At 44.4% G+C, this 144,179-nt stretch overlaps 2 protein-coding genes across 2 annotated transcripts; both read left to right on the top strand.

The window, feature by feature from the left end:
* Positions 1–27,982: 27,982 nt before the first annotated feature.
* Positions 27,983–70,073, top strand: LOC120845954. The gene is made up of 8 exons (XM_040217514.1): positions 27,983–28,082; positions 32,424–32,465; positions 35,129–35,232; positions 47,012–47,077; positions 49,110–49,267; positions 50,496–50,533; positions 68,318–68,426; positions 69,878–70,073. The coding sequence occupies exons 1-8, from the start codon at positions 27,983–27,985 to the stop codon at positions 70,071–70,073; spliced, it is 813 nt and encodes a 270-aa protein (XP_040073448.1).
* A 33,794-nt stretch (positions 70,074–103,867) lies between these two features.
* Positions 103,868–108,052, top strand: LOC115332114. Its single transcript, XM_040217520.2, has 2 exons — positions 103,868–103,902; positions 107,451–108,052. Exons 1-2 carry the CDS (start codon positions 103,870–103,872, stop codon positions 108,015–108,017), a joined length of 600 nt encoding a protein of 199 aa, XP_040073454.1. The 5' UTR covers positions 103,868–103,869; the 3' UTR covers positions 108,018–108,052.
* The last annotated feature ends 36,127 nt before the right edge of the window (positions 108,053–144,179 follow it).

Below are 144,179 nucleotides of genomic sequence, written 5' to 3' on the forward strand. Positions count from 1 at the left end.
TCGTACACAGGCATGCAGCAGAAAGAATTCCGATACTTATTGGTTTTCTCGAAGAGGTGTATGCAAGGCAAGGTAAAAACTTATTTGGCTGCCAGTGGGGTTATTGCTCGTTCAAGCCAGCAACTTAGGTCAACCTGCTGAAGAGTCGTAATATGATGAAAGGATAAGCGGATGAGTATCGTAAGATTAGTTTTTCTCACTATTGGTTTATGTCACAGTGGGAAGTCGTGAAACTCCTCATCAGGGAATGTGGGCGGTTGTTGAGATTTACAATTTTCTATCGTCCCCTGCCAGATCGATGTGACCAGTTGCCCGGATGACGAGTCATCCTGTGACGAATGTTCCTATGTGACGAATCGTCCTGTGACCAATCGTCCTGTGACAAGTACGCATGTGACGAATCGTCCTCATCCCGCATCTTATCTCAAGCGGATATTTTTACAAATAAAACATAATGGTGGCTGACGTAGACTTGATATTCTGGGCTTGAGGAGAGTGCGAAACTCGTGATTGGGACCATAGCGCAGCTTACTTCTCTGCCCTTCGCTGCTCGGGATACGGCCCATTCGTCACATGTCGATTCGTCATAGGGCAACTCGTAACTGGCCCGTTCATCACAGCGGAACATTCGTCATAGGATGATTCGTTACGCTGGCAGTTCGCCACACATTGACCCCAAGACTGTTAAACTTTTTTTCTTTCTATTTTGTTTTCTTAGGAAAGTTACGAAAGTGGATCACTCAACCAAATCCGCGCAAGATCAGTGAGGTTTATTACTGTACGAACGGGAACAAAAACATGTCGCTGCTCGTGGCATCAGCGGACGTCTATCTGGAGAACACCGGAGTAAACTGCAGTCGGTTCGTGCTCCGTGCATTTTTGAACTGCACCAAGAAAGGTGCACACGGCAAACGTGCGTATACATTTCCTTGTTTTAACCGACGTTCTAATTAATTGTTGTTATGAGTGTCCTTCTTTTTCTTCTATTACTTATATTTATATACTGGAAACTTTTTTTATTCACCAACGTCTCAAGTGGGGCACGAACTGTTCAGAACCAAAGGAAGAAGAATATCGAGCCAAAACTGTTCAGAACCAAAGGAAGAAGAATGTCGAGCCAAACCCTATTTATTATTTAATTATCACCTCACTGTTACAAACTCTGTTTTGCTATTGATGACTTCCACAGCTTCGCGATTTAAACAATGGAGAATTTTAGTAGCTCGGTCCGATGACTCCGATAACGATATCCGATACTTCGCCGTCGTCCTTGCGCAGCCATTATATCGTTATCGCGGGTATCGGAGGTATCGGAAGGATCTACTAAATCTCTCGAATATCAGACAACGGCTGCAACGACGAAGTTTTGTTCTATCTTCGAGGTAAATAGTACTTCCCTTGCTTCACTGAAAAAGCTCAACGCAGAGCATAAAACATTCGTGAGGAACAATTTGGCACTCCCATCCAGTGCCTCAGCTCAAATGGTGTTCAGCGTAGCAGTCGACATATTGAGTAAGAAATACCGCAAGATGTTTGACGAGACTTTCGAGAGCCAGCTGTTGCTCAAAACACTCAAGGTCTTAAATGGAACAGGTTGCAACAATAAGAACTTGAATAATTCCTCTTCCCTTTGTTTCTTACTTGAGGACAACAATGTTGAAAGTAACGCCACGAAAGTAACGGATTACTTTTTGGGGTAACGGTCAGTTACTTTTATGGGAGGGTAATTGTAATTGTAATAAATTACAATTTAGCCTTGAGTAATTGTAAATGTAATTCCTTACTATTTTTCAGTAACGTGTACAAGTCTGCTCATAGCTCCCACATAACACTCCATAACGACGCACTACGAGAACAATACTTTGATGACGTTATAAAGGCAACTAAAGTCATACGCAGGCTTCTACCAGCACTTCATAAGATTAAGGTACGTGTGGTTATTTTTGACAGATGAATAGCTTCAAGCGTAACTGAACTGAACACTAAAATAAAATAAAAGCCTCAAAACCAGATTCCACTTCTGCGCCGCCGTGCCCTCTGAACAAGTATTGCCACATCGCCTCTTCAATACTGTTCGCCGGTATTGTCGTCATTTGGATAACAGTTAAGCTGAAATGAATAGCGCACGAGACAGAAGTTGAGTTTGCATTAAAAGTCCCATCGCACTCTCTAGTCATATTTTCAAAACATGCTCACGCCGGCTAGTTTGATCAAATATCCTATCTTCCCTCGATCATATCGTCATTAATATTATATCTTGTCTTCTTAAAAATCTATAAGAGTCGTAACATGTAAAGAAAAGCGGGCGGATTGGGCATCAACAAAACTGTCGTGTGTACTTCTTAGATTATGGTAGGGCTATGGGCATAGTGTGGTGATATCTCCCATGCGCCTTGTCTGTCAGGGTAAAGTGCTTGTGCTCTTTTCCTCATGGGGCGTTGACGACTCGTATGGTTCCTATCCTCCGTGTAGGAACTATACGAGTTAAAAATTATATCGTTTCGTGAATCTTTAACGCGAATCTTCTAACGCGAATTTAGAGGTTAGAATACAAAAAGTACTCGATTCCAAGTAATTTTATTATTTGTAACAATTACCATACAAGTCTGGGCTAGACGCGTATATATGAGTAACCATAATGCCAAAAAAACTTCTCAGAGACTTAAAAATAATTTCTTCGGCAAAAATAAAAAAATTTAAAACGGCAACTTTACTTGATATATAAAATTCTTGAGCGTAACCATGTCTACATAGATACGAAACGAATCTAAACATTCGCAGGATATTAACACTGAAAATCAATCAGCTACTTCAGAAATGAAGTCGATTTACTCTGAGGTACAATCCAGTAGATAAAAGTTCTGAAATTTGTGTAAGCAGAAAATATTAGTCTGTATAAATGGGCCAGAAAAAGTGATGAGCAGAATAAGAAAGGTGAGATTGAGAAAACGACCAGCTTGCGATGGTTCATTAAAAAAAAAAGAAACGCAAAACAATGAACCAATTTATGTAGAATTGAAAAATTATTCAAGAATACTGATTTAATTTGGCGCCTTCTCATAGAAACCAGTTTTTCAAAGGTGAAAACTTGTAGTTAACAATTAAGTTTAGTAAAAACATTTTTTTTTTTCTTTGCGTGTCTGATGGTGGTTCGACAAGGTTAATACTGGTGGCGAAACATACTGGTACTACTGAATTACGTTCAACCAGGTTTGAAGAATCTTCTCGTTGCATTAGGTGGAACACAAAGTGGCGCACATTCGTGGAAGATACCGTAGTTTGGAACACCATCCATCAAAGAACATACATTTTTTAAACGTCCTTTTATATGGTTTTGTAAATTCACTTAACTCTGATAAAGCCATCCCTTGTTCTCGATAATCAATCGTGACTTAAGAACTTACGAGCTGTATTACGCGCAGGTTTGTTTGCTGGGCAACTAAGCAAAATTCATTTTTCTGAGAGAAACTCGTTTCTACTCATGTAGCATGCTCTAAATAACTCGAAAATAGCCATGGGAAAAACTGCCGGCGTGCTTATATTGCGATATCATAAAAGATGTTTCGAGCTAAACGAGGATGTTCACCTGTCACGTAAGGATTTACTTTAAAAATGATGGTCTGAATACACACGCTGAACAACTGATTTTGTTGTTGGACCTGTTTTCCTTCATTGATCCTTGTCAAGTTTAGTGCGGGTAGCGCTTTACTAACCGTTATATTTTTGTCCTGGGAATCTATGTGATCTAATGTTTGTAAGAATCTTTTATTGCAGGTGATGTTTTAACCGTGATGCTGTGTTGCTTTCTGTGGAACATCTTTTCGTCCCCTCCTACCTAGTTCGGTTTTCTAGGTTGAGTTTGCAAGTAACAGGTATATCATTAGGGCGTATTTGAATATCCTACTAATTAGTGTTTTTCCTACTAACATGTTATATTGCAGTTCTACGACACATTTATATTCCATACATAAAATGAATAAATAAATAAGCAAAAATGATTTCTTCGGGAGGGAAACTTGGCTAGAATTCTTAACACTATTTAGTGCAATATAAAACCACCACCCTGCTCATCAGCTAGCCGAGCGTAAATACTGACGTAACAGCTTATTAAAAAAAATTTACGCGATTTCGGTATGGCACTACTGTTGGAGCGTATGGAGGATTATTTTCTGAAATTTGGCATTTTTTCAAGTTATCTTGAAATTTATATATTTAATGCAAATCCTACTACTACTCTGGATCGCCTTTGTTATTGTGTGGTTAGTTATCTCAGACATCTACGCCCCGATTCTATATTAAGGAATACAATACGCAAGGATAGCGCACAGTCACTTCTATTTGAAAGATATATTCTCCAAGGTCTAGGTGGATCAGTACATATGAAGCCATTCAGTTTCCCACCTAACCGCTGCAACGTTAATTTTTATGTGGAAATAGGTGTCTCCTTGCCACTCCTTTCAGTTTGCATCCCTCTGGCCCGGGTGTCGCTAGCACTGATCGCCCCTGGAAATAAACATGGCGGATATTAAACTGCATGAATCGCGACAAGCAATGGGCGCACACCAACCGAGGGGGGGGGGGGGGGGGGGTGAGGAGTCACTGGCCCCCCCCCCCCCCTCAGTTTTCAGAGTGGGGGGGGGGAGGCAGGGCATGTCTTTTGCCCATCCTGAAACAGGTGCCACTGGGCAGGGCAAACACTGGCCGGCGGCGCCCATGCGATACCTAGAGCACCGGGGGGGGGGGGGGGGGGGAGGAGGAGGGTATGGTTTGCCCCCGCCGCCCCCTTCCCCCACTCAAGAACAAGTTGGCCACTGCGACAAGCTGTCTTAAACTGGAGTATATCGAGACGATTTGTGTAATCACCTCTACTATTAATTCACCTTTTCGTGTACATGTTAACCGTTTGCGTCGCTTCATTAATTGAATACAATATACGACATCCAATATAAAACAATTGCCAAACTTTCCAAAAGTTATGTTTATTTGAAAACAAACATGTTTAATATCAACAGTGCCACGTAACATTCCACATAAGCATATTAAATCGTGCAACAAAAGAACGTTCGAAAACCCACTGAAATTATTCTGAGATTTTTGTTTCGTACATCAAATTTTGAATTCAAAAGTGAATCTCCCAAGCTGTTGTGACAGCTCCATATCATTAAATATGCCGTTTTAATAAAAGCCAAGTAAGCACATTTTCTACTATTACAAATGAAGAACTGAAACATATCTAAGTGGGAAGCCTTTCGTGCCTAAACTCTTATCGCCTAGAATTTTATCTAGCACTCTAAATGGAGGTTTGTGACAATAAAGCTCACCTCAATAATTATTTTAAAAAGTCGACCAAACTTGGCAAATATACACCTTAAGCTTTATTTACGTATGTAAACGTCGAATTAAAGCAAACTTCAGCCGACAAAGCCGTGGGGCATAGCAAGGAAAGTTAGTCGCATGCCAACACTGGTTTATAATGTGTTCGCGTGTTTTCAATGCCAAGGGCAAAACATTTTGCATACCTTTTCGATGCCGCACTGAATGAGCATCTCGGCGGTAGTCAGCGTTTTTGGGTTGGTAACTTTGTTTGAGTAGGTTCCTATAAAACCAAAAGACAGTGATACGTCTTTATAGCCCAACGTGTCAGCACCGACACGTCTCTAGCAACGTCGCTCGTACACCAATCCGTCGCCCCCAAACGAAAAGTTGTAGGCGATGTCGTCCGATGCTACTCGTCACACAGCGACACGTGCCTATCAGCTGTGTGCATTTTTGTTAAATAAGAACACTGGACCTTTCTTCTTTGGTTCACACTTGAGGTGTTCGCGACGTGGCCGCATAAAATCAAAACAAGATCATTTATTACCCAGGAAATTGCGAACGAAATATTTAGCTGCTTAGGTGTAATTATATAAACAGCTAAGACAATTGCTGAAAGAATCGCAGAGGCTATGATGACGCTTTTTCCTGTCGGAAAATAAATTTTGAATTTAAATAGGAGTAAGTCAAGTTCATCTTTATTAGTATCATTAAGCTATCCTGCCTGCAAATGAAGATATTTGGGACATGCTGCTCCATTCCCGCGCGGTTACGCTTTGGATTTTTATTTTTTGCACAGGCAGTATAGTTGCCTTTTTTTCTCTAGCCAATTTATTACGTTACTTTAATGCACTGTCTCTTCTTTTTTTTTTTAACAAATTGTACGTGTATGTGCAAGGGCAGCCACTTTCCTCGCATGCTCACAGCTCCCATGAAACACTCCATAACAACGCAGAACGGGAACAATACTTCCGATGACGTTATAGAAACTACTAAGAGGCATACTGAAGATTCCAACATCACTCAAAAAAAAAAAGAATATGAGACACGTGTGAGTGTTTCTGACAGATGAATTCCGTCGAGCGTAACAAAACAAATGGCAAAAATAAAACGAAAATTTGAAAACCAACGATTCAACTGTTGCAACACCGTGCTTTCTGAAGATGTATTGTACCGTCGGCACTTCAGCACGTTTATCCGTTATTGACGCCGTTCGGGCAACAGTTAAGCTGAAATAAATAACGCACGCGAAAGTAGTTCGGTTTCCTTTAGAAGCTCCATCGAAATCTCTGGTCGGATTAAAAAAAAAAATCCCACGCCAGGTAATGATTTATGAAAAAATATTTTCTCCGTCATATCGTTGTTAATGTTCTATCACGTGTTCTTCTTGAAGCTCTATCAGAGTTATAAAATGGTGAGAAAATCGGGCTGACTTCGCATCGACAAGACCATCTTGGGTAATACGTAGATCTAGTAAGTTCATCTCAATTTGGGTAATCATAATCTAGTAAGTTCATCTCAATTTGGCTTCCGCAGACAACGGTCCACTGAGCTTGCTCTTCTTGCACAGAAAGAATATATCCTTAAGAACTTTGAAAATAAAAAACTAACTCTCGGTGTATTCATTGACTTTACGAAAGCCTTTGACTATCTTGATCATGATTTGCTATTTAAAAAATTAGAAATGTATGGCTTCCGTGGTCAACTGTTACTACTTATAAGTTCATATTTGTCTTCCCGTCAGCAATACGTACATATTAATGGTCATTCATCATCAATAAAATCTATTCGGTCAGGCGTTCCCCAGGGAAGCATCTTGGGCCCTTTTTTATTCAACCTTTACGTAAATGACATTGTAAATATCAGCCGATCAACGAAGTTTATCATTTATGCTGACGACACTACTTTATTTTTTACTGGTGATACCGCCTCAGATCTCATAGATACCGCGAATGATACGCTAGAAAAACTAGCGAAATGGAGCAAATGTAACGCTTTAAAAATAAACATAAATAAGACTAAGGCAGTTCTATTTCGCCCAAAGAATAAACAAGTTGACATAAACAAGACCATATGTTTAAACTCTTCTAGAATTGAGTTAGTCTCTTCTTTTAAAACATTGGGTATTTTTTTCTCAGAGACAATGTCATGGGATGATCACGTTAACTACATTATGTCCAAATTGTCCAGCATTGTTGGCTTGATATATCGTAATAAACACATATTTCCCCTTAAGGTAAAGTTGTTAATATATAATTCATTATTTTATTCCCATATAAACTATGGTCATCTAGTATGGGGCACAACTACTTTTACTAACTGTAAAAAAATATTCATTTTGCAAAAAAAGATTTTAAGAAGTATTTGCAAAGTCCCACTCGAATGTCCAATGGATTTACTTTTTACTCAACTGGGTGTAATTAAAATTTTTGATTTGTATAGATATCGCCTTTGCGAAGATATATGATTGAAAAAAAAACATGCATGTACATCATCTTGAATATTTAGCGAATCTAACACAAAAAGTACACTCGTACCAAACGCGCATTGTGCAGCCCTGGCAAGTGCCTCTTTTTAGAACAAATTATGGCCATTATACTATAGCATACACACTACCGTCCATCCTTAACCACCTTCATAAGCACAACACAGAACTTGACACGTTATCGGTGGGTACCTTGCGGGACATGATACTCTCTGGGCAAATCGGCCACGATTGAACGGTGCCTTTGTGTGTATTTTATGAGTATTTTTTTTTTGTAAAGAGGAATGTGCTTGTGTTTTGTGTATTGTACAATTAATTGACCTAGACTATTTTTCTGGTTTTTCCTTGAACGATGTGGGGCAGTGCTATTTTTTGTCTACTCTTAAATATTGTATTTTTTGTTATAGTGCCTTGAACGATCAGCAAGTGACGTTATTCTATAGTGCCTGCTTATTTTCTTTAGTTTCATATATCTCATTGTCAACTGTTCAATCTCTTTTTTGTTTAGCGTTCTCAGTGTATTTCTTTTTTTTTCGTCCACGCTGCTTGTAGCTGCTGCTTTAGGGGGGCTTAGGACTAGTCAAGCTGTACACACAGCTTTTTTCCAAAGCCCCCACCAACATTGTACCTTTCTTGTTGGAAATAAACCTATTATTATTATTATCATGGTCGTACGACATATTTTGAGGTTATCTTCTGCGCGGCTTTTCTGTCACCGTAAAATGCTTGTGTTTTTTTTTTTTCTTCAAGGGGCGTTGACGACACGTATAGTTCCTATGCTCCGTTTCACGTTAAGCCCAGACCAGGGTGTAAGATAGACAGTTGGGGAAACGAGAGTCAAATGAGCGACCGGATTGTGTATCCCTCGGTTTTCTCTTTTTCTGTGGCGCCATCTATGTGGAGCACCGCGAACTCCCACTCCAGGGCCGGTTTTCTCGAAGCCATGGTAAACCCATTTTGGTAAACCACGGTGCCTAGGAAGGGAAAAGTACCTAGGTACTGTAATAAACGGCTGGATATAGAACAACAATAATTATTTATTGATTGGGCAATAAGATGCGCCATCTATCGGTAAAACAAGCCAGTCATTTTGTTTATCCTCTTTTTCCGCTGGTTGTCATCGATCTAGTATGGTATTTTAAGTCAAAATATAGTAATGTTGTACTTGAAGACCAATTTATTTGCTTCCGATGGTACGAAGAAATTTTAGCTACTATGCTAGAGTTTGCCGACGAATATTCGAAAATGTAAGAAACATTTCCTTCAATATGTTTCGCAATAAACAACGCATAACTTTCCCGTGTTTCTTCCAGTCTGGCAACGCCGGTGCTGTAGTCTCGTTTTCGTTCCTGGCGACGCACGTTTCTGCGATTCCTGCTGATCTCAACTGTTTGCCCTCTCTTCCGTTTGCCCGACCGATTCACCGGTGACGAGAAGCTAAGCTTCTCGTCAAAGGCTTTTCGTCACCGTTGAATCGTTGGCCACCGGGGATATGTAGAAACCTCAATGCTGTCGGCATACTGTCGGCGCACTGTGAACAAAAAAACAGTACAATGTCTCAGCTGTTCACCCCGAACGAAGACTCTATTGAGGATAACCCCCTTTCTCCGCAAAGTAATCGCTGCTCCCGAGTTAGCGTGCATTGTGTAACAAATTAAATGTCTTAGTTTAAATATGTACCAACACCCGTTCGCAAAACATTTTTTTACTCACCATAAAAACACTTGCAAGGCTTATGTACCGTCATATGTCTTGGATCTTAGACTGCTGAAGAGTGATGCGTTCGCGGAATGCTGTCGTCGGTTAGTTTAGTAGTCCCTCTGAACTATCGCTTTGCTTGAGGTGCTAATAGGTTGATGGTGAGTCATTAACATAACAGCCAGATCGAAATGAATGTTCAGCAGAACCAAGCAGAACTATTAGCCCTCATTAAGTGACGCCGCGGCCATTTTGCTTCTAGGTACCGCTCCTTCCTCGGCGCCCCTGCTCTCCCAGTCACGTGACCTGGAATTTCCCCTTCTAGGGACAATAGTAAACTTTAAACCACGGTTCGCGTTCGAGAAAACGGGCCCAGGTGGGCGACCAGTGGCGACCGGCTAAACTGATGGATACGGTTTCTCGTGGATTTTCAATAGAGGACTGTCGCGCTCTCGGTTTATTTTGCGTACTCTCCCATAAAGTTCCATGCAAATCCGATTCCGATTTTTTTCCTCTCGCCGCAGCGCCATCTGTCGCAAATCGGGGGTACCCGCAAGCAGACGAGTACACAATCCGGTCACGGCGCTGAGGTAGGCTTCTATGGGCCGTTTCCCCACCTGCCTATCTTACACCCTGATCTAGATGCACCCGACGCTACGAGCTCATAGGACCAATCATACACCATCCAAAGCGCACAGTCATAAATAAAGTTCGTCATGTTGCTGTATGAATTCTTTCATCGCAAAACCAAATAATGTACATACACGGAAGGCCCAGGGACGTAAGCGTTTGACATCGTTTGATTGGTTCCATCAGCTCGTGGCGTCGGCTGCTCAAGGACTTAAGGTGAGACGAAGTATAGCTAGCTTTATTGTAATCAAGTCCAGTGTTTTGGGTGTCTTGCTTTTACAAAACGTGATCGAAAGCATTAGAAACATTTAATTTAATACTTATCACGTATCATTGGTATTTTAGATCATCGCATTTTCGGTCTGAAATATTCGGGCAAAATTTAGCCACATAAAAATGAAGCAGCAAACACGTTCGTAAAACGCCGGTTCAACAATGTTAGCCTTACAGGAATCTTAAGCGTTTCTTTTATTTATATTTCATGTCAGGGATGGGCACTATTTCAAATGCAAGTATTTGAAATACGTATTTAAAATACTTTGTGTATTTTACATTTGTATTTAATTACGAATCGGGGAATGTATTTGACGTGTGTATTTAAATACTAAAACGTGGGTATTTCGAATACAATTGTAATTAAATACAATTTTGTGGGCGAAAATACATCCCTCGAATTTTTTGTCACTGTCCAGAGCAGGAAGAAAACTATGTTCTGCACCGAATGCAGTGTCTCTCAATCAAGCACAAGTGTTTAGTGACTCTATGATTGCGGTGCTAGTCCTGGGCAAGAATAGTGACGAAATTGACGTTCACAGGCAGACTGGCTGAATAAGTGCCCGTGACAACTTGTGATGCTTTCCAGCCTGATTTCCATGCATATTTTTGCCTGGAACATTCTAAATGCGCGGTCGTCCAGACTTTCGTAACTGGTGCGAGTTGCAACAATAAGAAATTCTCTAGCTAGTGCTGCGCGTCTTGGTTCTTTGTTGGTCTATACCAAAATATAAACGACAAAAAAAAAAGCTGCTTGAAGCTCTTTACTTTTTTCACCTATTACATCCAAGCTGATTGCATTTTTTTTGTGATTATATTTCTATAACTTTACTAGAGCCTCACACACTAACTCCCGAGTGTGCGATGCAAAATTAAAATGAGATACCCAGAAACCCGTTGCAGGTGCCCTGAAGTCGCTGACGCAAATTTTGAGGAATGTATTTGGAAAAGTATTTGGAGGAGACCAAATACGTTCGGTTGTATTTGTATCTTGTACTTAAATGCTTTTTTTTGGAAATGTAACTAGGTTTGTACTTAAATACATTTTTGACGAAATATTTTGTATTTGTATTTCGATACATATTTGCATGTATTTTGCCCATCCCTGGTTCATCTCAACAAACGTAAAAGTAAACGCGCGAATTTCATCCGGAAAACTGCGATTCTACTTTGCAATCGCAAAACCTCACTCTCTCCCGACCTATTCAGCCGCGTGTGGTGGCCAATGGAACCACGCCGTGATGTCGTCAGGAGTTGCACCGCAACGAATTAGAAAGTTCCGCAATTATTTTCTGTAGCAAGGAAGGGCGCATTTTCCAGCCTGTTTTTCTTTTTTGTTTTTTTGTTTTTTTTCGCAGACGCATGTTAATGCCATACAAGATCTGTGGGATCGACTTTTTACGCCATCTGCCTCGATCGAGCGATGAAACCGTTTGGGCATCAGGGCTGGATGTCCTTGCTCGGACTCGTGAACAAGCGGTGCTTCCCTGATGAGCATGAGACACCGCCGACCGCCACATCAATAACAAACAAGCCATTTTTGTTTCGCCTCAAGAAACGTGGCTGTTTGATTTCCTGACCAATTTTGAAGTGAAAACGACTCATCTCCAAGTGACCTAAGAAGGCGCCTTACCACCCACTCCCTTAATGAAGGTCGTGACGGCCGTCTCACACGCAGCAGTCTTTTTAAATGTGTGTATCTGCAACATCATAACGATTGTCATCATTGTCATTAGAAGAAGGAGACGATGAAGACATGTCCGTGTGGCACTGCGGAGGAGATGCCAGTAAAAGTGGATGGATGAAGGCATACAGCCAAACCTTTATATTATGGCGATGGCTTTCGCCTTTTAGTTACCTTTTTAAAAGGACACTGAAATACTAAAAAAATGAACAGCCCTTCCACCCCGGGAAGAGGGAAGTCCAGCGAAGCTGATGCTCTGGTGGGATTTGCTATGTCGGGCTGGGAGCAGCGGCAACGGCGATTTCACTGAAGATAGAGTGAGTAGGCAGGCGAGCTGGTTAATGTTACTTATTTTTGAAAAACCGGAGACGACGGACGACGAGAAAGGGGACAACACACAAAACGTCTCAACTTCATCTTTATGAGCACCATTAAGCTCTCCTACCTGCGAATAAAGATCTTTGGGACATGATGCTCAATTGCCGTGCGGTCACGCTTTAGATTTTTATTTTTGCACAAGCAGTATAGTTGCCTTTTTTTTTTCTGTAGCCCATTGATTACGTTCCTTAACTCCGCTGTCTCTTTTTCCCAACGAAATGTACGTGTACGTACAAGGGCAGTCACTTCCCTCGCATGCTCATAGCCCCCATGAAACACTCCATAACGACGCAGAAAGGGAAGAATATTTTCGATGATTCTATAGAAGCTACTAAGAGGCGTGCCATTCTCGCTTCTGGGCCCGCCGACGATCCTCGTACTCCCGCTGCTCTTCTTTCAAACGTGCAACACGGGTGCGACTAGGATGCCTTCATCTGCGCTTTGCTTGGGGGGATGATATCTGGCCATTTTGTTTCGAACGCTTATTTTTATTAATTTTTTTGTTCTCAAGCGCGTGAAAGAGCATGTCCTTGCACGCGCTCGTGGCGCTGACTGTGCTACGGCGACATTTTGTTTCCTGCGATTTCTTTGTATTTTCCCCGTGAGCGGGTGCCAACGTTACTAGAACCACTCAGTTGGGAAACTGCCTTAGAGGCTGCTCTGAAAAAGTTGCCCCAATCTGTCCACCAGAACCGAGCTAATGGCGAACAGAACGCCACCATTTCTCCCGCAGGGGCCACTCGAGGAACTGCACTTTACTTCTAGTTTGGCTTCAATCGGCCATTTTGGAGCCGAAACAGATAACGCGGAAGAGGTTACAGGGGTGCCACCCCCGTCTCCCCAGCGGACGCGCCGCGAATCACTACCGAAGTTAAAATGCACCTATAGGTCGGGACGCGCTACCTGAAAGCACCGCTGAGGCATGCTTGTATAAAAACAATAATAATTGTTCCGCAAAACCTTGCAAACTAAAGATTATAAAAACGTCACGCGCCCTTCATCTTGTACTAAACTCCAAACAATTTCATACAAAAAGAGTCTTTTCCGTTTGTTGTTACGCAAAAACATGCTTTCCAAAAGCTCAAGGTGACCACAGTACAGACAAATGATAAAGGGTAGCGCTGTTGTCGTATTTAGCTTGGTCTCGGTGGACGCCAGCGGCCCAGGTTTCGACGGCGAGTTTCCCAACTGAGTGTTTATTTATTTATTTATTTAAAATACCCTCAAGGCCATTGGCATTACAGAGGGGAGTGGGGGTTAGTGGCAGTAGTACACTTCGCAGCTCAATCTGAGCAGTATAGATTATTCATGGCAGTCCTAAATAAATGGTCAGGAACAATTGTTGCGATAGATGCGGGAAGGTGGTTCCAATCCACTGAAGTTTTTGGAATGAATGACTCTTGGAATGCATTAGTGTTGCATTTTAGAATGTCTACTTTATACATATGATCAATGCGAGGTGAAATATAAGAAGGTTGATTCAGCAGTCGGTTGTGAAGTAATGAGTTAGTATGGTATATCTTATGAAAAAGACATAAGCGAGCTATTTTACGACGTAAATTGAGGTTAGGCAACAATAGGCTAGTTTTCATTGAGCTCACGCTTGCGGTGCGATGAAAGTTATTAAGAATAAAACGAGCAGAGCGGTTCTGAACTAATTCCAGGGCGTTAGTTAGTTTGGAATGACCGGGGTCCCAGATAGAAGAAGCATATTGTAATTTAGAGCGTACAAGCGTTTTGTACAGAGTTAGTTTCAAAGATGAAGGGGCAAGTGAAAAGTTCCGTTTTAGATAACCCAGCATTCGATTAGCGTTATTAATAACATACTCAACATGCATTTGCCAGGAAATATCTGAGGTTATATACACGCCTAGGTATTTATAAGAAGAGACAGAATGTAAGGGGACATCTTCGAGAAAATAAGAAGGAAAAGTAACGTTGGAGCGTGCTGTCGGCATCGTGTACCACAAACGATGGCATCACCCTAAACAGAAGGACATTGATGCTCTCTAGATGCGACCATTGAGAAGTCTGAAGTGCGACTGATAAGAACAGTGGCGCGATCTTCGGCCTGTGGCCGCGGGAGTGCGCGCGGCACGGCGCAATATCAGGGGTGGAGAGAGACGTCGCGCGTGGGGAAGGCGCGCGCGTGCGGCGCCGGCGTCTGCAGTATTAACTGTTCTAAAGCAAAAGCCTAAAACCAATGGCATCTCGCAAGCGCGTTCGTCAACGCTTTATTGTGGTTATTTACTTCGAATCTTTTATAAGGCCTCCTCGAGCAGGACCATGCTTGTGTTTCCGTCATGCCTTGGTTTCGTAAAGCTAGTGGCGCTTCGGACTAAGCCTAGCATGGTGTTGTGTCTCACTCTGCACGTAACGGCGGCGCACAGCTCTTTTTCGAAGTAGCAAATGTCGATTTCGATCTTGGACAACGGTGCCACAGTGTGATCGTGCAATGTTAGAGTTTCGCGGCATTATGGGGTCGGCAACATGTTCGGTTTGTATACTGGCTGTCCTTTGCGCGTGTGCTGCTTTGTGTGGATGCGCTTGGGAGACGGACGAACCGCTGACACGATCAATCCGTCTGCGGATCACTCCGTCGTGTGAATCAGCCGACAACGAAGACTGCTGTTTATTTTGAACTTGATATAAATCAACAGAGCAGAACCATTTTGTGGGATGGTTGTCCCAACCCTAAATTCCTAGATATGTTTGTGTTAGTTTTGGAAGTGACGAAAAAGTGCCAGCGCGCGAGGCCCGTGCAGCACTTGGAAGCTAATGACAGTGTATCCCTGAAATGAGAGACACTTTAAGTTAATGACAACACAGCACTCACTCGTCGTACGTGTTTCTCGCGTTCACACAATTAAGGCTGAACCGCATGTAAGCGATTTAGCGAGCGACGAGATCTGCAACGGCGACGAGCGACGGAAATGTCTCACCGTTGCTCGTCGCGTCGCTCGGTTTTTTGAATTTCTACAAAACGTCGCTTAACGCCTTGGTCGCTTGCTCTCGTCGCTTTCATGCGGCTTGCCTCGTCGCGCAGCTGACCGAGCGATAGCGAAAAGGGTCGCCATCGTTTGTCTCGTCTCTTGCTAAATCGCTTATATGCGGTTTGTACTTTATGATTGTCGGCACTTGTGAAAATGTGAAGCGTTAATTATATCAAGGGCTTTGTCCTTGCCGACTCTTAGACTGCTTGGAAAACTTTGGGTTCCAGTAAAATACGACCTCGTGATTTCTGACTCTGCTTATTAACTGAGGAGGAAGTAGCTGGAAAATCAGTTCATGCTCTCTTCAATTAAGTTGCTCAAAACATATTTTCTCAGTTTCCTTTGCCACTACTCAAGGCGAGGGTTTTTACACAGCGAAGCTGTTATGTGGTAGCATCTGGAAAAAAATGCGTTCATGGATGTTAACAAAAAACTTTCGTTTAAACGGCGCTCCTTAGTTCCGATTGGTCATGCAAGGTAATATAAAAAAAGGGGGCATCCCCTGTGAGTGAGCCTTCCTGGCATTATTAGATAGTGTGATCCTGATCTCTGGTTATCATCTACGGTCACCGACTTATCTCGGCTAAGAGTGAGCTGTGACGAGGCTGAGGGCAGAATGCGCCGATATAACCTTCTTTTCTTTCGCTTCCGGGATGCTGATAAATGGACTCGGGCTCAATCAAAAAACAACTGTCCTCGAGCTGTGCCTCAAAAAATTGGGTTTAGAACTTAAAACATCGTGGGGGGTGTTGAAAGAGCTCATCGCCCTTTTGTATGTATGTGTCTTTACTCAATCACTATAGCAGTTCGCTGTTACCTCGCTCTAAAACATAACATAGCTACGAACCAATGGTTATGCTCCTCTGTCTCTTGACGTAGCCATTTCGTCGCGACGTTTCGGCTGCCCGTTGGACTTGCCATGGGTAGGCCGAGTGTTGTTCGCTCTGAAGAGGAAGAGCCCGCCTGCAAGGATAGTCGGCGCGCTCAACAGCTCAAACGTGTGCGAAAGCGTCGAGAAGGCAAACGTGCAGCATCCCAACGTGGTGCGGCCGATGGTTTGGTTCCATCGGCTTCGATTGATACTCCACTCACCGACGGAGAACGGGTCCGTCCAGAGCGTCAGCGGCAACAGAAGCGAGAGTGTGAACATCGTCGCCGAGCGAAAATGACCGACGAAGATTGGGCCGCCAATGCCACGCGGAAACTAGTAGCTTTTGTTGTAAGGGTAACAACTTCGCTGGTCCGCCACCTTCACGTGAAGTGGATTAACTGTCTCATAGAGCGAGCCGACGTCATCAGCTTTGAAACCGCGCCAAACGGCTCTAAAATCCTTCTCGCCAGCTCCCAGCTATGAAACCAGGCGCAAAGCTAGTCAACGGCACCTTTTACACTTCGGTCCCATAGTAGAGTCAAATACTTTACTAGAGGGATTACATTCCACTCCTCTCAAATACAATAGCCTCGGCGCGGACAGGTTTTCTAGGCTTGGCGGGAGCCATCTATCGTCAGGGAGGTCTTGACTATTGGGCGGTAAATTATGATATTGATGATGGTTTTTCTACATACTAAATTTATTGTTGTGGAAATTTGCGAGACGCGTGCCGCGCGCCGCTTCTAAGAATAACATGACGTCTGGCCCGCCCAGTACTTACAAGGTGCTACAGATCTCATTGGCTGAAGATATGAGTGACTTTTGGAATGTTGGTTGTGAAATTGTATCTCCGTGCCGTATACTATTTTCATCGGCAATATTTTTATGTTGGAGAAACAAATAATTTAGATAGAGCCATTGTTGTTTTCAAAAGTATCTCGAGGCTGCCTTTTCCGAAATTGTGTGAATCGATGATAAACATGGCTGCCTGCGTCTGTTCAGTACGTGCCCCAACGAGCACTGCTCGCTCGTCTATTTTTACGAGTGCAAGTCGTTTTGCGTTCATCGAAGTGTTCAGAGGAAGATCTCCTCAAGCGACGTAGTTTGCAACAAACATCTTGTAGTAATTAAAAATCAAATCCCACAAGAAGAACCAGAAAAGGCGCAGAGTCCTCGCGGGCCTGCGGGAAGCAAAAAAGACCTCACATACGAAGACGGCGGCCGTAGGCGAGGCGCGGGGCTGGCGCGCTAACACCGAGAAAAAGGGCAAGTCAAGACGGGTTGAGAGGGGGGCCGAACTGTTTATCTATTTATTTATTTATTTTATTTATTTATTTGGTGATACTGCCAGCATTCTGTAAAACGCCCACGCAGGAGGTGTACACAAACAATATCCAAAAACAAACAGACAGAGCCACTACTCAACAAAGTGCGAGAGTAGTGCTTCACTAAAAGTATCTAATGATCTCAAATTTACAACACCTTTCAGGAAGCTTATTCCACTCACACGTGGTTCTAGGAAAAAAGGATGCTTTAAACAAAGTGGTTCGACACAATGGTTCGACAAGTGTTAATTGGTGTTTGCCTATTGTGGGCCTTGTTTCGTTAAATGAAGTGTAATCACAGAGACGCAGTCGCAAATTACCTTGTATCATATCATAAAGAAACTTCAGCCGTTCTATTTTTCTCCGGTTTGCTAAATCACTCTATCCCGAGCTTGGGTACAAATCTGAAACGGATGACATAAAACCTTTACGGTTGTACACAAACCGCAATGCTTTTTTTCTTTTTTTGCACAGTCTCTAACATATTTATTGACAGCTTTGTATGAGGGTCCCATACAATACATGCATATTCTAGCATTGGTCTTATGATGGTTTTATAAGCAGTCAGTTTAGTTTCAGGTGAACATAGGTTAATATTTCATTTAAAAAACCAGAGCTTCCTCATTGCTTTACGAGCTATACACTCAATATGTGCACTCCATCAGAAATCAGAGATAATTAAAACTCCGATGTATTGATATTGTTTAACAGTCTCGAGTGCTACTCCTTTGATAGTATATGTAAAAAAACAAACGGTTGTTTTTCCGCGTCACGGCCATTTGAACGCACCTTTTACAGTTCAGAACCATATCCCATTTTATGCACCATGCATGAAGCAAAGGTAGACAATAATTTAATTATTCTTGATCAGACGGGTCGTTTACCGTAGCAAATAAAACAAAATCGTCAGCAAAAAATCGGCTCTGTACATTGGGGTGGTTTATCTCTAAATCGTTAATAAAAACTAAAAACAAAAGCGGCCCAAGGACCGAACCTTGAGGCACGCCCGAGAAAACGGGTGACTCGGGAGAAAAAACAGTCAACACTAACACACTGCGCACGGTTAGTAAGATAGGAATCAAGCCATCGTAATATGTTCTCGTTACTGATGATGTAGCGTAACTTATGCAATAGTTTATCATGCGAGACGCGATCAAACGCTTTCGGAAAATCTAAATAAGATAACATCTGTCTGTCCGCCGATATCTATGACAACTGCAAATTCGTGTATCGCATGAACAAGTTGTGTTACAGTGGAAAAACCACGTCTGAATCCATGCTGCTCGTCCTGAAAAAAACGTACTCTCCTCAAAAAATACTGAGATGTTTGAACACGAAGTGTTCAAGAACTTTACTGGCCGTACACAAAAGTGAAACAGGTCTGTAGTTTTCGACGCATTGACTGTCACCCGATTTAAATATTGGTATCACCCAGCCTTTTTCCATTCATCAGGCAGGTCTCCTGTATTGAGACTATGGCAATAAATAAAATGCAAAAACTTTGCGACCATTCAGCGTATTTAAACAAAACAAAAAAACAAACAACATTGTGACTGTCGTCGGGACCTTGGCTCTTCCTAACGTCAAGGTTAAGGAGGGCCGCAAAAACTCCCTCTTCAGTAATGCTGATGTCCGGTATTACTATTCTAGAGCTCTCGTAACTTGGAACTGTTCCCGTTTTCACAGTATATATAGACGTGAAGTACTCGTTGACGACATTTGAAATTAACTGCTTGTTATTTGTTAGGATATTGCACAGTTTTATATCCGAGAAAGAACATTTCTTTCGTTTGAAAAGCTCCAAAACTTTCTGGAATCACTAATGGATGAAGGCACGGGGCTCGCGCCCTGGGGCCAGGAGCGCCATCTAGGTATCTGCCGACTAACCAAAACAAGAAACAAAACAAAAAATACTACACAACTATTGCAAGTACGCGCCTTCGGAAGAGCTGTAGGGTTGTCTGTTTCCATAGTTAGACTGCCTTAAGCATAGCGTCCCACGTTAACTACATTGCTCGATCTGGCTTGATTTGTTCGTTTGCGCGTGGTGATGCTGAATGCAGATGTTAGTGTCCTTAAAAGCAGACCCGCTGCTCTGTGAATTGTACAACCGTCATGATTGCATCCATGGTTGCGATACCGTCAAGGTATCGAAACCTACGCGTAGGAATTCTCGAGCCATTTGGCTGGAGGCAATGGGGCGTTCGACCTGCATCAAGTTAATCCAGGTAACCAAGTTAATCAAGTTAATTCGCTTGACATCCTAATGGGTGCAGCGCGCGGACATGGAAGATGGCTTTTATCACTAGCGGTAGTGAAAAAGGAAAAAAAAGGAAGAAGGTGTACTAAAGCAAGCAAGTTGACAGTCAGTGGTGTGTATGTCTTTTCCTCTTTCGGTTCTTCTAACTTGTAACTGTTCAGCTGAACCAATTCAACATGTTCCCGTCGTTTCGCTTCGAATGGCAAGTAGCTCTCGAGTTTTGCAGTTACGCCTGGCCTGCCAAAGCGAATAGGTTTGGTCACGTTTTAATTGTGCGCCATAATGCTCACTCACCATGCTAACGGATGCCAGGTGAAAAGCATAAAAAGAACATAAACTCTGGAAAAAGTGCCTGTTTATTTTGTTGCTTTTTCTAGTTCTTTCGCTCGCTTTTTACTGCACATCGACAGACCCTGACAGACGCTTGTACAGGGCGTATTCACTCGGTGCCATATCTGAAGGCGATGTTTGAAGCGCATTTTCAGAAAGAGCTCAAATTAATAGGCTGCCAAGGCCGGCAATCTTTTTGCTGCAGAATGCACGTGGCGGAAGAAATAAGGCACCTCGCCGTCAGCCCGCTCTCAGCATTCGTGCACACAGCTATGGTCGCGAGTGAATACTGCTTATTGGACCGTCGCTCGCACATAATAGAACGCTAGATTGCCGCTTTTCGAGCTTGCTAGCGTTGTACAACATTTTAGACGGGAGGAGGAGGAGGAAACTTTATGATTCTTCCGGGATCAGGTATTGGGGGTGGTGGAGGCCCAGAGGGCCGCCGCGATCGCCAGGGCCCGGGAGGTGGTCAGGACTTGGGCTGACTCCTCCGGGTCGCGCAACATCTGCTCCCAGAAGTGAGGGGAGGGAAAAGGGGGGTATGGGTCTGCGGGACATTCGCAAAGGGAATGGTAGTGAGTGTCGAGTGCCTCGCAGGTAGGACAGGCGGGGGTGGTAAAGAGGTGTGGGTGAGTGTGTATTAGTTGTGTTCGGTGGGTGGAAAGTGTGTGTTTGTAAGAGGCGCAGCATTACGTGTGCTGCCTCTTGGGAGAGGGGGGGGGGTGCGGGGGTGGGTATTGGCGGCGGAGGAGGCGGTAGTGTAGGGTAATATCCCTGTATTGCAGGAGGGAGGTAGGCTTGCCTGCAGGGGCATCGCGTGTAGGCGCAGTTGAAACTGCGGCCCGGTCGATAAGTTCGCGAACTCGATCGTGCACCATCTCATTAGCGCCTACGCCTGTGTGGGCTGGTGTCCACAGCAGGGTCACGGTGTCGGATGGAGGGTTGTCGGTGAGAATTCGGAAGGCCATGGGGGAGATATTGCCGCAAACAAAATTGAGGATGGCCTGCTGAGAATCGGATAGGACGAATTAGGGGTGGGGCTCTGGGCGAGCGCAAGGGCAATGGCCGCTTTTTCTCCGCCGTGGTTGTGTTCGCAGTGAGGATGGTGGCCGCCGTGACGTTTGGTGGTTGATGTTGGCCGAGAACAGTTACACAGTGTACAGATTTGTGAGGGTAGGGTGTGGCATCAGTGCATAATGTGCATGGTGATGGTGGGTATAGTTTGGCGTGGATGTTGGCTCGTGCTAGTCGCCGGGCTTTATGGAAAGTTGGGTGCATGAGGCGAGGGATTGGATGGACTCGGAAGCCGTTACGTATGTGCGGTGGAATGGGGAGTGGGGGGATTGGGAGGGTGGTGCTTTTAGACGGGGGCATGATAGCAGATGGACGAAGGCGAAAACGAACGCCTACGCGCAGCTTTTATGTCCGCGTCTTACAGTCATTGCCGACTACGATAGACGGAGGTGAATTGCAGACGATGCTGAACGCAGACGAGCATCTATTCGCACGACTAGCAGGCATTGTTAGACGCCAGACTAGACGGACTGGGTGTCACGTCAGTGAGACACCAGGCTTGGGAGCGTTTTCGGCCGAGCAGCCAAGCCAGTCCAGGACCAGTAGTAATGAGCAGTGCAACTGATTTGTTGGCGAGGCCTAGAGCGGGCCATGACCTCAATCTAAATTGTGTCTGACTGCGTAAATATTCCACCCCCCAAAAATTATTTTTTTTTTTTTTTACAGCGGAGCTGTTAATAGCTACTTTCATCAGTTTCGTGTCCGTGGAAAAATAAATCTCGACACAACCCTCTGGACAGCTACGGCCATCTATGAGTGACGGCGTTAACCAGACAACCGGCTTGCCGGTTGTCTGGTTGTCACCTTCTTTCATAGGTGGTGGCACATAGTACAGCTCGGTTGTTCTTCCTTCTTCACCAAAGTGGAAAGGTTGATTTTTTTTTCCTGGAAAAATTAAGAAAAAAAGTTAGTTTGCCAAATAAGCTTTAAACACTGTTTTTACATTTTTAAATTTTTATTGCAGTGTTTTTTGAAGGTGCACCATCTTAGAGCTCGGGACTAACTGTGCTGCACGCAGAATGCCATTCCGCTCAAGATCTATTCTATGGTCATACACTATGAGCAAGCGGAAGAGAGGAACACATCCGGTGCTTCTCCTCCGTTCATCCGTTGAAAGGCCGTACACCCAAGCACAACCCGACCACTGACGTTACACTGACGGTCGTTATCAACACGTTTACATGCTACGAAATCCTGAAGCAGGTCATCCAGATTGTCACGGGATCCCCTCTCCAACGTTGTACTAAAGACACTAGCGTCTTGACCGACAACGACCTGCGTTCACGTGACGCAGAAGTTCAAGTTGGCTTCCATGCAGAGCCGCACTTTCACATGGAATTAAGCTGTTCTCAGCTCTAACATGTCCTGGCTCTTTCTAGAGCGCAATGCCTTCATCTCGCTGCTCGCATCTGGCTGATTAACTTGCGCTGAGAGCACTTCAATGACGATTCATCTCTTCATTTGTTTTTAAAGCATTTTGACTCTTCGCATATTTTTTGTGGCATCTATAAAAAAACAAATTACTTATAAATGCCACAAAAATATATGAATAATCAAAACGCCGCCAAATAAGAACAATTTTAGCACAATTACGAATCTTTAGAAGATGTTTCTTTTCACTTGTTCAAACACCACTGCCTAGAGCTTTCCGCCATTCACCCTAATACTTAGCAATGAATTATAAAAATATTCTATGCATAATTTTTTGCCGTAATAATTGAGCTGTGGGCTGACCCAAAAAATACAAGAAAACATTGAAACTAAACTATTCATATCATCAATAAAACACTGTTCATTATTATCACCTTTAGGAACAACCTCGCAATGTTTGTCTTGGCACATGTTGAGAGAGATTCAAAATAAGCTGGTCTAAATATTAGTCGTGTGGTCATATTTCATCTCAATAGCATTGTTCATTAACCCTTTTACAGCCGCTCCCGAAACTTTTACTGCCACTCCGTTGAATGATTTTAAAAACTTTGCCACCTAACAAAGATATTTATTCCTTAGCCTATAATTGATATTTACCGAACTACATAAACTTGATATATAAATTAATTAAACCCAAGCACTTCGTATACTCATCCTCCAGCGAAGCATTTCACAAATGTTGGGTTACAGGGCCTTTGAGAAAAAAATATTAGCTGTTTTTGGGTGGAAGCCACGGCGGATGTCGGGCAATGAAAAAAATTACTGCTGAGTCGTATTAGAAGTTACTATATCAGTGAGGTTTAGAGCACTTGGAGAACTTGGAAAGCCTGGTGCTGGGTTAAAGTTATCACTTGTACTACAGGCGCAAAGCTGGCAATGCGAGAACGTAAATAAGAAACGCGAAAACAGCGCGGGCGCCTAGAAGTTGGAAGCGTTGTCGGGACCCAAAAGAATGGAGCCCGTACTTGAAATTATTCTACATTTGAATGATTTAGTGGTTTTCCTATCATACCCATAATAGTTCAAACTATCTGTTTAACTTTGCTAACCAAAAAGTTCCTTAGTATTTGCTATAAATAATAACTTAACTCCTTAATATGTTCTTGCAGCTCAAGACGTATGTCGTGGCTGGATGTATGTTCCCGAAACTTTTTTTGAGAAACTCATACTTTTGTTGTTTTTTTTCTTCAATAAAACAAGTAATATACGCATGCATTTCTGTACTTCAATGGAAGCGGCTAACATTTAACTCCCTCGACAGAAGTACACTGTTTGGAACTTAAAAAGAACACGCACTACGAGACGAAGAAAGTGACAGCTGTATAGGTATTGTCACGCTGCCGCAGCCGAACCGTTGTTGCCGTTTTATGTGTAAATAAGCCCGACCCACTCAATTCTTGAGCCACTGGGCCAGATGTTACTCACTGCTGTCCTTTCTTAAATAGTTTTCGTACTCCTCCTTTGACTGTCATTAAAACACGTCGAACTCCCACGTGTGAAGTGTGTAAAACTTGTCAAGTTAACTTAAGCTTAAAAGCGAAACAACGAAAAAAAAAAACTCGTGAAAAGGAGCGCACATAAAGTGGGGACTAACAACTGAATTTATAACTAACAGAATATATTAGAAATCAAAATAACTATATAAATGCATTCTTTAATAGTTACAGTTAATGCCTATATGCCACGCTCACAAACACGCTAAAGTAAAGTGACACATTCAAGCTACAATTCCTTATGAAATTACCCTTGTCATTTAAAATGGTTACGGAGGCTGCACGTGCTTTCATGTATAGTCTCGTCAATGTCGATATAAAAAGTCGCGTTCATTGCGCTCTCAGGTTTTCTGTTATGACGCTCAAAAAGGTGTTAATATTTAAAATATCCTCATCTACCGCAGTGCACTGTGAGATGCCTCCAAGGAGCGTCTCCAAGTTGAATGGAATGTTTTCTAGCTTTAATGCCGATGCACCGGGCGACATTATGAGCTGTAACACACGATTCAACCTTTTTCTTCAGTCACCACAATCTCTATTATGTCTCGATGTGTCAAAAAGGTCTGAAGAATGGGTTCTCAATTTTGCATTCTGTTCCTAGATTAGACCACATCTCTATAAAAACTGTAAGGCATAAAACAGGAACATGATGGACTGTTTCAACTCCCACTGTCACTTTTTGCGTCCCTTTCTACAAGGCACTGTAATCTGGTAGTCGACTCCACACACACTATTAACGTACGGAATACGGTGTTCTTCCTCCCACTTACTCTTTGAATACTCGTCCAGATCGCCAGCGTTAATTTCGAGCAATAGCGGCAGGTTGCGGACAAGTGTGAAGTGCCCATAGCATTTTTGGCCCCTTCTATGTTTTCCTTCAAAGGGCTTCTGCTGGTCTTGCTGGGCTTTTAGGAATAACGGCTAAACATTCAACTTATTCTGAATGCTGACTTTAGAACCATATAATGACTGAACATCCCGCTCAATCTGTAAGTTTTTGATATATGGCATGTGCGAACAGGCCACCCCTAATGAAAATCAGTCGGTCGGGTCTACCAGGATTTTTAGAAGGTTTTGACATGCACTCCAAATATTTTCTGAAAGGTTTGAGAGGTCCGCCGATGTTTTCTAGGAGGCCTGACGAATCATTCATTAATTTCAGAAGGGTGTGAGAGGACCATTGCAACTTTTTTGAAATCCCTGTAGGGACTGTCCCAGCCTTTTCCGATAAATCACGGGAACTATCAAAATACATTTATAGAGCCTTTGGAGTAGTTCACGTGCCCTTTGAAAATATATGCGTTGGGGAAGCCGCTTTTCCTTTTTTCTATTGGGCGCCCTACCGTGGGTCTATCTCCTAAAGCAGCTCAGTGTGCGGATAAGATAGAAGGTCTTTCAGTACCTCGTTTCTGGCGTTTTTTGGTCCGTCCTATTTTGGAAAGTCGTCCAGCAAACAAGAAAGATGCAGGGGACTCCACCGCGACGGCATCAGGGACGACGCCGTCACCGTGCTCAGGATTTTGTCGACGCTGCGGATATTGGATTCGCTAAACGTGTTACGGTCAATATATTTGTGTGTGTATGTTTGTTTGTGTGTTTGTGTGTTCGTGCGTTCGTGCGGTGTACTCGCTCAATTTTAAGAGTTGAACTATCGAACATCTCAGGAATTTACTCAGATGCCTTGCGAGTACCTAAAAATATATTTTGGGCGAAGAACAACTCGGTTACCGCTATAGGGTCTCACCGCTTCCCTCTCGAGCGGCTTGCTTCCGGGTTTTAGTACACGTCAGTTTTTATAGTATTTCTGGATGTTCAATATGCATTTTCAATTCAATGTATAAAATAAAACTTCAATGACGTTTTCAGGTCTGAGGGGTCTGATGGGCTGAAAAGGTTTGAAGTTCTGAAGTGGTTCCAACACATCAGGTTTGAGGGTTATTTTCAATAGGGACCCTTCATACCTTAATGCACTCTCTTTTAGATCGGACACTGTTCTACATACAAGAGGTCAGACTCATCAAGGAAGTTTCTTAATCCCTGCCATCGCCATTATTACGTTTGAGACACCAGGTATAAACTGTCAAGGAAGCAAATTTTTCTTTCGAGGTAGTCACTCTTATTTGTTTAGGTGGCCTCCTCGACTGGACACATGGGTGTGGGAGATTATTCGCTTGGAATCTCAAAGATGGGTTACTCTTTCACGAGACTGTTTCTAAGTATTGTGGCATAGGACTATGACTAATTATCGCACTTGCGCGTCAGATCTGTGGGCGAGATCTAGGCTTCACAAAGGGTAGAGGTAATTAAAAACAACTCCGTGCTACCTATCTTTTAAGGCTGTCCAAACAATAGGCAGCAGGGCCGCGCACGGCATTTCTCTACCAGAATTGGAGGTTGGCCTCCGGTGCCTGCCCGCTATAAAGCGTTTTCATTTTCTGTTGATTGTCCCTTGCCGGTGGGGAAATTGCTCTCCTCTTCCGTCCTTGGACAGAAACTTGGAGCGTCCTCATCACGTGGCTCTGGAGGGTCAATCACGCCTTCTGCTGGCTGTTGTCAAGGCCTCCTTGTTGGCGGTTGTCAGTCTCCTGAAAACAAAGAAGGAAGGAGACGACAGCGAAACGTGAACGGAAAACGCAAGCAAGCGCCGGAAACTTCACAATTTTTCGCGGGCGTTTTTTTTTTCTTTCTTTTTTGCCCTTTTCGAACTTTGTTGTATATTGCTTAGACTGCATCTCTTAAGACGCCCAAGGAACAGCAAAAAATGCGTGGCACTTTTTTTTTTTTTTTTTAGCGTACAACTGACAGAATTTGTTAAAAAAATCAAGCAACCGAAATGCAGTATTCCAACTTTCCCCAATTCTGAATTTTTTGTGGAACGGAATACATTTTTTAACAAAATCTTAATAGCTGTTTTCTTTATTACGGAAGTGGGGCTTCTACGGTATTTTTTATGCCAATCAAAATACCCACCCCGACACGCGTGTTTGATTTCAAGTGAAAGCACCCATGTCACTTGGCTATGAATGATATACATAATATCTCCACTCGATTCCTCACAAAGAATTCGATCAGGCAATGGAGAAAATTGTTCAATTCAATGAATTTACATAACCTATAACTTTATTTCGTTTGGTGAGTTTATTTACTTCAGTAATAAATTCGTTTCTGCTTTCAAGTGTGGAACTGGCTGTAATCCTCAAATATTAAGGCATTTATTAAAGTGATAAGTATTTAGGAACGTCTCTATAAGTGTTTGCGTCGCTTGTGGTTGACTTATGGCTTATAATTATTTAAAAAAAAAGTTTTATTGCAACGAAGGGGCTAATTGGGAGAGATGATTTATACTTTAAGAAGCATGGAGCGACAAAAACAAGGACCGATGCGAAGTATGTTTTGTGTAGTAACGAAATATAATTTTTTTTTCTTTTTTTTACTGGAGTTTGAGTAAAAAGACAACACATTCGAATTGAAGTCCCCTCAAAGCAATAAATGTTATCCCGAGATATTTTTTTTTCTGCGTTTGTTTTTTATTTACAAGGCTACTGAAAAACGTTTAACGACACAATAAACGTTTGTTGTCAACATCCGAGGCAAAAGTTAAATTTCAAATCATTTTCTGCCGTCTCCTGCATCTTCGAATTGACATTTTGTTTTACGTATTGTATTGCAATACGCTCAAATGCTACTTTACTTGGAGCTATCAGAATATACTTCCATCCCAGCTCCCGAACGAAAGACATGTGTTGGGTTATGGAAATAGTACGTTTGGCAGCGGTGTTGTTACTTCCTGTTGTTTCTTTAAGGGAACATCTAAAGCCCCTTGAAGAGGAAACGAATGGTATGAAAGTTATTTTACTCTCCGATGTGCTGCGAAGCTCATTCTAAATGCAACATACGCGTAAATATGCAAAAGTAATAGTTGAGACAAGGTAGTTTCGCCTGAATTCAGCAGCACATTAGAAACTAGATTTTAGCAAAAATAGTATATAGTTTTTCAAATAGTATAATGAATCACACAGTGTTTGAAAAACAGAATTTAGAAGCTAACATTGTCATATAGAAAAGGGACTGAAGTGTTACACGATGACAATTACTTGACCAAATTAATTTGATTTTTTTTCACAAATGTTGATTTTATTGAAATTGATATTTTTTCACGTGGCAGGAACAATACAAAACATTTTAGAAGACAAACATTATTCCTGGATTTTTAGGTACAATTTAGAGACAAGGTTCCTACCTAGAGCCGATTGAAAATCATATACACATCGTTGTAGAAAATGAACCCTTAAGACCTATGACAACAGAAATATCAGTTCCACGGTGGGCATAAAATATATAACGATAAATTGCTTTGGTTCGTAACATCTAAAAAAAACATATCAACTTCACATTTTTAGGCCTAAAAGTTTCATAAAGACTTTTTTTTAATAATTCTTAAATTTATTCTTATAATTTGCATTGATAATTTTTTGTTAAGTTAACAACGCAAAATAATGGTTACGATTTTCTTTTATTTGCGGCTCCCCGCAACGGAATTGGTGAAATCAAGGTGTCACCAAAAGTTGTATATTATTCTTAAAATCCAGGAGCAATCTAAAAATATGATGTAGGACATATGCAGGGGGTTTCAGCAAATTTCTCAGAAGATTTAAAATAGAAGATGGTACCCTACGCTCGTCGAGCCAATTCACTATTGTTCACTGCAGAAGGGAACAAGCCAAGTTGCCTTTATGATCCAAACCAGCTACTTAACACATATTAATTGGTTAACTTTTAAATAGTGATTATGTTGCAAACACTCCAATACTAATTTCACAGAGCACGTTGGGAAACATCCCATCGTTTCCGTTTCCAAAAAGATAGCATTTGTGCACCTAGGGTTTCAGAGCGCAGCTCTTAGGCGACCGTTTGGGTTTTGAGCGGCGTCGCCGTCGCCCTCGGCGTAACGCGCGCTCTGCATTATGGGACGTTACCCATAAAGATGTTACACGTGGCATCGCGTGTGCCGTTACGAGGGTCACGAGTTACGTCACGAGGGTCACTAGGGTGACAAGTGACGTCACGAGCGTCACGAGTGATTTCTCAAAGGAGGAGACAGGGAGGGGAGAAGGAGGGGAGGAGGAAGGGGGGAGGAGGGCAAGGGAATGAGAGAAGGAGGAGAATGAAAAAAATTTAGCGGGAAATTTTTTCCGATAAATTTAGCACGGAGTTTTTGTCGCTAAATTTAGCGTGGAAATTTCCCCCCTAAATTTAGCGGGTAAAGTTTTTCGCTCAATTTAGTGGGTACGTTTTCCCGCCAAATTTAGCGGGAAAATGCTCCCCCTATACTTATAGGGGAACTTTGTCCGCTAAATTTAGTGGGGAAATTTTTGCGCTAAATTTAGCGGGGAAATCTTTTCTCTAAATCTAGCGGGGAATGTTTCCGCTAAATTTAGCGGGAAAATTCCCTTCTCCTCGTCCTTCTCCCTCGCGACACTCGTGACGTCACCCCTGACGTCACATGTGACGTCATTACTGTATGCCTTACCAGCAACGACCGCCTGCGGGGTTACAGGCCGTGTCACCATTAGGGTGTAGTTCAGGCGGAGGCAACGCCAGACGAAGAGAAAGAGAGCGAGCACTAGGAAGGCGGGACGGGAGAGGAGGGCAATGGAAAGCGAGCGGAGAAAGTAAGAGCACTGGGAATGGTTAGAGAGGAGAGGAAGTTTTTCTTCTCGTCTCAAGAATGAATAGTGCTTGCCCTTTCTCCCCTCCCCTGGCGTTGCCTTCGCCTGTACTGCACGCAACTACTGAGAAGCAGTATAGTAGGGCCCGCTGCCGACCGTCATCTGCGGACTGAATATGCGGGACTGAATATTGTCACACACGACAATTCATGAAGTGACGAATGACTGAAGGAAACTAAACGTTTGACGGGGCGAACTTCCCAAAAACAAAATAGAAGAAGGCTGGCGTCCCAGGCGTCAATGGCGGAGTCACAGCAGAGCCGAGCGCTGGGACGAGACTGACTCCGCACGGTGTGCTTGCACCTTGGCAATAATTACATTATTATCATGTATTCATTTGAGCCTTCCCTGAAAGCGTAGAACGTTCTACCACGTTTGTTCTGAAAGTATGCATTCTGGAGCATAAACAAGGTGTACGGCTCTCCAACGTTCGAAAATCTTCTACTTACATAAAGAAACAAAAATCAACCCGCGGTGGCGGAATTCGAATCCTGGTTATCTGTGTAGGTGGCAAGTGCACTGCCTACTTGGCTGGCTCCGCTTTTTTTTCTCTTTAATATGGGTGACTACGCCTGCGGCAATGTGACTCGTCGCCAACGGTCGCCTGCGGTGAAATTATGGCTCACCGGCGACGGGCATCTGCGGGCTAAATATGCTGCACTAAGTATGACTCACCGCGAAGTGTCGCCTCCGGGCTAATTATGGCTCTCCGCCAACGGCCCTCCGCGGAATAAATATGAAGTTGTAGAATGGCACACAATAAAGCTTTGCGTACGCAAGGAATAATGTCGTCGCCACTACGCATCCGCCGAACGCTAACCACATTTTGCGAGTTGTGTGCGCTATTTTAGCGTACGATATTTTTCGGAAATTGCGTGCGTACGCAAAGTCTTTTTTCTCATCCAAGGAGGATTCGTGATGAGAAGTTGGCTACAGCCAAGGCTAGCACAGTTAAAAAATGCCGGCTCCCAAACCACGGTTGCGCAGCTTTGGCGCCGTCGTGAGCGCGACATCGGCGGCATATTCGCGACTGCGAATTTCAATACGGGGCGACATTGCACTCGGTTTGGAAAACCCAGTAAGGCAAGCAACGATCACCGCCAACTTGATGCTTCCGACGCGCGAAGATTTCTAGGCGAAGGTCAATACACGAGACCTCTTTTGCCGAGTCGACGCAAGCCGACACGGCCACTCGCGTTGCATTCTTACGTTTAAACGAATCTCAAATCTTACTCTGGATCAGAAAGCTCCTCTTTTTCTCAAGTTACAGCATATCGTATAGGAAATAAAAATGGTGACTGAATCTTGGTGGTGTTGCATGCGCGAGATGCTTGGGCTTTTACGTCGCCTTGGAGAAACGCTATTCTAAAACACTCTTGCGAAACGTGCGCTAACGCAAGCGCTAAATTTAACGCTAGTACACGCTAAAATCGCGTACGTTGTTCTAAAACTCCCTAATATGCTGGACTAAGGATAACGGACCGTCAACTGTCGCCTGCGGGTTAAGTATGGCTCAATTCTGACGGTCATCTGCGAACAAAATATGCTGGACTAAGTATGACTCAGCGCCGATGGCCGTCTGCAGATTGAGTATGCTGTAATAAGTATGACTCACAGCCAACGGTCGACTGCGGACTAAGCATGCTGGTAGTGGGTATACCGCCGCCGACCATCGCTGCAGACTAGGTACGCTGGATCAAGCAGCGCGGTTGAAACAGAAACTATTTTGCTTAGGTGCGCTAGGACACGTAGATGTCTTACGCTGAACGTGTACAGAGCAAAATTTTACATTTTGGTTCGACCGGCCGTTCTGAAAGCATGAGCGTACTCAGAATACGGGCGAACGAGGCATCGGGTGGGCGCCTGTACCACCGCAGCTCTGCTGCGGTGGTACAGGCGCTCGTAGTTTGTAGGGGAGTACTTGAAGCAGCCGGCTGGTTCACGAAGGAAGAAGAGGAGAACTAGCGAAGTCGAGTTCGGAGACCGAGTTCAGAACAGTGAAAGCGCACTTGACATGCATATATTAATGTAAATAAAGGTAGTAAAGAAACACCGTTTCTAAAAACTCCTGCTTTAAAAACGTAGGACTTCTTTCTTCGTCATTTATTATTCGACGTTCCCTAATGCCATAATCTCATCGGCTCCGCGGTGATGTTAACATCCTCGAAACTCAGGAGGCTTAGCGTTTCTTGAACTTTTAATTAGTATATATTTGATGAACACCTTTACCAGATTGTTCGATTAAAACAAAATGCAACAAAGTGTTCTTTATATAAATGTTTTTATATTATTTTTTGAAGAAATGTAAAAGAACAGATATGAACATATTAATATTTACATGACAGTGTGGTCTCTCTTTTCCGTGTCTATAAAAACCATCGTGTTTTCAAAGATTCCACATCAACTAGCCCAACTGTCAACATTGACAATATGACTATGTTTTCTTTCAGCTCCGTTTTACTCGACTAAACTCAATGTTTCGGAGAGACATTGTGAGTGTTCACGTTTTTTAGCAACAGTGTCCTTACCTATTCTTTAATACACCGCAACTAAATTAACGAAAAAATAATGAGATTCAATTTCAACATCTGCTCATTGTGAAATCTTCAAGACAACTTTCATTTCCACAACTGAGCGGGTTTATACACTTTTACTTCACAAGCGTTCATACAGTTGCATTTATTTCATTTTATATTTAAATCTCATTTTAATATCCACATGAATATGGGTGATGGAAAGATTTACCTTCGCAAATAAGAGAAAGAGCTTATGCATTGTCTCCATATCGGTGATGTAGGATTTTACTAAATATTAGTGATGGGGGAACTTTCTCTGAACCGAGATTCGGACGCGAACCTAGAAATTCGGAAATGTTCGGATAATTGGCCAAATCTGCGGGATCATATTGTCAACAAGATTTTAATAGTAGCGTCTCATTTCTACAAAACATTCAGAAATGCATGATCAGAGTTCAATTCTACATTAATTTAATTTCACATTAAAAATATACGCAGTATATCTTCGATTTTATTCTAGAAATCCCTGTGGTAGTACAAACATAAAAACGTATTAAAAATTAAGTTTTGGTTTGGTATTCAAAATGACTAGCCACAATAACCATATTCACGCCATTCACGCAACACAATCTTCACAAAAAGGAAAGCGGACTTTGAGGGACCTTGTGCAAAATATATTAATACTAGAAGCTTGTATTGGGATATTTTTTACTACGCTAAGATTTAATTCAGATCTTTAAATCAAAGGTTTTACCGTCCTTGTTTTTGTCTAGTCTTGCATGCTGTAGAAAAAAGAAACCTCAACATTGCATATAAAAGTTCCGAATATTATGATTACTATAACTATTAAAGGAACCGAGTTTCGTGTTTGACAACAATTAAATTTCCTTGGACAACCCCCTCTTGTTTCGGACCCTAAATATTAAAAGTGCGCCCAGTTTCGGTGTGGCTATAGAATGATGTAGCCAGGCGATTCTTCGACGAAATCGGCGGAAATAAAATCCTCACTTTCCATGCGAGAATATAAGCTTGAACCTGATAATACTTATTACCTCGACAATTTTATAGAAGTAAAGGTTATTATAAATGCTTAAGAAGTGTCAAATTGAGGTTTCTGGAGGTGCGCATAAATCAATTGCCATGTGCGCGATGAAGCTAAGCCAAAAGCGATCATTTTTATCTGAAATTAATCCAGCCCGACCCTTCATCTGCAATGCTACTCCGATGACGGTTTCTTTCATTAGCTTCAATATAAACAAATTACGATTATTTGATTGGAAAAGTTAATCTTCATGTGGCAACGCCGAAACAAAACGACGGTCGACTTCTTCCTTTCATTCGGTAAAGTCGTATATTGATCAATATTTATTAATAAGATATCGCTACCGAGCTTGGCTGCTTGGCTTCGCCAATTGTCCGACGGACAACGAATCTGCCGAAAGTCCGAATCTTCCAAATATTCGTCGCGACATTTCAGAAATTTCGGAATCTGCCAGAATCCTAATCTCTGGTAATTCGCCCCATCACTACTAAATATTCGACGGAAACCGTCATGTCTCTGTGTCAGTTGCATGTCACTTGAAACCTGACGCAGTAGCCAATAATGAGAGGGACGAGCGTGGCCTTGAGCCGGCGGGGGGCGCTGTCAAAATCACGCGGGCTCTCCACTCCGTGAGAGAATAAACTTGTTGCGAGTTGAACGCTGTTTGTGTCTGACGTGTATCCCTTGTCTCCTTTAGCGTACGGATACCAAGATGTTTAACCAACACGCTCTTTTGATTCTATCTGTTTATCGGTGTCTTTCAGATTGTCAGCAACAGGGAGAGAGGGAGAAGGAGCGGGAGAGGTTGACGCGTACTTACGTCACCGCTTCGGACCTACGGGAGTGTCGCACGCGTCACCCTCTCCCGCTCCTTCTCCCCCTCTCCCTGCTGCTGACAAACGAAAGACACCGCCGGCTTTTCTTCAAAGCGAGCGTTCGAATGCTAATGCAATAAAAAAAAATTTAAAAAACTCCGACCAAAACCCTAACAATGTAACCCAACGTTTCGGAACTTGCTTGTTTTTTTTCTCCAGGAGTAACTTAAAAGTTTTGGTGTGAGTTTTTCGGGTTTTTTTCACGACTATAGTTTTAAGCAACGAAACAGATCACCGTCAAAGATATTCATGTTAAGGTATTGTCAGTGTTTGTTTGTTTTTACAATCTCCATGTCTTTTAGCTCAAAATATTTTTCTACTATATCACTTGCAGTGTATTCTTAAAAAAAATAGAACACAAAACTCCATGTATAAATAGAACAAAATGACTCCCCTATCGATTTGGGAAGTAGCTTCATCGTTGTAACATAATAACACGTCCGCATGGAGTTATGAGATCTCTGCTCGGAACACACCCTCTGCGAAATGTCTGTACATCGTAAAAGGTAGTTATTTACAGAAGAATATTGTTACCTAAAGTGAACTTGATCTTATCAAATCTCCGTACTCATATCAGCAGTGGGTTTTCGTGTCCAATCCAGAGTTTTCAACGTTTTTTGTGTTTTTTTTCAATTGTTTGTACATAATAAGTTTATACGCTTCACTGTTTCCTAAATGTACCGTTCGACTAAGAGGGAACATTTTTCTTTTTTCATAAACAGCTTCTGCAACAAAAATTATTCACCTCTACTTTATAGTAGATGCTACAGTCAAATTAAAATTTGGGCTCAATATTCAAAAATACGTGCAAGGTCTCTTCTCATCAGTAAGTAAACTCCAGTACTAATAACAATGCGTATTTGTTTTTTTTTATCAATATAGAAACTAAATAATTAATTATTTTCGTGCGAATATCGTGGCCACTGCTACCATCCGTAAAATTGCTTGAAATAAATCAAGTGTTTCCGATAAAAGTAATAGCTTAAAAAGGCTAGCGTAGGTATTACTTAGCTTGAATAAGAAATGAAGCTTCTTTACAACTGTCAGCAAAAAATAAAACTAATAATATCACGAAACGTTTGCGCAAGGGCAGATTTATGTCTAAGTTAAGGGTTGGGTGGATGTCAAAAAATGATCATATACGTAATGTCAAGGGCAAAGCTTGCATTATTTTCCCGCTAATTTTAGCGGGCAACTTTTGTATTTTTGTTTTGCTAAATCCAGCGGGCAATTGTATCCTGTCACTCAACTTCGACAGACTCTTCGTTTACCTTGGTTGGAAGGTAGCCTAAGGTTGTTTTTTTTTTTTTTTTTAAGAAGGAGAATGTTTACAAAGTATGACTCCATAATATATCAGGAACTTGGAAAGAAAACGTCGAACGTTTATTGTAAAAGCGCACTCTGTTCAGTACACACAGTATTTTTACTGTAGCGATTTAACCCGCTAGATCACTAATAACGCGTAACGTGTAAATTCGGCCCTCGATCTTCAAGTTTTGCGCAATTGATTTCTTCCATACACAAGAGTAACAAATCGCCGGAGCGGAAACCACAGACAAGAGAGCTCTACGCGCGATAAACTTTCTGTTGCAATAAAGAAAATGCTACGAGGGAGGGAGGTGGTGGTGGAGCTATCGGCTCTATGTTATTGCCCCGTGTAGGTCTGGACTTTTTGGTTTCAATTTCAGTTTGGGTTTTGCCGTGACAGGCACGAATTTTATTTCTTTGTATGATGATCATATCCACGTCACCATCCCTAAGTTTCACTCGTTTATGTACACAATCCAGCAATTTGACTGAAGCACTGGGACCGACTTCCAAGATAAATTCTACCATGGTCGATCTCATCGAAATCTATTTGCTCTGCGACCGACGCATACATGCGGCATCAATTCAAGGAATGCAGTGAATTTTATGAACGCTGCAGTTTCGAGGTCACTAATACCTAAACTCTTCTGTTGCTGAAAAATCATAGCGGAGCGAGATATTTCGAAAAAAAGGGGCGCACAAACGTCATGGCGCGAAGTCACAACCCCACTTGGATGGTATTCAGTTACCGCTGGCTCTAGGGGTACGTTGGTGGCGTAAGAGAGACAGGGGGAGAAGGTCGCAGCTAATTTGAGCTCTCACATCGGTGGTCCCAAGACGAAGAACGAGAAAGAGAGTGACGGTAAAGTGAAGAAAAGAGCAGACGAAAGGTTAACCGTGTTCGTTTTGCCACGGCGGGTTGAAACTCTTCGAGTGCTAGTCAACTTTACTTCAATGCGAAAGCATTAAGGTGCAACCCCACCCTTGGTTAGTGTGATTCTGAACCAACAGATGGCGGTGAGATCGCCTTCCAAGCCTGTTCATCAATCCGAGAAATCTTGTGTGGTGGCGCTTCGATACAGTGGGATATTTTCTATATCCTGAATTTGACATCCCTGGTTCCTTGTTTGTTTTTCTCTTCACGAGCTTTCTTTGGAACGCGCACAGCTGCGCCAGTTCTCGTGCAAGGGGGCCAATTGCCTACGCTCCGAGCTCACGTCTCTAGCAAATGTGGGCAGTACACAACGCGAAAATCGTCCTGAGCCAAATGGCGAGACACATGCACAACCAAACCACCGACACGTTGAAATACGTATATAAAATTGCCTGTGCGCCGTTACCGGAGATTTCGGAGGCCAATTACACGTAGGAGTATTTCAATATGATCAGATTTATGTTGACACGAGTGAAGGTGACAATAGGACGAATAGTGAACTGAAAAATAAAGGCTTAATCGGCGAACTTGTGCCAAACAAAAAAGAGTAAGGAAAGAGCGTCGAGGCAGCAGAAAAGCAGGCGGCGATTCGGCAGCGTGGCAGAGAGCGAGAGCCAGAGTGACTCGACAAGGTCGCCGGCAGCTGCTTATCTACAGTGCGTCACCATCTCGAAAGTTCGGCGAAGAAGGTTCGAGCGTCGCGCGCTCGGGGCGAGGATGAACTGGCACTTTCGAGAACAAGAAAACAGGGCGAAAGTTACGCCTGGAGCCTTAAACTCGTCAAACACAAAGTTGGAGCCGAAAGTTGGCGGAGCGCGCTGATTGGACGTCGGCGACAAAAACGCGAAGTCATCGTCGCGGTTGTCCAATTGGTGCGCTCCGTCAACTTCGGCCCGAACTTTGTGTTTGACGAGTTTAGGGCCCCTGGTGAAAGAATGAACACAAATCTTCTAGAAGTCCGTGATTGAGCGTTCCTTTCTCGGCTCGGCGGGCGGCAATATGACGGGCCGGCGCTTTTGTCGTGCATGTGTTTGGCTGTTTGTGGATTTCAGGAAAACGAGCTGACACATAGACTTGGGTGTCCAAAATTCTAGTTTAAGGAATTAACCACCTAAAAAATAAAAAAATAAACTATTTTTGGGTGGTTAGGTGCCTCATTTAGGTAGCTGGGTGTTCATTTTGACCAAAACCACGAGACTGGAAAACACACAAAAATGACACTCAGGTTTAGATGTTGAGTTTGGTAAACCCAAAGTAGGGCTGGTGCTGGAGTCATAATAAAAAAAAAAAGCCGAGGTTAAAAATTAACTCACAGCAATAAATGATAATAATTTATTATCATTAATTCGTTATTATAATAATTAACGAATTCAGTGATAAATGCAATGACTGGCCAGGCAAAGATTCTTGGTCTGTGGATAGCTTTTCCACAGTTTAAGCATAGTACAGGATGTTACAAAAAAAAATTACAGGGTCTGTTTTTTTACCGCAGGAATAAACTAGGCATTGCCGAACGCTCATTTTCCGCCCGAAGGCAGCGCTAGAGGGCACAACCAGATGTCAAAGTTCAGCCCGATCCGATACTTTATTCAAAATTTAAGTAATTTTCTAAAACGTTCATTGGGAAAATGGCGGCCGACGGAGCTTTCGAATACATGCGGCTCTACTGCACCAGAAACCGAAAACGGGCAAAAATGGGCTTCATTTTCCCATTTACATTTTTAGAAAATCACTAATAACTTTTGAATAAGGTGTCCGTTCGGGATGAAACTTTGGCATCTGGTTGTAACCTAGCGCTACCTTTTGGCGGAAAATGAGCGTTAAACGATGCGTAGTTTATTTTTGAGGTAAAAAAAACTGTTTTTTTGTGGCATCCTGTACCAGTCTTAATTTGGTGATTTGGTGATTTATGCGCGCAAGTAGTGGTGTGCGAAAATTAAAAAAAAAGATGCAAACGGGTACAGTTTGACATTGTATAATATATAGTGTAAGCATACACATGGTACATAAGAATGAAACAGCCCTACATTTTGCACTAGCGTTGAGTGTATCGAAAGTTAAGGGTGCATCAAAGGCTAAAGCTTGTACACATATACTGCTCAGGCTATTATGTTTGAAAGCTCATAGTACTTTATTACCCTTAGATTTGGTGTAAGTCCTCTCCTCATTGCTTACAAGAAAAAGAAGGAAACATTCTAAGCTTGGGTTGATAGAAAAACTCCACCTGCTGACAGCTACCAATCATCTCGGCGCCGATTATGAGTATTCACTGCATGCCGACGGTCGCGTGCTTAGAACGTGTTTTTTCCCACGTGATTTTATACAATCACAATTGTTCTTGACAAACAACAATGTTCACTCAGGCAAGCGGGCATATGTGAAGCGTACAATAGTTTGTATTGATTGTGGCACACGTGGCAAGTTGCATAGGTTTTTTTACAATCCGCGAAATAGAATGCTCCTGGGTTACTAATGCATGTAGCACACAAAAGAACACGAACTGAATTGCAGTGGGAAACGAAAATAAATGATGATAAACAAGCGTGTAGTCACGCGAAAACTGAGGGCATTGCACATATACAGAAGATAAGCTTTGTTTCACTAAATACATTACCAGTAAAGTATTTGGTTTTACCCTGCGAGCGAAGCGGAACATACAAGTGCGAGCATACTGCCCTGAACTATACTTTCAGTGAACAAACGCATCATCCAAACCATCGAGTTCGTTTTTATAGCACTTGGTACGCTCAAACCTTTAAAAACACAATGATAATCATTTCTATTATTTTAATTATTTTTATTGAGTGCGCCTATGTGTTTTTTTTTGTTTTTTTTTTTTTGTCTGTTGTGTTCACGTGCCATTTTCTTAGATATATAATATTTTTCCAGAATTCCGACACCTATAGTCTCGTTCATCATAAGTAAAAGCCGAATAATCAAAGATGTAAACAAAAAAACAAAGAACGCGAACAAGCGAACACACATTAAAAATGCAATGTAGCGGCACATTCAAAACTAGTCATTAGTTTCTTAGAGAGCAGCAGTTTCGTAGGGCGACATTGTTACCCGTTGAAGGTTATAAAACGTGCAGTACAACTCTTAGCTCGGGGTCTTTAACGTGCATTACGCAGTATATGTGGTACACGATCGCACGACGGTAGGATGCAGATGGGCGACTGAACCCAGGGTCCCTGCTAAAGCCCCTTGATAAAGGCGTTTTTTACAAGTACCGCCAACCATTGTTGGGGAAACGCGCAAGACACGTGCCACGAGCGGGTGCTCCGCCGCCATTCGCTTTCAAGGGCCAGTCATTTTAGTGCTGCGCCTCCAGTTGCCTCACAGGGTCACTTGAGACACGGGCGTCGTGCACTGGCACTTTCGAGGTTATTTGAAAGACCAACGCAAGCACATCGAGGGGATTTAGTCCCTACACGTTCCGCCAACGTTGGGTTCCGAAGCGTGAGCTCCGTGCTTTGAACGGAGCTCGCGCTCGAGCATTTCTCCACGTGCTCTGATCTGCGGTGCCACACCCCACTCGGCCAACGGTCCCCCGCCGCACTTGGTTTAGCCAGTGAGCTCAACCAAATGAGCTATGCTTAGAGTATCGGCACTTTTGATTGGTTAGTAATTAATCAAACGCAACTGTCGATCGTCATGATTCAAAAGTTTCGGTGTCAAGCAGCTCGCGTAATATTGCTTTGCTTTGTCACGAACTGTTTAAACATTTGTGGAGGACAGAAAGGTGTTTTCTGTGATTTCAAAAGCTTCAGATAACTGACAACCATTATTTTAACCACCAAGATGTCTATGAAGCGTAACTTACTTAGATGTTCTAGTTTAGCCCGACCGCATAGGCATAGAAAGAGAACAAACAGCTTGACCTTATGCTCTTGGCGCTGCTTCAGTGGCTTTATCAGCCCGTAGCGTTGGCTGCGTTCCGAACTAAGGTAAAACAAAGAAAATATTCAGATCTTAGGCTCTCACAAGACATACCTACAAAAATCACTTAACAAACGCCAATAAAAAAAATTGCGGGTTTATTTTGACTAATTGGAGATCTTTTGACGTGCAACCCAAAATCTCAGATTGGCCTCCGTCGGATTGCGGGCACCTCGGCCGATATTTAAACCCAACAAATATAGATTTATGTGCCAGCGCGTTGGGCTCAAAGACATTGAGACGATTTAATGTTTTGTGTTTTGTTTTAATATCATTGCCACTTAAGAGCCACCGAGGTGGTTTTTGAAACAAAATATAGTCAAACCATTCCGACAAGCATAGTTTGATTGCGAAAATGGTGTTTCCATGTGATAAAAGCATTAAAATATTGTTGCATACGTGGCGGAATCTGAAATGGCAGAATGCATTTCATGGCGCCCATTTCATTTGGATCGCGTCGGGAATGCGTACCGACGCACAGTAGAACGCGCGCAAAAGTAGCTGTGGTGCACCCGCAGCCTCGCACTTGTGTTTCTGACATCTCTGGCTCGCTCAGTGCGGGCATCCAGGCATCTGACACCGTGACATCTGGCGATTTTTCTGTCGTTCACGTGGCGTTCCAAGCGGCACACGACGGAAGATGCACATCAAGCTGTTCTTGAACACGTGTCGCCATCTGTACTTTAAATTAAGAAACTAGAATTTGCCGTAACTGAATGGGAAAAGTTTGAGGTCTTATAACATTTTAACGTGCAATATATCAATATCGAAGTTCTGGAAAATGTAATATCGAAGGATGCTTCATAATTTAATGTCTCGTTATTTTAATTAGTTAACGTGATTTCGTTTTTATAGCGCCTTAAAATTATGCTATTTTAAACTTTATTTTTTATCTTAAAATATACACTATCTGTACAGCTCGTTGCTTACTTTTTTAATTTATTACATGCAACCAAACTCTCACGCAAATTATCGTGGACCATGGGACGTTATAACTCGAGAAATATTTTTTCAACATTAGAGACTGCGGTCTATTAAAATAATAATTATTAAATAACAAATAAAAGTAATCGTAGTTTTGAGACATTAAAGGATTGTCGAAACACAGCTCCTTAATTTGACATTAACTTTATAATTGCAAGTTACATAGAACAAAACTTATAAGCCGTCAAAGAAGCACCAAAACGTCCTGCACGGTGGGGTTGCACCTTAACTGTCCCATGGAGCGCCGTCGGCGTTGTTTGTAACAACCAAATACGAGCAATCTAAGAGAGGGTAGTGCGCGCTCGGCAGCCAATCTCTCCTCCCTCTTGGGCCACGTTTTAAACACTCTCTCCACCCTCTCGCGTCACGTGTCAGGTGTGGCTAGAAACCTGGAAAAAAAAAGGGGGGGGGGGTATAGGGGGATGGAAATTCACGCTCTTCACGCTCTGGCGTCGCTGCCGTGTCAGGCGTTGCCGGATGGAGGAAGGGGGGGGGAGGAAGGGCGCGGCCGCTTCTGCTGCTTTCGCCGCCGGGGAACATCGTCGCGCGTGAGGCATCCATTCTATATCGTGGGCGGCCGCAACCCCGGCAGTAGCGAAACGTGGCCGCCCACGCCAGTACGCCGCAGACGAACTTTGGGAGCGGAAGAACGACATTCACGCTTTCGCATACAAATCTCATAAGAAGTGCTTTTTATACACCGAGTGCGGAGGTAAACAAAAGCAAATAATGTCTCAACTTCCAGGGGGTGCATGTTACTTCCAGTGGGCTATTGATTTTCCTTGTTTTTGAGGGCCCTCCGTTAGCAGCGCGTATTTAGTCTCACCGCAGTCTCACCGCCGAGGACTACCTGCGGTACGTCCTGAAATTACTTACACATGATCGGCATCATTTCGCGTTCTCTTGGGTGAAAAAAAAATACTTGCTCATCAAGGAAATGACAAACCTGCCGAAGGTATCGTGGGCGCATTTTCAAGACTTCCTATTCGACTAGCCTGCTTCATATACCAGAAAAGGGCTCCAAAAGTTAAAACTTACAAATCCCTAAACGCGACCAACTACTTCTTGAATGGCAAGGCATCAGCGGTTGGCAGGTAACTCCCCCAGGTGCCGAAGATAGGCGCCGAAGTTCCGCGAAGGGGTCGCAGAGCAGGGTCTTGGTTTCAGCAGACAATCTTGCAACAGTTCCATTTAGCGCGCGACCAATAGCTCCCTTTAGCTTCCTTTAGCGCGAAGCAGGTCTCCGTAATGCAGAATTTTCTCGTGTTTTCAATCGCTTGCTTTGGCATTGAAGGTTCCTTTCCCAGATCACCATGCACGCTGCATTTGTAAGTGTCGTAATGTCCCATCATTGTGCGTAGATGGTAGATCGTTGCGCCGCAGCATCGGCGCCGCATCCTCGCGTTTGTCGCATTGCGCCATCTGTCGGCAGCACATCGAAGTAGGCTAGCACTATCTGCCAATGCCGTCGTTCTTCTATCACCCAGGCTCGACGCCGTCGGTGGCGTCCCTCGTCTCCAGATAATCGAAATCAGCCTAAAAGCACGACAAAAAAAGTGAAAGCCGTTTACAAATCCCTGTAACGCCGAATTGGAGCGCAGCTCTTGAGGAGGAGTGAAGGGTACTGAGGGGAGGGTAGACCCCTCCCCCTTCTCCTCCTCCTCCCCTCATTCTTTAGTATGCTCCGGGGGGGTGTCATGTGACTTCGGGGAGGGGGTCACGTGACCTCGGGGAGGCGTGACCTGGGGTGACCTCAAGGCCACGTGACCCCAAAGGTGACCCCCACGTGACCTTGGGGTCACGTGACCTGGAGGGGTCACGTGACCTCGGGGGGTCACGTGACCTCAGAGGGGTCACGTGACCTCAGAGGGGTCACGTGGGGTCACGTGACCTTGAGATGACCTTGGAAGGGGTCACGTGACCTCGGGGGTCACGTGACCTTGGGGAGGCGACCACGTGACCTCGGGGGTCACGTGACCTCAGAGGGGTCACGTGACTTGGGGGTCACGTGACCTTCAAAGGGTCACGTGGGGTCATCTTGGGGTCACGTGACCTTGAGATGACCTTGGAAGGGGTCACGTGACCTCGAGGGGTCACTTGACCTTCAGGGGGTCACGTGGGGTCACGTGACCTTGAGATGACCTTGGGAGGGGTCACGTGACCTTGGGATGACCTTGGTTACGCCGACGCCGACGGCGACGGCGACGCCGACGCCGACGGCGACGCCGCTCAAGCCGGGAACGGGCCCCTAAGAGCTGCGCTCTAAAAAAGGGTTGTGTGTAAATGTTTATACAGCCTAGAACTTGGTCTGCCTCAACGGGCGACGACTCTCCCAGCTGTAGATGAGAAATTTAGCCAGTGCGGTACAACCACTAGCCTGGGATCTTTAGCGTGCATCGCGCAGTAGTGATACACACCGCACGCCGGTACGTAGCTCACCCAGATCAAAACGAGCAGGAATGGGAATTGAACCCAGGATCCTGGGGTTCTGCAGGGCGAGCTTTCGTTCCACGTGCTCCGAGCTGGTGTGCGCTAGCCCACTCGGCCACCGATCCCCCCTAAAAGCACGACACTGGGGCATTTCTAGAGTGTAGCTCTCGCGGAATTGCTCGCTAGTGAACCAAGAGCCGTCGCGCACTTAATAAAAAAACAAAGTAAACATAGGATCGAGAACCGGAAGTATTTCTCTTTCCCTGTCATGGCGGCTGGAGGTGATGAACACACTTTGTATAGAATGCGCGATGCGGGCGTTTCTTTGCACTATAAGACACAAGTCCCAAGGGGAGGCCACCGAGAGCCTCCGCACGGGCCTCTCGGTTGCCTCTCCTTACGCCGCACAGCTAAACATGCACCACACTTCCCCAGACGTTCCCTCTAGCCTTTTCGCTCTTGCCGCCACCACATTGCCAGAAGGCCACCCCTCTCCTTCCCGCGACTCTGGTCACGTGTCTTCGGTCTCTCCTCCGCGAACCTCGCTCTCTCCAGCATATCTGCCGTTGGCTTTAGCCCAGTAACCAAGTGGAGGCTCCACTCTGCTATGCCTCACATCTGGCCCAGTCGCCCACAAAAACTTTAAATTAGCCTCTCTGTCTTTCTTGCCCATCGAAACCTTCCTAGCTCGCGTAAACAAGTAAACGCCCTCTTTTGTTGTCTCATCATGCCGCTCATCAAATGGGAGGACCCCATCGCCGCAGATCTCACCGTCTTCACAGCGGACCTAATTCGTGAAGAACTTGGAAGGCGTACGTCTCAAACTTCGAAGGCTGTTCTACCATGGTTCAAAACGTCATGATTTTATCGCCGGTTCATCAGGGATTTTGTCAAAGTCATCGACCCTCTTCAGCTGATTATACATTCGGGAATTTACGAGTGGACACCGGCGCGCAAGTAAGCGTTCCAAGTGATTCGTCAAAGCCTCACATAAAAAAAAAAATGTCATTTCTGTTTCTTCATCTCCGACTTTTGTATCATGGCTGGATCTAGAAAGAAGGTGTCTTGTTCTGACAAGCTATATATAGCTATCTGTAATCTTTCCCGGTACCGTTCTTAAACTAAACAATTGCACTACCTCTACGGCACTTTTTTTTTTCTAAGATAGTAATAATAAAATTGTGCCGCAGAAAAATATAGAAATTGATAAGCTGTAGAACTGAGATGCTGGAGCCGGTGGCTTCAAGGTTAAGGGACACTGACACCCCCCAAAAATTTGTTTTTCCATTTTTTGCCAGGCGCTCCATTATGGTGTCGGAGGACTACCCAATTAATATTTTGCAACAGAGTAGCGTATTTTTTTAATAAAGCCGAAAGACGCAACTGCTCGAAACCGAAACCGAAACCCGACGGAGGTTGGAGAAGTGGAGAGAAGAGAGTGAGTTGCGGAAGTCACGTGGCTACACCCGACCGTGCGTTCTTTTTTTTTTTTCTCCTCTCCGTAGCAGACGACACGACATGCGGCGTACGGGAGCTGTTCGCTGTGCGATTCTTTTGCAGTTACGTTTGTTCCGCTCGTTGTTCTGTACTCCAAGATGAGTTGTTTTGTACATTGAGGAGTTGGAGATGAGTAGTGAATGCCCGTGGTGAACTTCCATGATCGGCTCCGAAAAGAATACACCCAAGTTGTTGCGTGAAGAGCTGGCTCACATGTCCTGCGTCCGAAAAAAAAGGGTCGTTGTGCGATAGAGTTTCCAAAAGATCAACGGGAGCGGGACCAATGGCTGGCTGCAATTCAACATATATACGGGCACCTCGGAAGGCGGACGCTACCTGATTTATATGCTCCTTGCATTTTGTGGAAAGTGATTACATTGAGTTCGCAAGTGTAAAAAAGGAAATCCCATACCATTTAATTCAGCGAAGTGTCGTCCACAACATTTGTTTATTTTTTTGTTTGTTTCTTCAGTGATAATTGTAAAAAAAAAAGATATGTAAACATCAAAAAATGTTTGAAAAAAAAAAAAACATTTTCACGGGGGATCGAATGCAGTTCTACCGCGAGTGAAGCGGACGTCTTTCCCACTGAGATACTGGAGCGCCTCATCACGCCTTTATCAAAGGGCTTTACTCATCACTGGTGGATCTCTTTCCGTAGTAATGATTCAGCCGGTAAACTGTAAGTTCGAAAGTTTGCTGCCGATTTTCCTCTAGCAAAAGCACTCCCGGGTCGAAGTCGGGAAGCACCACGCATTGGCGACATTTGCTCCTAGTAAAGAAATCATACGCGTGCATATTCAAGTCGAAGTAGACACGTCGTGCTTGACGTTTGCGCGAGCGATGTGTTCAGCCACGAGAAGGGACCGACGGCTCGGCGACGTCTTCGTGCAAATCGGCTTGGTGGTCGGGCGTGTCGTACGGGATGTATACCAATTCTTTTGATCATACCCCAATTTCTCTTTTAAAGGTAGACAGATTTCGCCGGTACCGCGAACAACAGTTCTGAAATAAAGGTCCCACGCCCGTTGTCCGCTGCCATCGTCGTCCCCGCGAGTCCCACGATACGCGAAACGACGAACGCACAGAATGCTTCCGGTTGTCTGTGGAACTTTTTTTTTTCAGTCAACGTATTTGCAGCTTTTTAGAAGCCACAAAAAATTGGTTTTACTTTTTTTTTCTATTTTTAATATTGAGTGTGTGCCTTCAGTGACCTACGACTTTGATTAAATTTGGTGGTCGCATCGATACCTTAGAAAACGGCCAGTGACCGCGGAAACGAGAGTGAGCGAGACTCGAACCGGCCAGTTCTTGATCGGCGGTTTTCGGGCGGAAAGAAACCGAATTTCGAGCCGCAAATTCTGTTCTGGGTAGTTGAGCTCTCATATGTCACGTACAACTAAAAACCTCGGCGAGCATAAATAACCTGTCACTGTCCCTTTAAGAGATAAACGTTCAATCGTATTCACTTCAATTTTTTTTACGCCAACTTTTCTTTTTTGTTACATTTCAGCTTCTTATTTACGTGGAACACAGGGAATCTTACCGGCTCTCGTTGAAGCTCGTAGGAATGGAACAGGTTTGTAATATACCACAGTATTAGTGTGGATGCTTAAACCATTCGTGTTAGTACATAGTTAGTTATCCACGCTACCTTAATATTTGGCTACACAATTTAGGAGCGGGAAATCAAAAAACAAAATAATTGGGGTAGCTGATGAATACAAAAATAAAGTACTTAGAATTTCGTCGCGTGTTTTACATAAAGTAGTTTATAAGTCCGTTTACGTGACGTACTTCTAGCTAGAATTTCCACCGGATACCATGCATGAACTTTCGCGCCATGTGGAGGCAGTGTTTTCCAGTACGCTCGTGTTCTTTCGCGTCGTTATCGATTGCGTCTGCTGGAGTAGTTTGTGACACAAAGAAGGATCGTTTGGCGCTAACTTTTGCCCGGTCAAGCTTTCATTTGGAGTGCAGACGAGCCAGCGTCCGAATACTAGACCTCTCGGCGGTCACAATGACAACGCTTGAAGGCGCAGGAACCAACATTGGCCGGGTCGACTCCGAAATTGTAAAATCGTAATAAATAGGAATCGCTCTAGCCCAAGTATGTCTTTGGTTTAACCTACGGAGTCTTGTAATCAACGGAGCCACTCGTCATGCCTCTGCGTTTTGCCAACACAAACAACCGAATACTTCACGTTGTTTTGGATACTTATTCTCTTCCGCCGGAGATCACAGTGTGTGGAATCCATTCCCGCGCTTAGCTGTTCATTCATCAAGCAAAAACTGCCGAGTCATTGAGCTGCGGGCGCATGCGCGGAGTCTGCTATTCCCGCGAAGCGAGCTAGGCACTCTCCAAGAATGCGCTTCACGACGCCGTACACAGAGATGGCAACGAACAAGAGACGAATATTGGAATGCTCATTGTACATACGTTTCGCAAATCGTAGTTCAGACTGATCGATTGTACTCAGGCGTAAACTGGTTTCATGCGATGAGCTTCAGGAACCGGCCGAAGGTTAACGTGGAGATAGTCTCGCTTTCTATCACGTTCGAGAACAATGCTTAGGTTTTGCCGGAACGTGTGAACCTGAAGTTTTTGGGCGATTGATCGTTGGAGCCAAATCTTGATTTTGCTCACAATTTTAGTTTGTTTTGCTTTATTGTAAAATGTGATGTTATCATATGATCGGAATGCTTTCAAACCATACAAAAATTTAAACGATTTTTTTACGAATATGCAGAATAATTTAATTGTCAAGAGCACTACAAGATTTGATGCACATGCACTACTTAACATTATGTCTCTGGCCTTTCAAAATGAGGAAAGTTGTTTTCCTCCCTATGTCAAAAAACTGGAATTTTTGGTTTTGGGTCTTAACAGTGCAAATCAAATTATATTTTGACAGTTTCAAAGTTATACAATATTCGCGGTACGCGCTAGGTGGTCCTCGCGCCTTTACTTTAGAAGACTTTATTTAACGAGTAATTTTGTAGAATTTTTAAAGGTACAAGACCCGCAACGTTAATTTATATTTAGGGTTTCATGCATTTGGTGTATGCTAAAAAAATATCGAGAATAGTACTGCCCACGCAGTTTTTATTGAATAGTATAAAAACAGAAAATCCTCAAAGTCTTACATTTCTCCAATAAGAGACTCCAAGTTTCAAGGGGAAAAATTTCATCTACAGTTTTAGTCTATGTTGGCACAAAACAAAGCCATAGATGAACTTTCTACATAGCTGCTCCTTTGCTAACGACGCCTTTTTTGTTGCTCTGTTTTGTTGTTTTTGCTGTTGTTGTTGCTTTAGATTAGGGCGTTTAAATATTTTGGGTCCCTGGAAACAAACCCTGTTCTGACGCCTTGTTTTTATCGCGTAAGCGACTGTGAACACCATTTTTATCGACACCTAGTATTTCGACCAAAATCACCGATATTTTGAGAAATTAAAACGTTCCCTAAATCGAGGAAAAAGAAACCGCGTAGGTACGGAAGTCTCCTTATACTTCATGTTTGTGAGTTGCGTTTCTCTCTGAGTTATTTCATGTCTGTGCAGCTTTTTTTTTTTTTTTTTGCACGTTGTTTTTCTTACGCAACGCTCAGCTGGACAAACATATGACGGAAAGGTTGCTTGTGAACTCTACGGAACATGATATGATTATAGAGGAAGAACGTGTGTTGTTGCCACAAGAAGCGATTCGTCTCATGAAATCGGTGGATCAAGGAATAAAGGAGCCTGACGCATATATCGTGCTTACAAGGTAAGTAATTCGGTTTAAAACCTTGCGTTGTACAATTGTAATTGTCGCAGTTGTTTTCTTGGCGATTGTTTTAGCAGGGAAATCAAATGGTTGTATAGGTCACGTGACAGCAATTTCACCAGCTCAATTTAGCTCGAAAACTGGATTGGTGTTAGTTTACATCACGTCAATGTTCCGGTTATTCATATTAAAAATAGCGCAAAAGAGACGGGACAAAAAGACGAAGAAGCACACAGGACAAACGCTATTTTTGCGCTATTTTTAATATGAATGTCCACTACCAACTTGCCCAGCAGACCAAGCTTTTACAATACGTTCCGGTTATGTTTAGTGGGTAATCTGAATTAGTCTATAGGACAAGTGACGTCCATTTCACCCGCTAAATTTAACGTGCGAATTGGATTGGTGCTTAGCTCACAAGGCGTAAGTTTTGCCGCTAAACGTAGCAGGAAATCTAAATTTCCACATTGGTCACGTGACATCAATAAGTAGTTAGTTAACTTTGTTTAATAATTAGTTTGAAAACTAATTATTGATTTGTTAACTAATTCGTTAATTTGGTAACTAAATAGTTAACTTTGTTAAATAAATATTTACCTCAATTAATAACAGAACTTCGGCTTAGGGTGTTAGTCCTGTCACACAGTGGGGTCCGAAGTTAGGGTGACGGCGGCAAGGTTCCGCCAAAAGAGATGAAGGGTGCATATTTTTAGTTTTTTCGCTCGATCCCCCAAAGGTCCTTTTGCCGATCCCATTCACGTCCTGGGCCCTAGATTCGTCAAACACAAAGTTGGGGCCGAAGTTTACTGAGCTCTCCGATTGGACTCTGGCGAAGATGACGCCACGCTTTGGTCGCTGGAGTCCAATCAGCACGATCCGGGAACTTTCGCCTTTAGCTCTTTGTTTCTTCTGTCCCGAGTCCCTGGTGACTGCTCCAATGCATTGGCTCCAGGGGGGTGGGTGGGGGAAGCATGCTTTTTATTCTTTTAGGCTTGGTCCAGCAAGGTATCGCAAATTATGAAGGGTACAGCTGTTAATATCCACCAATCAATTCACGGCCATGAAGAGCGCGATGCAAGACGATTGTGAGTATACCAGGGACGATTAGCTTTTTTAGCGCACCCTGCTAACACAGTAGGGAAATGACTTGCATTGGTTATTCGGACTTCTTGTGAACAAGCTTAAGCTGCTTGAAAAATATAAATGTTTTTTTTCATTTTTTATTCAGGCATCCTATATACAACCAAAGGGGGGAAGAACTTGACGGTGAGTACCTACTATAGTTTTGACAATTTCAGATATACTGCAGTGGCGTATCAAGTGTGTGGCCGCGGGGCCCTGGGCGCCGGGTACCAGCTGTCCCATCTCGCAGCACCCGGCACTCCTCCCCTCACTTCCCCCCAGCTTCACTGGTTTGTAGTGATCTAGGGGAGTAAAGAAAAGGGGAGGGAGGGGGGAGGTGCTACGAAGGACATAAGGGCCCCGGTTGCCGGATCCCCTAGCTATACCACTGGTTTACTGTACTCGCCATTCGAACTGCACGTAAACTTTCGCTATTCTCTAGCAGCACGCCAAAGAAACGAATAATTTAGCTTAAGTTTAGTAAACCTTGTTCTAATATAAGCCTAATGGTTTTTTTAAAGTGTTAGGTTGTTTGTTTTTTCTGTGACTATTCTTGGGAGGTTCGCCACGAAATTGCCAAACTTCAGGCAAAAATGCCACGCATCGACCAAACAATTAGCAGTAAAGCCCAATTCTGGCACTTGTTTGACAATTTGTGTTCAAAGTTCCCAGACTAAAACTGTACGACCAGGCAAAGAAGCGCAACTTTGGTCTTGGTCTGGTTATTTAAAGCTAAAATTCCCAAACTCTGACCAAAGAATATCAGGTTTTGTTATACTTCCTCTTTTTCTGGCTTTAAGTGCCCTAAACTGCCTGACAAAGACCAAAGTATGCCTCAAAGTTCTATTACTCTTGCAGTTTAAAAACTGGCGAAGTGCCACAAAATTAGAGAAAGTGGCCAAGGAAGTGCCTGTGAATAAGAGCGGTGATAAAAGGATTGCCTCTAACTACAGACCTGTGTCGCTCTTGAGCACATGCAGCAAGGTTCTTTACGACGCGGGTATTCCACAGTGACACAAGGTCTTCACACGTTCTGCGAATTTGCTACCGTAGTGGATATTGATGGTCAGGTGGATGCTATTTGTTGGGCCTCGCAAAGGCTATACACCTTTTTCGTTTAGCCTCGTACCCAGCCACGTTGTCCCCATATCCGGTATGCGTTCTGAAAAAACGCAAGCGATTTCAACCCGGAAAAAGAAAGAAAAGTATGGAAAGGACATGACAAGAAGGAATGACGGTTGCAATTAAAATGTTAACATGTTCTAGTGTTGAGGCGAGAGGAAAGCGATGTTTTCACGCATACCGGAAGTTCCTGAATTGAAGATGGCGGCGCCCACGTAAAAAAGGTGTATTGATAGTGTCTCGCTTAAGTGCCCTAAACTGCCTGACAAAAACAAATTATGCCTCCAAGTTCCTTCACTCTTGCTGTTTAAGAACTGGCGAAGTGCCACAAATTAGAAAGTGGCCAAGGAAGTGCCTATGAATAAGAGTGGTGATAAAAGGATTGCATCTAACTACAGACCTGTGTTGCTCTTGAGTACATGCAGCAAGGTTCTTTACGACGCGGGTATTCAACAGTGACACAAGGTCTTCACAAGTTCTGTGAATTCGCTATCGTAGTGGATAATGATGGTCAGGTGGTTGCTATTTTTTGGGCTTCGCCAAGGCTATTGATAGTGCCTCGCAACGCAAATTACTGCATACACTTAAGCAGTTACCTGGAATATACTAATTTTAGGAATTTTTTCCAGCCTTCGGGGAAACACCAGGTATAAATATATATATATATATATATATATACAGGGTGTTTTTTTTATTCTTACACATATGTTTAAAAAAAACGTGAAAGCTACACTAAGGCGGTTTGTGCAGGTGGGTTATACGGCCAGGCGGACATATGTGGGTGGCTAATCTTTGCGATAAGTTGGCTAATTAATTAGAATTTGTTAATTAACTTTTTTAATTAGTGGAAATACACATATGATTTCAATTAGAAACTTCTAGAGCATCATCGAAAACCACTAAATCAACTATTTTTGGAAGGATATAACGCCGGGGAAGCATTTTACTGCGTTCTGTAAAAACGCTCCATTTGAACGCGTTTCTACATTTCGGTTTCTTATTGGAGCGCATCACCGCACCCGCGGTCCTGCTCCCCAGTGGCTGAGACGCGCAACACACGTGCGCCGTACTTCCCTCCATTCTACGAGGGAGGCGAGGAGGTGTCTTCGCGTCGCGACCACCGGGGAGCAGGATCGCGGGCGGGTAGATGCGCTCCGATAAGAAACCGAAATCTAGAAATGCGTCCAAATAGACCGTTTTTACAGAACGCCGTAAAATGCTGCCCTGGCGTTATATCCTGCTAAAAATAGTTGATTTAGGGGTTTTCGATAATGCTCAGCAATTTTCTAATGGAAACCATATGTTTATTTTAAGTAATTAAAAAGTTAGTTAAGGAATTTTAATTAATTTGCCGACTTATCGCAATGATTAGCCACCCACATAATGTCCGCCTGGCCGTATAACAAACCTGCACAAACCGCATTATTGTAGCTTTCACCGTTTTTTTTTTAAACAAATGTGTAAGAATTAAAAAAACACCCAGTATATATGTATATATATACAACACGGGCACTTCACGTCATCGTACGTGGCCTCCGAGGAGGATATGAACGAATATGTGCAGATGAATGAACCGTACTTAATCTAATGAATTAAAGAATCCAAGTTTTCAGGAACCCGCCGAAAGCCAAAAATTGGCGGAGCCAGGATATGAACTCTGGGCCTCCCAATGTCCGGTCGGGTGTGCTAACCACTACACCACTCCACCTTGGCTTTCTGGCGTTTCCTACCTGTCTTATTAATGCACAAGAAACGAAATGTATCCAATCGGAGGTGTTCTGGAAACACACGCCGCCGCGTGGAACGCGGTACGACGCTTAGTGTCACGTGGTACGTGCTCGTTTGTGCTCCAGAAACCCTCCCACTGTTTGTCTCGCCACGTGTACATGTAGTAGTATTCTTTGTTTATGAGCTTTAGAGACACGGTATCATCATCATCTGCGAGAATCAAGAGCCACGTTATTGAATATACAACACGGGCACTTCACGTCATCGTACGTGGTCTCCGAGGAGGATATGAACGAATATGTGCAGATGAATGAACCGTACTTAATCCAATGAATTAAAGAATCCAAGTTTTCAGGAACCCGCCGAAAGCCAAAAATTGGCGGAGCCAGGATTTGAACTCTGGGCCTCCCAATGTCCGGTCGGGTGTGCTAACCACTACACCACTCCACCTTGGCTTTCTGGCGTTTCCTATCTGTCTTATTAATGCACAAGAAACGAAATGTATCCAATCGGAGGTGTTCTGGAAACACACGCCGCCGCGTGGAACGCGGTACGACGCTTAGTGTCACGTGGTACGTGCTCGTTTGTGCTCCAGAAATCCTCCCACTGTTTGTCTCGCCACGTGTACATGTAGTAGTATTCTTTGTTTATGAGCTTTAGAGACACGGTATCATCATCATCTGCGAGAATCGAGAGCCACGTTATTGAATATACAACACGGGCACTTCACGTCATCGTACGTGGTCTCCGAGGAGGATATGAACGAATATGTGCAGATGAATGAACCGTACTTAATCCAATACCACGTGACACTAAGCGTCGTACCGCGTTCCACGCGGCGGCGTGTGTTTCCAGAACACCTCCGATTGGATACATTTCGTTTCTTGTGCATTAATAAGACAGGTAGGAAACGCCAGAAAGCCAAGGTGGAGTGGTGTAGTGGTTAGCACACCCGACCGGACATTGGGAGGCCCAGAGTTCAAATCCTGGCTCCGCCAATTTTTGGCTTTCGGCGGGTTCCTGAAAACTTGGATTCTTTAATTCATTGGATTAAGTACGGTTCATTCATCTGCACATATTCGTTCATATCCTCCTCGGAGACCACGTACGATGACGTGAAGTGCCCGTGTTGTATATTCAATAACGTGGCTCTTGATTCTCGCAGATGATGATGATACCGTGTCTCTAAAGCTCATAAACAAAGAATACTACTACATGTACACGTGGCGAGACAAACAGTGGGAGGATTTCTGGAGCACAAACGAGCACGTACCACGTGACACTAAGCGTCGTACCGCGTTCCACGCGGCGGCGTGTGTTTCCAGAACCCCTCCGATTGGATACATTTCGTTTCTTGTGCATTAATAAGACAGGTAGGAAACGCCAGAAAGCCAAGGTGGAGTGGTGTAGTGGTTAGCACACCCGACCGGACATTGGGAGGCCCAGAGTTCAAATCCTGGCTCCGCCAATTTTTGGCTTTCGGTGGGTTCCTGAAAACTTGGATTCTTTAATTCATTGGATTAAGTACGGTTCATTCATCTGCACATATTCGTTCATATCCTCCTCGGAGACCACGTACGATGACGTGAAGTGCCCGTGTTGTATATTCAATAACGTGGCTCTTGATTCTCGCAGATAATGATGATACCGTGTCTCTAAAGCTCATAAACAAAGAATACTACTACATGTACACGTGGCGAGAAAAACAGTGGGAGGATTTCTGGAGCACAAACGAGCACGTACCACGTGACACTAAGCGTCGTACCGCGTTCCACGCGGCGGCGTGTGTTTCCAGAACACCTCCGATTGGATACATTTCGTTTCTTGTGCATTAATAAGACAGGTAGGAAACGCCAGAAAGCCAAGGTGGAGTGGTGTAGTGGTTAGCACACCCGACCGGACATTGGGAGGCCCAGAGTTCAAATCCTGGCTCCGCCAATTTTTTGGCTTTCGGCGGGTTCCTGAAAACTTGGATTCTTTAATTCATTGGATTAAGTACGGTTCATTCATCTGCACATATTCGTTCATATGTATATATATATATACATATATACTCATTCAAGAAAGGAAAGAAGAGAGAGAGCTGGCGAAAAATTGGGCCAGGAGTGGCCTAATTACCTCGTTCCTGGCCCAATTTTTCGCCAGTTCTCCTTCCTTTTCCCTGACTGTAATGCAATAAATACAATAATCACCTTCTACCCTCTTCGTTCACAACGTTACTACGGCTGCACTTGTCAATCTTTACTCATTCCTATTATATATATATATATATATGTGTGAGAGAGAGAGAGAGAGTGTGCGTGTGTGTGTGCTCGTGCGTGTTCGAGTATGGAGGGGGGGTTTGCTGGTGTGTGTATTTTGAGAGAAGAAAACTGAAGCACATCAAGCTGCAGCGTGCAAGTGGGGACGAACAAGAGAAGAGGGCGAACTGAGATTAAGGGGAATTACGTGCTGAGTAACAAACATTTACCTGTCACAATTTGCGGTCAGAAGTGGGACTGGAGTCCGAATGGCCCCTCACGCGTCAGCAAACACAGCTTGGTGAGCCCAGTGCTGCTAATGCAGCAACTGCGGACCCAGAACGACCAATTACCTTCGCTCCACTGCTGGCTTTGTTCACGGAACAGAAACAAGATTTCGAAGGATTGTCTGTGTAGCCGGCATGGTCGAGTCTCAGCTGTAGCCTATCTCGTCGGCACAGGAGGACCTTCGACGAAGAATATCCTCATTGGAAGGAAAAAGAGGCGCGAAGAACCACACGACTCCCTCAAGGGTGAGCACTGATTCATCTAGTTCGAAGCCCCTTTGCTCGATACTGAAGCCATTTAACGGCAGCGAACCACTGCACATTTATCTTGAGCAAGCTAACATCGCTGCTGGGCACCACTGCAGTGCTAAGCCATCACGGTCCTGGCCCAAATTCAAGGCACAGTTTTAACTTACCAAGCGCTAGTAGTGGCAATTCAGGGTTGCTTTGGCGAAAGGCGTCTGCAACAAGTGCGTTACAGCGAGTTACATTGTCGTCGACAGTAACCGGGAGAAACACTCGAAGCCCTTGCTACGGGAGTTGAGTGTCTGGCGCATAAAGCGTTTGTAGAGGTTATTGCTGAAACTTTTAAGTCTTCTCAGCACTACTTCCATCGTCGACGCCATTGCAGATACCGAGGTTCAAAAGTTTGTGAGAATTGGAGTGCCGAAGACCGTTCGGGAAGCCCTGGCGAAAGCGTTGGAGATGTCAACCATCTAAAAAACGACTGCAGATGCCCAAGCTCTTGGTCAAGCATCATTACAAACTTTTACCCATTTTGGCAAGATTAGACCACGTCTACCACATCAAGATTATGGCCAAATTGAAATAAAAAGGCGATATTTCTAGTGCGGAAGACCAGGACATTTGGTGGCTGGATCTGCCGCCCCGACAGGAACAGCATATCTAGGTCCCCGGGGGCAGGATCGAAAAGTAGATATAGAAGGTAATGTTTAAGAAGCGCAACAGGACAGCGGACAGAAAGAAAGACACAGACACAACTCGGCCAACACTCCATCGTCGCTAGATATAGAAGGGATTGAGACGCAAGTGTTTTCTCGATACCGGAGCAGCAATTAACATCACCGACGCAAGGCTCGTACCGGCCAATTGTGATAGTTTTTAAGTTGCACCTCAACTGTTCACAGCCAATGAAGCCACGAGTAGTACTGAAGGAAGCGTTAAGCTTCTGGTTACCGCCTTCGATGAGGCTTCACCAGTGTACTTCGTCATTTTGTTAAACTCTGTCTTTCCCGTCGTCCTTGGCTACGAATGGTGCCAAGAGAATAGGCTCTTCAAGTTAAACACCGAATCAAAAGACCAGAGCACTTTTAGCGCACCAGTAAAAACGTCAGCCGTCGGTATTTCAGCACTACAAAGCATTTGCATGCGGTTCGGATGTCTCGCTAGCATTGTTTGGCGTCGTATTGGTTGAAAGTTGGCACATAATTCTGCGGTTCTGCTACCACTTCGGCCATGCCTCCAGTTCTAAGGTACAGTTCCCAGATGACTTAAAGGTTTACGAGGAAAAATACAACTATACGTACCGAGACTGCTTTCTTGGTATGTCTGACGGCCAACAAACCCAAGGTTAACTCTGAAGCTATTTTTTACTTGTTTGTGCTAAACTAGGAAAGGAACTAGCTTCGCTCTGGAAACTCGTTTCCTGTCCTAACGGAGAATTTGTCGCCCTGGTTATTAATCTGAGGATCGCCGACATTCATTTTGGTTCAGAGAAATACATTGGGATGCTCCAACCACTCGTTGAGGACGAAACTTTCGGACTCGATAGTGTTTCGTTGACCTAAAAAAGAAAATGTACTCTGACCGTATCTCTACCGTTGGAACAATTTCAGTGCGCATCCAATCTGACTGCAGATCAAGAAACTGACTTTAAGAAAGCATTGTTGTCACATTTAAATTGCTTTACCTCATCAAAGATGTGCTTGGATGCTCAGCATATGCAAAACACAACACTGTTACTAGAGAAAGTCGACCGAACTATCAACCTCTACGTCGCCTGGCTCCTGCGGAGCGTTAATCCATCAACAAACAAGTCGCTGAGATGCTTGTGCAAGGTGTAGTCAGTCCATCAAGGAGTCCGTGGTCGTCCCCGCTCTAATCAAACTTGATTCCTACCCTCTTCGTTTTGGTGGTCCGCTTGACCCACTCCAAGAAGCAGAGTACTTTACAACGTTAGGCTTGATCTCGGGGTACTGGCAGGTGCGACTGGACAAACCCGATGCTGAAACGTCTGCCATCGTCACCCCGGATGGCCTCCAGCAGTCCAAACGTCTTCCTTTCGGCCTTTGCAACTCATCAGAAACGTTTGAAAGACTCGTGGACAGGGTTTCTGGTAATTTGAACTGGACGATGGCACTGGTGCATTTGGACGACGTTTTATATAACACTATTTCTTTACCAATACTGAAGGTCAGTGAAGACCTCTACAGAAGTGGACATTTGTACAGACAAGAAGCAGTACATTGGTACAAGACATTCCCAAAAAGAGAAAGAAAAAGAAAACGCATAAGCGGAAAGTTATGCTCGTGCATATAAGGGAGTGTCTCAACAAAAGACTGCACTGATGTACTATTAACGATTTCTTCTGGTAACTTATTCCTTCCATCGATAACGCGGGAAAAAAAGGATATTTAAATGTGTTGTTTTCGGCTGAATACGGCCTGATTGTCTTGTTATGGTTGGTTCGCTTTGAGTGCACGAAGGGGGCCTTGAGGTATTTTTTGTGCTATATTTATTTGTTGTTAGTACAGTGCGTACAAACACTTTAGGCTAGCAATTTTTCTTTGATCGTTCAGGGTGTCCAACTTTGCGTTCGCAAGCATAGCGGTAACGCTAGGCCTTTATGAGTAATTAAAATAGGTGAACCTCACTGCGATCCTTCGCACTTTTCCAACTTATTGACAAGGTAATCCTGACACAAAAATCCAGGCATATTCTAACACTGGTCTGGCCAGTGCCTTCTAAGCTGACAGTTTAGTTGCACGTGTACAGTTTTTTTTTTCTTCTCAAGTAGCGCAAGTTAAATCCATTGCTGCATACGCTTGTGATATGTCTCCCACTTTAGGTTACTGGAGATTGTAACTCCCACATAGTTTATTTAATTTACTTTATTAGTCGTTTTATTACCTAACATATATGAGTACTCTGGCGGGTGTTTTCTTGTTTGTGATAGTGATAACAGCAGTTTTATCGTGTTTGATTTTCATATCCCATCTTTTACCCAAAGGCTTATGTTTTGCAATAATTTGTTAAGAATCTGATTCTGAAAAAGTGTACACGAGCATGTTTCAAGAACATCTACAAATGCTGCCTCTCGTGCTTGACTTACTATGATAGGCCAAATATTGCTTAAAGCTTCAGAAGTGTTTTTTTTTTTAGTTTTAAGGAGATTATTTTTTGGGACATGGGATAGACAAGAACAGGGTCAAGCCTGATTCTTCAAAGCTCTAAGCTGTGTCTCAATACCCCATACCAACAACTATGAAAGATATTCGATGCTTTCTTGGGATTTGCATCAAATTTTCGCCGTTTTATTTCACATTCTGCCACTCGTGCTGCTCCCCTCAATCATCTACTTCGGAAGAACTTGTTGTGGCATTGGGGTGACGATGAACAGTCATCGCTTTACGATCTGAAAATGGCACTTCTAAGCGATCCAGTACTCGCCCATTTTGATCCACTTTTGTCGGAGACACTTCTCCACACAGATGATCGTGGAAAAGGCCTTGGCGCAAGAGGTGGCAGTAATCGCATTACAGTAATAAAATTACTTTTTGCTGCAATTAGTAACGAAGTTATTTAGTTTTCTACGCTGGTAATTTAGTAATGTAATGAATTACTTTCAGGTAGTAATTTTAAGTAAATTAGTCATTACTTTCTTAATTACTTTTCCGAGGCCCAGCTGCGAACAAAATCTGTGACGGGGGAATCAAGAGAAAGACAAACACACAAAGGCGGGTTCGAAAGGCGAAGCGGAAGGAGAAGAGCTTTTGAGGGAAGACACTGCTGGAAGGCCAATAATCACAAAACTGCAGTCAAGACGGAATCACGGCAAAAAGTAATTGGGGACCGTCTTAGGCTACAATGAGGAGGGAACGTCACTATACTGCGCTCAGCTTTAAATAAACGCTGACAACCCACAAAATATATTATTTATGTCTTGCCAGGAGATCTATTATCATGTCAGAAGACTACCCAATCAATAGTTTGCTGAAGGGTTACGTATATTTCGAATAAAGCAAAAAAAATTAACTGCTCAAAACTAAAACCGAAACTGGAGCGGGCACGAAGAAGAAATACAGAGGAGGAGAAATTTACGGGAAGTCGCATAGCTGTGAAACGTTTTTTTAATAAACGTATTTGCACTTTTGTAGAAGCCACAAAAAAAAGATAGGTGTGATATTTTTGTCCATCTTTAGTGTCGATTGTGTGCCTTTGATGACCGACGACGTTGATTTCGAGCCGCAAATTTTGTAATGGTTAGTTGAGCTCTAATATGTCATGCACGAGTAAAAACCTTGGCGAGCATAAATAAATTGTCACGGACCCTTTAAGCTGAGACTAGAAGCTCCGCCTTCAGCGCGAGCCCGTTGCCTTCCAAAGTGCTTTGGTTACGGGTGCCTGCGCGTTCACACTTGTGTTAGCAAAGATAGAAAGGTCACGCTGAAGGCGGAGCTTCTAGTCTCAGCTTAAGGATGAACGGAGCACACGAAGATCAACACACTTTCAATCCTGCGATATGGAGTCAGGTTAAATTTTAAATATTTTGCCAAAAATCCAGAACTTATCCTGAGTTCCCTTGCCCTTCGCAGGCAAAGGCGCTTTAGTATGCTCTGTTCCCCCCTAAGATGACAGTGCGGTGGAAGCTACGCGCTCGTTGAAGCACTCGTGCGTTGATCTTTCGCCACTTGATTACACCCTCGCCAATAGTCACGCTCAAAGAGCGAAGTTAAGAGATGGAAGGGAGGGGGTGGACTAGTCCGACGATCGCGTTGCTACCACTTACACTTTGAAAAGCTTACACTTTAAAAAAAAAGAGTATCACCTTACACCCTTTTGCCCTATAGCGCACCCCAAAACTTTAGTTCGACGCACTGTGCACTATAGCAGAACAAACAGCCCCACATTTTACGAGAGACTCGATAACGGTGCGGTATAACTTATTAAACAGCTAAACTACGTATCAAATTCCACAACAAAGAAAACACTGAGGTTTTGCAGTAGGGTCAAGGAAACCGCGATCATTGTTTGTAGTCAGTTACGCGTTCATTAACTATTTTAATAAGTTGTTCCATACGGCTATCAACCCTCTCGTAAAAGTCGACGTCAGTGCGCTGTCCCGTACGAAATAGTGATATCTGGCCCTGATATATTTTATATATCGCCATATATGATAATATAAGGAGTCAAATATGGACATATACCGCTATATATGGGAGCAAATACGGAGAAACATCGCCATAGAAGTGGGCAAATACTCACATATGTGTTTGTATAAGTGCGTAAATATGGCCATATATCGCCATATACACGTGCAAATACAGCGATATATCGCTGTATAAAGGTTAAAATACTGCCGTTCACGACATATATGGGTAAACATACATCCGCTCATAATGATATATGGGCCCGTCTAGGTCGTGCAAGCCAAAAATCATATGTACTCGCCAAGACACTAGTTGATTGATCTATATTGCATGAGTCTCATGTAATTGGTTAACTATTGTTAACATCGTTAAAGTGAAGTTACTCCAGGTATTGGGACCAATTAGTTGATTCCGCATTTTGAAGATTAAAAGACAAATGAAATTTGGTTGTATGTTTGACGTGCGACAATATGACGAAGTGTCGGTAAGCGAGTTGATAAAATATTGGATTTTAGATCGCAGCTCTTAGGCGCCCGTTTCCGCGTTAAATGGTGCCGGCGTAGCCATCGGCATCAGTGAAACCGCCCCGCTAAATTTAGCGGGAAAATGAATTGGTGCTTATGTCACGTGACGTGAATTTTCCCGCTAAATCTAGCACTGAAACTAATTTTGTTCATGTTTCCCCGCTAAATTTAGCGGGGAAACACGAACCGTTAGCTTACTGAAGATGCCAGACGCTACTTCGTCGTCCCGAATCATTTTCCCTTCGAACGGCTGGGAAGCCGTTGCGCCCGGAGTACCCTACGCAGCATCTTTTAAAACCGTTCGGGCGTGCGGGCATCGCAACTTTCCGTTTGCGAGCGTCGGCGATTCATCGTGTGTTGAAAGTCGGAAGAGGTGCTCTCCGCGGTGTCGTTTATGTGTAACTTTTTTGTAAAAAAATCTGAAATTTAAAAACGCGAACCTAACAGTCTAGACACAATTTTAAATCTATTGGTGAAAAAGTGTATATTTATTTATTTATATATTTATTTGTGGTCATCGTGCGCAAAAACACACGCGCTTACTTTTTCACTTAAAATTAAAATGTGGGTTATATCTTATAGGGCGTTAAACATAGTATAACTTGCATCGTTTTGGGTTACTTTCGGGCTAAACAGCTGCTTTGGAAGTTCAAAAGCTGGACTTCATAGAGCTGTCCTGTTCACTCGGTATTGACAGCAGGGTAGACGCTAGGCGTGTTTTAGGCCAATCGTGTCTCCGGGTAGGGTGTCGTGCCTACAGTTTAGAAGCTGGAGATAAGGCAGAACACAGCACCTGCCTCAAGCTCAAGGCCCACACATAGCATTCACTGCACTAGCAACCTTGGGTACAAGTGACAAATCCTCTCGTTGTGGTCCTTGTTGTGTTCAGGACCAGGTCCTGGTTGGGATGCCCCAGAAGATAAGCCTTTTGGCCTTGCCTTTCCTTCTATCCTTTTCTCTCTCTCCCTATGCTGAAAGCGTGGATTCCGGACCTAGTTTGGCGTGTGGCTGCGTCGCTGCTGCGGATTCTGCTTCTGCAGTGAATTCGAAAATCCTACACCAAACGATTTCTTCAAAGAAGCCCAAGAATTTTGTGTGATGCGTTTAGTGTTTGGTTCTACAAATGACAGTTTGTGCTACATCGTGTTAACCTTCACGGACACCTTCCTTCTCGTTTTTGTGTTTGAGGGGTTCTCATGCCCGTGTCAACATATATCTCGGATTACACGTTTCATATCCGGTACCGTCAACGTAAGTGCGCTGCAACGTACTTCGCGACAATTGATCGTTTTCCTACAGGAACTCTTCCAGATTACCTCTAGAGTTAGGCCTTGTCTATCTCCTGGCAACCGGGAGAATAATTTCCCCGAAATTCTGCCAGCAGTCACCTTCCATTGGCCGTCTGAAATCATGTCACAACTGCAGGTTGAGTAGTGATTTTTTTATTCTCCCTGCGTTTCGTGATAACACGTTCCACGGCCACATTCTTGTGAATATACGTTTCATAGACACACGTTTTGTTGACTTTAACGTTTCATCGACACTCGGTACGCGAATGCCGAAAATCCTGCTTTCCCTGGGAATTAAGTTGAGTGAAATCAGGAGTGGCGTAAAGCGCAGTTCATGTAAAGGTTAATAAAAGTTGGTACATGCTCAGTATCCAATAGGTATTTCTCTTATACAGATGACAAGTCCCTTTTGGTGGATATTTGTAGAAAACAACAATACCTATATATAAAGGTTTCCTTAGTCGATTGGGACATATCTGGCCTCATATGGGAGGCAGATATACCCGTAGAGTTTTATGGGAGGCAGATATACCGTCGTGGGAGGCAGATACACCGTCGTGGAGTTTCTACAGAAAATATATTTGGCAGACCCAGATATGAATATATAAAAAGGTGGGCACATCTGGTCAGATATGCCTTATATAAAATTATGTGTTTTATATGGCCAGGTATGTCAAATATTTTATATAACCATATTTGTATTTTTATATAAGTCCAGACATGCCATTTTCGTAAGGGGTACGTCGAATTGAAACTTTGGGGTGTATTATATGGGACAAAGGGTGTAATAATTCACCCTTTTTTCAGAGTGTAGGGGTGAACGCAATATAGTTTGAAACGGCAAGAAGCGAGCAAAGCAGGCTCTCTTGGGCAGTTAAGTGAAGGACAAGCAAACGCGCAGATATAGCTGCTGGTTCGTTGTGGAAGGAGATATTTCTTGAGCCGCCCGCCGCCCCTTTTTTCTCTGGTGGCGTTTCTCTCCAGAAAACATCCGGGCCCTTGCATGACAACGCGCGATAGTTTCTGGTCTTCTGGTGTTATTGAACAATATTCCACGAGAAGAATGTCCTGAAATTTGCTGACCAGTGCTCTTTAGAGAAAACGATTCGACTTCGTCCGAGTCAGGAGAAAGAAGCTTAAGGCATTTCCTCAACCTTGTGCAAAATGGATTCGGGAACGATGTAACCGTTCGCCAAAGGCCGCACAACAAGCAGTTTAGCACATCTCAAATCAGTCGTTATATGTAAAAAATAGCTACCATGGCCCAACCAACTGAAGTGCGCTTCTCCAAACTCGGGAGGAAGCAATGACATCAGCCATTAAACGACCAACTTCACCGTTGAATGAACAGCGAAACCGGTAGGATGTCTGTTTTAGTTATATCTTAAGAAGCTCCATATTAAATTTAACACTTCCGTCCTTATCGGCACAGATTACTGCCTGATAGAATTTAAAAGTCATTTCGAAATAATTTCATTAATTTTCAACTGTAATTTCAATGCAATCTAATTACCTTTAGTCTGTGGTAATTTGTAATGTAATTTAATTGCATTTCCGTATTCCTGAGGGAAGTAATGAAAAGTAAAATTTATTTACTTTTGAAAAATAATTTTGCCATTTTTGCTGGACGCTCTGTTACTTCAAGAAACTCCAGGCGGTGCTCAAAGAGTAATTTCCTGTGCAAGTCGCCGGCATAAAGAACAAGAAGAGAAGTGTCTGGAATGTTTGGCATACTTCTGCGCGGTGCAGTAAGTTCGTCCGCACATTTATGGTCGCCATTTTATAGCGGCTACTGAGATTTCAGCTGTAACCTTTCTTCAAAACAAACAAAAATTGACCGCGAAGCTTGCACGTTGGGCCATTATCCTACAAGAATATTACTTGGAAATCATACATCGCATTGAACAGAGTCATAAAGAAGCAGACGTTGTTTCACACAACCCGTTAGAAGGAACATCCTAACGCTCCGGAGTATGACACTTGATTCTTTGGCACAAACTTTAACTTATTACCGTCTTGAACAAGAGAAAGGTGCGAGGCATCGTACAAAGGATTGCATCACCCTTTTCAAGGGTGCAGCGGCTATGTCTGGCATATTGCACGGAAGACGGTTTACTTTGTCATAGCGTCCCCAATCTTCGCCAATGGTTACCGGTGGTCCCGGCTGCTTCCACAACTGCTGTACTTCACCTCTGGTATGACGATCTGATAGCAGGCCATCCAGGTCAGGACGAAACGGTAGCCAAGCTCTCGGAACGATATTTGTAGCGCGGTTTTTGAAGAGGCGTTTTTCAGAATGTACCTTCTTGTGAAACGTGCCAACAAAGACAAATCCCAAACTGCTTACGGATCATCAAGATTCATCCTAATCCACCACCACAAGCTGCTTTCGGGCTTATTTGTCTGAATCATCTGCGGCCATTTCCGAGGTCACAGAATGTCAACCGTTTCGTAATTGTAGCTATTGACCATTTCACAAAATGGATCGAACTGCGTGTTGTGTCCACGCCTTCAGTTCCTTACGTCGTGGAGTTTCTACGGGAACGAACAGATCTACGTCACGGGGAACCACGCCTTGAGCTCACCTGCCATGGCACCCCACTTAGCTCTCGACTTTTCCGATATCAGCTGGCAGCCATTGAAATACAGCACGTGCAAGCAGCGCCTTATCGGTGTCAAACTAACAGACTCGTTGAGTGTTCTAATTGCTTGTCACAAACATCCTATAGGCATACGCAAAAACATCACATGACAACTGAGATTTTTATGTAGTATACGCATCCTTTGCTCCAAGTACATCGCAACAAGTAAGTACCCTAACCGGTTCATTTCAACTGGTTTGCAGTAGAACTTGGGTTCTAGCTCAAAAGTCAACGTTACCCGCAACGTGGGGCCACAGAAGACGAGAAATCAGTGGTCACTTCGTGAGTCCAGTCAATCATGCTCGATGGAGGACTCGTATTGCCATCCGCAGAGCCCAGCGGCAGATGCTAACCAACCACAGGAAGGACGATAGGCGTACTCTTCGGGGTGGCATCGGGGCTCGTGCCCCCCCTGGTGAGATCCGGGGAGGGGGGGCAGAGCCCCCTCCGGGCCCGGGCCATGATCCCTACCGAGACGCTGTTTACGTGCCATGTAACGAGCTTCTATAGTAGTGGCATATAAACAAAATAACGCCCACGTTGCTTTTATTGACAAAATACATGGAAAATGGAATCCCTGCGTGCTTTCGTTAGCTTCAATCTCCAGTTCTGGCGAAAAGGTAACTTGCAGCACCCCCCCCCCCCCCCCCCCCCGGAAAAATGGAAAGTCTACGCCAGTGGGAAGGACAGTCGGATGGCTCCCACGGCGACGGGCAATCTTGTGCTTGTGCGTCGGCCATTGAGAAAAAAGGGAAGGGCTACAAAACTACTTCCGAAGTACGAGGGCCCTAGTGGAATGCTTCGACAGCAGGTCCTCTCAGCTACCGAGTACGAGACCTAAACGAAGAACGCGGAACAGCCCATATATTTTTTTTTGTAGTACATCAAAGTCAGCTGAGCCTCTACGTTTCCAGGCAGATCCGCAACCAGACAGACTGTCGAGGACGGACAGTTAACTAGGGGGGAAAGTGTGTCAGAAGAAAACCGAAGCACATCTAGCTAGAGCTTGCAAGTGGGGTGCGAAGAAGAGAAGAAAGAGGGCGACTTTCAGATTAAGGATAATGATGTAGAGAGTAACAAAAATTGATTTGTTACAATATATATATATATATATATATATATATATATATATATATATATATATATATATAATAGTACACAAATTTTTAGGGACAATTTTACATATAGCCGTAAGCCACGGACATTTTTTGTTTGGTTGGAGGCGTTGAAGGCATGTCTGTCGGGCCTCCCTCTATAACTATGTTCTCGATTCTTATCTCATGTTGTCACACGCCTTTCGATCGGGCTACTTGGTTCGTATTAGACATGATTAAAATAGCCCGAACTTGACATGTGAAAAAGTGTGCATCTTTATACTTGTCAAGTTCGCGCTATTTTAATTACTTATCTAACGATTTGTTATTTGGCGTTCGTATTGCGTAATGTATAAAATCTATAATATTATACATTTCTATACATTATACGTAACATTATTAACATAATGTATAGTGTTTAAAAATATTTTAAAGGAATATATTTTATATGAAATTGTCAAGTTCAATTTTGAAAGAATATAATCGGCTCTAAACCTGTCATGCTTCGTCTGGAACAGCTAGGAGAGAGTAAATTTTACTTAAGTTGTGTTTCTTCTCTCCTCTTAAAATGATGGCTTACGTCGCAGTGTCATTAGTTATGGAGCGATGATAAGATGCACAGGACCCACGACACTTTACGTTTTTTTAAGCTGTCAGTAGAGACGATACCTAGTTCGCATTCTCAACATTTAATATGAGATGGGATCGAAGTTGGACGTATTGGCAGTTGAAATCATTGGCTCAGTTAGGCATACTTTGGAGAAAGCCTTCTCTGGAATTTCTTTTTCTGTTTGGCTCTGCTATACGCTATACGCCACAGCGCATTAGCGAAGTTCTTCGAACTCTCCATTTGAAGAAATGCATAGACACTTCAACACCTCTGCTCGCTGTGTGAAATGCACCGTTAAAATATAGCGAAGGTATGGAGCAGTGCATGTTGTGTGGTATTAGAATAAAAATTGGTTATTAACAATTTGGTAAGCAAATTCGCCGCGTGACTCAATTTTGAATGTTTTGTTATCTTATACTTTATTTTTGCGCAGATAACTTTTAGAGCAAATGAGAAATAAAAGTCGTATCTAATAACGACGGCGACGGCCCGTGTCTTGTAATTTTGCTTCTCATTATAATAATTCTGCTGCTTGATGGTGTTTCTTTCTGAAGGCAAGACATTTGCAATTTAAAAAATGTATAAGCATAATAGACGTTTCTAATGTCATAAATAACCAATGCCCATGTTTGCATCAAATATCGGTGCAGTTACTCTTAGTGGAACGAAACCAACAAATATTATTTTAAATACGTCTCGATAAAAAATTGGAGTCAATAATCCATCACCCAGGTCTAATGCAATGTCATCTATAGAAAAGATCAAAATGATCATACAATTGTTATAAAAAAATTAAATAAAGCACCTCTTTACTTTAATATGTACAACTAAGCCCTGGCTTGTAACAAACTAGCTCCTGCTTCATTTAAAATATGGAAACTAGTGAATGTTATGACGTTAAAGGCATCTTTGCAAAACAAAGCGAGATAGGTTAAAAAAGATAGTTATACAAGAAATGTATTTGTTCTCGTAAGGCATTTGTTCTCATTGTGCCTTTTTCAGCTTGGAGCGGGGGCCCATGCACGATATGTAGTGAAAACAACTATGTGTTCGTGCGTAGTACCGGGTACTTTCAAGAAATGGACAACCTAAAAATTCATCTGTTGCATATGTGAGTTGAAGCTTTCTAACGACTTAAAGTTCGTCGGGTATCATTTGAGGCAAGCTCTTACATACTACACTGGGTGTAACAAACTTTGATTGCTACTGCTATATTGAAAATTTATATTAACACCTTTCCAAAAAGCATTAACCTAAACGTTACTAGTCAAATAAACTCACGCAATCAAATCAATGCCTGACTTTACTGAACTCAAATATTTGCCAAGTAATTATTAAAATATCAGGGTTTACAGTATGACATTTCAAGCCTATATTTCTGAAAAAGCAGACAGGATTCTAAAACACTAAGACTCGATAACTGTCTCTAATTAGCATTCAAAAGAAAGCACATTCTTGTCTACTTAATTTTCTGAGAAATAAAAAGAACTAAAATATGCAAATATTTATGTCCACGGAGGCGTTAGACGTGGTGCGGTAACCCAATGAAACAAAGCCGAAAAAAAAAACTTGTACCACATTAGCAAAAAGAAGTCGCTATTTAATGTTTTTTTTTTTTTTTTTGAGAATCAAGCGTTAAGTACTAGTTACGCTCATTTCCTTATTTATTGACTTCAGGGGATGCCCCAAAGGGGCAAAGGTTCACGTAAAAATCGCTTGTCTTCCACCTGGAAGAGAGCCCTTTAGCCGACTGGCAGCTGCTGAAAAAAATCCGCCTATTTGTAGATTCAACCCCCTACCTCACCAAGATCAGTGGAGTTCTCTACCAACTGAATCCAACAGGGGATGGCAGTCGGTAGAGCAACCGTATGTTAACACCTTCCACAACTCTTGATCATAACCACTGCAAGGGTGAAATCAGAGGTTAATGATTGATATGATGATTGAGAAAGTCTCCAAGGTGGGGAGGATTTACGTCTGAATCTTTTGATTTCCAACTGAAATGGAGCGTAACTTATATCATTCATTGATCACTGATTTCACATTTCCGGTGTTTGTGATCAAGACAAGTGGCATCTGTTTGCATCTGTTTCCTGTGCTGACTGCCAAAGCCTGGTTAGCTCTGTTGGTAGAGTGCTCCGCTAGTCTTGAAGAAGTCCGACGATTAAATCTCGGAGTAGGCGGATTCTTTCAGCGGCTGCTAGTCGCCTAAAAGGCGCGGGATTCGTTCTACTTCAGGTGAACGTAAATTTATTAATATGTTCATTTCCAAGGAAATGTTTTAAAGTGAAACATTTTGACTCTGGACAGTAGCAGCCAGGATGGATCAGTCAATCACAAGGCCTATTTTGTTGTAACAACTTATCAAAATATCAATCATAATTTTTTTAGGCTCGCGAAATATTTTAACATTTGACAGGTTAAAATCGACCATGAAGCTACGAGTATAAGATGAACATTGCTGCCACAAACGTGCAACCACCAAAAATTTAAAGTATTGTAGCGGTAGTTTGAATAATGAGATAACTCTCTATTTTAAGTAATTAAACTTTCATACTTCAGCTCCAAAAGGAGCCAAACAACGTTCATAAACGAATGCAATAAAGAATTTGTGAAGTATAAGCTTACTAAGAGAGCTCCCGTCATGGAAGACCTTGTTGTGCAGGACACGCCTCTTCTGCTCCGCCACGAGCTTGGCGACGAATATTACAGTCGGCGAAAGGAACTGCTATGCTCCGTGGTGATTTCAGTTCTCTGATTCTTCTCGTTTTTTGTCTGTAGAATCGGCGATAAACACCAGTACAGCTGTTCCCATGAAATGCCTGACATTCTTGCGAAATTGCACCACTCCCTTAAGCGGGAATTTTTTGAATGCATCAGAAGGTCAATTCAGGATTGCGTACGGTAAGCACCAAATTTCCCCGTCCTAGCCGTGTTCAAATGGTAATCCACCTTCTTATACTCAAACTTGTAAACACTTCCGGCTATCACTCGGACACTGCCAGTACCGTATAGACTACTCCAGGGGTCGAAACACGCGACCCGCGACCCTAGGAAGCTGCCCCCAAATGTCCCGTGGCAGCGAGCTACCGTTCCAGGGCCTCGAGCGCTGCATGCGCTATAAATAATGACCTACTGTTGTGAATTCATTTTCACTGTAAACTTATATCTTTGCTCTTCTGGAGTTTTATGATATTTGGCACTACTCTGTTTCCTTTCTGATTGAGGATTGCTTCGTCCTACATTCCGTTAAGACACGAGTATTTTTTGGAATTCTGGTATACAACTCACCAGGAATGTAAGAATTTCCGTTCGAAAAGAATTTCTTTCGAGACCAACTGAACTCTAACACTTCCCGAGCGAATTGAGTGGCAAAGTAGCGATTGTGGCCTTGGTATCTAGTTGTATTGAAACAAATTCCTCCGAGTTGGCTGGATGGTGGTGTATTAAATACTGTAATCACATTAGGTGCAAACCCGAAGTAGTTGTGTGGATAAATCGAAAGCTGCATACGGTCCCGACAAAACGGCTCTTTTACAAAAAAGCAAACAGCACGATATCCCTTCTTTAGTAAATCTCTGCGTGTCGCTGAAAAACTCGGTTGCTTTGCAACGTGGAAAACTATCGCTCTTCTTGTTTTCTTTGTCCGAATATATATGAACCCTCCCTTCTCCCCGCCCTATCTTGGCCCTCGACATTTTGGGGTGTGGCATCTAGCCCCTACACTCAAATGAGTTCGAGACCCTTGGACTACACACTCCTTGTGCGGTCCAAGTTTGACGAATAGTTTATTAAAACATGTATTGCATCTGTATGGGCGACAAATTAACATCTGAATATTGTGTTTGGAATGGGGTTTCAACTTTTTGGTATATCTTGTACCAGTGGCGTGACGGATGTTCTCTATGTCTGGTGTTGGTTTTTATTTGTTCCTCAGTTGTTCTAAAGTTATTTCACATTTTTTCCATAGTTGTTTTATACTTGTTCCATAGTTTTTTTTTAAATATTTGTTCAATAGCTGTGTCTTATTTTATAGACTGTCTGTATTATGTTGCTAAACTGTAAAGGGGGGGGGGGGGCAGGCCTCATGCCTTTATCTCTGCCGCCTTACGCGGGAAAGATCCACAAACAAACACAAAAAGAAATTGTTGAGTTGAACTCACCTCATCTTATGGTACCCCGAGTTCCACCCCACGAGAGCAAGGCAGCCGCATTTAGTCGCTAGCCGCGATCTTAGCAGGAGCGCAGCAACTGAGGTGGAGGCTCCTTACGCTTGTTCTTATGTAGGTCGCCACGCTGTCCGCGACTTGAGGCAAACTATAAGCCGCTACGAGGTCCGACGCTGCGACAGGAGCAACATCTTGCGTCCGCTCGCAACGACTATTCAAGCAGTCGCCAAGATTGCGACTAGCCAGTAAATTGGCCGCTGGCTTAATTCTCTGATGTGTTTATGTTGTCTCTTAGGGACCACATTTGGCGCGCGGGCGGTACACAAGCCTAAACATGAGAATCGAAGCACGTGCCAGGCATCCCAGCCGGTATGGGTCTTGCGTGCTGAGGTTTCTTAAAGGGCAACTCCACTCAAAAAGTCGGCACTATCGGAATGACTCATATCGCTTTAGGGGGCCAAAATACGGTCATGCCCAAATATCACGTCAAACCGACGCTGCATTACAGATCAAAACCAATATTAAAAATGTTTTCCCGGCTCGGTTAGCGGCCCGAAAGCGAATGAGCAACGCTGGCACCGGGTGAGCTAGTGAAGCAACACTGGGCAATAACGTAGGTTTAGTCCTACGCTTTCGTACGAACGCCGCGGACTCTTCGTTCCCCGTGCCATTCTGCGATTCTACTGACGGCAAGAGGTGGTTGCCACGTTATCCTGTGTTCTCCTATTTTCATTAGCGTCCAGGCAGTTCATTTAACTCCAGCATTGCTTCCGCGACAGCGCGGAAGAGAGCGAAGCGGTGCTGCTCGCTCACGCGCGTGTCGTGGAGCCGGAGAGACTCGCCGGACTCGCGTTGGGCAATGTCGAGCACGACTTGTAGTGCTGTGGGTTGTACCAACAATCCGGTGCGCAGCCCGGAGCTGCGGTTCTACCAGTTCCCGAGAGACCGGAAGAGGCACAAGGTGTGGGCCGGTGCCGTTCGCCGGACTTCGGAAGACCGTCGACTCCGAGCTCCAACGCGAAGCTCTGCTCCCAGCACTTTACTTTAGACACCAACACACCGGGATCTGCGGCTGCTGACTGTTGCGGGTTTCTCCACGAAACAAGCGTCTTTGAAGAAGGATGTGGTGCCGTCGCTGTTCGCGTACCGTCCGCCGGCTGCTCCTGCACGATCGGCCGGACGCAGCAGGTCGCGGCTGATCTAACTAACGTGCACATAAAGGCACCTAAGCTTTGACAACCTACACCGCTTGTGGATACATCTGTCCATCTATCTCCTATTATTTCTTTTTCTCTCGGTCTGCGAGCGAGAAACAAATACAGTCACGCTGCGCCGGCCCTGACCGCGTCATATTTATAGCAGTCGGCTTCGCTTTTCGGCCGGCAAATTCATAACTACACACTGAAACTTACTAAATTTGGTGTATATGAACAAAGTGAAGCTGTAAAAAAAGAAAATGTGCAATTAACCTTCTGATTTGAAACTCCGCGTGCGACTGAGCCGACATTGTCGGTGCGTCGGCTGAGGAGCGCGGGACGAAACCTAGGTCATGCCGACGACCCGCTACTAATATCAGTGTTGCCAAGCTGCTTCAGCCCGTAGTTTTGGTTTCGCCGTGCCGCCGGAACGATACTTGGATTCGTGATATCTACAAAACTATACACACTACAGAAAAACTAATTACATCTCGTGATTGAGGGTCGCCGACTTCGACTAAGCAGATCATAACCCAAAAGTTGTAAAAATGGAGTGGAGTTAGAAAAAATCGTAAGGGTGCAGGCGAGCTGGTGAATATTAACCATGGTGAATTAACCTGAGACTGGGGTAGGGAAGAAAATATATTGTATTATATATATATTTTTTTATTTTTTATATTTTTATTATTATATTATATATATATATCATATTTTTACCTTATTTTTTTATTTGTTAATAAGGTTGTTTTAAGTGCTTGTGATTCTCCAAAAACCTGTAAACTTTTTTTTTTGCTTTGTTTGGGTTTTTACGTGTATTGACCCAACTATCGTTTCAGTGTGGGTTTTTTTTTTTGTAGAGAGGGCGTGTTATGTTTCAGAAGTATGAACTGTGTATGGAATAGTATGGGGAGCGATCCTTTTGTCCAAGTTTGAGGGTGGATGGATGTTGCCTTATAACGTCGACCTGTAAATGTTGTCAACGTTCTTGCATTGTGTGATGAAGGCTGTGGCGCTTGCTCTGTATAACATCGTGCTTTTGTGTTGGTGGAGATGACCTTGAGATTGAAACTATATAAGGAGGTGGACTAAATAAATGAGTTACCTGAGTTTGAGATGTCGTCCTGTCTATTTTCTTTCCCTTCTACTTCTTGATATTTCTTCTCCACCCCAGTCAATTCAAGATGGAGTGAAGTTGCTCTTTAAAGAAAAATTGGTCGGTACATAGGTTTATTATTTGCTGTATAGATTTCCATAGAAATACGGCCGCAGCTGAAGAAACATCTACGGGCTCCTGCCGCGTGAAGATGCCGGATGCTCAAGAAGCGGATTCCCGTGGCTCGGATTTCGGCAGTAGCAAACGTGCAGCCCCCCCCCCCCCCCCCCCCCCCCCCCCGCCCACCATCTCCGATGCGTGAGATATTGCTTTGAACGCTTCGCCAAGTCGCGTGAACTGCCCGTGCCGCACAGTGTGCGTACGCGCGCTCGGCCCCTATCCAGAGCGACGAGCAAAGCAACCACGGCTGCCGGAGCGGCGTCCGTCGCCGTTCTAATTGGACGGGAGCGTATCGTGTTGAAGCGAGAACACGAGCGAGCCAGCAGATAAGGACGCGCGTGCGCACTGCGCGATGCTCGGCAGCAGGCAGCGATCTGTATGACGTCACTTCCGTGACCAAGCTTTAGTGACATTGTCCCTCCAACTTTCCACCCCCCTTCCAAGCGCGGAGAAAGGCGTAGTTCTACGTCAAAAGGCGTCCCGGTCAAAACGCGGTCCAGTGATACACGCGCAACGCGCCCACTGTCGGGCGGCGCAGGAACCGCTCGCTTTTATATATGACAGCTCAGCGTCCTCCTCGATGAGGGGCCAATCCGGTGCCAGCGTCGTTGCCTTGACCCGTATCGCCTACGCTTTACAAATACGCTTTCCGCGTCGATCTAGATGGGCATCGCATCGGTGCGGTCGTATATCCCTACTGCGTGGTGCTCGTTTAAGACCCCAGGCTACCGGTTGTGCCGCACTGGCTAAATTGCTGATCTACAATAGGGGCACCAGACGCCCACTCAGCAAGTCTAGCTTCCAGCTGTATAAACACAAACACACCAATATATTGTCTCTTTTATGTTCCAGTCATTTTGCGTTATAGTATATACGATGTTCAACCAACTATTCCATGAACTGATTTTAATGCGGTGGTTTCAATCCGATGTTCAATATTTATGTGCAATAAAAAGCGTCCGATTCGCTTAATTCCACATCAAGAGAAGTAATGGAGCATCATATCTGGTTTTGTTTTGGGGGTTACATGGTATTGAAATAGCCGTATGGCACCGTCTCAGCTCGCCTGATTACAATATTGCAATCGCCGTTGGGGCCGCTAAATGAGCTCGAATAACATGCAATTTAACCGCTTCCGTAGCAGGGGTATTTCATAATTATGACTTCTGTATTATATCTTGGGTACGATGTATATATGTATATATATATATATATATATATATATATATATATATATATATATATATAGGTAAAGTAAGGTAAATATAAAAACAATGGACCGGGAAAGTTAATAAGTCAAAAATGCGTACTTCCGTAGTTACTAAGTCGAGGTTTATTACGACATTTCGAGGGGGGACCGCTCTTCATTTCATATATATATATATATAGGTAAATTAAGGTAAATATAAAAACAATGGACCGGGAAAGTTAATAAGTCAAAAATGCGTACTTCCGTAGTTACTAAGTCGAGGTTTATTACGACATTTCGAGGGGGGACCGCTCTTCATTTCATATATATATATATATAGGTAAAGTAAGGTAAATATAAAAACAATGGACCGGGAAAGTTAATAAGTCAAAAATGCGTACTTCCGTAGTTACTAAGTCGTGGTTTATTACGACATTTCGAGGGGCGACCGCTCTTCATTTCATATATATATATATATATATATATATAAAATGTATTATACAGTAATCTAGATTTGCATATAAGAAATTAAAAACTTGCGGTTACAATGATACATAGACCCTGAACTTCCAGCTTCTTTTTCTGTTTGCTTGTTTCCTGCCCAGGAGGTATCTCAGCAGTAGGTACAACTGAATTAATAAAGCTATGCAAGCTGATTATTTAGTTAAAAAAAAAAATTTATTAACGTCACGACACCATTCAGTCCTCTAAACAAAACAAAGATTTTTTTTTGTTTGTTTAGAGTACTGAGTAGCGGTAATCCTTACGTGCCAATTTGTTTATTATTATTTCAGAACTGCACCATGCAAGTATGGCGAGGACCCTTCATATCGACAGAAAGTAGCGCTGCCAGGTCATCTCTTTTACACGGAGCACGCTCGAGATCTGCTTTGCCAAGCTCACGACCAAGTGATGGACAATCCAAAGCTATGCCCTGTATGTGGTTAAAATACTTTGTCTCTCGCGAACGCACGAGCCGCAGAGCCCAGGCATCCTAGGGTATTTTCCCGCCCCGGCCTATTTCCTTTTGGAAGAGCACCATACCGCCGCACGCTCTAACTACATGACGCAAGTGAAATACAGTTGAAATAACAACAAAATTAATAATCAATGAATCAATCAATGTTTATTATAGTGCCAATGAACAACCTTTCGGTCTTGGTACTGGCACACTGAATGGAATGAAATGATAATGAAATGATACCAGTCAAGCTGCATCTCGCAGCTTTTTTTCACGGGTCCCACCATCGCAATCGATGGAAATAAAATTTATTAATATAATAATAATAATAATATAGTAATAATAATATTACTAATAATAAACTTGTATTCAGGACACATTCATGAAAGCATACAAGAGTGCGGGGACAATCAAAGCCAACAAAAGCCTTGTGTGACGCCGCTTAAAAAATTACAGAAATTGGACATGTCCACGAACAAAGCAGTGTGAAGTTTGTTACACACACATCAGTAGAACAAACTGAAAAAGTTTGGAATGTACAAAACCGGATGACTAATTATGCACGTACTGCACACATACTAACAAATAGGTACACGCGAGGCGACATCTCACCCGAGAAAAGGAAGGCTCAGCATTCTCTTCAGTTGACGCAGTGAATTTACTTGTAAAATTTTAGAACTCAGATTATTAAAGAGTTTAGGCACGTAAAATTCCCGTGTATACCGTACATATTTTGTTCGGGCGAAAGGTATCTCGAAAGGCTTTCTATAACAAAGCAAACAAAAAACAACGTTTTTTTTTTTTTTTTTTTTTAATTTGTATGTCGAAAAGTAACGTACCACAACACTTTGAATAAAAAGTGTTCGAAGACAGGAAAATTGTTAATGTTAGAAGAGGTCAGTATCATCGGAAAGTTGCATGCCATAGAGGAAACACTTTTAAAAATCTTTTTTCAAAATGCAGTCCACTTTCTCATGCCAGAAGCCTGAACAGTTTCCAAACACCGTAACACCATACTGTAACACACTATATGCAAGATTATGGATGACTAATCTGCGAACTATGATAATAATCAATCAATCAATCAATCAATCTTTATTATACAGTGCCCAGGAACAATCCTGAGGTCTTTGTGCTGGTACACTGGTGGATAAAAAAAAACACTATACACATCTCCGCAGAAAATAAGATACATTTTTAAGTATAATACTAGGCAGTGCACGAGTAATTAGTACAATGAAATAAAAACGAGGCAGTAACAGTAGACACGGAACACAAGACCGAAGGACAACAAGTGCACCACGAGAAAACACGACATGGAGATGACGAAATTCAGACATAACAGAGCAATTCAGCAATGCTCATTCTGCACGGGCAAGTTTTAATAGAAAGGACAAACGTCCTGTAGCAAGAATTGAAGATATCAAGTTTTTCAGAGTAATGATTCAAACGCTGAGCCATTCTCACAATTGGGTTTACCGGACTAAACGTTCTAGAGACATAAAAAGATGGCAGAAGACGAGTAGGCACACGTGGGACCCTAAGGCACAGTTCAGATAACAGGCTCGGAGAATTGATGAGTCCATGCAGCGTTCTAAACAAAAATAGTAAGTCCGCGTTCTCCCGACGCCGGTGCAAGCTATGCAAACCAATTAACACGCTCTAACGCAGACTCATATGTTAAACAGTGAACATCCTCCTTTATGTAGCGATGTTTAAAATTAGAAACAAACTTTTTTTGCACACGTTCGATCTCCAAGGAGTTACTTTTAGAAATTCCATTCCAAACAACTGAGGCATATTCTAACTGCGACCTGGATAGCGAACAATATAACGTGATAAAAGCCGTCGGGTTTTCGAACTCCTTGGTTAGGCGAGAGGCAACACCCTACATTCGCAATGACGAGTTAACCAGCCTACCAACGTGATCAGAGAAACGCAACCCAGAATGAACCATGACTCCGAGATCTTTCATTACACTGACTCGAGACAAAGTTTTTCCTTGAATATTATATGCGAAAGAGATATCGTGAGTTTTCCGAGAGAGCGTCATGACCTTGGTTTTGGACGGGTTCAAGAAAAGGTCGTTTTCAGAGCACCATCGGTAGAAAGAACATGCATCTTCCTGGTGCTTAGCACAATCATGTTCAGTAACTATTTCTCGATAAATTTTTATATCGTCCGCATATTGCAGGAATGAAGAATTTAAAACAGCAAAAGAGACGTCGTTTACGAAAATTGTGAACAGAAGGGGTCCTAAAACAGATCCCTGAGGAACGCCAGAGCGAGTCCTGTATAACGAAGAGTTCATGTTGTTGACCCGGACATACGCCTCTCTCTCTGACAAGTAGCTTTTCAACCAGTCATGTACTGAGCCACATACTCCATAGGAGGAAAGTTTGGATAGAAGAATATTCTGATTGACACCGTCAAAAGCCTTACTTAAGTCAAAGTAGACAACATATAACTGACCTCTGTTACATATCACACGAGATGCGGCAGACATGAAGCTAAAAAGATTAGTAGTTGTTGATCTGCCGCTCATAAAACCATGCTGATTGGGAATTGCTAAGTTTCGAAATTTGAAAGAGAGGATTTTATGGACGACTATTTCAAAGAGCTTAGAAAATGGAGAGAGAAGACACGAATCATAAATCTAGAGCATTAAACTGGTGATTCAGAACATTGTTGTGTTGTGGGAGATTTAAGAAAGAAGAAAAGTTTAAGAGCTGGGTGCCTTTCTGCCTGCAGTGAAAGTTGTCCGTAAAAACATCAAACTGCTGCCAGTTGACTCCAGGAGCATTAAAATCCCCCAAGATTAAAACTTCGCGTCCCTGTAAGTCATTCACTGCATTCTCTATGCCAACAAGACAACTATGAAATTCATCTGGTGGTGTCTGGGGAGGGAGGTAAAGTAAACCGATTAAAACGCGTACTCCCTTTGCAGCCCCAACCTCAACCCATACGCTCTCGGCAAATTTCTCTAAGTCTACGCGTCCCCTAGAGCGGTAGCGCCTGTCGACTGCGACCACTCCACCTCCCGTTCTGCTCCGCGGGGTAGAAGCACGATCGCGACGGTGCACCTCAAAACAAGGAGGGAAGTAATCGGAGGAGCCGATGCAAGAACACAACCATGTTTCAGTTGAACAAAATATAGAGCAATTGGATAACGTAACATTGGAGAAAAAGCAATCGGCTTTTGTACGCAGGCCGCGAAAGTTTTGGTAAAATAAATCAATAATAATAATAATAATAATAATTTTATTCGGCTTGTTCTTTCTTTAGCACGTACGAGGCGGGTCAGTCGAAGCCAGGGTCGGCTTGTGCGACTAGACCCCGTGGTGATGAGACTGATTGTTCTCAGGCGCGAATACAAGACAGTTATACACTATTTAAAGTTGTTTGACGGGTTTCACACACACAAATAAATGAGCAATTGGGCATATATACACAATTTAAAGTTGTTTCACGGGTTTCACGCACAAATAAATGAGTACTTGGGCATATATACAACATCGAGTGCACTGCAACGCATATAGACGTGCATGCCTAGATCTACACGTAAATATAAACTTAAATACATATATATACTTAAGCATCATACGGGCATATAGGCTGATGGCCGAACAGTCACTCACATGGTAACAGTAACTAGCCTCCTGTCGATCCTAGAGAGATTTCAGTCGTGTATAATTCAATAGGCTGCTACTAGCACAATTGTTTTATGCGTTTTTTTAGGACACGCTGAGAGTCAATTTGATCAAGAAAATCTGGTAATTTGTTAAATATGCGAGGAACATAATACGACCGAACACATTTTCCATATTTAGTGTATACACGAGGAATTATAAAGTGTTCACTGTTTCTTATAGAGCGCTGGACAGTTCGAGATATTTTAAATTGACTGAGCCAATAATGTCTTAGGATGACACATCTATGAAAAAGGGGTAGAAAACGCGGCAAGCCCACATAAGAGAATATATCATCGTCCTGGTTTAAATTCGGATTATATGAAACGTTTTTCGCGATGTTCCTCAGAATGGCGTCAATTTTCGTTCTCCAGAGGGTTAAGCAGTTGCCAAAGATAGTAATCCCATAGCGAAGAACTCCGTAGGCAAGAGCATTCACGACTGTCTTTCTGACGGAGATTGGGAGGAACGTTTTTATATGGTATAACAGACAAGATACACCTCGTAGCCTTTTAGCCAGATAATCAAGGTGTGTGTTCCAGGAGAGATCGCTATCGAAAAAAAATCCCAAGTATTTGACTGTATTGTGGTATGGAATGGGTGTACAGGTGCAAGATACACAAGATGAGGAATGTAATATAAAAGGGATGTCGATGCACTGTCGTTTAAGTGGATTGCGGAAACAAATAAGCTTTGTTTTTTGTACATTCACTCTGATTTGATTGGTTTTAAACCAGTCCATGACTTTCGTAGAATTTATTTGTAGTGTGTTTATTGCACTGCGCAGGCTGACATGAGTGGATAACAGCAATGTGTCATCTGCGTATTGAAAAACTGAGCATCTTGATGTTAATTTAGCGAGATCGTTGACGTAGATATTAAACAACAGGGGGGACAAAACTGACCCTTGCGGTACACCTGACTTGAGAAATACCTTAACACTTTTTTCGTTGCAAACCATTACCTGCTGCGATCTGTCTGTCAAAAAGTTTTGAAGCAACAAAAAGAAAGGACCTCGAAATCCGTAGTTGCAAAGTTTGTTTTAGAGTATTTGGTGATTGATGGAATGAAATGCTTTGGATACGTCGAGAAAAAGGGCACATGTAAATTGATTATTGTCGAACGACGTATGCAAGATATCAGACATGTCCTCAAGTAAGGATTGAGTGCTGCGGCCGGCAATAAAACCGTATTGGTTGGGCGATATAAGGTTGTATTTATCCAGAAAGTTGTTCATCGATTTTAAAATATGTTTCTCTAGAACCAACGCCAAACACGGAAGAATAGAAATGGGACGATAGTTTTTTACATCGTCGCGTGCGCCATTCTTATAAAGGGGCCTTACGATTGCGCTTTTAAAATTTAGGGGGAAAACTCCAGTGAGAATGATTCCATTTAGTATGTGGAGTATAACATTTTTTAAAACGTGAAAGTTGCGCCGCAAATCGCTCAGTTTTATATTATCGACGCCAGGGGTTTTGTGAGGCCGGGAGCTAAATAGCAGCGTATGTAGATCTTTTTCCGTCATGTTTGGGAGATAGGCACTGTTTAAACAAGATTTTTCTTGATTGTCTGTCGTAATTTGTCCCTGGCAAGATACACCAGAAACGGAAGCAAAAGAGTGATTGAAACTATTCGCCACAAGGGTCATATTTGAGTGAAAGTTTTTCTTAATCACTTCGTCAATGGTGCGTCGTGTATTGCCGCCTTTCACTTCATTGACCAGGGACCAAGTTTTTGCGGTATCAGAACGCGCGTCAACGAACTTACTGTGGTAGTGCTTTCGCTTTGCAGAGCGTATGACAGCAGTTACGCGGTTTCTTTGGCTTATGTATTGTAGTTTTACTTGCGGATTGTTAGGTGACCGGCGGAGATGTGCCCATAGGATATCTTTTAGTTTAATAGCTGAGAGAACATCCGCTGTTAGCCAAACATGCTGCTGTCTTCGTTTCTTAGTCGTAATGACTTTAGTACTCTGTTCTGTGCAATAGTCGAACGCGTCAAGTAACTCCGAGTAAGCAGTTAGACTGTCGCTAGTGCTTATTAAGCCATTCCAATCGTATGATGCGATTAATCTGTCAAACGTGTGACTGTCAATGATTGTAATCTGCCTTGGACGTTCCTTGTCTTGTTTTGATAGAATGCCGCCGTTTATTTGGCACGCCACAAAATAATGGTCGGCTAGCTTTTGTGAGATGACAGAAGACTTAGCAGACACCCCAGAACTTCTGACGTTGATGTGATCGATGCAAGAAAAAACAAGTTTGTTGTTTAGATATTCTTCCCTTGTGGGTGCTTGAATGAGAGGAGCGAGACCGTGGTTAGAAAGAAGTGTCAAATAGTCACAAACGCTCGATCTTGTGGAGTTCAGTATGCCAATGTTAAAATCCCCCACGAGACAAATTTTATCATTCGGGCCAATGTCAGTGAGGCTTACATTAAGCTCATCGAGGAATTTTAGAACGTTGCATGATGGAGGCCTATACAATGCCACAAGTGATACAGTGATGTGGCTATTACAAATTTTTATAGTTAAGTACTCAGCTTGTGTGAAAGATAACTTCAACTCAGTGCAGTACCACTTGTCTTGAACGTATGTTCAACTAATGTGACTCATAATAATAATAATAATAATACATTTATTGACCCATTCAGTAATAATAATAATAATAATAATAATAATAAATAAATATTAATAAATAATAAATTTTTATTGGAACACGCATTGAACAAGGCAGATAATAATAATAATAATAATAATAATAATAATGATGATGATGATGATTAATATCATTGTTATTATTATTAGTATAATAATAATGATAATAATAATCTTTTTAATAACTAATTCTGAGAGTTAGGATCAAGTTCCAGGTCTTGTCAAAGCCTCAAGGGCTTGTGGGACTAAACACAGCAGTAGTAGCAAGCATATTAAAAATGTTATCATTTGCCACGTACACACACTCACACACACACACGCACAAACCCGAATCGCTCACCGATGATAACTTCTCCACAAGGCGCAGGTTCACATTTCTGTCGGTCTTGAAAATGAGCGGGAATACACCTAGTCTCATCAGAAAACGAACTGCAGACAGACGCATATGCACAGTAGCTCGAGAATACACTAAAGACCGTAGTCGTATCAGAACCGGCAGCGAACTGCCAGAGGCCAGCTTACCTCCTCAAACAAAACAAAAACAAAAGAAAAAGACGCGCACACATTTTTACAAAATTGTTTTTCTTAAGGAAAAAAAGAAGCTTTTTATTCTTTTCAAAAGGAAAAGAGAAAAGATATGCGCAGTCAAAGTTACCTTTAAAACTACTTACACGATTGCTTTCATAAAAAAAGCTTTTCATGCTTTTTTTATAGATTTCATCAAGAACAAAGAAAAAAAATATTCCTAGTAAGATACAAAATGTTTCTACCAATTACGTTTACAATAATCGCTGGAAACGTGGGGGGAAAAAAGAACGTGAACCGAAAAGATTTTTTTTTCAAAAACTAAGGTGGAAAGAAAGAAGAAGATAGATGTCACTGTTTCAGCACATCAGAGAACATGCTTCTCAGACGTTTTTTCAGCGTTTTGTTTGAGTTAATGGAAAGTAGTGATTCTGGAAGATAATTAAAAATTTTCGGGACATGAAATGTGTGCAGACTTTCACCATAGTGAGTTCTCACCCTAGGAGTGACGAAACGTGGAACAGATCTGAGTTCACGAAATGGGGTAGACGCGAGTTTGAAATCACTTTCCCAGAAATGCCGCCAAGCGACAGTCTGAAGGAAAAGCGAGTAAAAAGACGGCAACTGAAGTGAAGTGAAGAGGTTATCGTTGGATGAAAAGTCGCTTTTTTATGTGACACTTTTTAGAATTCCTTTTAAAACTCGGTCAATTCTTAAATGCCAGGAAAGTCAACAATTGAAAAAGACAGTTATGCCGTACCTTAGTACGCTGTAAGCTAAAGCGTGCATTATGTTCCTTCTGACAGTGACATAAAACCTTTAATATGGTACTTCTTGCACGACACGCTCCTCAACCATTGACATACGCTAGACATGTGGGTGTTCCATGTAAGATCGCAATCACAATGAAGACCTAGATATTTTACTGAGCTAACATATTCCACAGGTCTACAACTACAACATGGACAACTGGAGTTGTGAAGTAATAGTGGAAAAGTCAAACTGACATTTTTTAAAGGATTACGGAAGCAGATCAGTTTTGGCTTCGAAGCATTTACACGTGGCTTGTTTTCCGAAAACCAGTCAATAAATTTAGCTGCATCAGCCTGAAGCATTTCCGTCCGTAGGACGCTGGTAGACTAGGTGCCGAGAAAGCAAAAGGGTGTCGTCCACATATTGAAAAATCGTTGAAGTTTTTGCTACTACAGAAATATCAGTTACGTAGAGGTTGAATAGTAAAGGAGACAGAATGGAGCCCTGGGGAACTCAGGAAGTAAAGAAAACTTGAGAGCTGCGGACATTGTTTACTGAAACAATCTGTGTACGACTTGAAAGAAAACTTTTGATCAATGTATGAAATGGTCCCCGAAAGCCGATTCTATACAGTGTGTCTAAGAGGATGTCGTGGTTCACGGTGTCAAACGCTTTGGCTGCATTAACGAAGAGGGCACATACAAACACGTTATTGTCGAAGGAAGAGTGCACGACATCTGAGAATTTCTCAAGGAGATTAAGTGTACTACGACCAGCTACCAACCATATTGACTTGGCGAGATTAAATTGTATTTGTCGAGAAAACCGGACATACCAACAAAACTATCTTTTTTCTAATATCTGTGAAATGCAAGATAGTATTGAGATAGGCCTGTAGGAATACACTTGGTTTTGTGCGCCACCTTTGAAAAGGGGAACAACTATGGCTTCTTTTAGGTCATCAGGCACATTACCAGTTTCTATAATATTATTTGCAAGAACGACGAGCACGCTTTTTAAAGAGTCATAGTTCCGACACAAGTCTCTAACTGTAAGGCCGTCTATACCCGCCGACCTTAATCGCTTAAATCCAAACAGGCAGGACCGCAACTCAGCTTCTGACAGAGAAGGAAGGAAAGCAGACTTAGAGTGAAACGGAGTTCTGGGTGTCGAATCTGCCGCGCTATCCATCCGCACAGTAATAGAGTTAGCGAAACAAATATTAAACGCGTTGACAGTTGTCGCCATGTCAGTCCCAAAATGTTTGCGTAATGTCTCAGTTCCGTTCTTTTTTAGATAGCCACGAAGCTCATTGACGATATTCCATGTTTTCCTGGAGTCCGAGCGAGCGTCCGATATTTTTTTTACCTTGACCGAATGCGGGCATTGACTTGATTTCTTTGCATCTTACATTCTAGTTCGAGAAAGACATTGTTGGGGGACCTCCGAAACTTCTTCCACATTTTTTCTTTGTGACCGATAGCTTCAAGAATATCTGGGGTGAGCCAGGGAAGTGAGGGCTCACGTTTTTTTAATATATACAACGGTCCTCGATAACTCCCGAAAATTTCTAATGATGTCTACAAACACTGAGTACAAGTTCGTGCTCTTAACCGATGATAGGAATTCATTCCAATCATATTCTTTAATTAGTCGATCAAAAGTATTGAAGTCAGCCCGCTCTAAACGACTCGCACTCTTGAAATCATAACATTTTCCGGAGGAAAAAACACATTTACCTGCGACAAAATAATCATCTGCAAGCTTTTGTAAAATGACAGCGGAGTGTATGGAAGCATCTAAAGCTCGGACCTTTATATGATCTAGGCAGGATGATAGAAGATTTTCATTTAATACTTTTTCGCAGGTCGCCCTCTGAACGATAGGTATGATTCCATGCTCGGCAAGTATGATAAATAATCACAAACACAATTTTTGGAAGTTTCGAGGGTGTCAATGTTGATATCTCCCACCAAATATAAATGTGCTTCTTTAGACAATTCTCTCAAATTTTTCCTCAGCTCCTCTAAGAAACAAGAGCAGTTAGACGAAGGAGGTCGATAAAGTGCAAGCAAGCAAACCGTATGGTTAGAATTAGAAACCCTTAGAATCAAGCTCTCCGAGTCTCAAAATGTGACATCAGTTTGCGTTGTTGACCATCTGTTCTTTATAAATACGCCGATTCCTCCCCCTCTAGTAATTTGCCGTGTATAAAAACAATTTTGAAATCCTAAAATCCTAAACTCTGGCAGATGGTCGGCACTGACCTTGATTTCTGTTAGCACAATTGCATCAACTTGGTCCCGCATTTGATCAACAACTGTCTTAAATTCATCCCAGTATTTTCGAATACTGCGAACGCTTATGTGTAAGACCGTGAAAGAGTCGGTTGAAGAAAAGGAAAATGAACTATTAATCGAGAGAAAATCGGCGTACTGTAAAAAACTAGCCACGTCGGTTATGTGATTAGGTCCAGGTTAATAATATTAATTACTATTATTATTATTATTATTATTAATCGCTAAACTAAAACGTTCCCAAAGCGACGTCTGGCCGCAAACACATTACCACTTGAAACCTACGATAGCAGGAGCGTGTAATAGAGAGATCGTAAAGAACTTCAGTTGCAAACGTTAGAGGTTTTATTTAAATCAAGGTTCCAGTAGAGTGACATATAATCTGTCCAAAGTGTAAATTTCGGAGCAGGACGTACCTAGAAAAGTAGAAGGTTTTAAGAAATTTAGGTAGAGCTTTGCGTTCATTGGGGTGGGGTGTAAGCATTGCTTCTATCTGACCTACTTAGTGCATTCTTCACACTCCACCCCACATTCTGGGTCCTTCAAGCCTTAAGGAATACTCCAAGTGCGTGCTACTCTACTCTGTTTCCCATTCCATTTGACCACGGCCAGCACAATACGATTCAATGGAATTAATAAAGTAACACCAAAATGTTGCTTATCGCCTTTGTACGTTTTCTGTCAAGGAGTCAATGAGTCTCGCACAATGAATGATAAATCCGCGACTATCCCGCGCTTACTTTGCTGTTGTGGGTGATTGTTTTATCTAGTAATGACGAGGCCACGAGATGCCGAGCAAGAGCGGCGTGACGATGCAATTTTGCATCGCTTGATTAGCACCGTCGAATGGTACTTAAGCTGCAGTTGGGCTTAAAATGAAAAGTAATATAGCCACGCTTGGCTGGAGAATTTGATTCGAAATCGAGCATCCTGTTGTCACGCTTGGCCGGAATTTATTATCTCAAGGCGATGAGTTTAGCCTGGAGATTACCGGCGTCTGAATACATCAGCGTGGTTGTCTGCAGTCTCAGTTTGGGTAAAACGAATGTGACAATCGAGGAGTACTTGTGAATTTTCTATATATATTGTTTCCTTTAAAACGCGTTTAGCATGTTTGTTATATGAATCAAGACTCGCGAGTATACCGATCTAATTAGCTTGTCTGCATAGCTTGATATGGGTTGGGTCATTGCGCCATTCCCGAACACGAAAGCGTGCTCTGTTTTTTTTTTTTTATTTATTTATTTATTTACGCATTCTTGGTGCCATTTAGTGGTCAATATATATTGCCGGTGTCCAAGATACACTTGACGATCAAGGTTTTGATAAACGTAGTAAACATGTCCCCAAAAAGAGGTCGAGAGCTACACCACAAACAAATGACTAAAGTTACTCACTGGTGTGTAGTGCGAGCTAAGGATATCTGAAAAAGGCTTTTTTGATTGATTGATTGATTGATTGATTGATATTTATTGCGAGCCCAAAAACACCATAATGGTTTTGGCATTGGTGCACAGAAGTCAGATTCCTATGAAACATGCAAACATATGGAAACCACTTAAAGCCATTTTTGACGTTTAGTGTCTGCATCCCTCGCGTATAGTTCATACAGCTAAGACTTACATCGCTGTTGTAGGAAACAGTTATTGGCATACGTAGCAGGCATGTGCGAAAGCAAGGTGACATAAAACATGCGAGCATTTATGCATACATGCTTATGGGTAAATGGTATTTCACTTTCCTCCCCATTTCAAGAAGGTATCAAGCTTCTATATCTGATCTGTTAAAGCACAAAAAATAATTAGTCCTTTTTTCTTAGCTGAGAGTGTTCCTACTATAAAACCTCATGTGTTCTAAAAGGCAATGTTCCACAGTTTTAAAAGTAAATTCATCACTCATAAGCAAAATTTAATTTCTAGCGTCAGTGATAGCTTCAGCCCCGAAGGCCATGGCATATTATGTTCACGCATCTCGCTTTGTGATTACTTCTGCGTTCTTATCGGTCAAAGCGGCAATCTGATTGACTGCAGACTGATAATAAGATTATTCCGATCTAGAACGCTCCACATTTCTTGAATTATCGGTGACAAGACTTCCAAACCACTGACAGGCTTATAAGATAAGTAAACTAAACTGATGGATGACCCTCAGAAGCAGCAATGGGTTCTGTTTATGCTTATCAAAGTTAGAATTGCAGGAATAACAGGCCATCAAGTGTACACGTTCCAACCCCTCTTATCGGGTCCAACACTCATCAAACACAAAGTTTGGGTCGAAAGGCGCTCTCATTGGTCTCCGGCAACAAAAGAACGGTGTCATTTGGGGCGCCCCGTAAACTGTGCCCCCAACGTCGTGTCGGACGAGCTTTAGTTTGGTTAAATATACGCATCTTGTGGAGCACCCGTCACCATTCGGGACACGTATCCCTTTGAATTATTTTTTTTTAAATTTATATATTTGCATATTTCGTTCACGCCGAAGCTAACAGTGCGGTGGGAGCTACGCACTCGCCGGAACAATCAACCACCTCCCTTCCATCAGCTGAACCTGCGATCTTCGCGTGAGCATGAGCGTCAGCGTGATCACAAGGCAGAAGACAGACACGACCAGTTCAAAAAGCAGGGAAGCTTCCACCGTACTGCCAGCTTAGAGATTAATGAACAATAGTTTCTGTCAGGTTAAGAGACGTTAGGCATGACGAGTTCTCTGCATCTCATTATTGCGTCGCAGCCAATCGAATTGGGGCATTAGCAGATACGCAATCCGAGGACCGAATCGGGAAGAAAGAAATGAACCGGTAACAACCTACGCTCTGTGGTTCTTAAACAGTCGTGAATATTGGAATGTTTGCGTCATATTTCTTTTTTTCTTTTGTCTACTCCAGTGGCTACGCAATCAGCACACGTGCAAAGTGGAGTGTTGCGACGAGGTCGTATCCAATAACCTAAATGAACATGACCTACGGGAAACATCTCCGACTGATCCACAGGCACCCGACGGGATGGTTTGCTCTCAATGGGATAAACGATTCGTACGTTATGTGTTCTGCATTCATTTATTTTTAACATTAATGCTGCATGAACCATGCCACTTCTTGATAATCAACTCCTTTATACGACTTCTTTTATGAAAGGTTTTGAACTTTCATAATCGGAAGACAGAGGTGACGCTCCGGGAGGTATTTCCGTCACTTTTGGGGACTTCGCTTAATTTTATGCTTACTTTCACAAAAGCAGTAGGCTACTTGGTAATTATTCGTACATTGTAAGAAAAATTCTGATATAAAATTTACAAACGAGTCACAACAGTTCCTTGAATCACCATATGTCGGTATATCTCTGTTTAAACAGATTTATTTTAAGACTTTTTTTATTAATCTGTTTTTTCGTTACTCTTTAACCTTCGAAGGAATACCCAAAGTTTTCGTCGTTTTTACCACGTATCTGTATTTCAGCGTTTTCAGTTGAATTGCACGTTACATTTTCAGTGACGCGACGTATTTTTTGGGTGATCCTTCACCTGTACCTTGTGCTAAGGTGGGCAGTAATTAAAAGTGAAGAGTAGGCATTTCGGAGTTTCCCGACAACCTCCAGCTATGGGTGTACCAGAAAGGAGAACCTCTCACATACATTTGTATTCACTTATCAATTTCCATGTGCACTCCAGCGGAAATATCAATCTGTATAAAATAAAACGAGGCCATCAAGCTCAGTCAGGTAGTAAAACCTTTTACAATCAGTTTATGTTTTTTGTTTTTGTTTTGTTTGTTTTATTCCTCGAACATATGGAAGAATTTTAGTATGTGCGTGTTCACAAGGAGAGATTGAAAAATAAACCGCAGCTGCATGCGTCTACGTCCCGTGGTTCCACTTCAATGCGAACTCCAAAAGCGTCAACTTAGGCGAACAACAGTTGCATCTACAACTTGTGACCCGAGCAAACAACGAAGACAAATTTCAGCCCTGAGATAAATTAAGAGGCGATGCGTCTCTCAAACACATCGCTAGTGGTTAGTCCAGCCAAATGCAGCACTGTTGTGGAACGCTGCTCCCACTTCACTGGCGTACAGATCCCCAGCTTTGGTTTATCCTTAGAAAAGAAAAGGAAGAGACCGAGATGAGAGCGTGCGGGGATGTCAGGGCGCCCAGCTTTGATTGGAATGATCAGTATACGAAAAGGCTAACTTCATTTGCAACTATTCACTGGTGGAATGCGTTCGAATAGTGACTAAAAACAAAGACAGCTAGCGGTCGCGTTCCACGGGGAGCTCGCCGCCGTCCCACGGGGTGCTCGCCGCCATGACGTCCCTTCGCTCTCTGGTGTCCTCCTCTATCTCAGTTTCGCACCGTACACGGAGGAAAGCACAATTTGCAACGCGTAACATTAGCTTCGCCGGATGCACTTCGACAATCTTGTTAGTCAGCGGTTCATCAGTCCATCCCACCGAACTTGGTTCTCCAAGGCCCCTTCGAAGATACCATCGGTGCCCTCGTGAAGCCAGTTATTTTCCACACAACAGCTTCTCTAGAAAGGCGGCTGCAGCGACTGCCTATCGGTAGCACCAATGAATTCAACGACTTCTCGGCTATAATCTGCACTTAAATTGAAAAGAAATATTAGAGTTCGTAAGCTGGCCAAGTGCGCTGGCCTGACGTAAAAACGTTATTCTTGCACTTGACCCCGCGACACAGCGCAAAGCACTTTCAGAATTAAAGCAGGAACAAAACATAGGTTCCAAAACGTATCACCTGTGAGGTAAAGAAAACATCATTCTGAGGGCTTTCGCGATATACCTAGACCAGCTGGAGGACGTGATTCAGATTGACCATAGTGTTTGTTCAATGTTCCAGCATAGTCACAGTCAACTTGAGAAACGCAGGGCATGGCAAGTAACGAGCTTCTTATTATTCCTTCGCAGGCAATCATTTCGCATCATGTGCAATTAGAAACGCCAAGCAACATTTTTATTTTAAGCAAGAATCGTGAACATACTGAAACACGCCCTGAGTTCCGTAATATCTCAGCGACTCTATTCTATATTTTCCGTGAAAATGGTGGGCTCTACCTGGTTTACGGAGGTAAACAAAAACAAACGCAACATAACTTCCGGGCGGAGTATGTTGCCTCCGCTTCGCTATTGTTTTAGCTTGTTTTTGAGAACCCGCAGTAAGTAGCGCGTACTTTAAAAGTTTCACCACCGAGGGCTAACTGCCGTATTTCTCGAAATTTACTTATACGGGATAGACATGCCTTTCTGAGCCCTTCGATGTAAACAAGGATCACTTGTTCCTCGAGAAAATTACAAACCTGCCAAAGGCATCGTGGGCGCATCTTCACAACTATCTCTTCGGGCCAACTGGCCTATGTACCTGCAAACATTTTAAAACCTACAATTTCTTAAACGCGCTCAAATACCTCGTGAACGGTAAGGAATCTGCGATGGGCTCCTACCTCCCGCCGGCGCCGAAGACACGCGCCGACCTTCCCAGCAGGGGGAGCCGAGCTGAGTCAAAGTTTTAGCAGAAAATCTTCAAAAAAATATTATTACGTTTCCGTCAGCGAGACGCCAGTCTCTGTAATGTCCATTTTTCTAATATTTTGACTAGTATGCTTAAGCATTCAAGCTTTCCTTACCAGACCACCGTGGCAGCTTGCATTTATACGTGCCATAATGGCCCCGTTGACACCTATGAGGAGCGCAAGTTCGTCTGCTTTAGGTTGTGGTGATGTCAGAATGCCGGGCTCTGATTCGTTTTGATTGAAGGACAGTGGGTAGACCTCAAAGCAGCTTGATCTGAGGTCTACCCACAATCCTTCAATCAGAGCCAAACAGAGCCCGGCATCTTTCTGACGTCACAGTAACTACTGCGCAAGAAGCAAACGACTTGGTCTTAGCATTGTTGCACTGAGATGGTCGGTCGAGGCTCCGCCGGCGCCACATCCTCGCGTTTGTCGTGTTGCGCCATCTGCTGGCAGTACATCAAAGTAGGCGAGCACCGTCTGCTTATCTGGGATCATCAAAGTTCGCCAGCGTCAGTGACGTCCCTCGTTCTCGAGATAACCGAAAATACTTCACTTATGACACCTTGTTCGTGCCGGTGCGCATCGTCAGCTTAAAAGCACCAGACTGGGGCATTTCAAGATTGTAGCTCTTGCGCAATTGCTTATTAATGAACCCAGGCAGTTGCGCAACCACCCAACACAAGGTGAACAAAGGGTGCCTTTTTGCACGTCGTCAGCGCAGTCACGTGAGCACAGGGATCACATTACCATCTACGTGCCCCCACCCCCTATTCTGAGTTCTTGTTGTTGTTGTTTTTTTTTCACAACTTTCTCTCTCTCTCACTCAGGAACATTTCTATTAGCATTTTTTTGACGGTCCTGGATCGCGACCGCCAGGCTCATCGTTGCTCAGTGGAATCAGATCTTGTCAATAATCCGAAGAAATTCTGGAAGTACATTAATTCACGTTCTGGGAGGCATATCGAGTCGAAGATTGTCCTGGATAATCACGAGAGCGATTTGAAGTCCGTGCCTGAGTTATTTGCTGAGCATTTTAGGTCCGTCTACAGGGATAGTACGCAGCGTTCTGCACCTGTGCTGCCTCACTTAGATGGGTTTGGTGACTTGTTAAGTTGCATTAATGTTGATGAAGAGTCCGTACGATCCTGTATTAAGAAAATGAGAGCAACATTATCAGTAGGGCCCGACGGCATTCCCTCTGCGATTCTCAAAACGTATCACGACATATTCACGCCGGTACTGTGCTCTATATTTAACAACTCGTTAAGGTTGGGAACCTTTCCTGAAACGTGGAAAGTCGCAGCTGTTGTTCCAGTCTTAAAGTCGGGAAAAAAAGGTGATATTTGTAACTATAGACCTATTTCTCTTCTCTCTCCATTTTCTAAGCTCTTTGAAATGGTAGTTCATCAATTCCTGTCTTTCAAATTTCGAAACTTAGCAATTATCAATCAGCATGGTTTTATGAGCGGCAGATCAACAACTACCAATCTCGTTAGCTTTATGTCTGCTGCATCTCGTGTAATATGTAACAGAGGTCAGTTGGACGTTGTCTACTTTGACTTAAGTAAGGCTTTTGACGTAGTCAATCACATTATTCTTTTATCCAAACTTTCCTCCTATGGAGTATGTGGCTCAGTACATGACTGGTTAAAAAGCTACTTGTCAGAGAGAGAGGCATATGTCCGGGTTAACAACATGAACTCTTCGTTGTACAGGACTCGCTCTGGCGTTCCTCAGGGATCTGTTTTAGGACCCCTTCTGTTCACAATTTTCGTAAATGACGTCTCTTTTGCTGTTTTAAATTCTTCATTCCTGCAATATGCTGACGATATAAAAATTTATCGAGAAATAGTTACTGAACGTGATTGTGCTAAGCTCCAGGAAGATGCATGTTCTTTCTACCGATGGTGCTCTGAAAATGACCTTCTCTTGAACCCGTCCAAAACCAAGGTCATGACGCTCTCTCGGAAAACTCACAATATCTCTTTTGCATATAATATTCAAGGAGAGACTTTGTCTCGAGTAAGTGTAATGAAAGATCTCGGAGTCATGGTTGATTCTGGGTTGCGTTTCTCTGATCACGTTGGTAAACTGGTTAACTCGTCTTTGCGAATGTTGGGTGTTGCCTCTCGCTTAACCAGGGAGTTCAAAAACCCGACGGCTTTTATCACGTTATACTGCTCGCTATCCAGGTCACAGTTAGAATATGCCTCAGTTGTTTGGAATGGAATTTCTAAAAGTCACTCCTTGGAGATCGAACGTGTGCAAAAAAAGTTTGTTTCTATCTTTAAACATCGCTACATAAAGGAGGATGTTCACTGTTTAACATATGAGTCTGCGTTAGAGCGTGTTGGTTTGCTTAGCTTGCACCGGCGTCGGGAGAACGCGGACTTACTATTTTTGTTTAAAACGCTGCATGGACTCATCAATTCTCCGAGCCTGTTATCTGAACTGTGCCTTAGGGTCCCACGTGTGCCTACTCGTCTTCTGTCATCTTTTTATGTTTCTAGAATGTTTAGTCCGGTAAACCCAATTGTGAGAATGGCTCAGCGTTTGAATCATTACTCTGAAAAACTTGATATTTTCAACCCTTGCTACAGGACGTTTGTCCTTTCTATTAAAAACTTGCCCGTGTAGGATGAGCATTGCTGAATTGCTTTGTTATGTCTGAATGTCGTCATCTCCATGTCGTGTTTTCTGGTGGTGCAGTTGTTGTCCTTCGGTCTTGTGTTCCGTTTCTACTGTTACTGCCTCGTTTTTATTTCATTGTACTAATTACTCGTGCACTGCCTAGTATTATGCTAAAAATGTATCTTATTTTCTGCGGAGATGTGTATAGTGTGTTTTTTTGTTTTTTGTTTTTTTTTATCCACCAGTGTACCAGCACCAAGACCTCAGGGTTGTTCCTGGGCACTGTATAATAAAGATTGATTGATTGATTGATTGATTGATTGTTGTTGTTTGTTTGTTTTTGTTACAAGCTGGAATTTGGGCAGCGCGCTGAAATGAATGTGTTATGTGCGCGCTAACATTCAGGTTCCCCTAAGCAGTTAAAATCTTCATTTCTGGATGCGGGTCTAAAAACCTCGTTTGTTCAGACGGAAAACCATCGCGCGCTCCTTATCTATTATCACGGGGTTTTGACAAGTTTGGCAATAAGAAAACCATAGAACAAGTGTCAAAACCGCATGATAGATGATAAGTACGTAGGCTTCACCGCATGTGTTTCTTGGTAAAGGTTCTGGTTGCATAAGCTGCTGCGGCCACGGTAGAGTACGAAGTGCGGAGCGGCGTCACCAGTTCCGCTAACTATGTGAAGCACGTGCCGCTCCCCGCATACGTTTCCCGGTAACGAGTGCGGTTGCATAAGTTGCCGCGGCAACAGCAGCGTACGAAGTCCTTCATGTATAAAAAATTTTGATACTCTGCATTTACTTTTCTTTCGTCAATCATTTGGTTTACACCCTTTTTCTGTTTACGAACATGAACTGCCGTTTGCGTCCCAAGCGACTTCCGGTCACACAGTCTTTGCAAGCCTGTTGAGCTTGCTTATGTCACCATGGGTAGAAAGCATAAATCTTACACGGACAACAAAGTTGGAGGTTTAGCGAGGGCTTTAGGCGGTTCCATCTTGGAGGAGGAGACTTGGTGTACAAAAATACTCGAAACATTTTAACAGACCTCGCATTCCTTCGTTCTTTCGGCGTTCACCTCTCCTGGAGAATTCGTGGTAAAACGTTTCATCTACATTTCAAGCAGCGGTCTTAAGGTGGCCTTTGTTCAATCTTTTTATGAACCGGAATCCTCTGGGGTGTCAAAGACTGGAGCATCACCTAGCTGGTGTCCTTTGCCATAAAAGGGTCTATATTGCAGTGGGATTCCACAGCTTCGCTCCCCAACCAGCTTCACAGCGTTGATTCAAGCCTTAATTTTTTCCCCACGGTTTCTCTACTTAAAACCGTTTTTTGAAGAGCAGATGTGACAGAAGAATTACAGCTCATTGAGTAGTGACATGCAGCAAGCTAGTGAGCGCAATCTTCAATGTTATTTTTCTACTTGCTCCTCCACTTCTGCTTTTGGCATATCTTGTTATACTCTAACCATGCAGTGAACTAGCATCTTTTTTTCACCGGCGTTTGCGTTGGTCGCAACGAGAGAGCTACGCACAAAGCGATATTTATTTTATGGAAGCACATTTTCCACCCAAAGATCACAAATCATGGATACTGCTGACTCGTTAGTTAGCGGATTGAAGTTCTTAAAGGTAAAAGTAGATTTATAAATGAAGGCTCCCCTGAGTTTCCGTTCGAACTTTCTAGTGCGGGGAGCTTGGAGGATACGCTCTTGAAGGAGACACCCTACTTATGGTCAAGAGCTCGCGCTCCAGGGGCTGAAACACATCTTCCTTCTCCATATGTCCAGTCCAATATTTCCCAACCTTGTCGAGATTTTTGCACGTACTTCCAGAGGACGGCTAGTAGAGCTTGTCGTTATCCGACATTGCGCCCGCGACTTCACCAACGCGGTTTCGTTTTGCGAAAATTCCTCCAGCCGCCCCTCCAAAAACAAAAGAAAGAAACAGAAAAAAATGGACAACCAGAAAGGCCATAAAACACGCTGCGGAGGTGGTTACACAGCGAAGCTGCGGTATCCCCTGCGACGATTGCCCACTGAAATATAGACCATTTAATGGCAAACGCCACCAAGTGGAGATCCAGTTTTTTGACGCCCGAGAGAGCTTTCATTTTATAAAAAGAATGAACGAAAGCCCCCTTATCACCGCTGCTTGAAATGTACATGAAATATTTAACCACCAATTCTTTAGGTGAACGCCGAAAGAACGAATTGGAGTGCGAGATACGTTAAAATGTTTCCGGTTTTCTTGTATAACCAGCTTGCCTCCTCCAAGATGTAATATTGAAAAGCCGAAGGCCCTCGGCATGGTGGGCTGAGATGGTGCGAACACCCTCTGTGGAAAACATCGTCTATGTTCTCCGAACATAACACGCTGCACAAAAAAAAACAAAAAAAAAACTTTTTTTTTTGTTTTGATTATTGCGAATATTATTTAGAAATCTAGAAACCTAAACATTTTCTTTCGGTTTGTAAAGTGTCGTTACATAGGCGAGCGATTTTAAATGATGGCTGATCGTAATCATGTTTATCTTTCTGTTTCAGGAATGTCGATTTGGATACTGCGTCAATGTAATGTTATAGAAATAAAACAATCTCATAAAACAATTTTCGAGTTGAGTGTTTTTACATTTACTGCCTGCAAAGATAGTACTAATGTGATGACTATCCTTATTCTCCCTTCTAATTTGAACAAATTACAATATTACCGTTTTTTATTAGTTTCAGGCATTAGCCCCATAAAAAACGCCGAAAAACGAATCCCGAAGAGAATATTGAACATCATAACCAACGGCCCTCGTTTCTTAAACTGTCTTGGAGAACAGATTATGAGGTCTTGTTTCAAAACGCCTAAATACCCAAGTTCAACGGTAAACGGGGGAAACCCCCCCCCCCCCCCCCCTTCCCCCCCTCCAAAAAAAAAACATACTTTTCCAGGAGAAAGCGGTGTTCGGCACAGAACGTAGATCAAAGAGGGGCTCTTTGCCGGGATCTACTCGCAGTATTTTATTGTTATTATTTCAGTCATTCCACTTACGACCAATTATGTTTTGAACCGTCTCTTACTAAATTTAGGCATAGCTAATGATTAGAACGTAATGCAGACTCTGTTACCAGAACAGAGACTACAATCCGCGACCTCTTGAGAAACGCGGGGATTGACCTACCCGCAGCTTTTCATTATTTCTCCACAGCCAATTAGATTGCGGCGTTAGCCGACCTAAACGCCGTAGAACCAATAACGATGCTAGAGGGCATGACCATCATAAGCCATGCTTTTCCTTTCTTAAGCTTTCGGCGACTGTGAATGGCACTTCGCTTATCTCTAAACCTTTTCTGCAGCAATGAGTATTCTAATATTTTGTTATACCTTTTCTCTTGCTCTTTTTTACAGTGGTGGCGGGTGTCATGACTTTAGTTACGCGTGCCACGTGAATAATGTTCGTAAAATGCCCCCGGAGAAGTTAAGAGGATTTTAGTAAAATTTAACAAACCGCACCTGTATATTTATTTAACTTTGTAATAACTTCTGGCAATATGCATGTACCTAACTTGAAATTTCCCACTATAGGCTACCTCCTGTATCCCTCAACATTATCTAAGATTAATTTGCAGGGTGCGTGCACCGTACTGAGCGACGTTTGTTCAAAAACAAACGGAGTAACCCTTCGGGCTTCCAATTTTTCTCTTTTCTTTACGCGTCTTTTTTTGTTATTTTTACTACTTTTCTCGAATGCGCGAAGGTTCTTAGAAATGTATTAGTGATACTTCTCTGGAGGAAAATCTTCTTACCCGATCCCTGTGTGTTACTGAAGAAGAAATAAATGCACTTCCGGAAGTCTACTGGTGCACCGAATAGTGTGGCGCCCTCGTGGCATTGCCCCCCGCCGATTTTGGTGTGACTATTTTTTAAATAGGTATATTACACGGTGTTTCGCGGAACGCCGGCCCAATCGTTCCTGCAAAGATGGCGCATTACACAGAAAAATTATGAAACATATATTTGGAGGTATGGTTTCACTTGGACACACTCTGGGCATCGTCGAACCGGCGCGAAGTGGCAGAACGTAGTATTTACATTTGTCGGTCTTTTTAGTTTTGTCAAAGATGGCATAACAACGGACATCAGTTCTGTAATAAAAGAAGGTGCCACGCGCTGGCGGCCTCGAGGCCAGCGCTCGGTTAGACGTTTTGCCAACACTCGAACAGGACGGTTGTCTTTCCTTTCGCCACCGAGTAAACCAGACAGGGTTCACTCGGGAAGACGGCTTCTCCTGCTCGGCCATGGAACACCGGCACCTCCGTCCGATGAGTCTTTCATATCTTTAGCGCCCCGTAGGCGGAATAGTACAGTTTGGCGACGAGGATGGGATTTCTTTATTTTGAGCTGAATTTTTGTAACCTTGTTCGAGTAGCTGGCAGCGCTCCGCGTCCCGGTCCAGTGGTTTGGAATACCGGCGCGTAACAGATATTTTTTCGTTTCCCTGGTTCCATATTTATTTTCATGTCTTTTTTTTTTTTTGGTTTTCGAGATTTTCGCACGTTAACTGATTTTTGCGTTGTCCTCCTTTAGTGCGATCAGTTCGCGTGGGACATTAGTTTGTTCAATCTTCACTGGGGTTCTCAGTTTGTTCCAACCTTCGAGATGACTTCATCTTCCTCTTCCATTGTGGTTGGTTCGATGGCATTCCCACCGCCGGCCGTTTGTTTTTTTTTGGCTGTTCCTGGTTCACCGATAGTTCCTTTTCCAGCATGGAAGCGTGGGTTTTTGACATACCTTGAAGCATCCGGTTTGCAGTGTGTCGAACCGCGTCGGAAAAAGGCGATTTTATTTTCACTATTGGGTACGGAAGCCCAGCGTATCGTAGACGCATTTCAATTGTATGAGACTCCTGCTTCCACAAAAACGGATACATCGAAGTTACCGCCTGGGTTCGAAGAGTTTGAACATCTCTTTGGCCCATGTTTGGGTCTGTTGAAGAATCATACACACAAGGTTAAGGTGCGGCATACAGTTCAACCCGTGCAATCAAAACTCCGTCGTCTTCCGATGACATTGAGGGATCAAGTTTCTGAAGAAAGTTTCAAGTTGGAGCGAGCGGGTATCATCGAACGTGTTCAAGCCTCTGAGTTGGTTTCGCCGATTGTTGTTCTCCGCAAGCCAGATGGCAACATTCGTATGTGTGTGGATCTACGAGCGCCGAATCAAGCCGTTGTTATCGATTCCTTTCCGCTGCCATGTATCAACGAACTTTTGAGTTCTTTGCGTGGAGCAGCGTTTTTCTCCAAACTGGATTTGCCTTCAGCCTATCATCAGGTCCGTCTCGACCCGGTAAGTCGTGACCTCACTTCTTTCATTACCCGCGAGGGATTGTTCCGCTTTAAGCGAGTTTGTTTCGGGCTAGCATCCGCTCCCACAGCTTTCCAGCAAATAATGTCCAAAATCCTAAAGGATTATCCAGGAGTCCAGTTTTACTTAGATGATGTCATTGTGTATGGATCCACTTTGAAAGAGCACGATGAGAATCTCCGTTGTGTCTTATCTAGAATTTCCCAAGCGGGAATGAAGTTAAACCGCAAAGGTGTTTTCCAAGTGGAAGAGCTCTCATTTTTGGGACACCATCTTTCCGTGAGAGGATTAGCGCCCCTTTCATCTAAGGTCAATGCAGTCCTGAATTTTGCAACTCCCTCTGACTCAGTGAAGCTAAGAGCGTTTTTGGGACTTATTGAGTATTATAGTAAATTCATACCACATTATTCTACGGTCGTAGAACCGATGCGTCGTCTCCTCCGTAAAGGAGTTCCTTTCAACTGGTCCCCGGAAGTTGAGGCTAGTTTTCAGAAAGTAAAGGCTTCCATTCAAGAAGCGCCAATTTTAGCTATGTTCGACCCAACGTTGCCTATCGTCGTGGCAAGAGATGCTTCGCAGTATGGTCTTGGCGCTGTTCTTCAGCAGCAGTATGGAAATCAGCTTCCTCCTGTAGCCTTCGCGTCGCGCTCGCTTACCGATGCCGTGCGAAGGTATTCTACTGGTGAGAAAGAAGCACTAGCATGTATATGGGCGTGCGAAAAGTGGCATGTCTATCTGTGGGGAAGGTCTTTTGTAATACTGACGGACCATCAAGCGCTGGTTACGTTACTTTCAAACATGGGATCTGGAATCCGCCCTCTTAGAATCACCCGTTGGTCATCCAGACTTCTGAACTATAATTTTAAGATGGAGTTTCAGAAGGGCGCCACCAACGTCGTTGCTGACGCGTTTTCAAGGTTGCCAGTGCCTGACATGGAAGAGGGTATGCGATTTGACGAGGAGGTTGTTTCTGTTGTCATGGTTCCACTGTCTAAGGGTGGTTTTCAACAGGCAACGGCCAATGATGTAGTTCTGCCTTCCGTTATCCGATATGCCACATCGTCTTGGCCTGAGGACAGCAAAATGAATCCAGACCTGCGACCATACTATCAGGTACGAGATCAGCTGTCCCTGTACGATGGCATCTTGTACAAAGGAGAGAAGCTAGTTGTTCCTGTGCAGTTCTGAGACAGGATAATGGAAGTAGCGCACGAAGTACACCAAGGGCTCACGAGAACTACAAGTGTGATCCGTGAGCATTACTGGTGCCTCTCATGAACCAACATATAAAGAACAAGATAAAAATCTGTACAGTGTGCCACTCAACTGACAAGACAGTGAAGGCTGCGCCGGCTCCTCTGCAGCCCATCCAGTTTCCTAGTCAACCCTGGGAAAAGCTCGGCATTGACATTGTGGGTCCGATTGATCGTGCACCGCCCAGTCAAAGATTTTTCATTGTCCTAATAGCTATCACTCTAGGTGGCCAGAAGTTCAAGCCACGTCGTCGGTAACGTCAGCGACCGTCATCAGCTTTCTGAAGAATGTTTTTTTCACGTGAAGGACTTCCCTGTGTGATTGTTTCTGATAATGGGGCCCAGTTCACCTCTCGAGAGTTTCAGGATTTTCTACAACAGAATGGTATTAAACATAAGAAAATATCGTTGTATCATCCTCAAAGCAACGGGCAGGTTGAACAGTTTAATCGCGTTTTGAAATCTTGGCTTCAGTTGGCCGTTGTGCAAGGTCGTTCCCTTCCAGACGCCGTTCGGGACCACCTGGAAGCATATCGTCGTACGGTACATCCAACAACAGGGCTCGCACCGTCTCTTCTTCTGCATGGAAGAATTCACAGGTCAAGACTAGATGTACAGGGAATGCCGACCCGCGAAGTTCCTGCTGACCTTCCAGAGAGACGGGCTCAACTCCAACAAAGAGTCGACAGGTATCAGCAACACATGAAATGTTACTCGGATCATCATAGAGCGGTGCGAACACCTCAGTTTCACCCGGGCCAAGCTGTCCGTGTCTTCAAGCCCACTCATCAGAATAAACTTCACAGTAGATACACTGAACCACAAATGATACAAGCAGAGCTAGGACCTGCAACATATCAACTAGCTGATGGTAGACGATGGAATGCAGCGAAACTCACAAAAGCTGCACAACTGTCTTCGATACAAGTTTCTGACCAAGGCTGGGATGACGATGATGATGATGACCGATAAAGGCTCTAGTGACCTCGCAGCGTCTGGTCTCTTGAGGAGACCCGGTTTTCCTGCTGCACGGGTGGCAGGTACAGCCCGCCATGCAACTCTGGGTTCTCCCAAGAGGCAAGATCTTCCTGCTGCATTCACTAGTGTCCATGGTCAAGGTCTCGCTGTGGACCCCGGGCATCTTGTGGCGCCCGACAGCACTCCAGTGCTAGGATCTCCTGCTACTGTTCCTGGGCCTGTCCTTCGGCGTCTTCCTGTTCCTGGGCCTGTCCTCAGGCCTGCTTCCGTTCCTGGGCCTGTCCCCGGGCCTGTTCCAATTGTTGGGCCTGTCCCCAGGCTTATTCCTGTTCCTGGGCCTGTCCTCGGGCCTGCTTACGTTCCTGGGCCTGTCCCCGGGCCTGTTCCAATTCTTGGGCCTGTCCCCAGGCTTATTCCTGTTCCGGGGCTTGAACAGCCTGTGCATGAAAATATTGAACTTCTCATCTCCGATCTGAACGTTGTGGGCTCTGCGGCCCATCATGGGCCAAAAGAACGTGTGCTCTGCGCCCGGCGCGCAACATGCGCGCGAGCCACGTTGGAGGCGCGGGGCTCGGCAGTCGGCAGTCGGTTGGCTGCCACCAGAAAGTAAAGGTGTGTTTTTTTCGGAGATCCGCCTCGTTGGTCCTTCTTGCGGGTGAGCAGTAGCACCGAACCCTACATTATTTGGCGCTCCACGCGAGGCCTACTGCTCGCCCGCGGGTTGGACCGCAGGCTTTTAGCCCGTTTTAGGCGTGTTCGACCGGTTTTCTCGCTTTCGCCATCCCCGATAGGCCTACGTGGTCGTTCGACTAGGCTTCGGCCACCGGACGCCATCTTTGCCATCGGGGCTTGGCCGTTGTGAATAGTCTGCATATTGTAGTATATTGCGTGTTTTTCCGTTCTTTTGTGTTTTGTTTTGTTCTGTTTTTTCTGTTTGCCTGTTTTTCTGCGGTTGCTACTGCGATGCAGACCCGCCATAGAGCCGCAGCAGACCAAGGCGAGACCGGAGAAGGGCCTGACCCGACGTCCATGGACCTGATGGCTCGGGTGGCCAACCTGTGCGACACCGTCGCGCAACGCCTGGTCCTGGCTGACCACGGACACCAAGGGCAAGGGCCACGACCCCAAGTGCCGGTTCCGTTGTACACGGGCTACGACGACCGGAAGTCCGTGGCCGACTTCCTGGCCGAGCTGGCGGCCTATAAGCTCGCCACGGGAGCCTCGGACGAGTACGTCCTTGCGCGGGTGCTGCCCGTGGCGTTCCAGGCTAGCGCCGCCCGCTGGTGGCGCATCGTGGCCCCCTTCCTCACCTGGGAAGACTTTCGGCGGAAGTTTCAAGATGAGTTTCTTCCACCTGGGTACCAGTCTCGAGTCCAGCGAGAACTGGAGCGCCGGACCCAGCACCCGGACGAGACCCTCGTCGAATATGTACGGGTGATGCAGGAGCTCTATGAAAGAGCCTGCCCAACGACGTCGGAGTCGGACAGGGTTGCTCGGGTGATGCAGCAGAGCCACCCAAGATTCCGGCCCTACCTGCATGGCCGCACGTATTCCACCCTGGAGCAACTGGCCCGGGACGCTCACGGCATACAAGAGACGCTCCTGGCCGAGCTGCAGTATCGGCCTCCGCCACCGCCTGAAGAAGCTCTTGAGCCGTCCTGTGCCTGGCGAGCTCCCGGGCCCAGAAGAGGTCCGACTCAGCGCCAAACCCTGGATGGCGCGGTCTGTCCCCCCCGTGCGCTGGACTCCTACGCCTTCGGGCAATGGGAGCGCGGGAGACCACTCGATGGTTCGGACCCCCGGCTACGTGCCCGGCCGGCTGGATCGAGACTACGGCAGGGTGAAAGCCGTTTAAGGTCCTTTCCCCGCAATGCCAACCGGGGCGCCGATCGCTGGTCCAACGAGGGACACCAAGAAGGGCCGCAACGACAAGCGCAAGCAAGCCCGACGCACGGCCCTGACCGGCGCAACTCGGTGCGGTGCTTCGGCTGCGGTCGCCATGGCCACTTCCGGCGTGACTGCCCCGACCTACTGCGCAACAGCCCTGCAGCCTCGGGAAACGAGTACGGCCGGTGGCGTTGACCCCTGAACGCCTGCCGGCCGCGATGACCATGGACAACTCGGCAAAACTTCCATCGGTATGTCGAATTCAGCCTGACCTTGAGCTAATTGAGCCTCGTATGACAGTTACAGTGCTCGGAATAGCTGTGGCAGCGCTGATTGATACCGGTGCGAGTCTGTCGCTTATTGGGGACTACCTGATTGAACGGTGCAAAGAGCAGAAAGCCAACCTGCGCGAGACTAACGTGCGCTTACAGCTAGCGTCAGGACCAGAAATGCTCGCGAGTCAAGCCGTGAGGTTACAGATCGGGTTTAACGAGAAAAAACGCCGTCAGCGTTTCGTTTGCTTACCTGGTCTCACGGTACCGATTATTTTGGGGCGAGATTTCATTTTCGGGGAGAACCTGGTTCTGGACTTTCCGAACAAAGGCTACCGGTTGGGTAGTGACGCGCAACTGATCCCATTTACTAGACGAGAGGATTGTGTCGTCAGTGTCGATAACGTTGGCGTTAGAACGCCTGCTCTGCGGCTCCCATGTGCGGTAAGCGATTCTTTGCAGAAGTGTCCTGCTACGGACCAGCAAAAGCGGCGTCTCCAAAGACTCCTGGAAGAGTTTTCGCCGATGTTCACGGAGAACCCCGGCAGAACCGGTGTCCTAAAGCATTCAATTGACACCGGGGATACACGTCCTCTACGCTGCAACCCTCGACCTATCAGCGTACACAAGCGAGCCCTGCTGGACAAGACGCTCCAAGAGATGATCGACACGGGTGCAGTACGTGAGTCACAGAGCCCTTGGGCCTTCCCGATCGTCCTTGCCCCCAAGAAGGATGGAACGGCTCGGCTTTGCGTCGACTACCGGCGCCTGAATGCGGTAACCGTTCGTGACGCCTACCCGTACCCCTCGATTGAGTCGATCATGTACAACTTGGGAAACGCGAGTTTTTTCACGACTCTTGACTGCAGTCGCGGTTTCCTCCAGATAGAGGTCGAGCCCGCTGACATTGAGAAAACAGCATTCACATGCTACAGAGGGTTGTACGAGTTTGTGCGCATGCCTTTTGGCTTGAGCAACTCTCCTGCCACATTCCAGCGTCTTATGGACATTGTGCTTGGAGACGCACGGCACAACTACGCCATGGCATATATGGATGACGTAGTAGTCTTTTCACGCACGTTTGAAGAACATCTTGTGCACCTTCGGACTATTCTCGAACGCATGCAGAATGCTGGTTTGACAGTTCACCCGGGAAAAATGCAACTGGCAACCTCTAAGATTAACCTGCTCGGTTTTGTAATCGACGATGGATCGCTTCGCCCTAATGAGGACAAGCTGAGGGCCATAACTGAGTTTCCTCCCCCACATGATGCAAAGAGTTTGCACAGATTTCTTGGCATGGTTGGATTCTACCGCCAGTTTATTCCCCACTGTGCAGAGATAACGCGGCCTCTGAACGAACTGCTGCGCAAAGGCGTCAAATGGCGTTGGACGGAGGCACAGCAAAACGCTTTCCTTCAACTGTCCAGAGCTATTGCTGAGACAGCATCTTTGAAGCTCCCAGACCTCAACCGTCCGTTTGTGCTGCAAACCGATGCGAGCGGCTACGGTTTAGGTGCTGTGCTGCTTCAAGACTTTGATGGTGTCTTACGACCCGTAGCGTTTGCTAGCCATACGTTGACAGCAGCTCAGCGGAATTACAACGTTTGCGAGCTTGAGTGCCTAGCCATCATATTCGCCCTGCAGAAATTCAACATGTATCTTGATGGCGCGCGCTTTGTGATCCAGTCGGATAATGCCGCCTTGTCTTGGCTTCAGCGGCTGGAAAATCCGGCAGGACGATTAGCACGCTGGGCACTAACGCTTCAGAAATATGACTACACTATTGTGCACAAGCCAGGCTCACAAAACAAAGTTGCAGACGCTTTATCGCGCGCTCCGCTCGGCGAAGAGCACGTGCCCGAGGATGCCAATGTTGTGGCTGCGATAGATGCTGGCTCGCGCTGGGGTACTTTGATTAGCCGAGATGAGCTTCGTGCTGCACAGCAGAACGATGGACTTTGTCGCAGGGTCTCTGAGTGGTTATCTTCACGTGACCGACGTGGCAACAGAGACGCTGACATGGGTTTTGACTCGTACTTGCTGGCCGAAGATGGTCTGCTCCTCCGGTACATACCTCAGATCGACGACGAGGAGAGTGGCTCCACAGACACTCCATTTCGAGCCGTGATACCTCGCCGACTTCGCACGTCCTTCATTAGATACTACCATGACTCTGCTTTGGCTGGTCACAGTAGTGGCTGCAAGACTTTTAAAAAGTTAAGCCGTACTGCAACTTGGCCAGGAATTCGTCAGGACGTGCTGAGGTACGCTCGTTCATGCCCGGTTTGTCAGAAAGCCAAACCGCGCGGTGGTCAGCCCCCTGGTCTCATGCAGCCAGTCGTGAGTCGATCCCCATGGGAATGCGTTGCTGTCGACGTCATGGGCCCTTTCCCACGCAGTCCGCGTGGCAACCAGTACTTGTTGGTTGTCACGGATCACTTTAGCAAGTGGGTGGAGCTATTTGCATTACGGTCGCTGACGTCCAAAAGAATCTGGTCGTGTCTGATGGAGACGTTCACACGCTTCGGATTTCCGGCGAAATTGATTAGCGACAACGCTACTTACTTTGCCAGCAAAGTGTTCCGAGACTCATGTGCCGCATTGGGCATACAACACAAGCGGACGTCTCCCTATCACCCACAGGCAAACATCACAGAGCGGGTGAACCGAAACCTAAAATCGATGTTAATAGCTCACACCGAGCGTCACCCTGACTGGGACGCAAAGCTCCCAGAGCTCGCGTTCGCAACTCGCACAACCGTTAACCGGTCTACAGGTTTTACGCCAGCTTGCCTTAATTTCGGAAAAGAGCTGACTTTCCCGCTGGAAAACACTTGCACGACCAACAACCGTGGCGCTGCTCGCTCATACGGTCAGTTCGCAGGAAGCCTACGACGCAGACTCAGGGACATCGTTCGTGATGCCCGGGAGAGCTTGGACGCCGCACGGCTTCAGCAGGCTGAGCAGTACAATCGTGGCCACCGGGACGTGCAATTCGAAGTTGGAGATCTTGTACTCCGGCGGACACACCCACTTAGTGACGCCTCCAGAGGTTTCACAGCTTCCCTGGCAAACAGGTGGGATGGTCCGTATCGAGTGCGAGACAAGGTCTCACGCCTCACGTACACGCTTGTTCATTGTGAGTCTGGTCGACACGCCGGACCTGTTCATGTCACCAACCTCAAACGGTATTATGAATTGGATGACGAACTTCTCTCGCAGGTGGAGAGTGATGCCGATCCGGGTTATACTTAATTCTGCGAGGACTATACCTGATGTTGGTGACGAAGACGAAGATCTAAGAAGATGCGCGTTGCAATAGACTTGAGCGAGAACTAGTGCTCTCCCGACTGAATTTCCGCGGGGTTTTGTGTGATGGACGCGCAGACGCGGATAGTATCCTCGCAAATTTAACTTGTCTATTGCCGCGCCCAACGTTATGAACGCTTTCTCGTAGAAGAAACCCCGGTAGAAGACCACTCACGGGCCCCCTTTTTTTTTTTTGTTTCTCTCTGCTCTCCAAGATGCCTCGCTACCACCGACGGAGACGCTCAGCTTCCCCCCCACCGCCACCACCACCCTGGGGACACCACGGCCGTCGCCCTCCGGCTCCGGGACAACGTCGCCGCCGGCCCTTCTACCGACGCCGGGGCAACTCCGCAACCTGGACCGTGCTGGGCCCCCAGGGCCTAGCCATCTCATGGACCTCGAACCTGCCCTGGGAGGTCCAGCCCCGGCCCCTGACCACGGACCCCCCGGCCGAAGTCCCGGAGCCGTTTCGGGGAAACACCCTTACCGACCGCCATCCCAACGACCCGGTGCAGTTCTACGATGAGGAGGAGCGCCGGCTCCTGTGCCCCCTCTGTGGGGTGTCCGAGATCCACAGGGGCACCCACCAGGCCGGCGCTCTCCACCGGGCCCGGGAGTCGGCCGCCGCCGCCAGGGCAGCCGTCTTGCGCCTCGCGGCCATAGACGAACATAACCTCCAACGGGCCCTGGCGGTCGTCCGGCGCCTAAGACCCGCCCTCCTCCGCCCCCCCTCGCCGGCCGACATCGCAATTAACATTGACGAAAACGAAGAACCCTTCTAAGCACCCCGTCAACGAACTCGGGGGGGCGGGGGGGGGGGGGGAAGTTTGTGGGCTCTGCGGCCCATCATGGGCCAAAAAAACGTGTGCTCTGCGCCCGGCGCGCAACGTGCGCGCGAGCCACGTTGGAGGCGCGGGGCTCGGCAGTCGGCAGTCGGTTGGCTGCCAACAGAAAGTAAAGGTGTGTTTTTTTCGGAGATCCGCCTCGTTGGTCCTTCCTGCGGGTGAGCAGTAGCACCGAACCCTACAACGTTTTCCCAGATCCCCGGGAAGAGCTTCTCATTGTTCCTTTGCCGAGGACGAGTAGTCCTCTCGACGCACGTTCCCGCACGCCATTGTCGACGCCTCCACTTGAAGACTCCGGTGACGAGACTACAACGGAATTACACGCACCACCTTCGACCTCTGAGTCATCTAGAGCTCCTAATATATATTCTCAGCTGCGAACAGCACAAAGTCGACCAATACGCAAAAAAAGACTTCCACTGAAATTTAGGGACTACATCCTCGCAGTTGGCAATGGTAGTTTGGACTCAGACTCTGAATTTAGTGACAGTAATTAGAAAGGTTTTGTAGTTCTTGCTAGTTAGGTTTTCTGATAGTTGTCATTTGTCATGAGCTATGCTTACTTGCTATAGGAAATGAATCAGTCACTGTCATAGAAAATCCTTGGCCAAGGAGAAATGTCCATGACAAACACAAAACTACCAACATATAACACCACTAACAAAATAACAACCAATACTGCACATGTGTCCTGGACATTTTTGAAATAAGTGGAATGTGCGGGTTCATATACGCATGGTGTTCTCTCTTATTTTTTTTTTTCAACAAAGGGGGAAAGCTTTAAATGTAGACTTCATAAGACGATGAAACTGGTTGAACTTTTCGGAGTGTTGAGAGGTCGCGAGTGAGAGGTGGAACTCTTTTCATTTTCGTGTTAAAGTGCACAAGACTTTATAGATAATGAACATTTTCCGCAAGGTGATTAACATTTTCACTTAGGACATTTTGTATATTCGTTAAGTTCGGAGACGTGTTAACTTTAGTAATTTGTTAAAAGGTCGCAAAGCGTTTAACGTACGTTCTTATTCCACACCTCTCTCATAAATCGTTCAAGGAAGAGAGAGTGTAGTTGTCACGATCTTTCTCGAACGTGGACGAAGGGGGCCGAAGCACCCGCCGAGGAGAGACGACACGCAGCCTGGTTGTGAGGGTGGACGATGACTGGCCGGAGCGGCGTACGCTCAACGGCGTTTATTAGCGTGGTGACCAATGTTGCCCGCCGAGCCAGGCGGCCGCAGACGGGCGGACGGGAGGGGGGCGCTACATACTTGTTACAGTAGTATTTACATTTGTCGGTCTTTTTAGTTTTTTCAAAGATGGCATAACAACGGACATCAGTTCTGTAATAAAAGAAGGTGCCACGCGCTGGCGGCCTCGAGGCCAGCGCTCGGTTAGACGTTTGCCAACACTCGAACGGGACGGTTGTCTTTCCTTTCGCCGCCGGGTAAACCAGACAGGGTTCACTCGGGAAGACGGCTTCTCCTGCTCGGCCATGGAACACCGGCACCTCCGTCCGATGAGTCTTTCATATCTTTAGCGCCCCGTAGGCGGAATAGTACACAGAACCTCACATTATTTTGCTCAAATAATATTGCAAGAATAAGCTTGAATCCTTGGGGTTCATCTTCCTAACGGGAAGGATTCGTGGCGACGCGCGTTTGTTGCGCGCTTTGGCCAGCGCTAGCAGGACTGCCCTTGCAAAGAAGCGCTTATATTGGCCACTTCTGGGAAATTTGACGGCACTTGGAGGCTAGAGATGAAAACTGTCGCGGAATGTTCGCTCGCCACACTTTTGATGCAAATCATGTATTCCATAGCGCTTGGCAATGGAAAACGAAACCATGAAGGAAGGTTCAAAAACAGGCGGTTAAAATCGCCAATAGCGTCCAGATTTTCTTTTCTTTTTTTAACGTCGTAAGTTTTCTGCAGTGTACTCCTTTTTTTTAGTATGGGTTAATCTTGTAATGTTTGAGACGTCCCAAAATTTTTTAACTTGAACATAAACTTTAAGGTTATAAATGTCAAAGTATGGCAAACAAAAAAATAATAACCAAAGTATCTCGAGTTTTTTTTTCAAAATGCCATTTGGGAGAGACCTCTGGAAAGTAGACGACACCTAGCGGCACACAGTACGCACAGATGAGATAAACATTTTCATAATACGCAATAAGTGACTTTTTTTTTTGGTTTTTCTAAAATCTTTTTTTAGATGTTTGTATGTATCAAATATTTGTATATATCAAAAAAGTATGCTTCGTCATAATTAGGAAATACTTATTTCGAGCTGCTCAAAGGCCGACCTACAGAATTGTCTTCTACCGGGCAGAATACCGGTTCTTGGTTACCTCCTCCCCATCCCCTTTCGCGCTCTTTTCTCGTCACAGGAGCGGGTCTGCGGTCTGTGAGCGTCTCCACACAGAAAGGAGGAGGGTCTCCCATTTCAGCGAATGGAAAGCAGGAATCTACGGAAAGTTTCCTCCTTTCTGTCTGCATGTCGAGCGTTAAGTAACATGCTGATCAGAACACGCTTTGTTGCCATGGTGATGGTGACTATAGCAGAGGCACATTATTGTGCAAACAAAGACGGCGGTGTGGCGAAAGCAGTTGTCATGGTTTGACTCTTTTGACGCCCTTTTCAATGAGCGGAGCGTGAAAAAAAAAAAGGTGTTCAAAATAAGGATTAACGGCGAATGGCTGATTCTTTCCAGCGCCATATTTTAAGAAGTTTTACAGAAAAGGCTTTTTTTTTTTAATATCTGGCGGCCGATTTCTTTTTTTTTTCTACTTTGAACATGGGTTTAAAGAATCCTATCTTCCCCCTTTTCACATATAGGCTAAGCGACAAGGCTCATGTATCCGGAAACAATTATTCGGTTATTGCCACCCACCATAGCGTTGGGTTGGGTAGTTAGCTCATCGTGTCATTTGTCAAATGGGTGTATAAGCTTGTATTGCCTCTTTGCGATCTCGTGGAAGTGCGCCACGCCAATAGACGTGCCCATCGCAATAGACTCCTCCAGAAGTTGCGTGACCGCTCTTCCTCGGTTCTGTTACAGTGCGTTCTGCTTCTAAAAAAGCAGAAACTTAGACTTTTGTTGTTGTTGTTGTTGTTTTTGTTTGTTTTTTGGTTTTGCTTCTTTATTCTTGTTTAATTTTTCTCGTAAAATTATCTACGCATTGACAACGCTCAGTCTGCGTCCAAATGTAGCGCTCGCGGTGATGAACCATGAGCCAAGCTTCGGGACCCTTATCTTCCTCAAAGGTTATATATGGATTTCTGACAGTTTTAATAGGAAAGAAGGGGCCCGCTCCCGGTACCTGAAGCCGTTCATCCTTATGAATTCGCGAGTTTTGTCGCCACCAATTTCCCATTAAAAATGAAAAAAAAAGAAATGTTTAACAGTTCTTAAATGAGACAAGGGTTGGCATACTGTCGGGCCCCCTAGCGCAATATTTAGGTTGAGACGGCTTTTTTTTTTTGCGACACCTATAGTTCACGGACCCAATGCCTGCAGGATCCTGCACTCTGCCAATTTTCATTAATCCCTCGAGAATCCTCTTCACGCGACACACACACAGGCACAGATTAGTGAGGTGAAGCTCGTGAGAGCGGTGTGCTCACTGATATAATAAGAACGAAAAGAAGCAGTTTCAGTTTGCCCCACGTCCAACGCAAGCTTCCGACCTTCGATGGTGCTTTGTCATCTCGTGAGCTTCTCCGCGCACGCACTGACCAAGCACCACAGAAGGCAATGAGCGCGTACTGGAGGTCGGCCGCTCAACTGACACTCCCCGCCGTTCTGATCTTAATTATTGCCGACTCACACGTCAGACGGATCCTCGGACGGATTGATCACGTGACCAGATGTCCGCGGACCGACCGCAATCCCGAACGCATCAACGCGGACGAGAAGACGAGCAGACGATGGCAAGGACGGGGACTGAACCTGTTCGCGACCCCAAAGGGCTGGGAAACGCAAACGACGCACGAGTAATAAAAAAAAAAAAAAATTAACCGCAATCAACCCCCGCAGAAGAAACCTGCTCGGTCTCTTCTTCGGGGAATGATTGCGGCTAAGGCCGTTGAAGAGCAGCATTTTTGTTTTCTTCTTCTTCTGTGTGGCGGCGTCTTCGTTTTGCATCACTTATGTAGCCAAGTCCGTTCACGTAGAGACAGTGGGCAGCGTGCCGAGGGATTGATTTATGTCACCTGGCTTCGTTTGCATGTGCCGGGATTCGAAGAAAAGTCTATATGTTGGATTGGTCTCTCTTATTATTGTTGCTCCCCCAACCAGGGAGACTTCTCTCGAACGTTCACTTTCATACGAGGCATTGTGTTACCGTTGTCCAAGAGCGAAAGCGACGATTGCCCCAGTGGACACGGCGCTGCCTCGAAAAAAGAAACCGTCGTGCCTTCACAAAAATATTTATCCACTGTCTACAGTATTTCTTTAGAAAATAGTATACGAAGGCTATAAATATTCTCGAAAAAAATATTTCCACTCTTCTATCCATTGTTTATAGCTTTCTAGCCGCTTTTTTCTGGACAGTTTACAGAACCTAGTGAATAGAGATAGGATAGAAATTGTATCGAAAACAGATAGAGATTTTAACGACGTTTCTCTCCCCTTTCGAAGAACAATAGGACCGTTTTTCGCGAAAGAAATAATAATTTTGAATATTAGTTTTCTGTTTCTTACGATACATCTGGAATGGAAACAGTTGCCGCGTGCAACTACACTGACATCACACTGAGTACACACGCCACGGAGCACTCATAACACTAGTATTTCAGTAGTGCTGACTGCTCCACCGCTATGTATACACTACACTTTAAAGGCAATCACTTGACCGAAGACCATCCCAGATGATTAAAATATTACAAGTATGTTGCTTTGATTAAACACGAGGAAGATACATAAAAATAGGAGGGGGGGGGGGGGGAGGGGGGCGGACAACGAAGATTGGAAGTCTTCGTTGTCCGTCTTCCTTTCTATGTATCTTCCTCATGTTTAATTACTGCTACCAACAAGCTCGTTTTGTACTTAATGTTGATTTATTTGTGCATGATTTATACAAATCGAGGTTTAAAAGAGGCGGTAAACTGCATCTCCAGTTATAAATTGAAAGACGCTATAATTGTTTGACACTTGAAAAAAACAGACTCCGCAAAGAGGGTCCACTGCATCTTATTATTCTATCGATCCTAGTCTATAGATATTCTACATAAATATGGTGGCAGGATGTCTATTGAGATGTGGTTATTTCTATTGCCTGTACCCTTTAGACCTCAGCTGAATTAAAGTCTATAGAATGTCTACTGAAAATCATCGGTACGGCATGACTGGATATGAAGTTGAGAATTCTTAAAGTGCGGATAGGATTTTTTTATAGACTGCCTGATTTATATGTTGTAAGTGTGCGGCCGGGCAAAGTTCCTTTAGCTTCTTTCACACTTGGTATAAAGAGACGCACAACAAAAAGAAACAGTGAACGGTTAAAACACAATTATTCGCCATCTACAATTTGCCATTTAAAAAAAAAAAAGAAAAGGGAGCGCTGTTGCCAGTTAAAACGCTTTTCAAGTCAGTCCCCCGTCGAAAATCCGCGAGCGAAAAGGCGCTCAACTATTTCAGTCCTCGCGTCCGCGGATGAGGCGCACATTGTTGGAATCGGTTACAGTATAGTCGCGGGATACACTCTCCACGTACGAAAACCTCGGTTTGGTCCGTCGTACGAATCTACCATTTGTGACGTTTGTTAAGAGCCGTCCTGTCACGGACGCCAGAAATGTAGTGACCGGATCACCGCCTTGCAGCTGTGCGACGCCAACACAATGGACAACAGCAACACCGTTTTGGTCTAAAAAAACGAAGAGAAAACGAACAGTGAAGGCTGGGATTAAAATCAAACGAAAAGGATACCGTACTTCAATCAATCAATCAATCAATCAATCAGTTTATTAAGTCAGAAACAATTACATTTGGGACTAGGGGGCTGGAAAAAAGCTGCGTACTCGCAGCTTGACAAAGTCCAGCGCCCCCCAAAACCAAGCAGCAGTGATGGGGGCACAGCTAGGTTACAGAAATTCTAAATATACAACTCTTATACAATAACCACAGAAGAAGAAACACAAGAAAAACAGTTCGATATTATAATATTCTTTGAATTGTCTGATAGTTTATGGAGCGTATGTCAATATCTCGGGATGCCAGCTTATTTAACATAACCGCCAATCTGTAGTTAAATCTCTGCAATCCAAAATTGGTCCTGGAAGGGGGAACACGCTAATGAGGAGGGTCACGTAATGAATATGTTACTTCGTTTCTCACCAGGTTTCCAAGATTTAAAATAACTTTGATGTTTTGTTTTACTGATCGTTGATACATGTAAATTAGTCTCCAGGGATACAAGTAGGAAATGTCGACGACCTGATGTTTCAAAAACAGGGGAAGGGTATGATAATCTCGAGGAACATTTTCGATAGCTCTAAGCGCCTTTTTCTGCAACAGTCGCAGCTTATTGACATTTCGCATAGTGGTCGTACCCCATACTACATGAGCGTAGCAAATTACAGATTGAAAGCGGGAGTCATAAATTAACTTTTTAATATGAACTGGGAGCGTATGTCTGTACCTATTCAATATGCCAACAACCTTACAAAGTTTTTTATGGATATGTGTTACCTGGTTATTCCAGCACATGTGTTCTGAAAAAATAACACCAACAGTCTTGACATTTTCAACACAGTCAATTTGGCATGATCCGAAAAGTAGATCATTTGTCAATCTGACACGCGATCCTGGACATTGAAACAATACAGCCTTTGTTTTCGCGGTATTAATTACAAGAAAGTTAGAATCTATCCACGTCTTTAGCTTTTCTAAAAAAACGTTCGCCTTAGATGCAAGCACATCTTCTCGAGTGTCGGTGAAAAATATGCTTGTATCATCAGCGTACATTATGAATTTAACAGCGGCTTCAATTTTTATGATGTCATTAACGTACACAATAAACAAAAGGGGTCCTAAAATACTTCCCTGGGGCACTCCTGAATAAATTTGCTGCGTGGATGATGTGTATGAGTTGATCTGAACGTACTGATTCCGGTACCATAGATATGATTCAATGAGTGATAAACTAACACCTCGAATTCCGTAGCATTCTAATTTGTCTAAAAGACTTTTGTGATTTATCCGGTCAAATGCTTTACTGAAGTCTATAAATATTCCTAGGGTTAAGAGTTTACTTTCAAAATTTTCTAATATTATCTCCTTCTGGACAAGCAAAGCAGTTTCAGTAGACCTGTTCTTTCTGAAACCGAACTGACACTCCGCCAATAAAGAATGTTGCTCGAAGAAATGCATAAGACGCGAATATATGATTTTCTCGACGGGCTTTGAAAAAATAGGAAGAATAGAGATCGGCCGGTAATTGTTCATGTCATTTCTGTCTCCACCTTTGTACAGGACTGCCACTTTCGCAATTTGCATTCTATTGGGAAATACGCCAGACGAGAGTATCAAATTATATAGGTGGGTTAGGCAGGGCAGTACGAGATCTATTACATATTTTATTGGTTGGATTAAGAGATCCTCACAGTCACGGCTTCGGCTATTTTTAATGTTAATGAGGGCGGAAAACACCTCGGCAGGATCTGTAGGATTCAGGAAGAGGGTTTCACGGTTAGTTTCTAAAATATTTGCTGCCGTACTGTCGTACGTGCTACTGCCTATGTTAACAAAATGATCATTAAATTTATTTGCGAGATCCTTGCCCGAAATTTCCGTGTCGTCAATTATCATAGTATTCGGTGCTCTATCTTCGGTTGGATTGCGCAGTAAACGGTTCAGGCGCTTCCACATAATTTCTGGGTTTCTTGAACTGGACGCGTCGAATAACGAAGCGTGATAAACGTGTTTAGCTCGCCTTAGTTCGGAATTGACGAAATTTCTGAATTTTTTAAATTGGAGTAATTTTTCTTTGTTTCTAGTTTTAATAAAAATGTCATAAAGAGAGTTTCTTTTTCTAATAAGTTTCAAAATACGTTTAGTGACCCAGGGCTTCCTAGACCTCTTATTAGGACGATACTCCTTATATGGAAATGAAGAACAGTAGGCATTCCTGAGCATGTCCAAAAAAAGATCATAGCACTCATTAGCGTCATGGGAGTTCAATACGCGGTACCAGTCAATGACACTAATTTTTCTTCTGAATTCTGCCAGTGTTCTCTGTCCTATGTCTTGGGTCATAAGTCCAGAACATTCATCCTGTACGTGCTGTTTATCAAATTTACTAAACATAAATATGGGAAGATGGTCGCTTAACCCATGACTCAGTACGCCAGCGGTGATGCCATTTTCAGGACGATTAGTTACGAAAAGATCAATTGATGTTGACGTGGAGCAAGTGACGCGTGTTGGACCAGTAACAACATTATGACAACCATTAGAAGTCAATAAGGCGACGAAATCGTCCTTTAGGCTTGAATCTCCAATCATGTTTATATTAAAATCACCACCAAGAAATAATTCACAACTCTCTTCATTTACGAAACAAAAGAATAACTCAAGGAATTCCATAAACTCGGAGACACGACCATTTGGCGGGCGATACAGAACAGAGTAGATCAGGCTATCTTTTCTAACACAAAGCACTTCATAATTTGGGGTCACGATTGAGTAATCATGAAGCAATTCAAAACCTGAGGTATTGGTCTGCAGCGAGACGCCGCCTCCTCGACAGTGGCGACGATTTAAGAAAAAATGATTATAGTCCGGGAGAACAAAGAAGTTATCTTCATCTCTGTACCAAGTCTCAGTTAACATGACAACATCAAATGGAGTTTCGAAACAATCAAAAAGCAATACGAGATCATCAGTCTTAGATCTGGCCGATTGCACATTAAGATGTAAAAAACTAACTGTTGCACTGCTTTGCATTTTCTTTAAGGTATTCAAGTCATCCAACGTCATGATGCTAAGATTTTCAGCCATCAGAAAGTGAGAAGGAAAGGCGAATAGTTAAAAACGAGATATTGCCTAACCGATCTTCTCAAGCTCATCTTCATGGGTGATTACAACAACCGGAGCTCCATCGACTTTTCTTGCAAATATTTTTGAATTTCGCACCCAAACATAACGCCACTGGTGCTCGCGCTTTTTCATTAAAGTCATTCCAAGCAGTGTTTTCATGTAGGGACATAAATGTTCATTTACATAAACTGGCGATCGTTCCGGGAAACCAAATTCTCGGCAACTCATTCTCTTTTTCTTTGCCTTATCGAGAACAGCGTCTCGTTTTTGTCGGTGCTGAAATTGTACTATGAAGTTATTCTTAGCCACGTCCCTAGTAGGCACACGGTGGCACGCTTCAATATCGGCGATAGCAATCTGTTCTCCTATTAGCTCGCCGAGCTTAAAGACTAGTTCGGTGAGGTTTTCATAATCGGTTTTGGGAATCCCCTTGATCTCGATGTTACAACGCCGCGAATACTGGTCACATTGCACGAGCCTTTGCTCATTTTCCTTCAATCGCTTCGTCATTGCATCACATTTTTTGCCAAGTTCCGCATTTTCTTTCTTTAGTGCTGAGTTCTCGCTTACAATTGACTCCATTTTTTTCTTTATATCTTCGAATTCCTTGTTCATGAAACTCACCCCTTCGTTTATTTCTTTTAACTCGTTCCGAATTTCACGAAGCTCATTTCTAGAGTCCCTCTCTAGGCTCTCTTTAAATGCCCTGAATTCCTTTTTAAGTTCATCTTTTAATTCGTTGATTAACTTGGTCATATCTTTCGACATAATAGGAGAAACTGAGTCACAAAGAACACACAAGGCAATACGTAAGGCAGCAGCAGCAGCAGCAGAAGCAGCAGCACAAAGGAATCAGAGGTATAGAATAGAGACTAACCTTCGGTAAACGCACGAGTTGATTAGATGATGCTCAGTGCTGCTGTCGCTGCTGCCAAGTAAGCTGTCGATCGGAAGAGCAGCGAATTTGTAGGCGCTGGGCTGGTGACGTACGCGGTGGACGAGTCAGCTGATACGAGCAAACGCCGCCAACGGTGTTGTTTCGTGTGCTGTTAGGCACGTGCCGCAGGGTTTGCGCTTGGTTCCGATGGTGACGATGCCACAGTAGCTCAGCCGGCACCAGTCCTTCACCGCCTTCACGGAGCAGACGATTGCCAAGTAGAAGAAGGGCCTGCGGTAAACGCACGAGTTGATTAGATGATGCTCAGTGCTGCTGTCGCTGCTGCCAAGTAAGCTGTCGATCGGAAGAGCAGCGAATTTGTAGGCGCTGGTGGCGCTGCACTTAAAGATGGAATGTGCGTCTCACAGTCCAGGAGGACATGCAACGCAGTTATGATCTTCGGTAATGTCGGCGTGGTAGATAACGGTGGTGTTTGCTTCCACTCGCTGGCACGTAGCTCAAAATGATCGGTATTGACGCTTTTGCGGGTTCGAGCAAAAACCACCTAGAAGACATGGCATCCGTCTTAACCCCCCGAGCTTAACCACTATAGGGAGAGCAAATAGTCTGCTTCTTGCCCAGGGGTTTCCGTGACGTCAGCATGACGCCGAGCTCTGACTTGCTTTGGTTGAAAGGATAGTGGGTACTCCTCAATGCTAGATGCCATGAGGTCTACCCACTATTGTTTTCAATCAGACAAGAAAAGCTCAGTGTTCCAACTTGCTCGCAACCCCTTTGCAAGAAGCAGGCGAACTTGCGCAAGTTCGTCTGCCGTATGTCAGAACGCCAAACTCTCATTGGCTGATTGAAAAAAAAAGTGGGTGAACCTCAAGGCATCTATAGCATTGAGGTCTGCCCACTAGCCTTTCAACCAAAGCCAATCAGAGCTCGGCGTCGTTCTGACGTCACCACAGCTCCCGCGCAAGGAGCAGACGACTTGCCGTCCGCATAGTGAGTCCATGCTGCGCCACCTAGCTTGTCTCAGCATCACCTCCAGCGAATTTTAAAGCATCACGCAACGCTTGCACGCGGCGCCGCTACTACGAACGCGTCTGCCGATTTGCGGCGACTCTCGCCGAGGTTCAGCGTCTATTCCGCTTGGAGCGGTAGATTCAAGACCTCACACGTAAGATCGCGGGTCTCCTGATTTCCGAAGGCCTCGACCTGGTCCCGTCATATCACGCCATACCTTTCATCACTTTCACGACAGCGTCTAAATAAGTTACTCTTAGAGGAAATCGGCACTGCACTCCCCCACTTTTTTTTTTTTTTTTGTCCACGCCGTTGTTTCGGTGTTTGGAGCAGAGTTTGCGCAAGTCGCGATCGTTATATACCGAGAAACTGCGACCTCCTGACCTCCAGACATGGTGTCGGGGAGGTCACGCAATAACGTTTTTCCTACGTAGCGAAAGGGTTTTGAGAATTCCGGACGAATGTAAACCGCTTCCCGCGTTCTCAGACAAAGCTTCAAATAACTGAAAACAATGGTGTTAAGAACTAACATGGCTCACGTGTCGTTCCTGTGAAGGGAAGCTTAGTAAGTGTATGGAACCTGGAACGCGCCTCCGAATGGTGTACTTACCACGTCCACAAAAAAATGTGGTCCCTAGATTTCCGCCATGTGACGTCATAGAAGTGTCACGCTGTCGCCGGTCGCGATCCTGGCGGTATTCCAGCAGTGGTGGTGTATGTGGCAGGCGCCTGTGTTGCTGTTGGTCGCTCTTCAGTGTGGAAGCCTTCGGAAGCTACACCAATCAAAAGTTGGGACGCCGCGACGACAGCGACGTTCGCGTTCGCTCATGAATTTCGCTGCTAGCATTTATACTACCAACCGCCAGGATCGCGACATCCGACAGCAGGAGACTCCAGCTTTTTTGACATCATTTGTTGCCTCTTCGGGACGACTTTTGATGTATGCGCGGGATATGACGCTAAACACACACGTCGTAAACGGGCTCAAGGCACAGTAGGTACTGGCTCTAACTTTGACCCCTTTTCCCATGTCTGTTTCGGTGCCGAATCGCATTCCAGCTTCTACTTTCGTCTCCTTCCTCCGCAACAAAAATGTCACGTCGACGCCAAGGCGCTCACCGATATCACCCCAATCGTGTTACGTCGGTCTCTCTTATAAACTGACATTGGAAGTTAATAAAATTACGTGGCATGCTCTACGTACTTTACCGGGTGTGCCTGCGAAGATTTTTATGACATTGCTAAAACTAAGGCGTTTTAAGAAACGAAACACCTTTCGGCAACAAACCGCGAACCACGCAATGCCAAGGACAGCAAAAGCCATATATTACCTAATTACCAAAATATTTACGTAAACTTTAATTCTTACCTTTTAATTCGCAAAAGTCAATGGTACTGCATTAGCCCTTTCCGAAGATGCATGGTGCCCCCAGCGTCTACTTTGTGCATTATGACATTGATATGTACGGCAAGAGGAACTGTCCAAGCAGCGAAGGCGAACTTCAGGTTTGTTTAACAGTTGGTGAATTCAGAATGCAGAGAAGGCAGAGAGAAAGCAAAAACGAGTTTGTGATAACTTTTTTGTTTGTTTTCGTGCGTGTTTGTGTGTGTGTTCTGAGCGCTCTCCTAATCATAAGAAAGAATGAATCGTGCCGCTACCAGGATATACTAAGTGTTCGAGCCAACGCGAGTGTGCGTCCGAACAGCCCCACGATTCCCCTCTGTGGAAGGTTTCCTAATATTTTCCAAAAAGGTATAATAGAAACTCGCTAAGCGTCATCTAAAACCCTCGATTCGAGCGATTTTAAAACGACTCGAAGCTGGAGGGAAGCGCGGATATGCGCTGAAGCTTAGCCCCCTTTATACAGTCAAAGCCTAGCAGATCGCCACGAGACGCGGCCTCCGAAAGTGAAAAAGCGTTGGACAACAGATGAGAGGAGAGGTGTGTAACGGGCGCCCCGCTGCGGCGAAACGCCGAAGCACACTTCCCCCGAGCGATGGAATGTCCGCTCGCGCTCCTCGCGTTCCTCGCGCTACCGCGTCGTTTCTCGTCGGGTGTGAAAACCGTGTTTCGGGTCTTCGCCGCTGTAAAAGCTGCGCGCTAAATACCAGAAAGGCTCTGTGCTTCCAGATCCTCCCACTCCATATCTGCGACCGGGCACTCTATGGCTCTTTCGTCGAACTGCCAGGCTTCGTGAGTATAGAGGAAGTTATGACTGAAGTTAAGACTCATGTAGCAGGCGCGAGGCCGGCGACACGGGGACGCTGATGATATTCTCAACATTCGAATTTTCGCATCGCCGCCCTTGCGCCCGGTGCAACAGTGGTAACGTTAGCACCTTGCCGCCTTTTCCCCTGCTTTGAGTCGTCCTCAAACTGACCGATGTAAGGGCGTTCGATGTCGCGCAGCAGGTTTCTATTTTTGAAAGCGCATGTTTATTTTCTCTGTTTACAAAGCTTATTAGTAAATTTTAGATAATTATTTTGTCAGTTTGTATGCATTTTGCAACCCTTGACGTCTGCTGTAGAAAGCATGTTTTCCCCGAAAAGAGTTTTTTTTTTTTTTTTTTCTTCAATCATTTTATTGTTAGGGTCTTTTGGGCTGGTTTACATTTTCAGTTCTCTTAAAGGCTCAGGTGATTGTTCACTGACAAATCTATTATTGGTCTCTCTTTCTATCAGAGATACATTGTAAGCTTTGGCTGCGTTAGGGTGCAGAGAAATTAGACGTTAGCAATAAAGATATTTAAAATAAAAAGTCCTTAAAAAATCTCGCGTTTTTCGTGTTTCTTTTTATGATCTTGACATGCATTTTGCAAAACAATAGGTGTTACAATCGAAAACGAGCGTGTTGGTTAATAGATACAAAACTTGAAAGTATAAAACAGCGAGGACGAAGACGGAAACAGTGCATCTTTCATCCTCCATTGTGAAAGATGTCCTTTTTCCGCCCTCGTCCTTGCTGTTTTACACTCTCAAGTTTTGAATAGGTGTTGTTCTCGGGTTTCCAACAAGTAATATTTGACAATGTTTTCTAACACATCTCCATTCTTAGGATGATATTTATTTTAATTCATTGCTTCAGAATGTTTATTTATTTATTTATTTATTCCGAATACCCTTAAGGCCAGAGGCACTACAGAGGGGAGTGGGGTAAGGTTTTGTGTTGTGATCTTCATTTGCCCAGAGATATCAACTTCAGATGTGTCATAGCCTTCAATGGTAACGCACGCGTTGGGTCATGCAAGTGGTACGTGTTGCAGTGCTAATGATTCTTCCAGTTGTTTCTCCGAGAGAACCTCTACAGCCACATGAATCCTCGAAGAGTGGTATGGAATTTCTGATTTCACTTGACTCACATAAGCCTTCAAATGGCTGTCCTTTTGAAAAAGAAAGAAATCCTTATATGATTTGACCAGTAAAGATAGCATAACTTACATAACTGATATGAAGCGCATATCACACAAGTGGAAGTTATATTATTATTTTATGCCTTCTAATATGTTCGTTGAACAGGTTTATTTAACTTTTTATTATCAGAGTTGTTTCAGATTGAATATAAATTACATACAATGAGCAGCCATATTGAACTAAAATTGACAAAAGGAAAGATTATTGTGGAACACTCTAATTTTTCAATAAAATCGGAGATAGCATAAGCAAGTCAGAACGGTCTAAAAAAAGCTCGGTTTTTTTTTTGTTGTTGTTTTGGTCTGTTGAAGCTACATCTTATGCTCACTATTTTATGCAGGACACTGATCTGCAATTAGCTTATCCAAAAATCTCATTTCATAACGACCGAACGTCTAGACGTAGACGAGCCCAATGTACTTTTGCTTTGTTGCTTGACGAGGTTTTCCTCGTCAAGCAAAAAGCAAAAGTATATTGGGCTCGTAGTATAGGCAACAGAATAGGCAACCAATAAATTGCTGTAGGCAAACAGCTACGAAGTTAACGTGGGAAACTAACTTCCGTGTTATTACTGCGAGGATATTATCCACGAGTAAGTTTGGTACTTCACTACAGTTGTACTACTGATTTTTTCTACGTCCCTTTATTCGCCACTCATAACTCACTGAAGCGGTAGAATCGGGGACGTCTATGTTAGAACAAAGTTAAGGTAATACGTGTAACCGCTTCGAAATCGCGCTTCTTACTTGGGTGAAATATTATAACAATAAGTATAAAGTTGTGCGTAATACTAGCCGAAGTTGTCGAATGGATTTCGTTAAGCACGTCGAAGAATGAAAGGTACGGACACCTGCACAAGGACCCCCTGCAATAATGCCTCCGGGCGCTGCGGGGTAATCACAATTTAATAAAAATAGAAGGAGAGGAGGACGAGAAGAAAAGAGGATCAGGAGGATGAGGATCAGGGGCAGGGGAGAGGAGAAGAATGGGAGGAGGACGACAGGCATAACCTCCCCTCCGTACCCTCCCGTTCTCCTCCTCAAGAGCTGCGCTCTAGTTTCACATTTCAGAGAGTTGTAAACGTCTTTTGTTTTTAATTTTTTAATATTGTTACCTAAAAAGACGGATATATCAAGATCCTTATCTATATTATTATTGAATTTTATAATTGGCGTATCCAGCATGACCCTCAAACTCTTCACAATTCCAGTGGAGGAAATTTGAGACTTCCCTTTGAAGGACATCTAACTCACAATATTTTGGAGAGCCTAGATAGGACAACTCTCACACGGTGATTTTTTACCAAAAACAATTTTAAGCACAAAACTTACGCCTCGAACTTTATTTTTAATTTGAATCAATACCTAAGCATACTCCTTCTAAGCTCCCATTCGTGGAAGATATGACTGACGTTCGGAATGGTCGATATAAAATCGTGATTGTATGTTTTAATGGCTCCTTTGTTGTTCGAAATATTTTTATATGTTAAAAAACGACCGGTTTAAATAAAATCGTCACTGTTTTGAAAGAAATATCACAAGACCATTACTTCTCACTTAAGTTCAAACCGTAACAAGCATCACTGCCGGTATTTGCGAGGAGACTCATACCCCACGTAGCTCGTCAGTTTTCTTTTTTTTTTTTTTTTTTGAATAAAAGTCGTTTTGCGTTCATCGAGCTGTTTATATGAAGATCTCCGCTACCGACGTAGTTTCTGGCAAACAACTATCAGAAGTTAAGGAAGCGTTGTGCGAGTGCATGTTTTCGTAGTGGGGCTGGCGTAGCCTTACCATGACCTTCTCATCTCAACAATTTTGCTTGATCTGCCTTTATTTATTGGCGCGTGCTGATGCCCAGTGGTCAATTATCCCGACCATTTTTGAACGGCTGCAAGCGTCGTAATCGCAATAATGATTTAGTACTTATGAGATACCGAGTACTACCGACAGAGAACAATTTGTGATCCAATAAGCTGGTAGCAATTAGGTCTCCACCTAGCAAAGGGCTCGTCCAGGTATGTTCCCGTCATTTCGATCCGGAAGCCCTCCAAACATGTAGCTCAAGTTTTGAGCAGTCCACCTGGCACGAATTGAATCGAATATTTTTTTAGGGCGTATTCTGATTGTGTTTCATGACAGGTGACGCTCTCCTGCGATGCTCGCAGATATTATAAACGAAAACAACCTACAAAAAAGCTGAAAAGACTGCATTCTTCAAATTTTAATAGATAGCTAAAGTTGACAGCTGTGTAATTCTTTTTCTTATTATTTTTTAGTCCTTTCTTTACGTTTTAGTGCCAATGAACAAGCGCTGGCAGGTGCTTTATTGAACCGTGGCTCGTAAATGACAAAATTCTACAGCAATACTTTCATGCTTGTATATTACGGACGCTGCAGACGGTGGCAGACAATGGCGGGCGGTGGAGAGGTACCAGGCGGCGGTTGACGGTGGCAGACGCTACAGCCGCAGCAGAGTCACTGCTCATCCGAGCAGTAGACATAGTGAAATGGCAAAAACTGGCGACAGAGAGATATTAGGCCTGCTTACGGCGTCCGGCCGAATAGCCAGGTCAATCCAAAATGCGGCCTAGAGCAGTGCGTACCTCTACCCATAGATTTGTTAAAAATAAACACTAGAAGTTTAGGAGGCGCTAGTGAGCTGTTGCATTTTGAAGTAGACAGCAACCAGACTAAATTTGACTTCTGGTAATGCATTCCTATGGGAAAACAAAAATACGTTTTCTCTTCGCGCTGGATTATGAGAGCAAATATTGCTTCGTGTTGTGACAGAATAAAAAGTTTGAAACGTTTTACAATCGGATGTACAAAAATATGTGTGTCAGAGCATTTTGTTTTAAGAACTCATGGCGTCGAACATTGCGCTGAAATAGCCCAATACACATGTATAATACGTGTTGGTGTTGCTGTTATTATAGAGCACGTATTTACGCACGTTGTCAATGCCATGAATTACTCAGAGTGAATCAGCTTGACAAAACACCAAGAGGAATCTAATATATGCCAGATCAAAGAACCAAAAAAATTGCATGCATCTTCCCGAGGGGAACCATGGGGTGATGCGGAGCATCGCGGATCGTTACTGTTGCTTCCATCACACTTCATCGGAAGAAAGGAGTGAAGTGGAGTCAACAGCGGTGAACTGAACGCGCGCAGAAATTGGTTTGCTCTTTATGTTTATACAGCCTTGATGGAGATGCGCCTCAACGGGTAATCGGTCTCTGAGCTGTAGATGAGAAATTTAGCCAGTGCAGTACAACCGCTAACCTGGGATTTTTAACGTGCATCACGCAGTAGTGATCACATGAACAGGTGCCGGTACGAAACTCATCCAGATCGAAACGGGCGGGGGCGGCGGGGATTGAACCCAGGAGGTTCCCAGCGCAAGCTTTCGCTCCACGCTCCGAGCTGAGACGTGTTTGCCCACTCGTCCACTGCCTCCCCCTGAACGCGCGCAGCGCGCCCTACCGCTGCTTATATTCACACTTGAAGGAGAGGAGACTAGAGGAGGAGAGTTGCGCATGCGCGCGCGGTGTGAGTAGAAGCGAACGCACGCGAAGTGCACGCAGCTGGTAGAGAGAGAGAGTAAGCGGAGAGAGTAACGCGCAGCTGTTGGAGAGAGGGAAGGAGGAGAGTTGCGCATGCGTAGTGTGAGTGCGGACTACGACGCCGCGGGACATAGACCCGAGCAAGAGATGCTCCGCATCTAAAAAGGCGAAAGGAACGAAGCATGGATTATGAAATGAACAACATGTACTGGATTAGCAACAAACTGTGCAAAAATAATCAACTCTGAATGCTATTCCTGCTTAAATAAACCCTGCGCAGTTTTAATTGTGTTTTTTTTTTGCTTGAATTGATAGCTTGTATCGACATATCATGCTGCACAAATTTGACCTAGGCCTCAATATTTGCTACCTTAAAAATCGCCCAGTAATGAAAAAAAGAAAAACATTAACTAAATGTATTACACCCGTATAATGCGAATAAGTCCACATTGTACCCGTTACGAGTAAAGAAACTACGCTGATTTTTATTATTTTCTGGCGAAGAGGAAAAATGTCACCTATGCATTAGCACAGGAATACACGGGAATACTGGAAATGTCGACTGGTTGCTGTTGCTGTCTGTTCCAATTTGCAACCGGAAGTCACGTAGACACTAGCGCCAGCTGAGCCGCTAGCGTTTATTGTTAATAAGTCTACAACTCATTTCATTTGGCTGTCATGGTGTAAATATTGTCTCGAATTAAAGCGACAAGAAGCCGCCTCGGTGGCTCCGAGGCCAGAGCGCCGGCCTACGGATCCCCAGGTGGCGAGTTCGAATTCCGACCGAGGTGCTCGCAATATGACGGAGGCTTATTGCGGAGAAGGCACCGTGTAACCGAGCTTTCGCTTGCACGTAAAAAGATCTCCAGGTGGTCGAAATTAATCCACAGTCCTCTGGTGGGGCGTGCCAGATGCCCGTCGTAAGTTTGGCATGTAAAACCCCCAAATTTGACTTTGAAGGAGACGAGAAGGCGAACAGTGAACTGAAAATAAAGGTTTAATGGGCGAACTTGTGGCAACCAAAAATAAGTAACGAAAGAGCTTCGAGGCAGCAGAAAAGCAGGCGGCGATTCGGTGGCGAAACAGAGGGCGCGAGCGAGACTGACTCGAAAAGGTCGCGGGCAGCTGTTTATCTAGCGTGCATCACTATCTCGAAAGTTGGTAAAAGAAAGTTCGAGCGCCGCGCGCTCGGGGCGAGGATGAACTGGCACTTTCGAGAACAAGAAAGCAGGAGGAAAGTTACGTCTGGTCCGAGAAAGAACGCGAATCCTCTAGAAGTCCGTGACCGAGCGTTTCTTTATCGATCCTGCGGGCGGCAATAGACCAGTGTCCGCGCCTATTCCAGGGCGCCGCCATGGATGGATGGATGGATGCGGCTGAGCCCTTTGGATCGGGCGGTAGCTTATGCCACCTAGCCATTTTGTTCTACCATTTAACCTTAGAATATTTTAATGTGAAATCTATATTCACTCCGCACTGCAAAGAAAGTGGGGCTATAAAACCCCCTTGCCATCAGTTAATAAGAAAATACCTAGTTTTGCCTCGCTTTCTGCCACCATTCACTTAATCTTTGCTTGGTAATCTCTACACTCTTGAAATCCACTCTCCCTTCACTGTCTCTAAAACCCAATGGTTTTAGAAACAGTGAAGCAGTGTTTATCTACGCTCGCGCCACCACGCGGAGAGAATTGGCAGGCAGGAGGGGGGGCTGCGTTGGCGGCGTTGCTTTGTGGAGCTGGATGCGGCAGGCTGCCCAAATGCACCGGCACACCGTGAAAGATGTCTTCACCAGAAGCCTCCGCGGCCCGTTCTCCAACATATAAGATGTGAACTTTCGAGAACCCATCTCGATGAAGAAAACAAGAGAAAACCTTTCTTGTCTTAAATGTTCTCGGTGTCTGCTGACCCTTGACATCCGCGTTTCAGTCCGGGTTCATTGCGTAGTAAATATTTCGCTACCGCTTTCTTTTAGCTTTCAAGTGCTTGATTGTTGGCTTCTTGTATAGGACATTACATTCGTGGCACGTTTGAGACCGATTTTCGCGATCTGCTTGCCTTTCTGCGGCAGCGCAGCTCTATCGACCGAAATAAGTGGGAGGCGTTCACTTGATCGAACGCAGTTTTAGCGAATGGAAACGAGACCGCGACGTTTCATCGAATGACTAGCGAATCGGTCTAGTTACATAGAGAGCTCGGATTACCTTTCTTTTGTAATGTGGCGCCTTGTCTGCCGCCGCGAAGCGGCGTAAACGAGGGCTCTGAGTACGTTAGCACACGTCCCCCCCCCCCCCACACACACACAGATAAACACACGCACGCTGCGACCGTCTGGGCTCGAAACTATTAATTGCCAGTTCTAAAGGATGGTACTTACTTGAAGTGGGAGCTGGAAGTCTACGAGGTACCAGGAGACACTTACTATCGGGCAACGAAGCAGGGTGCCTGTGGGGGCAGAGTCTCAGAACATTACTGATTAATATTGTGACAGGTGATCAGTTATGATAACTGACGAAACTTCGACTCGGTTGTTCAGAAGTTCGCGGTGATATTTTATTAGCCCTCGTTACAGCACACCAAGGATCTTAGGCAGTGAAATTCACATCACGCAGGCTCGTCCGTCGTAGTCAAATGAGCTCAGTCGACGAGTTGTAATGAGCTATTAAGCTTCACAGGGAAAGTGCGCATGAGAAAAAGTTTTGAGGCAGTCCAAAACACCGATCCAGCAGACGCACGTACGTACGTTTACTTCGGACTCCATGAACCCGACGGCGCAAGATCAAAGCGATCAAAGAGCACCGCCGCCATCGCTACCCGGTTTTCTCTGCACTTTGCGCGACAACGGCACTGCAACGGAGGGCACTCGCCTCGGCGTTAACAAACCGCGAAATCGATTAATTTCCCACTCTCGAAGCCATTCCAAATGGTAAATGAAAATACCTCGGCGTTGCAGAACATGTGACGACAGAACTGTGCCGAGCGCCTGCTCGCCCTCTTTGTTGCTCGTGAAGGCCTGCTTATTTGCAGTTGAGACGATGATTCCACATCTTTCGTGCCACTCGTGGTGCTTGCAATAACTTCGAAGGGCATGGAAATCTTCTCACGAGGACGTTGTAGACACTCAACACCGGAGCCCCCAAAGCAATCGCACAAACCGCCGCCATGTTTGCTTCTTCGTCACTCGCGGCGCGGTCAACTCGTCGCGAGATGTTTTCTGGCTCGGCTAGATGGAAACCAACAGCGGCAAAGTGGCGTATGGACACACAGCTCTCACATTACGGGCACTATACTCACATACCGCGGTAAACAGGACCGATGCCGGCGAAATGGCAGTCGGCACACCAGCGAAAAAGCCTGCGGCGGGAAGCAGCCGACGCTATGGCGGACGCAGCCCCCCCTCCCCGTGAGCGTCTGGGTTCGAGATTATTGTTCGCTTGTACTCCTTGCGGTCGAGGCTAAAAAGAGCACTTCCGGACGCTGGTCTATATTGTGCTAAAATGCTTTTTAAGGAAAACCCATTTCGTGTGACACACATCCTATCTAGACACATTAAAAATATGGGTTTGAGACGCCCCTCTCTTTTTAAGCGAATATGATGAGTTGGACACGCCATAACTGGAGTAGACGCACCACGAAAACAATTTTACCCTGTGACACTAGCGCGCTTAATTGTCATTAAGCCGACAAAAATTTACTCAATCGCGATCGGCCGGAGTTACAGAGCGCCGCCAGCTGTCATTGAGCCACTAACGATCATTGAGGTCAGCGGAGCTGGCCTAACTCAGGCTATGTTCTAAATCTTACCCGAGTAACCTGCGTCCTACGTCACGTCAGCGGGTAATACCACGTGACATTGCGAGTAAACGATCCGCGACTCGATTTTGGAACGGCCGAGATAATCACCTGGATACTACGCGGATTGGCTTCGTCTTGGGCTACGACAAAAAGAAAACACAGCAGCAATGGCAGAAAATAGCAGACGATCTTCTTGCTCTTGGAGAAAGCACTCGAAGAACTATAATATTAATGACGACGCGGTGTTTTTTTTAGGTGGATCCACCAGCTTCTTTTACTCACCTTCCTTTTTAGCTGTATATTGAGATCAATATTACTTAATCATTTCAGTTAGACATAAAAAAAAATAGTTTTCATTAATCAGCACGATCGCTGCAATTCTAGTCACGGTTATGAAATTTATTCCACACGGTGTAGGCGGTACAGCGCGAGGGTGCTTTGTCCAGAATGGTATGAAACTCACGTTCGCTTTGACGCGAATGTGATTACAGTGAAATTTTCGAAGCCTTCACGGCTTTACAAGCGTTATCCTCTCATTACACACTCTCTGAAGGAAACAAATATACTACATTATCATATACTCCGTTCAAACATTTTCGGTCTTGAACGTGAGAATGCGGCATCTCCCCAACGCCGAGGACGAGGATGTGGAGAACCTCCTGTTTACGCTCGCACTCTGATAATAACAAGTATACCTTCCAGGAAAAGGTGGACGGTCTGGATGTAATGCAGTCAATTCCTGCGTTAAAAACAGCAAATCGCAATAACCACACATGTTGCACCTCATTCTTCGTCATTCCGAATGTCCGCCACCAAAACCAACGGAGCAAGCGAGCTTTGACGGCTGTCGGCGCAGAAAGCAGACGACGAACAGATCACGTGACGTATTTACTCGATTTGATCCGACTTTACCCCCCGATCGAGGAGGGTAGCGTGAGCAATTACTCCAGAGTAAACAACCCGCTCCTGGAACGCAAATTCTCACGTCTTCGAGTAAGCTCGAGTAAGTTTTGGAATGCCACGGTACGAAAAATGTACTCCGGAGTCGGATAGAGTAAATTTCGGAACACAGCTTCAGTTAACTGGATTAGCCTCATCATAGCTAAAGATGGCTGCGTCCACCGTATACCCCGCCCATGGACAGCGCCAGCGAAGCACTTGCTATGCGGAAAATTAGGGGAGGTATTTAGAAAGTATAGCAGCAGCAAATATTGTCGGAAGAGCTATGATTCAGGGCCAGAGCTGCCGCAGCAACGATCCCGGCACGTCGCAGAAGCCAAAGCTGGGCCAATGTTACTAGGACCACTCAGTTGGGAAACTGCCGTAGAGCCTGCTTTGGAAAGGTGGCTCCGTTCCGTACTCGAGAACGGAGCTAATGGCGATCACAACCCTGCCATTTCTCCCGCAGCGCCCATTAAGAGAACTGCACGGCTACACGTAGGTTCTAGTAGAATCGGGCAGGGGCCAGTGGAGCCGTCTCGCAGGGCCATCTCGCAGTAGCTATATAAAGCAACTTTGATGTTTCAACTCGTTGCTAAAGAGTGGCGCTCTTATCGTATTTAGCTCGGTCTCAGTGGACGCCAGAGGTCCAGGTTTCAAGGGTGAGTTTCCCAACTGAGTGTTTTAATAACGTTGGCTGGGCGAAGGCAGCCATTGTGATGTCGGTGCCGATAAGACTTTCCTTATGTTTCTCCTGCTTGAATTCGTGTGAAACGGTCTGATTATCGTTTCTCTACTCCAAAAACAAAAAGAAAAAGATTTACATTATTTTGTTTAAAACCTCTATAATTAAGAAAAAATGTGTATATAATTCATTTGCACCACTTCAAAAATAAGGTAATTACATCAGTATGGTTTCGTTTTAGTTTCAACTGTGGCCCGTGACGCGCATCTCAGCTGGGTTTTTTAGTCCGATGTACCGTGTAACACCGGAGAACTTAGTTGACCTCACTGGCAGTTGAGGTTTGTCAACGATCGTTGGCTTAATGACAGTTGAGGGCGCTAGTGTAAATAGGATATTAAATTAGTAAAAGCATTTGAAAAGACATCTAGGTATAAGATAAACATTGAAGGAGAAAGGAAGTACTGTCATCTAGAACGGCTCAAAGGAAGTCGTAGCTAAAGCCGTGCACACGACTGAGAAGGAACTGAGTAGTCCTAGAAGATTTGTGTTTATCCTTACGGGTGTAAAAAATAGGGAGGCTAGATTGACCTTGTCTAGCTAGACTCGCCCTATAGTCCATGTTACTGGTTGTGTGCAGTGCAGGCGCAAGAAACGCGAGGCGAAGAGAGAAAGAGCGAGCACTGAAAAGGCGGGACGGAAAAGGAGGGAAATGGAGGGCGAGGGGAGAAAGGGAGAACACTATGAATGTTACGAAGAGGAGGTTTCTTTCCTCCTCCCTAGCTTTCCTAGTGCTTGCCCTTTCTCCCTTCACCTGGCGTTGCTTTTGCCCATATGGCACGCAAATAGTGGCACCGGGTATAGCTCACTCCCGAACAGTCTAAGTCGAATGTTTGAGATACCGAGTGTAGTAGATAAGGACCTGACCGTGGCCTTGTTTGTGTCTTGCCGACTCGTATACTCTCGCGCTAGCCAGCTGTCACGCCGACGCGTCATCGCTTGCTGCTGCCGCCGCGGACGCTCGCTGCTGTTTTCTCGACATTTGTTCTTTTTTGTTCTTTTATGCACAATTTCCTTAATTAAACACTAATTTTGTGTTCATTATTCATCGTCTCGTCGTCTTAATCTGCGACATTTCTGGTGGAGCTGGAAGGTAAATTTCTATGCCCCTTCCTCGTATGCCCCCGAGAAGCCGCCTTACCAGAATGATACGAAGCCCCAGAGGACTTCCTTCTATGAAGCCTGACGAAGCCCGAGCAAGAAGCCGCACTCAAGGCGAGCCGCCGGAATTCGGTTCATTAGGGGTAGAACCAAGAAAGAAGGCGCCGAACCTGGATATGTTTTCCCAGGGCCAGCCGACCGAGAGCTCTGCTGCTGCACCCCAGGGAGTGTTAATGCCCGTCACACCTCGTACGCTAACGTCCTTTCATGGCAAAGCTTACGAGGACGCTGTCAGTTGGACGAAGCAGTACAAGCGAGTTATCCGTCACAATGGGTGAACGCCGGAGCGACTGCTGCAGAACGTCTACTTCTCCTTCGAGGGAACGGCACGTACCTGATATGAAAACCAGGCAAATGTTGAAGGCGCCAACGAGAGAATCGTCAGGTTTGTCGAGGACGTGCTTTGACTAAGCAGCCGAGCTGATCCTGAAGCTCTTAGGGCGAAGAAACTGAGTATCATCATGCGGGGGGCCAAAGAAAACACCTTTGGGTCCTGCGTACAGTTCATCTGCGAGCGTCGACCAATATTGATACGATGACTATGAAGTGATTTAATTACACAGAAGAGAGCGAAATCGAAAATGGTGGTTCTAGCAAAGATCCCCAAGAAGCTCTCTGCCTCTCCCCCGCCTTGGTCCAGTCCCTTTTTTACCTCATTCCCTTAATTTTTCGTTGTACCATTACTAACCCGTGGGAGGAAAAGGCGTCTCGCCGTTTTGCTGAAGGAAGTAGGGCTTGCGCCTTACAACGTGGACGGTCTGGGGTTGGTTACCTTGTAAGTTTCCAGAAGATTCACATGGCTTAACGAGATAATTAACGTCCGTGACTTGTCGTATAATCTGATGTGGGCCTACGTAGCGTGGAAGGAGCTTTTGACCAAGGCCAACGTGTCGTTTTGGTGTCCACAGCAGGACCAAGTCTCCAGGAGGGTATGACAGGGCGTATTAAGTTTGATCATAGCGCACACATTGGCGATCTTGTAAGTCGAGCTTTCAAAAGTGTGCGAGTTGCCGCGCATCTTTAGCCCTACATGTGGTCTCGGAGGCGTAGTCTGTGACCTTTGACTAGTCTTGCAGTGGTAGAAGAGAATCAATCATGAGGAACGGTTCGCGGACAAAGAGAATATAAAATGGAGAATAATCGGTTACGTCGTGGCACGAAGAGTTATAGTCAAAGGTAGCGCATGGAAGGACAGCATCCCGATTGCGATGGTTAAATGATATGTCCATAGATATCATATCGGAGATCATCCGGCTGAGGCGTTCTACCATCCCATATGTTTGTTGGTGGTACGCCGTTGTCCCCTTGTAGTTTACGGCGCAGAGGCGTAAAATCTCAGCAACAATTCTTGAAGCGAAAGGACGGCCGCTGTCAGAGACGAGTTCTCTTGGTGCACCACGCTTCAGAATGGCTTCGTATAATACTAATTCAGTGACGTAAATGGCTGTCCCAGTCAGAAGTGGTCTTGTAGCTACGTGCCGGGGGGCGTAATCAACTGCAACAGCGACAGAGCGATAACCAACGGAGGAGCCTGAAAACGGCCCGAGAAAATCCACTCCTACGAGCTGAAACGAGTGGCGGGGAGAGGCCAAGGGCTGGAGTTGGTCCTGCTGGTCACGTGAATGGTGTTTTCCGACGCTGGCAGGAGCCACAGAAAGAAACATATTCTGTTATGCTATGGTTCATATTTTTCCAGAAGAACCGTTGTTTTACGCAGGTGTGGGTGCGAAGGGCTCCCAAACGGCCAGAGCATGGTGACCTCACAAAGCCCTGTGAGCACTGGGCTCTGAAGATGCTTGAGAATGGCTATAAGCCAAGGAGTACGATATGGCTGAAACATTTTGTCAATAAAGGATACCGTCCTGGATAGAGTGGAGGACTTAAGATGAGCGATTTGTGCCGTAAGTGATGTCAAAAATAGCTGAGAGAGCGTTATCGCGGTGTTGATTGCGTGCAATGTTTACTACGGCGAATATTTGAAACAGCGGGAGTGTTGTTCCATCAGGCGAGGAGTCCGCTGGGTGAACTTGGCGTCGAGAAAGGCAGTCGGCATCTTGGTGAAGCTTTAGAGATTTGTTGATGACCTTGCAGTCGTAATCCTGGAGACGAAGGGCAGGGCGCCAAAGTCGACCTACGGGATCTTTTAGTGACGAGATCCAACAAAGCGCATGATGATATATGACGATCAAAAACGGGTGGCCGAAAAGGGACGGACAAAATTTCGCGACAGCCCAGACGACAGCCAAGCACTGGCGCTCAGAGACGGTGTAATTTTGTTCTTCTGGTGAAAGTGTACGGCATGGGTTAGCCAATGACACACTTTTGACCTGAGTGGTGCTGCACCAATAAAGCGCTGATGCCATAACCGCTGTCGTCTGTTCGTAATTCAATTGAAGCCATGAAATCAAAATGTTCTAAATGGGGGTAGACGTAAGAGCGGCCTTTAAAGCTGGAAAAGCAGCCTACTGATCGGCTTGCCATAAGAACGGTTGGTTTTTCTTTAGAAAATTCGTAAGAGGACGAGAAATATGGACGAATTGGCGAATTAAAAGACAAAAATAGTAACAAAAACCGAGAAAGCTAGGCGTGTCCTTAGGTGATGTTCACGTTGCAAATTCTTGTAGAACTTTGCACGTTTTAAGGTCAGGTTGGACTCCGTGTTTATCTACAAGGTGACCCAATGCCTTAATTTGCGAGCTTCCGGACTGACACTTAGAATAATTCAGTTGAAGGCGTGCCTTTCTAAAAAGAGTGAGGACTTGATAAAATCGTTCAACATGAAATAAAAACGTGGTGAAGAAGATAATGACATCACCTAGGTAGCAGAGGCATGTTATTACTTTTGTCCTGGTAAAAGACGGTCCATCATTCGTTCACACGTTGCTGGGGCGTTACAGAAGGCAAAGGGCATTACTTTAGGTTCTTAAAGGCCGTCTGGTGTTATAAAAAGTATTTTCTCTATCTGACTCGTCGACGTCGATCTCCATATAGCCAGTGCGGAGATCGATAGTGGAGAAATTCTGAGCGCTGTGTAGACAATCCAGGGTAACATCAATACGTGATAGTGGGTTTACATCTCTTTTCATGATTTGTTGAAACGACGGTAGCCTACACAGAAGCGCCACAAAGGTGTTGTTTGTTTTTTTTTTTACATGAACGACTAAGGAAGACCACGGGCTCAAGAAGGGAGTATTATAAACTTCTGCATGAATAATTTGGCGTTGATGATGATGTAGAAGAGTGGGACATTTAAATTAATGTGATGTCTAGTTACCGTCGTTCGGCCCAGAGGGCGAATGGTGGGGTTAAATATATTGTGCAATTTAAAAAGAAGATCGTCAAGTTCTTTTATCTGTCTAGTGTCGATTGTCTATCATATTTCTAATTTCAGTGGCATGGGAGCTTAACACTGTGGTTGTAACTAGAGTAAGTTGTGTATCCATGGCCCAAGAAGATAAAGTTTCTCTTAAAACCGATGATGTTTCGGCGAGGAAAGTGCCACTGGAAAAAACTGGAGGGATTTGACTGCAATTAATCCCCCCGATGTAAGTCCTGCCATCGAAATGAATACAAGGCAATACGTGATGGCCAGTTCCTCTGCGAGCAATACGTCGACACTAAGGGACGCAATATAATTGCCGGCAGTGGTGGGATTCGGTGGCTGTCGATAGAACATAGTCGATAGAACGACGGTAACTAGACATTACATTGAATTAAATGTCCCACTCTTCTACATCATCGTCCATATCGGGCATCTATTAGCGAACGCCAAATTATTCATGCAGAAGTTTATAAGATGCTGGTGCAAGATATTATAAACCCTCCTCGAGCCCGTGGTCTTCCTCAGTCTTTCATGTAAAAAAAAACAAAAAAACTTTGTGGCGCTTTGGAAAGCATTCGTTGTGGTGGGTCACTAGGAGCACCAACGTCAAGTTCGATTTCTCCCTCTGCACAGTCTATCAAAGCAGAATGAGCTGAAAGAAAATTTCAGCCGAGGATCAAATGATGTGGAAAGCTAGAGATGCCGTAAAAAGAAAAAAGGTCGTCTAGTCGTCAAGACTAACCTGCGCCAGAAATTCCAAGGGAAGGTATAGCGCGGCCGTCTGAACTGTTCAGAAGTTTTGAGTTGGGCAAGGTCAAATGTTTGCGCAATTGGCTTTTCAAATCGTTTCTTATGATATAAATAGCAGCTCCAGTGTCCAGAAAGGGCATAAATAAGGACACCGTCAATACTAATATGCAGCTGATTATGTTCGGTGGCGGATAGGGCATTCAGAGGATTTGGGTGCAGTGACGGTCATGCAGCTTCATCTCTTGAACCCGCATAACTTAGATTTCCGAGTTGCGGCGGTCAAGTGCCGGCGAGATGAGGTGGCGAGGGGCACGAAACAGTGACTGGCGGCAAGGGGGGGGAATTGAGCGGTGTATTGGGGCTGGGCGGAAAATCCGTCGTTTGGCGGACCAGTTGGAGTTGGCGGGGTGAATCGATTATCAAAGGAGCGTAAGGAGTTAATAGAGGAAAAAGTATGCGGTCGATCTTTCCATCGATTGCGGCTGTAACGGGCGATGTGACCAGCAGCACTACATTGGAAGCATATTGGACGGTTGGCTGGTGCCCTCCATGCCGCTGTGTCTCGTGTCGGAGACTGAGCTTCACGAGTTCTCGAATTATAAGTTGGGCGATAGTGGAGAGACCAGCTTCGACGTGATAGTGTTGGAACTTTAAGTCGGCCTATTTCTTGTCGGATCATAGCTTGGACCGTTGACATAGTAAGGGGCTGTGTGTCTTGGATTGAGCGAGGAAGCGTGGTGGGTGGGAGAATGGCTTCTAGCTTACGGCGGAGTATCGTTGCTATTTGTTTTTAAGTTACAATATTATCACATGTGCAAGTGGCACATGTGATGGGAGTCAGATATTGGGGAGTATACGGGAGTATTAGGGTATTAGGGAGTACGGGGTATTAGGGAGTCAGATAAATTTAGCTGTGAGCCGACGCTTTTCGACCTCTTCAAATGGCCGACATTTTTTTACAAGGCCCTCCGTGGTCGTACAGTCCTTAAAAACAAAGAGTTGAAAATCGTCGTCGATGATGCCCTTCACAAAAAGCAAAATTCGCTCGGAGACGGCCATGGAGGTGTCAGCTTTATGCCATAACGAGGAGATGTCTTGTACGTACGCCATATATGACTATGTCGAGGTCTGGACGCGCGAGGCTAGTTTGCGTTTTGCCGATTACTTGCGGCCTGCGGGATCGCCATAGAAGTGTCGCAGCTGGTTTTTCCACATGTCCAACGGTGTGATCATTTCTTCATCGGTCAAGAACCAGGTCGTATTTTTTTTTTTTAGGAATACTGCAGGCCAATTGCGGCCCAAGCAGGATTGGGGGTTACAAAAGTGGAGTAAAAAAAACGCAACACCAGGTAATCCGTAAAATGGGAGAAGGGAACAGGGGAAATTACGCAAAAATTGTAATAAAGCAGATGTAATAGCTCACAACAAAGTTGGGAGGAGTGGCGGTAGTGGGGAACAGGAAAATAAAACACAATGTAAAGAGTTACACATCAAACAAACGCTCAATCGACTCCAAAACATTGTCAGATATAAATATGTGATGAGGTAGGTTGTTCCATTCTGTTATGATTCTGGGAAAGAAGGAGTATTTAAATGCATTTGTTCGAGCGAATACTGGAGTTATTTTATGCGGATGGTCATGCCTTGTGCGCCTAGTCGAGGATGCGTGAGAAAGGACGACGATTCAAGCCGGAGATTTTTAAACCAGAGTTGATAAAGAAATTTTAGTCTAGCTAGCTTCCTTCGTGATTCAAGAGAGATGATGTTGTTACTTTGAATTAAGGCAGCAGGTGAGTCATGCGGGTGGTAGCGATTAAATATAAAACGAGCTGCTTGCTTTTGAACATCTTCCAGTATCTTGATATCTTTTTTTGTGAATGAATCCCAGACTGTACAGTCGTGTTCTAGCTTCGCTCTTATCAATGTGTTATAGGCTGAAAGCTTCACATGAGAAGGCACGTGCTTAAGCTTGTGCCTTATCATACCTAGTTTTTGACGGGCAGCTGCACAAACGTGTTCAATGTGTGAGGACCAAGATAAGTTGCTAGAAATTGTTATACCAAGATATTTAAAGCTCATCGTCCGAGAGATGTAATTATCACCAATAAAGTATTCATACTGATGAGAGGACTTTTTGTTAGTGATGCGCATGTACAAGGACCTCACTTGGTTAAGCTTCATCTCCCAACGATCGCACCAGCTAGAAACTGCATTAAGACTTTCGTTCAGAACAACTTGGTCCCTAGTAGAGTTAATATTCTTGAACAATAGACAGTCGTCCGCAAATAAGCGAATACTCTCGCTTTTATCTATACAAAAAGTGAGGTCATTAATAAAAATTGAAAAAAGAAGAGGGCCAAGGACACTCCCTTGCGGAACACCCGAAATTACAGGAAGAGGATCAGAATGGTGACCGACTACATCGACGAATCGTTTTCGCATTTGAAGATAAGCTGAAATCCATTGAACAACTGTGCTGGGAAGGCCAATCTCATTTAGTTTGTATATAAGACCGGAATGAGGAACTCTGTCGAAGGCTTTGCTAAAATCAAGGAAGATGACGTCGACTCGACCAGGCCTATCTACTATAGAAGCAAAAGAATGAATAGTTAAAATGAGTTGAGTAGTAGTAAGTCGCTTTCGGAACCCATGCTGAAAAGGCGAGATTATTTCATGTTTATCGAGGAAATCATTGATGTAATTAGAAATTATATGTTCCAGTAGTTTACACGAAGAGCTGGTGAGTGAAATTGGGCGATAATTCGTTAACATTGTACGGTCTCCTTTTTTTTAAAAACGGGTACAACCCGAGCGATTCGCCAATCTGAGGGAACAACGCCACATGAAAATGACATCTGGAAGATAACAACAAGGAATCTAGAAATCCACTCAGCGTAACGACTAAGAAATGCATTTGGTATATCATTTGACGATTTAGGTTTGAGGTTAAGTGGCATAGAAAAGATACCTTCAAACGTGATGAACTCTGAGCTTATTGCAGTTTTTTCGTTAAAGGAGGAATGTCTAGTGTAAGACTCCGAGAACACTGACTGAAAGACAAGATTGAACTCCGTAGCTATTTGTTGTTTGTCGTGAACCAACATTTCCCCAATTTTGACATAATCGACGGTTTTTTGTTGATTTGAGCTGAGGCGTCGCCAGAACTTCGCTGGATCTGTCTTAAGGAATCGTGTAAGTGTATTGGAATGATAGAACTGTTCACCTGTGCGAATTTTAGCTGCTAGTGCTCGCTTTAGGCAGGGGAGGGAGGAACTGTGAACTCGACTTTTACGGTTTCTTTTTACTTTCCGTACTAGATGAATTATTTCGCGTGTCATCCAGGGGTTTTTGCGGCGCACATATTTACTTTTATTAGGAATAAAGTTTCGAAGACAAAAATGACAGATTGATTTAAATTTGTTCCACAAATAATTAACGTCGTTCCCAGAAAATGTATCTAAGGATAATTCAAGGTAATCTAGAACAGATTCGTCATTCGCCCTAGAAAGGTCTTTAATAGTTTTGGGCTTCTGGGCCACAAATCATCCGAGCTGCCCATGAGGCAGGAGAAAGAAACAAGCCTATGGTCAGACAAACCATCCTCCACTGATACCTGTACCTCAGACAGAGACCTACAATAAAGGACAAGATCTAAAATGGACGACGAATCACCCTGGACACGTGTGGGTACATTAACGGCTTGAGTAAGGTCACAGGTAAACGCAATGTCGAAAATGGTTTGGTCAGAGGGCGAGGAGGATGATAAATTATGCCAGTCAACGTTAGGTAAATTAAAATCACCAACCAATAGCATGCAGCTCTTGGAATACTTGACTATTTAATCATAAAGCCTAGCCAGGTATTCATTGCTTGATGAGGGTGAGCGATATACAGCGATAAAGATGAATGACTCCTTCCCCTAAGTAACACGAAGACGCAGGCTTTCATGATCAGTCATTTGATCTAGCACTACAGCAGATAGGCTGCTTTTTAAAATGACGGCTACACCGCCACCACGGGAGGGTCTATCTCTTCGGTATATATTGTATGAACCAGCAACTATATCACGGTCATGGATTTCATCGCTTAGCCACGTCTCAGTTAATACTGTCACGTGAGGATCGTGACAAAGCATTACACTTTCAAGCTCCACAGTTTTGTTTATTATGCTTCCGGCATTAATGTTTAGAAGGCGTAAGTACTGTGGTGGAGAGTGCCGGTGATGCCACGTGCTTTCAGGTTGGTGGTGCGTAGATGAAATTTTAACCCGTGCGTTCTTGCTGTCATCCCATATAAACGTGTCGTTACCAATGCGAAGTTTATCGTTAACCATAAAGACACGCCTTCCATCAGCTTTATCACTCCTGGCACTCTCCCACAGCAGCTTACGCTTTCGGAGTGTGCAACGTGAAGAGTCATTTTCAATAAAAATGTGCGCGACTTTTAGTTTTTTAGCGTTCTGCTTTTCGTTATAATCTTGGAGGTACAAAATGACCGGACGATTAGCTTTCTTTCGTCCGAGTCGGTGAATTCTACCAATTGAACAACATTTCACATCAAGTTTCTTCTCAAACAGTTCACCGACTACGTGATCTCTAAGCTGAGGGTCAGTTTCATTATTTGGCTCTGGTAATCCATAAATCACTAAATTAGAGCGACGAATACGGTCCTCAAGATCAACAAGTTTTTCAGTTTGTTGTGCTGTGTTAGTCTGGAGCAAACTTAACGTGCTTTGTTCTGTACATTTAAGAAAAAAATATGTTGGCGAGCATGACCATGGGGTCCCATCTGTTGTGGATGCTGATGCGCTCGTTCAAGGGTATTCATTCCTCCACGTTCTGATCCCCTGTGCCAGTGAAATTATTAAGGTCTCGCGGGTGGGAGATGATCAGTGGCGGTGGGATTTGTGGTGGAGCGTCTTCAGGCATTCCGATTTGTGGAGGAGGGCGGCGGTTTCTAAGTTTCAAGCCATGTTGCGTAGAGGTACAAGAGAGGTATACGCACCTCCACCAAATTGTACAGTGATTATGCAGGGAGTTATGTAGAATGAAGAACAAGAGATTGAAAATGGCTGTTCTAGCGAAGATCCCCGAGAACCTCTCTGCTTATTCTTCTTCGCCTTGGTCCAGTCCTGCTTTATACCTCGTCCTCTTCTTTCTTCGTTGTACCAATATGTTTCGGAGGACACTAACATCGAACGTGCCATCCAAGCCCGAGCCTCGCACCACCAGCGCCAGCCTGGCACCGCTGCAGCCTCGTCGTCAAGCTGCTACCTTGACCCCAGTACATCAGACATCCCCGAAACCATGCGGGACGTCGTCTGAGAAGAGCTCCGAAAGCAGCTTCCCGCTGCTGAACGCGCGACCTGGCTTTGGGACGCCGAAATTGTAGGCGTCGCGGTCCAGGGGGGCCTTGCAGCCGGAAGTTCTGGTTTACGTGGTCGCCAGGGAGGAGTCAACGTTGACCTACGCCGCGATGACCCGCCGAGCGCCACCGGCTGCCCACCAGTACCCTGCGTCTTCTCGACGCGACACATCTGCGAAACAGTAAGCTTTACGCCAGGTCGTTCACCAAGAACAAGCGGCGCCAAGAGACACGGACGTATGGGGACCGGCTGACCGACGCCTGCTATGCTACTACTGCGGTGAAAGCGATCACATATATCGCCGATGCCCCTGCTGGCAACTTGGGTTGCGCGGGTTCCGCCCGAACGACGCACGACCACGGTGCGGTGAGCGCCTACTGGACATCCACGAGTATCTTCGCCGTCCACCCTATGTTGCACTCGCTTCGCCCCGAGGAGCTCGCTCGCTTGCACGTGACGCCCTGCATCACCTCTTCGTAGTTCCCACCGGGAAAGCCTGTCTCCCCTGCCTCGCAGGGAAAACTAAGTGCGGCAATACCGGGAGGTGGTATGGCCCAGGACGAACGACGCAAATATCCTTCTCAAACGTCGGAGGGCTCCCACACTAGCGAAAAGACGCACCAGAACTACGCTTCTGAGATGGTGTCGAATAACTTTGAGGTTATCATCGACAGCGACGAAACGACGGCCCTTGTGGACACCAGAGCAGACTATTTGGTCCTAAGCTTGAAGATCTCTCGTCGCCTTTTGGACATGACCTACGAGGTGCTCCCCTACCATCAACACGCCGCCAGCCTCGACCGAAGCAAGTGCACGTCGTTCGTCTGAAGCAGTACTATGCTCGACATTACGGAGGACTATTTATGGTTCAGACGACACCGGAATACTGTTTGCTGTTCTTTGGCTTAGATTTCTGTTAATTTATTTAAGGTTGCTTTGGGACGATGCATTTTTAAAGGAAGGAGTAATGTCGCGTGCATTCCCGAGAAGGAATGCAGTCCTTCCAGAAGATTCGTGTTTATTCCTACCCCGAGTGTAAAAGACAAGAAGGCCAGCCTATGACCCTGCCTTGTCAGTCTCACCTTCGCCCTAGTTCACTCCACAGCATTCAACTTTTTAGCTTAAGTCCAGTGACCGCCGACGCTACGGGCTTATGGGACCACAAGCGTCCACAGCGCATGTCACTGAGCCTTCTGGGCTTATGCTTGGTTCAGCGATGAGGGAACAAGTCTAGAAACATGAAGTACACGATGATGGTGCACTTTTGACGCTGTCTGATTGGCCCCATCAGCTCGTAGCTTCGGCTGCATCAGTATTCAGGGCGAAACGTAGTATGGGTCGAATGTCCGAGGGGGGGGGGGGGGGGGGGGGACTCTGAGTGTAGTAGATAAGGTGCTGACCGTGGTCTTAACGACTCATTCACTCTCGCGCCAGCCAGTTGTCACGCAGACGCGACGTCACTCGGTGCTGCCACCGTCGATGCTCGCTGCTGGTTTCTCGACGTTTGTTCTTCCTTTTTGTTTCTGGCACAAGTTCGCCGACTAAAACTTTATTTTCAGTTTATTATTAATCGTCTTTCGGCTTCATTCGCTATATTATCTGGACGGCTCAAAGTCGAGCCTATAAAGCAGATTAGACGTTGACCAGTTAGACAGCGTAAGTTTAGTCTGCCAGAGTCTTTGCAGTAATGAAAGGTGCTGTGGAAGAAAAAAACATTTAATTCAGTATGATGCTAGCATTGAATTTTTAACATTCATCATGGTAATTACACGAGCACACGCCGGTACGATACTCATCCAGCTCCGACCATGGATGGTCAGATATTAAACTCAGCATTACTGAGTATGGGATCAAGAGGGTGCATTCGGAACTGATGTGATGGTATTCTAATATGTGAAAAAACGGAAAATTGATTGCTTGCTACGTTGTAGCACGAAGCACGCTTATTCGAGATTGAATTTTACGTTGGAATATAAGATGCTTTACGTACCCTTCTTATAGATGTAACAAGATCCGATGGGCATTGTCATCTGTTGGGTCTTCTCAATACTCGAGTCACCAAAGCGTCATGTTTGTTTTCATTCGTTTGCTTCTGAAAGAAAATAGGA

The sequence above is a fragment of the Ixodes scapularis genome, unplaced genomic scaffold (genome assembly GCF_016920785.2).
Source record: "Ixodes scapularis isolate PalLabHiFi unplaced genomic scaffold, ASM1692078v2 PGA_scaffold10__122_contigs__length_95168666, whole genome shotgun sequence".
Taxonomy (NCBI): Eukaryota; Metazoa; Arthropoda; class Arachnida; order Ixodida; family Ixodidae; genus Ixodes; species Ixodes scapularis.

Excerpts from the sequence above, each read along its gene's own strand:
- LOC115332114 (XM_040217520.2), top strand. The coding sequence starts at position 103,870 with ATGACCATGGACAACTCGGCAAAACTTCCATCG. Across the intron at positions 103,903-107,450 it reads ACTCGGCAAAACTTCCATCG|ATGCCTCGCTACCACCGACG; the intron begins GTATGTCGAATT and ends CTGCTCTCCAAG.
- LOC120845954 (XM_040217514.1), top strand. The coding sequence starts at position 27,983 with ATGTGTTGGGTTATGGAAATAGTACGTTTGGCAGCGGTGTTGTTACTT. Across the intron at positions 50,534-68,317 it reads AAGGGGGGAAGAACTTGACG|CTTGGAGCGGGGGCCCATGC; the intron begins GTGAGTACCTAC and ends TGCCTTTTTCAG. Across the intron at positions 68,427-69,877 it reads AAAATTCATCTGTTGCATAT|CTCCAAAAGGAGCCAAACAA; the intron begins GTGAGTTGAAGC and ends TTCATACTTCAG.